This window comes from Cygnus atratus, chromosome 10 (assembly GCF_013377495.2).
Source record: "Cygnus atratus isolate AKBS03 ecotype Queensland, Australia chromosome 10, CAtr_DNAZoo_HiC_assembly, whole genome shotgun sequence".
Classification (NCBI taxonomy): Eukaryota; Metazoa; Chordata; class Aves; order Anseriformes; family Anatidae; genus Cygnus; species Cygnus atratus.
The window spans coordinates 10,920,049-11,064,227 of NC_066371.1; the positions used below are offsets into that span (position 1 = coordinate 10,920,049).

The window sequence follows — 144,179 nt, forward strand, 5'->3', positions numbered from 1 at the left end:
GGACCAGAGCCCAACGCTCAGCACTATTTGGATTTCTTCTGCAGTTAGCGCTGGGGCTTAGACACGACTCAGCATCAACAGGTGTGCAGCCAACGCTGTCCTCCGTCTGCGAGCCGTGGCTGCTCAGGCAGCTGCCACAAAAGCAGCGGGGAGATCTGAGGGGGTGTCAGCAGATGCTGGTGTTTTTTAAGCTGCTGCAAAAAATAACATAAAATTCCTGATACGAGGTTGGGTTTGAAACTTCCTGTGCAGGAAGACTTCTACTGCACATCATATATGCTGGGCAGGAGAATAATTATGCTCTGTTTGTGTGTTTTACCTTTTTTTCCCCTAACAGGAGAAGGCCCAGCCTTTAACAACCAACTGCCTGGAGGTGACTCCCGAAAAGGCTTCAGCCAGTTGCCTCCTGTTTGGGCAGCGCTGGCCGTATCCAGGGCCACTGGTTCCAGCAGTGAATGTCATTCAGGGACCTGGCTGCTGGAGATGCTTTATAAACACCTGAGCATCACTGTCGATGCTCAAGATCCCAGGAGGTTTAGTTAGCATTGCCACCAGGAAGACAACTTTATAGCTGCATACAGAAGCTCCTTGTTTTCTATAAAGCCTCATGAAAGTGCTTTCCTCTCTTGACTCCTGCTCTCTTGTGCAGATTACTTTGCTTTTATGTTTCTGAAGGTAATTTGCTTTCATTTCTCGCTGAAGGTACCACTTGGATCGTCACAGCATCACCAGCTGCACCCAGGCACTGGGGCTGGCACAGCTGGCGCTTGGCTGCGTGGCTCTCTCCTCTTTGGAGACAGCGATGTCTCAAGCTCTGTTTTTCGAGGAAGGCTTTCTTATTCCAACTTAGTCAACTTGAGTCAAGGATCAGCCAAGGAAATGCTAATCAAGCGATGGAAAAGGGCGACAGCTATAGGATTAGCTCACAATAAATCACGCCGAGAAGGAAAGAAGGAATCCAGCTGCTTCAAGCAACCTGCCAAATGCCACACTGTTGTCAGCAGGGCTCAGAGCAGGACCAGAGCCAGCAGCAGCTTGTCTGGATGCTCTGTCCCGTTCAGCAGTTCCTCCTGAACCACGTGTCCCCTCGGTGGCAGCAGGAGGCTCGGGTCACCTGGTTCCAGGCTGAGGCAGATGTCAGCTAGGTTCAGGAGGAGGATCACGGGCACTGGAGGCAGGGGGATGTATTTCACTGGGGCGATGTGCCTAGCTCTCCACTGTCACAAGGAATGCAATTGACATCCTGATAGGAAACACAAAATGAACAGCATCCAGGAGGAATACGGCCTACGTGCACAAATAAAATATCTGTACATAAGCACCACACAAGCCTCTGTTTTCAAACGGTTAATTCCTCCTACAAGCCAAGCTAGAAGCTTTCCAAGAGCAATTTCTCTTCCCCATTATGCCTGTTGCTCTCCTGGCCCCGGCTGGCTGCTTGCACGTATGATGCAAGCCCAAACTGCCAGCTTTTCCATTCCTCGTCAATAAAGCCTCTTTCCAGGCCGCTGCTCGGCAAGAATTGCAGCAGAAGAGCTTGTGCTGGCAGTGCCAAGGCAGAAATCCCTGCTGGGACATGCAGGGGCTGGCTGGCAGCTGGCGGGGGTCTGGGTGCAGGGTGCCCCGGGCAAGGCTGGACGTGCTTAAAACCTGCCCGCAGGTAGGTCTGGTTTGGGCAAACATGGTTTGTGCCCTCTGCACACAGGCTTCCTACAAGTAAACAAGAAAAAGGAAGCCCCTCTAACGTTGCATGGCTCAGCAACTTGCCTGCTGCATGCGTTTCAAGATGTCTTGTCAGCTCTGTGCATCTGGAATTGATGAAGAGCTCAACAAGCACTTGGAAAAAAATGCGCACTCAGCAAATGCTTCCCATTGCACCACCTTGTGCACGGCCACTCCCGTCCCGGCTCTGCTCTGCGTGCTTGGCAGAAGCAGCTGAGGATCTGTGCCCTGTGAGCACTGTCCTTACAGTGGGACGCTGACCTGTGAAAATCACTGCCACAAGGTATGGAGCAAGATGCACAGGCTTCACAACATGTATAAGAGGTGCATGAGCTTGCAGAGCAGGACAGGAGCTAATTATGGGCTGCTGCAGGATAGGGAGAAGTGTCTCTAGTGTGTAACTTCTCATCCTGTGATGAAAAGCTTCTTGTGCCCATTTCTGCTGCATTTAGTAGTGGGCATTGTCTGAGGCCACCGGAGAACCAGCCTATTTAATAGGGGATGCAAACATTTCCAGTGTCACTGCAGCACTGAGACACAACAGACCCATCATCACTGGCAGCAACTTGTCCAGGGGGCCAGTGGATCTATTTCCCTGTTGCCAGCCAGGCCCTGAGAGTGGCTGTTAGCAGCAGGTGCTCTGGAGACATCTCTTTCCTTTATGCAGGGTGTGAGCAAGGTCTAATGGAGACCTCAGGAGGAAGGGAACTGGTAGTCTTGCACCTCCACCCATCCACCAGCGGCCGTTCATGGGCAATCGAAGCGCAACTCCTCTGGAGTCAGGCCAGCCTTGTTTCAGCCTCACGGTGCCTGCGTCTGCCGGCCCTATTAAGCTAAAGGGAAATCAATCTCTTCAGTGCTGCCAGGAGCAAACTTGGAAATGACCCAGCTGTGAATACGCCACCACTGCACCCTTGCCAGAAGGAACGGGCCGGCTCTGCAGACGTTTGCAGGACTGAACTTGCCACCTTCCCATGCCACGGAGAAACGTGACCATGTGGATTCACCCCCATGGCCAGGGGAGGGGGCAGAGCTGCATGCCTGCATCACAACAGAAAATAGGAATTCCTGAGGAGCTTCTGACCTCCAATTAGTTTGTGCTAATTTCCCAGCTCTCTGCCTTGAAGGAAGCCCTCCGGAGCCCCAGAGACACCCACGCCCAGCGGATCCAAACAAACAGCACCTTTGAACCTCGTGTCAACACTGCCCTCCTTGCTGCAAGGTCACTAGCCCATGGCAGCAAAGCAACATCTGGCTGGATCAGGTTTCATGTCGGTGACAAATTCCCACAAAAAGCCCCGTGCTCCCACAGACACCGTTCCACGGATGGCTCCAGCCCACCGCTGCTGCTCCCCCCCACAGAAGGGCTAGAATTGCCAGGAGATGGAGGCCTGTTAGACAGTGGCACTTCCCAGGAGAAGAATAAGCTGTTGTGACACGAGGACTTGTGGCCGAGGTGTCCCTTTGTGCACAAAGATGGGACGGGGCCTGTGGGGCATGCCATGCCCTGTGTGCTGCCGTGCAGGGCCCAGACTTCGGCCAGAACATGGCTGCCATGCGCTCGCACCACAGGGAGAGCTGCCAAGTGGTTTATCTGCCACTTCAGCCACTGCAGAGACAGTGCCACCTTCAAAAGAGACTTTCCAGGGAGAAAGCAGCTTCCAATCCAGCTGAATAATGCTCCAAGGGACTCTTTGAAAATTAAGTCCCGTTCTGAAGAAGCTGGCTCTCATCGGCATCGGGCGCTTCTTCAGCACGGCTGCGCTCAGCTGCGGTTTGTGTACGTGGTCACGTACGTAACACAGCCGTCCCAGTATGACACCCGCCAGGGCGGTGTGATTTGCAGCATCTCCCAGCTGCATAAACAGCTTCATGACGGGACACCTGTCCCCAGGGCTCGGTGCCGGCCAAGAGGTGCTGCAAGGAACCTGAAGGCATTTCTCCTTCGTTGCCCCAGGCCATTTGGGATGGTAACTGATAAGGTAGAGGGAAGGTAGAGGAAAGAGGGAGGCGAATAGGGTCTGAAGGAGCCAGGTTGGGCTCTCCACAGTGCTGGGAATGGTTGTAGAGCTGTAGCTGTAGTAAGCTCTTGCCACTGCATGGAAAAGGACCGGAGCCTGCAACTGGGACAGCACAAGGAGGCAGACACTGAGCCCACAAGCTTTGCACCCTCTAAACCGAGTTCTCAGCCATTTTAAATGCTGAATGGTGATTTTCACTTCAGCGCAGAACTGCTGAAGGATGTGGGTTGTGTGGCCATGCTTTCCTGTACGGGGAGACGGTGCTGAGCCACCTCCGCTGCGGATGTAGCTGCTGAACGAGGGTATCAGACCTGCAGCAGCAGCAACTGGCTGGGAGAGAAACTGCTTTGTTCTCCCAGGAAATACTGACTCCCATCAGTCCCCGCCCAAAAATGTACAACAGTTTTATCTAATCAGAGCTCATCCAAGTATGAGGAGCTCCGGGGCTCAATGGGAAAAGCAGAAGCAGCCAGGCCAGCCAGCCCCTTCCTCTGCCCCGCTGCTGCAGCTCCTCTCTGGCTGGCTCCAGGCTGGGCACCTCCCTGCCCTGCAGCCCAAGGAAGGCTGGCCCCAGGACAGCTCGGAGAAATCTGCTCAGGGCCATCCCAGCAAGCTCGAGGGACATGGGTTTGTGCGATTCAAGCAGAGTTTGAATTCCTTCCCCGAGGCAAGGATGATCTTGTCTAGCTAGAAACAAAATTCAGGCTTGCGCAGATTTTCGTCTGTGAGTCTTCATAAGTTCAGAGCTGGAAAGTGCTACGAGGCAGGGAGCTTCAGGAAGCATGTTCACCCAGCTGCCCCTATAAGAGCTGCTGCAGAAGGCCAGGTGAAAACAAAACCTGCCTGGGAGAGCTGCGTCCCTTGTACTAACCTGTCCCCAGCAAACCAGCAGAAAGACATCCCCAAATCCACGTCCTGCCAAGCTTCACGGGTCAGCTTCAAGCCAGATCTCTGATAGGGTGGCCGGGATCCAAACCCCGGGCCTGCGCTCGCCCAGCCTTTCCCCAGCTTTTCATAGAAAAAGGCCAGTTTTTAGGCAGCCACCCAGGGCGAGTCACAGCAATGCCTGGGGCTGGCGCTGAGACGTATTTGCCGACTGCAGGGGAGCGTGTGCACGAGGCAGGGCAGTGTGTTTGCCTTTTGCAATCGCTGTCCTGTCTGCAGGGCTCGGGCCATCAGTCGGACAAAAAAGCACACTTCAGGGCAACACTGGGCTCTGCCAGTCAGCCCAGTGAGAGAAGCAGGGATTCTGGGGCTGTTACATGGCGGGGTGACCAGGTTCATCTGGCTACGAGGTCTCCTTGGCTTGGGGACCAGGTGCTGGTGGCTGCTGAAACCAACTGTGCTGTCTCCATAGATGTCCCAGCGCCACTGCAGCCCCCGTTTGCCTGCTGGCTGGCTCTCCAAGCCTCCAGACAGCACAGGGCTCACTGTGCACTTGGCACCAGGGAAGGTCAGGTATTGCTTCTGCGTGGATCCAAAACGCACAAATCCACTTCTCACAGCATGTCCTTTGGCTCCCCTCTCCTTCCCTGTTCTCATACAGGCTGCGTGCTCTCTCAGAGCATCACGCTCTCCTTCCAACACAATAAACATAGCATTAGCTTTGCTCCCTGGCTCATTAAAACTATGAGAGAAACAAAACCAAACCATATGCCCCAGTGCTACCTCCTACACTGGGAGATCTCCGTGAAGAACATGCAGGATGAGCAGTTTATCCAAGCAGTGGCCACCCAGCTCCTGGGGATGCAGAGCCACTCTTTATTCCACCTTTGCCCATGCTGGGCTTTGGTTGAGACTGAGATTTTGGCTTCGCAGGGTGGGGCAAAGGCAATTGGGAAAAGGAGAACGGGGCTGCAGAAGGGATGTTTGGGAGTTGATCCCTGTTTATCAGAGCTCTACAAGTGCATAGTTGACTGGAATTGCAAGGAGTGCAAACCTGCAGCAGAGAGAAAACTGGGCTGGTCAGAGCAAACCTTGACAGCCAGCAATGAAGCAAGGATCCCAGCATCTGGAGATGAGTGTCTGGAAAAGGGGACGTGCACTGGGCAGCGCCATGCGTGGGGTGCATGCGAAGTCAGGACCTAGACATGGCAATGTTCACCCCGGGCATTTTAGGCCACCAAAGCTACCGTATGAGATACCTCCTCCCTCCCAGACCTCTAATAGCCTCTAACTGCCTTTTAACAGGGGAAGTCTGGGGCATTCACCCAGCTGTGTCTCAAAGCCTGGATGTGTAATGTCCCCCGCTTGGCCCCACAGAGGTATTTGGGGAGTTAAGCTCTTCTTTGGGTACTCAGCTCCGAGGGGGAGTAATGGGAGTTAAGCACCTAATGCCTTTGTAGTTTCTTGGCTTCTAGCAAGCCCTGGGAAAGCCAGCTGTGTTTGCACTGGGATTAAGATGGAGGGCTTGTCATGCTCTCCATTCAGACACTGGCGGGGAAGCGGCTAAAGAAAGAAAACCCAGCGAGCAGCAAGCCCCAGCACCCAGGGAGAGCTGCTCCCTGCAGGACTGGGGCTGCCCAGCCACCGGTGTCAGCAGCAATCTCTTCCCCGCATCGGTTCTGGGCACCACACGAGTGCTCATCTCCCACCTCAGACCTGACTGAGGATCACCAGAAGGTCCCACCTGCACCAACATGGAACGAGGTCCTCCTGCTCCCAGAAGCTGCTTCTGCACAGACCTATTTGCAGGATCAATGGGAGTGGGAACGAAGCACAAGGTGCAGGTGCAGGGTGCTCCTGGAGAGTGGCAGTGGGGCCGGGATGGCAAAGGGATGCGGGGCCAGCGAGGACTGCAGAGCCATCAAGGCATGAACCTCTCCTGCAGGCACAGAGTTAACTCCCGGTACACCGAGCGCCCTCCTTCCCCGTCCCAAACCTCTTGCACATATCAGAGATTCTCAGGAAACTGTACAGAGCCAAGACGGAGAAGAAAAAACATTCCTCATGGAAGGGCTGGTGCTCGGGAGCAGATGGGCTTCATTACTGCTCTGCTTCCAGCACTGGACCGGGCTGATTTTTCCACCATCAGGGGTCATGGCTACAGCACTCCCCATCTTCAATCGTGGCAGACCCAGGGACCTTCCAGCCCGTGTTGCCCAACGCCGCTACTGACAAACGCCCTGCACTTTGAGCGCTGTGTCCATGCACCGGCTGCCTGTTGGAACTCACAGGAACCTGAGCCCGGCAAAACTGCCCCACGACGAAAGCAAATGAAACAGAAACACAGCAGAAAAACCAACACGATCTCAGAGGGCTTCTTAGATTTCACACCCCTGCCCACGCTTGCAGTGGTGGCCGGCGCGCAGGCAGCGCAGCCCTGCTTATCGGGAGGGCGCCCGCCCCTGACTTTGGCCGTGCCTGAATTTCAGCCTCAAAATACCTTTAAACAATGGGGAGGAACTGAGGTCTAAAATAGGCTCTTTCCTGTTCTAAAAAAAAAAAAAATCCCTGGTTTGAAAAGCTCTGCTGACTTCTAAGTGTTTAAGTGGCTCCGTTCGGGCTAGGTGCATTTGTAGGCTCCGGCACCAGCACTCTGCTGGACCCCAAGCAAATCGCCTCTAATCTGTGCCCTGAAGGGACAAATCTGTAGGCGGAAGGACAGGGCTGACTGACAGCTCACACGAGCAACCACTCATCTTGGATGCATGGCTCGGAAAACGTGAAAGGCCAGATCTGCAAGGATCAGAAGGCCCAGATCTCGGAGGCAGAACTCAGTGCGTGTTAAAACCAGACACCTTCTGGCCCAGAAAAGCCATTCGGTGGTCACTTCAGGAAAGCCAGGCTTGGCTGACATGACCAAAGCCCCACAAAGCCAGCTCTCAGTGCAGGCGATGCCTGGGCTGGTAGCTGTCTGCCAGGCAGAGCTGAAAGGCCTCAAGTCTCCCCAGTTCCCAGTGCTCCCAGCTTCGGCATTATTTCACGTCCCACTGTTAACGCCGCCGTTTGGTGCAGAGCCATCCCACATGCACGTGCCCCCGGGGGTTCCTCTTGCCACGTGCTTCATTGTTTGGTTTGGCAGGAGCAACCTGCGATGCTCGGTTGGGTGCCTCAGTGGATGCAGGAGTGGATCAGATGGAGAGAGGGGCCTTGGTGCTTCCCTGCTCCCACACCTTTCTGGTTCCTCATCGAAAGGTTGGAGTGATATCACAGCATTGGTGCTACTACAATTGTGGTTCTGGTGTCTCGTTATGCATTAGTCAGCTCAGAAGCTGAGTAAGGCTAACCCGCAAAGCCCTGTGAAGTCCCACAACTCATGCTGACAGCAGGACGAGAAAGAACAAGGAGTGCAGAAGCCAGCGTTAATAAAGTGCTGCTAAAAAGAAGAAACAACAGCTGGATGCTGCAGTCGGACAGAACCAGAGAAGAAATAAAGCAACACTGAGGAGGTTTTTTCCTTCTTTCTTGCTGGAGAAGGTGATTCAGCACTGGAACGAGCTAGGAACAAAAGGAAGCGGGGAGCTCCCCATCCTGCAGGCTGCTGCTGGGTGAGGTCTGCCTGCGATGTCCCCCATCACCTCCAGCACGCACAAGCCACTGTACCTGACAGACCAAGCACCAGGTAAGAACAGAACAGCTGGTGCTCTTACGCATGGATCTCCTGAGGGCAGACTGAATGATCTCAGCCTCCCTCTTTGCCTCAGTGCAGTTCTCTCAGACCAGCAGCGACCAACGCTTTGGTGCAGGTAAGGATCAGCAACCTCCTGCAGTTACCACGGTCTAGACATTCTACAACTGGAGTTAGATGAAAGGATGGTCAGAGATCCATCCCCACTACTTGTTACCACCTCCTCTATGCAGAAAACATACGGCGTGTAGGTCAGTGTGGCCACTGCTAACGATACACCATCCCTGGAGGAGACAGCAGAGGAAAATCAACTCAGAAGAGGGACGGCAATAGTGCCAGGTGGGATCTCCTGTATGGCTGCGGGCTGACACCAGCACAACCAAGTCCCTCTGAGGGACCACACCGTGCCCTGTACCACGCTGAGACCGCACAAGGTTTGCCCATGAATGGACCAGACCTGCCCACACCACCGCTCCAGGGGGAGCCTGGAGATGCCAGAAGACTGCTGCGGTTGAACCCTGTAACTACCCATTGTGGCGGTGCTTGTGAACTCCACCTGACAGTGTGCTCAGCACCAGCTTAATATTTCCCCGCAGTGCAGATATCCTGCCCTTGGCCACGTCTGTGAGTCTGGACTGCAGCAGCCGAAGGCCAAAAGGACAGACAGGTCACCACCGACCCCAAAGCCAACGGGGGACAGACCGTGGGCTGCCTCCAGGAGGTCCAGTGGGGGACTCTGCTGCTGACTCCAGTACAAACAGCCCAGCACCAAAATAACTGGCTCAGTGGCTATTTAGGAGCAGAGTTATTTCAGCACACGCTGGTGTGTGGGTGTTCCTGGTGCAGAACAAGACAGCCTTATTCCAGCACAGCCGCTGATTCAGTGCAAACCGCTCTGTGCACACAACTGCACGGATGGAATTAGAAGTGGGAAGTGCAAATGGAGTTAATTCCTGTTCCCCGAAATCAGTCCTTAGTTTCACCTCCCGGACTTAAAGGCTTCTGTTTATACCATCTTTGCTCCCATGTTGTACGCCTTGTCCTGGTCGCAGGATGGTTTCAACTCTCCGTGCTGTTAGCAAGGATTAATTCAGCACGTTACTTGAAATGGAGCATGGGCAGCGCAGGAAAGGCAACCTGCTGAATCCTGCAAAAGGTGGAGAAAAGGTTCTGGCCGCTCCAGAGGGGAGCTCAAAGCACTGCTGCCTTTCCTAGCATTTTTCTTCATTATTATATAGAAACCAAATGACACCAGGCAACCAGGAACTCCAAATAACCTCAAGGCAACCATCACTTTAAAGATGACTTTTTTGCCTGCAAATTGTTTACTTATTATTGTAACTAGCAAATTCTAAAATTCAAGTAATTGGCTCAGTTTGCTTTCCTGTGGGCTAAAAGAAAAAGAAGCAATTTTTAGCTTATGTCTTTTCAGTATTTGGTAACGACCTTTCCTCTGCTAGTGTGAATTTTTCACGGAACTGAAGAGGGAAAATACTGTAATCTGAAAAATAACAAGGGAAAGAAATGGCATAAAAGTGTAGGCTGGACTCCGGGAAACAGTTACGTGGCAAGAAAATAACCAGATTTTACAGAACATGAATATCGCTTTAATTCACCTCTTTTGTGAACCTTATGGGACCAGTGTGCAAAGGGTATTCACCATCACAAACAGCCTCCAACGAGTCAAGCACCACTAGTTTGCACCAGTTTGGGATGCCTGCGCCAGTCCCATCACCACCAGCAGGACCCTTAAAAAATGCCCCTTGTCCTATAGCAAGGAAATCGCTTTGCAGCCTAGTGAAGGCATTTCCCAAAGCCTCAGCTGACCAGCCTGCGGCCAGCGCCTCTAAAGGGAGCGCTCCAGAGAGGAAATCCCCCAAACCTGTCAGGAGATGCCATCGCCCTTACTGTCACCTGGTTTGCTCTGACCTGGTGGGAACCCCGTACGAAACTGCGTGGGGACCACGCAAGGCATACAAGTTGAGGAAGCACAGCAAGTTCTGCTGACTCAGACCCGCAGAAGTCTCCTTTTGAAAGCCAGGCTCCCAGAAGAGCCACGTTACCCAGTCAAACACTGTCAAATAGAAAGTGACTCCAGCGTCCAACACAGTCCCCTCTGTTAGGAGCAGTGGAGATTGGAGCCAGTTCGGTGCTGCACTGCTCACTGAGTATTCCTGGCATTAAAATAAGACGGCACAGATTGTTTCTTTAAAAAAAAGTTACTGAGGAATAAAATACTGAGCGTGGTCCTCTGGGATTAGTGACTTCATTTGATAAACTTCACAAGCTATCCTAGGAACAACAAATGCTTGCCGAAACCTAACTCCTCTTCAATCTTACTCAGCAAACAAGTTAAGCTTTTTTTTTTTATGTTTAGGATAAAAACACATTAAAGTGATGGAGCAGCCCCTTTAAAAGGAAAATCGCATTTCATGTAGTCCACGCTGATAACATTCCACTAACATTTCAGTCAAATCAGTCTTCCCAATTTCCAGAACTAACTTTAAAGGCCCCATTGATGGATTGCTGCCGTAATCAAGAAAACATTAGTGCATTGTTAAAACGACAGGAATTACCCAATAACGTCTCTTAGGAAAGAGGAGCTAATTTCCCCAGAAGAGCAGGCAAATAACGAACCCTCCCAGCACAAAGCAGTTCATATTTTAGTTCTGCCCTTACCGCATCGTTGCCCGGCACGGGAGACAGTTCAACGGGAGGAGCCCGGATCCCCAGCTGCGGGGTGCGTATGGGGGGGGGATACTGGGGTATATATGGTGGGGGTCCCCCCCCCTAGAAAGCCACCGACCCCCGCAGCGAACCCACCTGGCTTGAGGCTGCTCTGCAAGTAGAAGACGCCCAGCACCAGCGAGCCGAGGCAGGCGGCCAGCGCCAGCCGCCGGGGCGCCCGGCTCCTCCGCATCCCTCCGCGGCGGCTCGGCGGAGCTGCTCAGCCCCCGGGCCCCCGGTGAGCCCCCGGCGAGCCCCGCACCGCCGCCTGCTCGCCCCGTCCCGTCCCGTCCCGTCCCGCTGCTCCGCCCCGCTCCGCGGCCGCGGCCGGGGCCGCCTCGCCCCGCCGCCAGCGGCAGGAAGTGCGAGCGGGGCCGCCCCGCCGGGGGAAGGGGGAGCTGCGCCCCCCGGGAGGGAGCCCCGGGGCTTCCGAGGTCCTCTCGGGGGTGGGGAAGGAGTCACCGATGTGCCGGCAAGGGGGTAGAGAAGGGGGGCCGGTGGCTTCTCGCGGCGTGTTCAGTAAGCATCGAAAAGTTTTGGGGACTTGAAATATGCCTCTTTTTTTGTGCACTTAAAATATCTCTTTTTTTGTGCACTTGAAACATATCTTTTTTGTTGTTTTGTGCGTGTGTGCGTGGACTTAAATATGTCTTTTTTTGTGGACTTAAAATATACCTTTTTTGTGTGGACTTAAAATATACCTTTTTTGTGGACTCAAAATATATATTTTTTTTGTGCATTTAAAAAATATCTCTCTTTTATGCATTTAAAAAAACTTTTTGTGAACGTAAAATCTCTCTTTTTTTTTTTGGACTTAAAATATACCTCTTTTATTTATTTATTTATTTTTATTGGGTAATCCCTCCTCCCGCAGACTTTAACTGAAAGCAATGAGGCTTGTAAGTAATGTTAATGCAAGCAATAAAGCTATATAGAAGGGAATGTCCTTTCTCCTGATCTCTGTGTTTTTTTAAGGCAGGAGTGCAAAGCTCCTGGTTTGCCTAGGAGGACATGGAATTGAACTCAAGCTCTGAGATCCTGAATTATAAGTTGTGGCCAGTTCTGCCTGCACTGGAGATGCCCCGTTTCTCCCTCCCTGGGCCCCAGCAGTGACAGGAGAACAGCTGAGGCGTGCAGCAGTTTTCAGCACTGAGCCTGGCTCTCTCTGCTTTGCCAGGTTAATTGGAAGAACCAAGAAATGGGTATTTGCTGGAGACTGGCAGCGGCTCCTTCCCTGCCAGCCTATGGACACCCCACCGAAGGGTCAGCCTGCTCCCCATTCACGCTGTGCCTCACACCCTGGGCTCAGACCGTGGCTAGAGCTATTTACCACTGTAACAGCAATACTGATGGTCCATAATAATGGCCAAAAGCTACTAATCACACCATATGGACGAAAATTATTTGTTAATGCTGAGGAAATGCATCTGACTAGCGGGCGAAAAGGCAGTGCTTTTTGCTTGCAGAAGGATGCTGTGCCTTTGGTGCAGTGCATGCTCGATTCCCCCCTCCTCATTAGCAGCGCTCGTTACTGTCTTCTCAGCAGGTTTTCTCCAAATGCCTTGCTGTTTCCCAGACTCTTGGTGCCACTGAGTGAGATTAACCCCAAGCTCTGGTCTGATAACCATGCTGAATAGAAAGTTAACAGCAGCTAGTGTGAGCTGGAAACCCAGGAATTTGTTGAACTCCTCCCCAAGTCCTGGTTTTCAGACTACTGTGAAAAGGAGCCCTTCTTGGGCATATTTTGCTTTTGCACTCAAATTCTGGAGCCTGAATGCCACTGAAATAGTTTACTCTGGCCTCACTCTGGTGAGACCTCCATCTGCTGGTGGCCAGGCTCTGGTGCATGCTGCCTTTGCTGCCAGGGCCCCCACATCCGACCAGGCCTGAAAGGGTTTGGGCAGATTCCCAAGGAATTACACTGTTACGGTCTTCCTACCTTATCTGCACCATCCTTGTCATAACTGGGACCCACTACATTTTGCCCCAAAAGATGAGCAGGGGTCCCCGGTTCTGTTACATTTGTGTGTTAACCAGGAAAGGCCAGTTCTGCTCGTATCACCATGCTGGAACACCTGCTTTCTCAAGCAGTTCACTGATTTTCCACCGTCTCCTATAGTCCTTTTCATCAGCAGAATGTGGGTTTTCAAATACTATTTCATCAAAACACCATAAAGTCCATAAAGTCCATAGTTTCATAAAACACCGTAAGTCCACTTGGCACCAGTTTACAACAGCTGTAGTTTGAAGCGGCAGAGAATCACACTGAGGTGGACCTTTCACCATTAAGAGTAACTGTAGTAACTTTGCAGGCTCAATACATAAGAGAAATAGGCTGGATGAAAGGTAGAATTTACATTAAATACCTCTGCAAAAGTAACAGGAGAGTTAAATGTAGATATAATAAAATGAGAGGCTTGGTGAATCTTTAAAATCTACGGTCAGATTTGGCCAGTTCACACAAAGTAATTCTGATGCCTTGAGGAATCTTCTTGGCCTTAGGGGGACAGGGCAGGGAGTAAGCAATCAATCCCAAAGACACTGCACACCCTGGGGAATCCCCCCGATGTGGTGGGTGTGACAGCGTACAGTCCCTAAAGCTAAGCAGGTTCATACAGCTTGTCAGAAGAAAAAATGAAAAAAGAAGAAAAAAAAAGTAAGGATTAGGATAGCGCAAATAGCATCTGGTCCTGAGTAATTACTATTGTAACCTTGCTAATTCCATAGCTTGCTGACCTTTCTGTTCCTGAACAAAACGCTAATCACTTCCCAGAGATCCTTTGGCAACTGTCTCATGGGAAGTCTCCCTGGAGACAAGGAAACTGAAAGCTGCTCCCGCTTCTCATCGTGAAACGCTGGCCTCTGTCAAAAGAGACGTCAAGAAATCAGTCATTTAACTTTCTAGCTGCCACAATTTAAAAAACAAAAATAAAAGAAGCAGCTGTTTTCTTTTAAAAGCACCAGTGGTGATGGAAGCAGGCCAAATTACAGGCTCTGAGGACTACTCTGCCTGCAGTGCTTGCATCTACTGGAAGTGCTGTTGGTATGACGGAAAATCCCATCAACCATTTTATTCAGCAGTGGCAACTAGAGACCACGCTTGCCTTTCGTACCAGGCATTTATATTTCAGTAGTTTATATACTGTGACCAGCTGGGAACTTGTTCTCTGCTGATGTCTGATTTAGAGGCTTGCACGCAGGAGGAATGGGATTTACAGGTACACGGTGGAAAACCAATTGCCCTTGATCTTAGCACAGCGCTGGGAACTGCAGCTACTTCCGACAGCAAGAGCAACAAACCTGTCAGGCCTCCCACCAGCAGCACGAGGCTCCTGCTGTTGGCCTCTGCCCTGTGCTCTGCTGTTTCTTGCACTTCTCCAGCAGAAAGCCTCAGCCTCTCGCCTGGCTGCCCACAGCACTCCTGCAACTGGGCAGCTCTGTCTGCTGTCCCTGTAGCAGCTCACGTGGGGTGACATGAAGAGACAGGGATGCTGAGATCTTGCTCCTGGCTGAGGTGGGGGCCAGCTGAGGGCTTTTCTGCTCAGGGGAAGGCTGTGAAGCCCTGCAGCAAGCTGCCACTGTGGTCCTGCCCACTGAGTGTCAGTGCACAGTGCTCGAGTCAATGCACAGCTTCTCTTGCATTGGATGGAAACATGCTTCATGGGGAGGAGATGGAGGGAAACAGGTTTTTTGTTGTGCCACGTGGGTCACAGTGCGGCATGGTGATATTTAAGTCACTGTAGGATTAAAAGCACAGTCCTACCACTGAGTTTGGGATTAAAAACAAATTATGGTTGATATTCTCAAAAAAACAACAAAACAACACAAAAAACACAGGTCCTTCTCACAAAGCCCAGGTCAGCTGCAGCCACACTGCTGTAACTTATGCCAGGACTGGGACATTCCTCTCAGTGTGACAACCATGCAGGTTGGGGCACCCATGGGCTCAAACACAGCAGGCGGTCGTGCCCTGAGCCTGCCCCTCCTGCACATTTACATCATGGTCCTCATAGTTGCCCAAGGCCCCTTGGCTGGATCAGCCTTCCCATTTTGGACACCCACTAGGGTTTCTCTGGTGGTGTGTTCATATTGAGTGAAGGGGAAAGTGTCAATTTCTAACCACACATCACAGTGCTTGAGAAAACAGCAGATAGCAGTGAACAAACTGATGGATAACCACGGGGAGTGAGCTCTGTTCCCAGCCCCGTGCTTTCTGTGCTTGCCGTGCAGCACCAGGTGCCCCATGTCCATTCTGAGGTTTGGAAGCTGGAAGATGCAGTTCATACCACTGTTCAAATCCACCTGGCACTGCAGAGCAGGAGCAAACCATCAAATTTCATCAAGTGGCCCCAAAAGCTGGTTTAGAGACACGTGGAAGAGGGACTGGCACGTGTGAGCAGGATCGCCTCATCAGCTGCCAGAAAACAAGTTCTTCTCTCAGCACGGTGCCTCCCCAGTGGAAATGTCTGGGCTCAGACTGGTAAATAAAGATGCCACGTGCACACCAGCGTATTTTGACTTGATAGTCTGGTGACATTAGCGCTGGAGAGCATCCATGTACACAACAGCCAGGCAGCCTGCCGCTGGGAGCTGCTGTTAGCTTCTAGGAAAGCAGAGCATGCACACAAATCTCTTTGTTTCGAGTATCACAGCATCACAAACAAGATACCCCTGGTACTGAAGCCAAGGAACAGCTTTTGTTACACTGACAAACATCTAAACCCAGTAAAAGCCGCATGAACACACCACTGAGCTCTCTGAGCTCCCTCTCACTGCACTCACCAGTGTAGCATCCCAGTGCCTTCCAGTTGTGCACCGAGGGAAGTGACTGAGAGCTGGCCAAACTTTGTTTCAAAGCTCTGCATGTGTAGCTGGGGACATGCAAGGTGGGAAGTCTGCACGAGTGGGTGACACCGAACCTCACAGAAATTTGTTGTGACCTTGTTAGGGTGTTCAGGAGCCCAGTTCTTGGCAGCCCTCCATCTGTTAAGTCTTTGGCTGCCGCAAGCATTTTCCCAGAAACTCTTCATCTTTATCCCAACTGAGGGGCCAAGTCCAGGAGGTCTATATAACATAAATTTGATAAAAGGAAATTTGTTAACAGCATGTTTTATACCTTCACAATGGTTATAAAGCATTATGCTAAGCTGGGCTTTATTCACTTGGAAGTATGTGACTCAATAGCAGAGACAAGCCCAGAATCTCAGGAAGATAGTGGAGACCAAAGACTGCTGAGAAATTTCTATGAAAAGTCACATTTTTTTGACTTTGATGACTTTATCTATTTAAATCGACTTGTTCATGAGCATAACTCCAGGCCCAAATGATCTGGTCTTATGATCTGCAATTGCCATCCAGCCAGCAGCCAAGATATAATGAGAAAGAGAGAGAGAAGGCTGCTGGTTTAAGAATCTTGTCCAGAAAGCTGCCTTTCTTAGCACAGCAGCAATGAGCACATGATCATGATCTGGGGTGTTCCATTCCCCAGCTCCCTAGAGCTGAGTAAAGGCACTTCTGTCCCTGGGGGCACAGCGAGTGGATGTGCCCTGAGAGAGGTGCTCTTGGCCACATGCAGCAGCTCCGCAGCCTGGCAGGGCACAGTGTGCTGGAGAGTGTGCTCTTCCCTGCACCACTCACGTTGCTGCTGTGCACACACCCATCTGAAGTGGCTCCAAAAAAAAAGGGAAAAAAAAAAACAAAAAGCAACACATGCAGTCCAAAGCCAGTCTGACCCTGTAAATAACAACATAAATTGCCATCAGTGGTCAGGGCAGTGCTATAAAAGTCTCCTCAACCACAGAATGAGCATGCTGAAAAAGTTCCCTTTCTCCTTAAAACCTTGTGTTACAGGCAGGGATGAAAGCCCTGCATGTCCTTGTCCTTCTCACATCAGGGAAGCTTGGGTAGGTCTTTCCATGGGGCTGCAGACAGCACCTGCAGCTCTCTGGGATGGAAGAGGAGGACTTATTTTGTGCCTAAGAACTCCTGCGTGCCAAGCCATCCTTCCAGTTGTCAGTGTTGTACGTTAGTGTGCAGTATAACAGTGTTCAGTTACAGTGTGCTGCCTGCCTCCTTCCAGGGCTTACCTTCTCCCCTTCTCACCCCGTAGCCCTGTCAGCACAACCAGGCCATCTGGAAATACTGACTTTGCTGAGACTCCCTGCAACAGAGCAGACTGGTCTCAGAGGAAAAGGAGAAGGAAAGAAGGCAACAGAAGGGAGCAATGTTTCCAGTGACACCCGTGTGAATTAGGTACTGCCCTCACTGACCACAATTAGATGAGTCTTTAGGCTCCTAAATCTCGTAAGTACCACCGAAACATTCCCTCATGACTAAAAACAGAGTTTCTTGTTTACTAAAGGAGGAAAGATTAAAATAATCATCATAGTCCAAATAGTATTCGACAGGCCGTACCCTGCATATATGGCCACAAACTCAAGCCCATAATTGTTCCTGCAATTTTAAGCACAGAGGACTAATTGCATACACCTAGGCATGACAGGGCTGGTCAAATCCAATCTAAACAGCTTCAATTTCTTGGAAACCTGGCTGAAAAATCATATAAATATTCTTTGTCCAGCAATCCTTCATGACTCTGTTTTCGCTATTCTAAGAAGCCTGCAATACTATTTTTATTTAGACTAAAAATAATAAAGGCTACTTTCCAATCCTCTGGATGCCCTAATTGAATTATTTCTGCATTAATAAACTCTAGCACTGCTAAAATCAGACAGCCACCTACCCATAATGCCCAGGAGGCACAGTGTCTGCCTCCTCCAGAAACTCTATCCAGAGGTGTTTTTGCAAGAAGTTTAGCCCTGGAAAGTTCCCAAATCAGGTTAGTTGTAATTACGGAGAGGAGAAAGCGCATTCCAAGTCTCTGAGCCATCTCAGAGAAAGCGCAGCTGCCTGGTTCCTCTCTTTTATAAAGAAATCTTTCAGACAAGGACTTTGGTCCAGTGTTTGCACAGTCTGTTGTAGATAGGAGGGGACAGGGCACTGGATTTGAGCTGGAGCTCTTATTGCTACCACAACTAATGCAGAAGAAACAGCCCAACTACCCTCCCAGACCACAGCCCAGACAACTCATATCAAAGGATTGCAAGCAAAGCCTTAGCCACTTCTTGCAAATATTGACTGTGGAGTGAGGACTCATGAGTTTCTGCATTGTGTTCCTAGAAACATCATCCAGTGAGTCCCAGGCTTAGTTCCCAAATGCTTTTAGGTGCAGCCTGGTGAGCATACACTGTCCAACCTACTCTGGGCAACCCCTGCGGCCGTACCGGTACCACCTACAAGATCACCTCTCATTTAAGCACAGGTGCTCTGGCTGCCTGAGTTACTGATGCTCTGCCTTGTTCAGGCCGTGGCCTGACATCCTCTTGGAGCACTTTGCTCGTAATGTTAGCACTGCTGCAAATGTTATATAGTCTGGCTGCTACCGAGTCTACGTATTATGGCAGCTAATTCTGTACTTGTTAAGCAGTCGCTGTATTTCCAGCTGGTTGCAGTGGGCTCTGCACTTTTCAGTGCAGCTAAAATAATCCACAGAAACACCCATAAGCCTGACCTTCTCTGAGGTTTGCTGTCACGAAGAGAGGGAGAGAGAGAGAAAAAGCTAATTCTTTTCTACAGATGTTCTCAGCACTACTGTGATTTCAGTAAAACCAGAGAGCGTTCAAGTGCCTCGCTTAGCTAAGGAAGTGAGCACAGTCAAACGCACTCCCCAGACCTTCCTTCCAACTAACAGTGCAACCAGTGTCATTGAAGAAAAAATTAGAGAGAGAGAAAAAAAAAAAGCAAATACTGAGGATTTTTTTTCCTGTGATTTCTGTGGTTAAAGCTACAGCTAAAAGCAGCTGTAGCAGGTTACAGCAGAAACTGAATATGCTACTGTGTAGAGGCTTGATTCAGTGAACTGGGCAGTCTGAAAGGGAAATTGATTTGCAAACTTCAGAAATGGATTTAAACAAAACAAGATTCTCTCTTTCAATGGAGACATGCTCTTTTCTCAGAAAACACCAGGACACAGTACAGGACACCTCAGGCATATGTTGCAATGTTTAAAACCCGAAGCAATGAGAGCTGCACTGAAGCTCGCTCTGTTTTACTTCCATTTGGCATCCTGGAGCTAATGGAGTGGAGGAGCTCCAGCAAAGTGCTTCAGCCAGCCTCTCTGTGGCTTATGCCCTGAAATGCCCCTGCCCAACAAATCAGTACTGCAGTCCTCTGTTCCTTCAGTGGCTTCTCCCAAATATGAGATGGGAGAGTAAATCCTCCCCCATCCTTCCAGTTTTGCAAGACTAGGAATACCTAATAGCTAATAAGGAAATGAAAGGCTGCTGCTCAAATTGCAGGGGTGGCAGAGAAGGACATGCTCTGAATGAAGTATAAATCCACACGGTACTGCAACACAGCTCTCATCCAAGCTTGTGAGGGGCATGGGGGCTGAGACCCCCGGTTCAAAGCTCCCCTTTGCACCATGAAGCTGGTTAGGTCCAGGGGCTGCTGCTGTGCCACAGAGCTGAATGGGAATCAAATCCCTCTGGGCTGGAAGGACCAGGCTGGTGTTGCTTTTTAAGGATGCCCACCACCCATGTGGAAGAGCGTCATGCTGCCCTGCAAAGTGGCTGTAACTGAACAGCAAAATAATCAAAGAGAGGGAACCATGATTATACATTTTCTAGAAATACGGCTGGCCCAGGATATAAACTCTTGCTCCATGCAAAGAAAAGATCAGGAATTGCGGAAAAAAATGTAATAAAGCTGTGTTATTCTGCCAGTTAATCCTCATCCACGCTGCAGTGCAGTATATATGGTTTTACTGTCCTCTCCTATTCTGCTTTCTTAGCTTTATTTCCCCTGGTAGTTGGTCTGTGGCCAACAAAACTATTCTTGTGGAGCCTGAGGGAGGCTCATGGTGCTAAAGCAGCCGGCCATGCAGTCAAGGCTAATGCTGGCTTTCCAGGACCTCCTCTCAAGATTTCCAAAGCTTGACAAAGTGGGCACAACTCCACGGATCTCGTGAGCCACTGTTTGACTACCCAGGAATTTATAGTTATGCAGTTGCTAGAGCTTTAGCTAAAGGAGATATACTTTGCTAGTTAACATTTTCCAATGAAAGCTTAATTGGAGCATGCAGTAGCCAAGAAAAGAAAATCATTCTCAGCTGAAGTCTCTGAAATGTATTCTGCAGTCCGTCAGGACAAGTGCACATTTGAGACAAGCCTAACCCTAAATCCCACCCTTTGTGACCAAGGCTAGGAAGGGCAATGAATGACACAAAGCAAAATCTCCTCGTTTTGAGCATAGTATCCCCAGTACCTGTCGTGGGTTCAAAGAAGTCAACTCCGTGTTGACATCTGAGAAAACAGTCAAGGAAAAGGAATCAATCAATAGCTACATGAAACCACTTCACGTGCTTTGTTAATGTGTTAAATAATAGCCGAATAAAGTAAGAATATGTAACAGCTGAGTGAAATATTAGACCATAGAGAAACACAGGGCAGTGCTAAAAGCATCAGTTTTTCCTGTGAAGAGAAGTGGTGGTATTTCTATACAGACTTGGCCAGCAAATCTTTCCATCCACTCCAGCTTTTCAAACAATTAATCTCATGGAAACCAGAGAGGGAAATCCTGCTGGGCAACCAAATGCTTTAAAAACAGTACTTTGGTGAAAGGTCCAATGGCAGTGAAAGCAAATGCACCTGACTTTCTGGGCTGCACTCAGAGAAACCTCCCTCTAGTTTCAGTAACAAATGGGAATATCTCTGCTCTCCAGTATCTAGCCTTTCTTGCCAGCTTTAAATCACATTAAGTGCAAAATGAGGGGGGGAGGATCTTTCCTTTACTTAGTCTCAGAGATCTGTTTTTCTTCTTGTCAAAAAAACCCTTCCACCTGCCTGCTCTCAGGAATATTGGCTGCAAAATCCATCAGCAGCCTTTTACCTGAAGAAACCCACTTAGCACAAGCATTTCCAGCAGAACAGGGTCTGAACCTCCGGAATCAGAAGATGCAATTTCTAACAGTGCAGGACCTGGTGCCAAATCAGCATCTGCATGATCTTACAACACGAGATGCTCTCTTACAGTGTCACCCAGTTCAGGGACAAGGACAGATTTGCAAGGGGTCAGCCCTGCCACACGGAGGGAAAAGGAAAGGAGACCTCACATGGGTTTGGTAAAGAAGGGCAGGGAAGAGACAGCAGTGAGCTGCCTGAATTGGATGATGGGACAGGAGTAGGGAAAGCAAGTTATCCAAGAGACAGACTGTAACAGAAGGCAAGGAAATGGACTGTGCTTTCGCCAGTTGTTTCATACAGGTGCTCGTATGCACAGCCCTGCCTGACGCCAGAAGGCACATCCCAGACACGACAAGTTTCGATCCAACACATGTTGGTGGCAGAATTTCTATTATAAAAAGGAGAAGAACCTCCACCACAGGCCAGTAAGTAGTCAGAACAACGTTCGATAACACATTTCCTTCATCTTGGTCATCGAACAGCTGAAACACTGGCTGAAATTTAAAGCAAATTAATCAGCATGAAGCAGAAGGCCCTGGTTGGGAAGTTTCAAACCAAATAGCAGCAATTTGGCAAAACTGTAAGCAGCTGAAATGAGTTATTGCTGCTGGAAGTGCTGATCTATTTTAACAATAGGTGGTGTACCTGCATCACTTACTGTTTGCACAAAATCTGGTATTGCAACGACAAAGGTAGAAAACAAGGCTGGTAATCACTAGCCCCTAAAGCAGCATAAGGAAGTCAGGGAAAGCAGCTTTTCTTTGGAGTCAAGAGGTGGTAATATCACCCTCTCTTGCAGTGGAAACACTGGTTGCTGAATTTAAATTTTCACAGATCAAAAGAAAAAAAGCCCTCCAGGTCATTTCTAATCCATGCAGTTAACTGAGCCCATGAATTCCGAGATCCTCTCAAACAGACAGCATCTCATTTCCTAATGTTTTTCAAAAAGCCTAATAAATGAATTGAATAAAGATGAAACAAGCAACATTTTCATTACCCATTCCAACACAGAAGCCAGGACTGGAAACATCGGGGCGACACCACTGGTTGAGTAGGCAGGTGCTGTGGCATCTCTGCATTACAAACCTAAGGATGAAGTTATGGGTACATTATAGAAAATGTAAGCAGAGCTGTATAGGGGCCTGAAGTGGGAGAATGAGCTGATGGAAAGGAGCAGCACGCAGAAGGAGCGCACAGTGGGTGCACCAGCCTACAAGCTGGATTGACAGTTGTATAAAAAAAGATTAGTATAATGACAGCATCCCAGGTTTTGAGTTTAAATTCTTCAGCCAGGTTCTGGAGGACTATTATAGCTATTACCTAACCATGACAGGTGAATTGTCAAAGCAATTTCAAACACAAAGAACCCTCAGGACCCACTGAGATGAATGCTCTTGCAGGGCCATGCCCTTTGGGATGAGACTTGTATTCACTGACATCAAGAAAAAGTGCAACAGTATGTGTCCTCCCCAAATTCCTCAGCAAAACAGCAGCAGAACCCAAAGGCCACATTCACTGACAAGCTCTGTTCCCAGTTACCATGTTGCACAAGTCCTTTGTAAAACCAATAGGGAAGCAGATGTGAATTCAGAGCTCTGCTCACACGTTCAGCAGGGCTTCCCACAGGCAGGAGGAAAGTCCAGTGGCCCACAGAAGTCAGCAGCTTTCTCCCCACACTTCTGCTCTGGACAGGGGGTACTTGATTCTTCCTGGCAAGCTCCAAAAGGGTTTTAGTGATTTGACTGTAAAATGCCTTGATTCAGAGGGACTGTGCTGCCAGACAAGTTAATGCCATGGGGAGCACAACACATTCACAGCTCTTTATGGCAAAAAGAACACAGCCAAGTGTACAATGAATCTTGAAAGCCTTGTAGGAGCCCCATAAATGTTTCCAAATGCTGATGAGGTGAGAACATGGAGCTCTGTGCCCTACCAGTAGCGGCAGGTTCCTTCCCACTTAACTACCTCTTTAACCAATTACACATTTGCTCCCATTTTAAGTCCTCTGTTGCTCATTTGTCTGTTGCAACATGGCCTTCTAATCCACACTATCCTCTTCCAAACACAGAAGCCCTGACCCCACAACAACTGAGCAGGGACAAAGCAGAAAGTAAACAGAACCATTACTAGAGAGGCATGAGAGGCTGTTCTCCTGGAGGCATGATCCTTGCATCGAGGTGAAGTGACTTGCACATGATTGCAAAATGCGTCAGTGGCAGAGCAAAATAGAGGATCGAGGTAACCTGTTTCCTAGCAGCTTACTCCAAAAACATACATCTGTGCTCCTACTAATTCCCATCTAGGTAATTTCTTTGTAGGACATCAAGGCTTACTTACCAAACCAACCTCCTCCTATCTCCTGAGAAGGTTAGAGGTGCTTCAGTGCTGAAGGTCAGTCTCTGATGACAAACTTTTGGGAGCTGTGGTGTTGGCTTCTGTGGACACCTGCACAGCCTGCACCTTGTGAGGGCACCGGTGGTCGCATGTTGCAGGAAGACAAATGGGTTTAGAAGGCTTCTCCCCAAAGCACCCAGTGCAGTGACAGAGGATCCCTCCAAGGTGAAACCCATGGGGAAATTTCTGTGCTGTGGGCTCACACACTGCCATCAGAATCAGGAACAGCCTGGTCTTAACTTGTACTGAACACCCGTCCCATGTGAGTATCGTGGACCCGGAGGGTTTTTCTGACTGTTTGACTGACCTGCAACAGAGCCTGGAGAGGGGTAAGCAGTCCTCCCACAACACAAGGCATGGAAGGGAAGATGTGTGACTGCCTGGAAGCAGCCAGCAGGCAGCAGTTGCAGTCTCCAGGAGGTTTTCAGAAGACAGCAGATTTTGCTCTAAAGGAAAAGGAGAGAAAAAGCTGCAGGACTCTGTGACATCCAGAGAAGTCAGGCATCTGGCTGAACCTATACAGGTACACGGGCACGTGATGGAAACATGGATCTGCATGGCTCTGAGGGACTGGAAAACATTCAGCCTTCTACTAAACTCTTTTTATGCACAGATTTATTTTATATGTTGAGGGTCTCTTACTGTTCAGGAGTATACAGAAGAGTTAATTTAATCTACTATGAAGTGCCACAGTGTGGTGTGAAGTGTTTCATACACAGACAGGATTAAAAGGTTTCACTGAATTGAAAAGCTGAGTTAATTTTGTTTGCATTCAAAAGGGTCAGAAAACAGAAGAATGGGAGGAAAATCTTCCATAGGGTGAAAGGAGATGGAAGCCAATGACAGTTAACTTACAGTCCCTTATGCTTTCTGGGTGTTAATGTTAAATCAGCTAGACTCCTGCCAAGTTACCTCCTCTAAGATACCTTTAAGAACTAATTTAATTTTTCCATTCACTTCAAGTTCCTGGACTTACACATCTCAGTGTAAGTTCACTTGAGATTAACTTCCAGAGTAAAGGGGAAAGCTGTTATTTTGCTTCAACTTGCCCAATAAATATTATATTTTCCATACAGCAAAACATGAGTATACGTATGGAGCCCAGGTTTTTATCATTTTAGCAGTTTCTCCCTGGCACACACACAGTTTGAGCCAAATCACCTCCCCCAGAGGTTTCATTCTCCATTGTAGCACACAGGCATTCTAGAGTAGAAATTAAATGTTGCAGACGAATTGGCTGAATTTCTAGAAAATCTGATGTTCTTTCTGGGGAGCATACCAAGCTTTCTCCCCATGCTGGGAATGCTTTAACCCCAAACCCGTACTTTTCCCAAGGATGCCCACTGCAGCAGGAGGCTGCTCCGGCTCAAGCTGTTCCATCAGGGCGCTCACGCCCAAACGTGTTCACGATGCTGCTGACTGACACAGAACAATGCCGTTTCTAGTACAAAACAGCCTCTATCTGCAGAGAGCTGTTGCTGCTCTTTAAAGAGCAGCCAAGAGCAGAGCGTGCTCTCACATCCCTCCGAGCGCCTGCATGCATCTGGAGGCACTGACGGCATGCCGAGCTGCCCAGTCTGCTCAGAGCCACCAAGGGGCATGTGCTCCCAAAACTATCCCCTGCATGTGTCCTTCTGTTTGTCCAATTCCACCCTTGGCCCTTGTGGGCATCGTAGCCCCACCCCAGCAAAAGGCAGTGCAGACAAACCCTCTCCTCATGTCGTTTAGGGGAAGGCACATACATCAAAGCCCTAATAAAGAGGAGCACACTTCCCTCTTTGTGCGCGGGGAGCATCAACTGGAAAGGAGCCAAGCAATTACCGAGCCCTAGAACTACAAAAAGCATCGAACTCATTACCCAGAAGACTTACAAACTGAGCCTGAAAGAGATTATAAAACCCCATCCAAACAGGCACAAACAGCAAAGCACCCACCCCGCGGGAGGGAGAGCGTTCACACCCCCGCAGTGCTGGGCAGCGCTCTTGTAAGCGCCGGTGCTCTAACGAATTCCTCTAACACCCCTCAAAACACGTGCTAGGCGGTCAGTCCCACCCCACCAGGAGATGCCTGGCTGAAATCACAGCAGTAAATCAGCACAGGACGGCTCCCTGGAGGTCATGGCTCTACTGATGAAAAACCCGCTGACGGCCCGCCACGTCGTCGTGCGGATGGGCTTTGCTCACGTGCGGCGCCTGCAGTTGGCTTGTGACCTGGCTGAACATTTGCATAGCCTAAATATTCCAGGCATTTATTTCACAATGCTCTTTTAAATCTTAGGAAGTGTGTGCTTTGGCTGTTTCATTGTCTCCTCCCGGCTGCGGTTACAGGGAAATGGATGACTGATAATTCTGTGATTCGGTGTGCAGATCCTCTGCTCCGGCTCGAGCAACACTTACCAATGGGTCACAGCTTTCCCAAGTATAACTGCTATTCAAGCTGACCCTACACATCACACTGGCATTTTCCTTTTTGGCTCTTTTCCCCCTTCTCTGGACTTGTGACAAGGAGGTCACTGACAGAGTGGGCTACGACAAGCCTAGAGCTGTGATTGACCATGTAAGATCACAAGATCTGTTTGTTACAACCCCTATAAGTAGGGGAAAGACATGGCTTTGAAGTAGAGAAGTTTTTTTTTCTTTTTTTTTTTTTTCTTGAGAACATCAAATCTCCCGGATCAGACAGGCCTTGCCCAAGGCATCGTTCCTAGAAAAAAAAGGATTGTTTTAGCTTTAACCTCAAACTGCACCCTGAGCCATGTCGGGCCATGGGTGCAGATGGATGTCAACTCCTCTGGCTGAATTTTCAGCTGGCCAGATGCAAGCCAGCTACAGGCCAGATGCTGCAGGGCTGCACGGGTCCGAGTAAAATCCCCTCCCCAACCTGCAGGGAAGGGTGCCCACATGTGGACAGGGCACATCTGCCTGGTACAAACCACCTGCTAACACTCCTGCCTGGCCAGCTTGGAAAGCTTTACACATCTTTATTTTTTTATTATTATTATTTTTAATAATATATTTAAATACAGTTCTCTTGTAATTTGTACTTGCAACCACTTGGCTACCAAGTGAGTTGTGACTTCTAGTAAATTACTTGCAACATCATCCATCTATAGGAAACACCAAAAATTAAAAGCAGCAAAATTTGCAGGGGCGCTTGGCGCATCTGGCTGCCTGATGCCAACTGCAGAGGCGGCGGCTCACTCTTTGCCCTCTTGCCCTGATGCTAGGAATCTAACAAGGCAGCTGAGAAGCTCTGAATGCTATATGAAGCATGGTTTAATTAAAATAAAATATCCCAAGCACATTGCATGTATTGATTTATAACTCTCACCAGCGGTTGTTTTCATAAAGTAATTGCAGATGCTTGCTCTTGTGCTTGCAAAAAGAGTGGTCAAACCTTAGTCTGTCTCACTGAACAGTCTCTGCATCAAAGATCTCATGAGAGGTTTGGGCACTTTAAAAGGATCAGCAATTATCTGTGGCTCTGGCTTTGCATTTACTTTCCTTGCATATTCGTGCCAGCAATGTTTTAGCATTCTTATAACGGGAGGAAGCAGAATCTGACAGTGGGGGATACAGCTGAAGTGAAGCAGATGTCTTTTAAATTCGGAGCACATAGAGCATAGAAGCACTGACTGATCGAACACAAACCAGAAGTGAAACCAGAAAAGCCAAGAACTACAGAAAAAACAAAGCGCAAAACAAACTTATTTTAAAACTCTTCCCTTCTTTGAATACCTCATTGCATTGCCAAGTAGCACAGGTAAGGAATTTTCACTAAATTCAGTCTTACGTTGACCCTGTCCCTTGCATTATTACTTTTTGGCACATGGGACACCTCCGGGCCAAAACACAAGTGATGTTGAAAGTACAACTGCTCCTTCCCTTTGGGAATGCAAGTTTTCTGATAGTTATATAAACACATTTGGATTATTTTTTTTTTTTTGTATATTCATCACATTAGCAATTATACTATTAATGGTGAGTCAGAGAACATTTTGCTGACATTTTAAAACACGCAACTTAAGGTCAGAACCTCCTAAACTTCGCAAAGCAAGCAGACCTGATGTGAAACAGCTTCATTTGCTCTGGTGGGACTGCTCTAATGAGCAAGGATTTGCAGCATGTGATCTTAGGTTGGTAACTGTATAGAGCTGCTTCCTTTTAATTGCAAGGCACTGGGCACATCCAGGCAAGAGCAAAATATACGGATAAAAGAACAGCTCTGGAGAAACAGCAGATAATTATAAAATGAAAAAGGGTGGAGTTTTTTTTTTTTTTTTTTTTTCTTTTTCCTGGTTAACCTAGGAAACCTATTCAACCGAGGCAGCAACCAGTGATCGTTAGAAAAGTGCTGTGACACGCAAGCAGCCAAAAAAGCTCCGGTCCAGGCTTTTACAATAATCACAGACCCAAAGACAAACTTTCAACTTCTCTTGGAACAGCTCTCCCCTAAAAGCAGACCTGGAACATAACCCCCACACCAGAGGCTATCTTTGGTGCAGAAGCCCTTCTGGATAAACCAATGCAGGGAGTTTCTTGGCAGAGGAGAGGAGTTATAAGTAACTCTGCTTTGGCTGTCGCACAGCACAGACAGAGGCAAGCAGGGAGGCTGGTCGAACTCGGCTGCTTCGCTGTGCTGCAGCTCGCAGCACATTTTGCTGAAATTTTGATCTGTGTAGAGCAGACAACTGCCCCTTCTCCCACGCTTAACTCACATCTGGATTTGAGATAGCTGAAAAAAAAAAGGAATACAATTCAACTTAAAACACAGCCTTTGTTTAGCATATGTGCCCAGTTGTTCAAATCATACAAAACAGTCGCTTTTACCTGATTTTGACAGAATGCCAAAATATCAGCCCCTGTGTTCTCAGGAAGCCTGTGGGCTCTTGTGCGCCTTGGCCTGGCTGGTGGCTGCGTGGCAGAACCACACAGGTTTTGCACAGCTTTGCTTTTTGCCTGGGTACATTTCTATGAAAGCCGTTTCCCTGCCATAACCACAAAGGATGAGGTAGAGGAAAAAACTCAAAGGCCGTCAGTGAAACCGTTCTCGAATAAGGCAACATAAGCCTCACATAGAGGAGATTAAGCTTAATCTCTGAAAAGGGCCAGCAGAAAAGGCTGGTGGACTTCAAAATGAGCTGCAACAGCTGTGTTTTGGTTGGCCAACAACTGCTCTTCCTTTGGCTGCTGCTGGCTCTGCTCTTGTGAATAAGACAGATTATTAAAATACAGCATTTGGGCTCCTTTGTAGCACACTGCTGGGGCTGAAGGTGGTAACAAAGCTAAGCAGGGAGGTAACGAGATGCTCCTGCCACAGCAGAGCCAGCACCCGTCGGGCAGTGCTGCCTGCAGGTCGAAGCGAGAGACACCATTTATTGGCTTCAAGACTGTCTTTATTTTTGTTTCAGAAACACCTTTTGATAGCAAAATGCATGCCCTTCTGTCTGTCTGGTTTAACCGCTGGGTTTAATTGGCCTTTTTTTTAGAGCATAATAGATAAATCAGCAAGACGTGGTGGAAGTCAGAATAAATTGAGCTCAAAAGCTTTTCATAACTTACTAGTCGCCACAGAAGGAGAGGAACTGCCCATTTTCCATGGTAATAAGCTTTGCCACCAACCTGAAGAGAAGCTTAAAATAATTAACAGTACCAAAAAAAGAAAGGGTGTGTATAGGAGTATCTGTGGAGCCACTCCACCCAGTATGATAGGAAAAAAATGAACTGGGTGGACCTGCATTCCAGTGGCAGCTCCAAATGACTGTGCTTTGTATTTCTGTGCCCGGAGATATACATTTCTTGCATGCGATCACAAGCAATGAGGAAAAATAAGAGGCAGCTTGAAAAGCAAAGCAAGACAAAACAAAGCACTCAAGGAAAAAAAAAAGAAAATAATTTGTTCGACAAGACAAAGAACAACTCACTGTGTGTGCTCAGGAGCGCTGGTTTTCATCTTTGCAGTAATTGTATCGTTTATTAGGCGATGTTTCCTGTGATGGTATTTAGAGTTATTGTGCAAGGATGTCATAACATCCCTGTTTATTAGATAACTTTGGGGATGTTGCTGTGGGAGACTATAAGAGAAAATAACAAGAGAGAAATTGTCTGAGAAAGATCAGGTGCTCTGCTTGAATACGAAGAGCACAATGCACAAAACAAGACGGGAAATAACCAAGTAGCAACCTTTTTTTTCTGCAGGTGTAAGATGCCTGGTATTCAGCTCTAACCTTATGACTAGGACATCTCTCAGACCGATGAGAATCAGGGAAAACTGGGTGCAAAACCCTTGGGTCCTGCTGCAAAGGAGGGAGCTGAAAGGAGAGATGTGGGTACAGAACAGCTGGGAAATCTGGAAAATTAGGAACCTTGAGGGGACAGAAAGATTTGTGCCACACACACACACAAAAGTATACTATGCTGTTAAGCTTTTCCTCTTCAGAGGAATTGCTCTAAACGATTTTCCTTCCCAGTGAAGGGTTTTGGAGTAAGGCTCCTCAGGACTGCTGCTGATGGCAGCCTGGGAACCACCAAGCGCTGTGTGCGCTGTTCCAGTGCGGGACTGGAGGTTAAGGTGAGACAAAACCCAAAATACAGAGGGTTAAGGTCAGACAAAACCCAAAATACAGAGGTATCATCGTCCATGCCCTGATTAGTCTGTCCTGGTGGGCTGGCCTCTGGCATAGCTTCAGGCAATGTGTTCTACCTTATTAGAGCTTTGTTAGTCCAGGTCTGGTCACTGTCACCTCTTCACTGGTTTGTTTCCTCAGAAAAGTCCTAGAAGGAAAGTCAGTGCCACTCACTCGGCCTTCATGATAAGAAATCAAAGAAACTTAAAAGAAAAGAAAATGGAAGGTTCATTTTTGCTCAGAAAAATAATAATAATAAGTTGATATCAGTAGTACAGAAAGAAATATTCTAAGTATTCAATTTTGATTTCTGGAGTTAAATCAACTTGATTTCCTTTCCCTCAATAGGATGTTCCTTTGGTATTTAATATTTTCCTCTGTTTTGGAATGTCAGTCTTGTTGTCGTCACTGAAAGAGATGTTAAGAGTTCTCAGAGACTGCACTCATGAATAAATGTTAAATTCATTCATTTCCTAAAAATCCATCATCTTGGCTGCACAATGCTACCCAAGGCAACGATGCTGCGAGTAGGCTGTGGGGCCCGTTCCCGGACTCTGCATGGCCCTGGAGCATCGCTGCTGCTGTCGGCTTTGCCAGCAGATCTCAGGGCAGCGGGATCAGCCACAAACCTCTCAGCAACACTGTGACGTGCCTGGTGTGCCTTGAGGAGGAAGGGCCAAATCAAAGCCATGCTCAACAACGCATAAAGAATGTGGGTAACAACTGAACTGCAGGCTCACCTCATACCAAGCCTTTTTTTTTTTAATGGTTCAGATGTTTGCATCTCTTGCTCTCTGCTGTGCTGTGTGTTTGTTGTCACCGTTGTATGCACAAGGCTGTCACTGCCTGAGTCAAGCAGAGCAAGGCTGGTCAGAAGAGAACAGACTCGATGGAGGATGCATCTGCAGGTCAGGCAGTGCACTCGGGATGCTCAGAAGGATAAAGGCTGCACACAGCTATGGCTTTACTGTGCAATTATTCTTGATAGCTGTGCCTGGTTTATGGATCTGGGAAGCTTTTTTCTTATTTAAAAAGTAAGCTTTATGGATCAGCAATAAAATGGTAAGGCGTGTCTTCACTCTGAGGTTTTTATTTACAGTGGTGATGAAGGAGAGAAAGAAAAACTTGGGTTTTAGCTCTTCAGAGTTTGGAGAGACTGCAGTTAGAAAAATCACCTTTTGACTTGTAAAAGGAGCACATTTGATCTGGGAATTGCTCAGACAGGAAAAATCAATATGGACTGGTATAATTTGTTATTTACACAAAGTCATTTTACTCTTGACTGCTAAAGGCCTTACACCTTTTATTAATAGACATTTTTCAAATAGATTGCACTGAAGACTCTAAAACCACACACAGCTCTTCTCTCCCTCTTGGCTGATGGTTGAAGTTTGGGGTTTAAGGAAGAGGTAAAGCAGCCAAGTGAATGAGGGGGACACCTGCAAGGCTGAGATCTGACCTGGGCACTGGTGACATTAACTCTGTAAACCAGTTTCTACACAGAGGCTTCAGCTGGGAACCTGCTTTCCAACAGAGCCTGTCTGGATCCCCGGCTGGGTGAAATCCCCCTCACCAGTGCAGCTCCAAGTGCAGGATCAAACCAGTGGGTGAATCATGGATGTCTGTCCCTACAAGCTTCATGTCAGATGAGGAAAGAGTAGGGGATATCTCATCTCTGTGAGCTGCAAGGCAAAGCTAGTTGGGAAAACTTTGTGCTCAACAGGAGAGGTCTGAGACCAGCTGTCCAGCTCCTCCGTCCAGGTGGGTTTTTCCACAGCAGCATCACACCCCGTCCCACATAGCCCCACTCAGCAGAGCAAAAGAGAACACCATCCGGCTGCCTTCTGCAGCAGCATTTTAAAGCTGAAGGCGACAAGCATAACCATCCAGCTTTGTTCATGTGGAGAGAAGAAATTACTCTTTGCTTTTTGCATGCTCGGTTTGTTCTGCACTGCAAATGAAAGCAGTTGTCCAAACTGACTCTGTCTTAATGCAGAACCAGATTATTTCCTTTTCTTCCATCTCCTGCCTGCTTAGAGCTACCCAGGTTTACCATATTCAATGCCTGTGATCAATGCTTTCTGCAGGAGTATTTTTTTCTATCCTATTGCCACAGTGTCTTCAATATTCAACCAAAGGGACAAGGGCGGCATCCCAGTTTTGCAGCCATATGCTCCAGAGCCCTTTCACTGCAGTACAGAATTGCACCTCTCTGAAAGTGCAGGTGTCATTTGGGTTGAGGTGCTGTGCTTTCAGGATGGAGAACTGCACATGTGGATCTGAAGCCTCTTGGAGCAACACTGTCATAATAAAAATGAGCCTGGTTGCGACAGTTTCCATTATGGTAAAGCAGATGAGTTCTTATCTCCTTTTGTCAAAATTAAACACTTTTGCTTGGCCCAAAAAAGATAATTCCTCCATTTGAAATGCAGATCTGATATTTTGCTATTCAATTAAATTTCTCTGCCTTCTCAGATAGACTGCAATTGTTACTCAATTTCCTAACTGTGGCACTCTGAGGAGGGAGGGATATGCTCACCGTTCTCCTCCCCGAGGCTGTATTTTGCATCTGCAAGAATCAACCTAGAAAAATATCTTACAGTGCCGCTCTCTTGTATTTGCTGTGCCACCTTCCCTGTGAATACAGTCCCTTCATTAAAATGAGCATATTACCCTCCATCCATTCCCTGTCACTTCCATGACCTCGGGAGGTCAGAAAGCCCACCTGGACAACATCATTCCTGTTTGAGAATAACTCCAGCGAGCAGAACATGGGAACATACACATACATGCTCATCCCTTAAAAAACAACCAAACCAAACAAACAAAAACCACAGCAAAACAGGATGTTTCATTTTACGTCAATCAGCCCTGAGAGCATCCTTTTAAGAGACCTTACCTTGGTGGATTGGTGAGAGTCTCTGACAGTAAAGGTCTTTCTGATTCACTTCCTTCACTTCAGATGTTCTTTGTTCCATCTTTTTGCACTTCATCACACCCACACATGCTCCTATCACACATCCCCTCCTGGCCATCCTTCTAAGTCTATCATCTGGTTGCACTTCAGCAGCATTCAGGCTCCTTGCTCCAGCCACCCCTAGGAAGAAGGGAACTCCATCCCTCTCTGGGGAGCAGGAAACGAGCTGCTTCCCCTCAGCACGTCTGTGCCAGGGCACATTTCCTTGGGGAAACTTCCCACAGTTGGGAGCTGATTCTCTGTGTAGCAGCCCAAGTAGCACCACCTGACCTTATTGTGCAGTTTTTAAGCAGTGTTGAGCAACTAAGTGCATCAGGAATGCCAAAGTGTGAAGTAGTGCAGAGTTACAGGGGAGACATCTCAAACTGAGATACAGAAGGGACAAGGGATTAGTTACAAAATCAAGATGGAAAGGAGTGATTTGGAAGCTTTACCCCTTCCCATAACTACAGATTCAGTGAAGCATTTTTTCTGCACTGCAGTCATAGCCAGCAGCATATACAGAATAAGGATTGAAATATTTTGAAGTGCTGTCACAGTGTGAATGATTTTCTTTAGAGCATAAAATCAGACTGCAAAGTTATTTTCTGTCTGTGGCGACACAAGAAGAATGTGAATGTGATCAGATCTGGCCCTGGGCATAGAGGAGAGCAGAACTGGCCTTAGCCAGATTCTCTTCTTTTTTTTTTTTTTTTTTTTTCCAGAGTCCTACTAAGAAATACAAAATCCAAAAGAAATTCTGAATCTGGCTGGATGTCTCATAAGAGGAACAGGATTTCAGCATAGCTGAAACAGCATGACTTTGATTATTTGAAAACGCATGATTTAATCATTTCATTATGCATACCTTTTCACAGCAGGCGCCACAGCCTAAAACAGACAGAGACAAGCATTAGATGAAACAACATACTTTCTAGCTAGAGAGATTGGAATCAAAGAATTTAATCTCGCAAGGCACTGATATCCTTGCTGCCTTTAGACTTGGCTGCAAACAGCAGGTGAGCAGCACAGCACAAATGGAGCCTTAGCGGAGCACTCTACTCAAAAGTGACATCCTGCAGCATGACTTTGGTTTCTGCCTTCCACAGGGCACACCTGCCCATGTCTCATCTCCCTACACACACACATCATGCTCGGAGTGCTGTCAGTGTCCTGACACCCACCCTTAGCCCAGGTTGCCCTGACCACTCCTAAGTCCCTGCCACGCATCCATCCTGCATCTGTCCAGGCTGAGGTCACCACGGGAGGCACCTGTGTCTCAGATCTGTCTGTGCAGCACCCAAGCAGCGCTCTACGCCATACAGTGCCCTCAGAACAGCGTCCTTGTCATGACTCAGAGGGCTGCTCAGTAACAATGCACAACACCGTGGGCTGGTTAGCAGCAGGTGGTCCCATGGTTAGCATGCGGGTACATGATTTTTCCCCACACAGAACCCTTGGTCTGCCCCTTTCTACAATGCCAGATGCTTTTCCTCTACTAGGAAATGGAAACAACCAGGGCCACAAACAAAGCTGACCAGCGGTTCGGCAGCACCCTGACATGGACATGCTCATGATGCTGCATTGTTTAGCGGGGACAGTGTCCAGAAGAACGTGCTCTGATTGCAGAACAGAGCCTGTGTTCACATCCCAGCCCTGACATCCTCCACTTGTTTTGCCAGAGCTAAACCAAATGGCCTCCAATTTCTAACAGAAATAAAAGAATGTATATGAAAATCCCATGTGAAGAAGTGCCCAGACATGAGCTTATGAAATATTTTCGCAGTGCTGGAAATGAACAGTTTGACCCGTGACTTGCAAGATGAAGAAGGCCAGCCAGATTGTCCCTCTGGAGAGGGCACCTGGAGTATCCCCACGAAACAGCCCATGCTAATGGGCTTCAGCCAAGCTTGTGGAAACCCCCTCTGAGAAAGATCAACAGCTGCAAATTCAGTGTCTATACACCAACCCTCTGCAGGTATGAGAACCAGAGCAATGGGAAGAGCGATGCCACCCTCCCCCCACTAGAAAGGCGGCTGAGAACACCGACCAGTTTCCTACAGACCTAAGCTGGATTCACCCAGTGACCCAAGGAGGCAAAGCTCAGTCCCAGGCCCTAATACATGGGCTCATGGCCAATTAAAAGGTGTTCGAAGGGCAGCAGAGTGCCAGAGAGTGCTTTGATCTCACAGATCCCAGCCAGATGTGTAATAGCCGCTCAGGTGTTTGTGCAGGTATCAGTAACAGTCCATGCACATCAGACAGACAGCTTTCTTCCTGGGTTTGCTAACAGAAACAGCGGTTGCTCGCAAATCACAGAGAACAGAAATAATCCCTGCCTTTTTAAACATCAAAAATTGTAAAGCTTCACAGCTGCACGGTTCTGAAATTGAATTGAATGACTTGACTTGCCAAAACCTGAGATCAGAGTTCCAGGTCTTTCATGCCACAGCTGAAAGTATCAATAGTGCTCAAAGAGGAGCACAGAGCTGCCTTTCAAACACCGACTGTGGCTTTAGAGGCACTATTGGGTCTTATCCTTCTAGCACAGTAGCCTCGATTCAAAGTGGGTGTGGGAGTAAAGCAAACTGTTTTTCAGCATGAACATTTTGTTATTTAAAGGACTGTTTTTTCTTTCTGAAGCTATATCTAAAACCAGTTAAGGAATCTGTATTTCAATTAGTGTTTGAATTTAAAATATAAAGCATTTGAGTTTTTTAAGTAGGAGAGCGGTGGTGTATTTTCTCTGCAAGCAATGCAGCAATGATTCAAAAGCAATATTCTTGCAAGCACAGACTGGCTCATACAGAAAGGCTTTGGGGATGAAGCATTAAATTCCCAGAAATTGCTTTCCCCATTGATCGAAAGGGTCCCAGGCCTGCTGACTTCTGATGCTCTAGGACCACGTTGCTCAACCAGAACATCTCTCTGCTTAGACACAAATCTCTTGCCTTCACACGTTGCCCAAATACGTGAAATGTCTCAGCAGCTCAATGTCAATTATTTATTTATCCCCCTAATGCCCTTTTGAGTTCTGGCACTGTTACTTGCCTAACTTTTGCAGAAGAGAAAACCAAAGCATAGTAAATCTAAATAACCTGTTAGCTTCTATTTTACTTGTTGGTCATTGTTTTATTCATTACTGGTAAACAAAATTTCATTAACAGTGGAATAACTGATTCCAGCATTAAGATCAGAGGTGATTGTTTTTGCAAGCAAGAGGAAGAGGATGTTAGCTTTTTACTCACCACGCTCTCTCTTCAGTCAAGCTGAGCAGGAGAGTTCAGTTATGCTTAGAGAGGCATTTCCAGTCTCTCACAGACCAAGGAGACAACCTGTGGGACTCTAACGTGAAAGGAAAGACTAGATTTGTACATATGTATGCACATATATATTATATATAAACATATACACATATATACATATATCATATATTTATGTAGATAGATGGCTATATTTATGTCAATAGATGTAAATATGTAGAAACCATAACTGCTGTAAAATGAACTGTTTTCAAAGCACATCATTCTGGTCCTGAAAACCCTGGAATCTTTTTTCCAATGACAAATACATCCTCTTCCTGCCTATCCTGGACCTCAGTTGCAAAATGCAGAACCACTTTGTGTCATGGCAGAGAAAAGAAAAAGGAAAACAAAGCCAAGACAATGAAAAAAATTAAATCCCCTCTGCTAATGTTGCCAGCACTTTCTGAATGAACTCTGTTGTGTCTGTGTCTGATATTCACCTAAAAAGCAGCGCAGATAGTCCAAAAACTCAAGGCCCATTCAAAATGGTCTGATTATGTTGGCACCAAACCAGAAACAACCCAAACCCCTGAGCTGTGTGCCCTTCTGTCCAAACCTTCATTTCAATTTTCCTGATATCTGGTCATTGTATTCAGAATGCCCCAGGCAAGAAGCTGCACCCTAGTTTCCTGCACTTTTGCAGTGTTTGGAAAGCAGGATCCAAATTTAGCATCTTGAGCCCACTTAGACAGTGAATGACTTAAAGAAGAGGAAAAAAAAAAAAGGAAGAAAAAAAAAAGAGCAAACCTGCTGCTTATTTTATATTCTCGAGCTTCTTTGAATCTGTACAAATGCTAGGAACCAGCCAGACAACAGATGCATCAGGAAATTAGCTTGTCTCTTCCAAGAGCACACATTAAAATGAAGAAAGAGATGAAGATCAGGAGACCTGATGCCCTTCGGGGACTGTTGCTGGAAGCTTTGCCTTCAGGTGATAAAGGGGGAGGTGGTTAATCCAGGGCAGACACGGGCAGATAGCATTGCTGTACTTGTACCATTCTGTACAACATTAGTCCAGACAGGAGTCTATTAACAGTGTCTGATGGAAGCAATTGTATTATTTATTAAACTGACAAGATCAATTGGCTGCTTTGTACCAGTATAAAGAGAACTATTGTACTTTCATGTCCTTTTAAACACAGAGAATAAAGCGCTCCCCAGGGTGCTTTCATGGGCTGCCTTCGATTAAGAGTTCTTAGAACATTTGATATTGTCAGAGATCAGCTTGCCAGATCCCCAACTGGATTTGCAGCCCTTACAAAAGAAGGGAAGATGGTAGCAATTATAATTAAAAGTGAGCTGAGAAGGAAGGACCTTACCTGACTTAGAGGAGTGCTTTTACTCACTCTTCCCACAGACTAGGCTCTCAGACCTGAGGGAGACTGACCTGCTTTTATAGCACCAGCAGCAATGTCAGGAGTAGCGTCACGGCACTGGTAGCTGAAAATTGGATGTTAATTCTCTTCTTCACCTGGAAAACGTGGGGGGAGAGGAAGATGGCGGTTTCTAGGGCATGAGTAATTTTTAATAGGGCCTAATTCTGACAGGCCCTATTATTGCGTAAATTACCAGCAGGTTTTAAGATGAGCTGTGCAATGTGTCTCTGTATTCTCAGGTGTGGGAGATGAGGGCAGGGGGAAGGCTTTCTCATGATGCCTCTGACTGATAAAGCACTTGGCTATTGTAGCACTCTCATTATTACCTTTCATCCCAGGAGCTGAGAGCAGCTCAGATGCAGCACAGAACATATGCCAGACACAAATATTTAGGAACCGGTGCCACTGTGTAGTTAAAGGCCTTTGACTCTACAGTTTCTTTCTCAATGGAAAAGCCCGAGTCCATTGCTATTTAGGACATGATGCTAACGAGGTGTGTTAACACAAAACTTTACCTGCAGGGTGTTTTGGGAAGTACATCCAGAGGATGCAATTTTATAAACTACACAAACAGTTTCAGTTAATTTGGAGTGGATAAATATGCTAACGTTGTGGCATACTTAATAAATCAGTAGCAATGCTCTCTCAGAGCAGATATTTATGGGCAGTTGTGGAATTTTCCAAAAATCTGAATGTCCCTTTTACTATGTGCTCCTAAACAGAGGTGTGCACTGACTGCACTGAAGCCAGGCGCCAGCTTGGAGGGGTGGAACAAATTTTTCATGGGTACCAAAGCAGGATTGTTGTTATTGTGTCATGATAAGCCACATTTGTCTGTTTGTCACCCTAGAACTGAAACCTCAAATATTCATATTCAAATGCAGTTGTTTCCTTTTCAGTTGGATTTTGCCTGGTCCTTGCTATAATACAGAAAATACATACATTTCATGCTGAAATCTGTGCAACCTAGTGTTCCCAGTTAATTGCTGCCCAAAACAGTTTCAGGACCAGAGGCAGATGACAGCCACATGACATTGGCTTCTGTTCAGTTCCCTGCTCTTCTTTATTCCCCAATTTCTTGCCTATGCTTCAGTTTTGAGAGAGATCTTAAAGAATATTCAAATTTTCTCGTATTTTACTTCTGAAACGTTAATCTGCAATCTGCTGCTGCTTTATCTCTGTTGAACCTAATAAATCACAAAATTAGAGCTCAGCATCAGACCATCCAACTCTTAGCATACCGACACAAACCAGCAAAGTCTGTGCCCCACCTTCCGGCTGCCGAACAGCACTGCACGAAAATCATCCGTCAAAGGCTCGGTCGTCAGGAAAATTAGTACGTTTAGGTATGCAGTGCCAATTGTTACGACTTGTCAAAATACTGCTCTTTCTTGGCTGGTGAAATACAAGGTGGCTAAAAACATATTAAGAACAGCATCCTATGCACCCACAGTGGAGATCTGCAATGCAGAACGATGTGTATTGTTACCAAATTTAATGAATCTGTGGGCCTGTTTAATTTTACATTTTTTACAAGCTGATTTCCAAGGTGCCACATCATCACACCATGAACTCAGTGCTCACAAGCACAAGAGGAGACAAAGCTCAAATTTTCCTGCTGCAAAACCAGAATTCCCCTCCTAGGTTTGGGTACTTGATCCCATCAGGAAGCTACATTGCTTAAGTGCTCTATAACTGCATTACTATTGCTAGATCATTCATTGTGACAAGGAGACAACAGGGAAGATATTGAACAGTGGAAAGAGATGGCAAGGAATTACCTGTAGAAATGAAAGGAAGGAAGAGCAAGGTAAATATTTGTGGCAAGGAAAGAGGACAAAGAACACAGGCAAGCACTCAGACTTGGCCATCACCAGTCAGTGCCCATGTTCCCAGGCCTACAATTCCCCTAGATTTGAGGACAGTCAGTGCAGACAGGCACTGAAGTGCATTCGACTACATAAGTTTTCTTGTTCACCTTTAAAGTATCTATCAAGAGATGATTTATTAGTTTTCTTACAAATTGCATTCAGAAAAAGAATCTGTAAGCCTATCATTTTATGTGTAAAATTGACAGAAATAGCTGACCTTGCTTGCAGGAGTAGCCAAATGTGCTCACAAGATGTTCCTGATGTCTTTAGCCATCCTGTGATCCTAGCCTGCACAGAAAAATAAGCATATTTCAGAGAAACAACTGTGTGAGGGTACAGCTTAGTTTACCTTGCTGTGGGTCATTAGAGTTTCAACACAGTGACAAATGTGTCACTCCCTGTAAGTTATAGTTACATCTTATAGGTAGATAACTGGAAAATACCCATCCAAGAATACAGCGGTCCATGGGATCACAGGAACCTTCTGCTTATCACAAGCTTTTCTCAGGAGTCCCTCCTTTTCTGTTGTACTGTTCTGTTGCTGTTCTGTCGGTACAGACAATTTCAGGAAATCTGTAGGACTTGCTTTTGAGATATCAAAAAAAATATCACATACAAACACTATTCTTTTTAAGAGGCAAAACATCAAAGCTTTCAATGTCCTTTCCGATGTGGCTATATTCCAAAAGACACATCCTAGTAAAGCAGCTTAAGGTGAGTTTTTTTTTTTATTATTCTATCATCACTCATGAGTTTTCTTTCACAACATCATTCTTTCATTGCCCAGCTGTAGCCTAAGAGCAGCAGGGTTTTTTTCCACCTCTTACACAAGAGCAATGGTGGCAAACTGAGAATACTTTCATGGAAAAACACCTTCATTTACAAAAGAAAGTGCCTGCGTCACTAAGGGAACTCTTGTTTGGGCATTTGTGTCTTTCTGGGACCAGTATTTCCTGGTATAGGAAACTTCCTGGATATAATCTTCTAAGCTGTAATTAACAGAAGACAAGTTAAAGCAGATATTGTATAATGATCTGACAGTGAGTGTAGCAACGCTCTGCTTAACAGCTCGGGACATAGCTCTAAAGTATATGTTTTATAGGATCATATTTAAATTACTAATTATTATAAATGAGAGCAAACAGAATCTCAGGGGTATACTTACCCCTCAGGGGTCCTCAAAAATCCAAATCTGTGTTGGGTTTTTATGTCTGCTTGTTGCAAACTCAAACACAAATGCATAGGAAAATATACCAAAGTCAAGTATTTTTTTTGCAATCTTGATTTGCCTTCCATGACTCAGTGATTCTTGTTTGATCCCATTTTTCCCCACAGGATTTTTTCTTGCTTGTGGCACTAAATATGCTTTACAATATTCGGATGTTTGTCTCAATTTTTCAACAGGCCATCATTGTGCTTGACTATTTCCAATTTACCTCTGAATACAGAGAGCTTAACTTTCTTACTGTCCCTTCTGCCATGCTTACTCTACAATTTTTAGGACTCTTGTAGGAACTTATTAAAAGTACAAACCCCTGGGAATGCCCTGCCAACTCAGAACCTTACAGTGAGGGAGAATACCTGTTTTTCTGCACTGAACGCCTACCATAGAATACTTTTTTGTTCTTTTTCCAATGCTGCCAGGACAGGATCAATGAGAACTTATCACATGGCCAGTCTCTTGTGCTTAATTGTGTGCATATCGATGTGCACAGTCAGAAGAACTGAGCAAGCCTGACTTCAGCTCTTGGGTATTGGATTTAGAAAACATTTTGAATACGGCTCTGATTTTCCTACTCTGTCAGCAAGGATCTCCAGTGTGTTCATGTTTCACAGGAGCAAGCCACAGAGAATGTGGACAATGTTTATGCTTAGTCTTCAGTCAAGTACTTTAATCTATCAGCAGGAAAATGCTTTCCCTTCCAGCAGGCCTCAGAAATCTCTCAAATATCAACTGAGCCATACAGTACCTTGTGCAAGTTTACACGGAAAAGCTGGGAGATGGGCAGGCAGAGGACAGCTCTGGGTGAAGTCAAAACAGCTGCAGGCACATGAAGGGAATTCAAGCCCCCAAAGAATTAACCATTAAAGTTAAATTGGATTTTGCCTCTGAATTCACAGACCAATGTAAATATATCATCACTAATAATGCGGACAGTAGACTCAAATTGGAATATCATCATTAAATAGCTGGGTTTTGTATGTTTGTTTGTTTTTGTTTTGAAATCTGTGCCTTACCCAAATAGAACTTTCTGCCTGCCAAAAGGGCTAGAAAAAAACAGGTTTTGCTCTTTCTCCACTTTTTTTTTTTCCTTTTTCTTGGGGTCTTATGAGGTCTCTCTTTCAGGGGATTTATTTTCAGTGTCAGGACCCAAAAAGTAAAAGCACATAAAGAGGGGCCATGAGCAGAAAGAAAAGCATGCCTTACCCTTGTTTCCTAAACCAACAGCCCGTGCCATGCCAAAGCCAGAAAGCATTGACTATAAACAAAAAGCACCTTCTCAGATTCCTGTAGTGAGTCTGGCTTTCAGTATCCTCTGACAGTGTGATGCTTCCTGCCAAAAGAGCCCTTGTGTAAGGAAAGCAGAAGCAGCAAGCTAAACTAAGCCGCAGAAAATGCTTTCTAGGCAATGATAGCATTACCCGATTTATTCATAGCTCTGCTGAAGTGCTGCCTATAAAACCCACTGCAGTGATTTATTCTGCTCTCATTTCAGCATTGTCAAGAACCCTGCCTTCCTGCTACAAATCTACCTCCCTTTGCTCACAGAATAACCCAAACAAATACAAAAACCTTTACACTAATAAATTCTACATTGCATTTAGGTATATAGATTAAACCTGGTGTATATCTAAGCTACCTTCTGCAGCAGCAAATGCCCAAGCTGAGATAGTTCTGCCAGTAGATGTCACCAGGAGCAGAGAAAAGCACTGTGGCAGGTCCCAGCTGTCCCACCTGTGTGCCAAAAGGCACTGCGATGATCCGATGATCCGAAGGGAGGTTTGGGAAGGAACCTGAGTAGGAGGTTGCCAGCGCAAACATGATTCATCAGCATTTCTGCTTTCTGACCTCGTGGGTGCAGTGTTGGAGGAAGACACGCATGACGCACCGCTGCACTTTGTACAGCAATGCAAATTGGTTTCATGCAAACCTGTTCCTCAGGCCGAGCCTCCATACGTACATTTACTAAGGAAGAGCACAGGGAGATTCCAAGTTAGGAGTTCCCAAATCCCTGTCACCTGCAACCTTTGACCCCAGGGATTATTCAAATTGTCTGTCACAATCATTCCTTTGGATAAGGAAGAGGTAATCCCTGAACTGATTCTCCTCGCCCCTGCTGTGAGCAGAATCTAGGAACATGAAGAGGGCTTCTGATGGAGTGTTAATCAGGCTGTGTAGTGTAAGGATGGGATGTCAGGATGTTTAAAAATGAACATTCCTGTAAGAAGGATGTTTATTAAAAAAAAAAGAATCTGAATACCCTTGAAAAGCAACCCTCCCCCATTTCCTTCTTTCATTCCATCTCTGCACAAAAATATCTCCCTCTTATCCAGCTTAGTTCTCCTAAGGGCAGGAGGGGAAGGGGGTGTAATTTTGCTGGGTTCTTTTGGTTTTCCTTAAAGGAGGTGATCCTTCATCAATATTCTCTTCCAGATGACCACATTCATTCTGGGACTTTTCCCAGATTTGGGTGTTTTGGCAGGAGAGAACACTAAGGCCTCTGCCACACACATTTCTAGAGCTGGTCTTGGCCAGAAAGTGTCAATGGGATTGCTTGGCATGGCCACGGCACTCAGAACTGTCAAGAAGTCTCAAAACACATCCAAACAAATTACTGTAAGTACCACAGTCTTCTCGGACTGATTAGTGACTTGGGCACTGAGGTCTAATAAATGAAGTGAGACTAAAATAGTTTCCATGTTACTGAAAGTGGAATTCTAGATCTAAAGACAGATGAAAGTTCTCTCGTGCAATGGGGAGAGAACACAATTATTTTTCCTTAGGCTGATTTCTAAGAAGGCAGAGGGTGCACAGCCAGTACTGACTTCAGTTAGAGCTCTGGTTTCAGAGCATGTCTCCATGTGAAAAAAGAACTTGGTTGTAGCAAACATACATAAATGGCACAAGCTACTTGGGTACCAGCAAAGACAGTAGGGCTTCCCCAGGGTACGCCAGCTAAACCTCGCTCTCAGTATTCAGAGCATGAGAATAGTCTGTGATTTCCTGTACTTTAGCATGTGGGCCTAACACCCACCTAAAGCAAAGCACAGTAAAACAACAAACAAACCAACCAAGTAACAACTAACTTTTTTTTTTCCTGCTTCTTCTCATTCCTGTATCCATCTACAATAAATCAGGTAACCCACCCTCTTCAGCAAAACCTCTGAGATGCTGAGAGAACAACAGATGTCCATCTTTTTGGGTATCTTCCTTAAGCTTTTGATTTCTGTAGGAGCTATGAAGTTCTCATTTTCTCCATGGTTGCAAAAAGGGACATTTCCTAGGGACAACCTAAGTGGTTCAAAATATCTTCATGTGCAATACTATTTTCATATGGCAAAGAAACCACCATTCAACATAACCTAACTTTGTCTTCTTCCATTTGGAAAGCTGCTAATCCTCCCATAAAATCCTTGGTGAAACTAAAGCCTTTACAGAGTTCTTTAAAAAGAGTAATGGCAAAATATCAGAGAACAGCAATATGGGATTTGGGAGAAAGCGTTTCCCCTGTAGATTCACACACCACTTAGCAAGAACTACTTTTAGGCTGCACTTATGAGACTCCAGACCACATATCATCACCTGTATGATTCACATACCAAAAAAATAAAAATTAAAAAAAATATTTTTTCATCAGTGAGTGAAATTCAAATATGATGTGTTTAGATGAGATGCAAATGTTACACAAGAGAGAACAGCAGCTGTACTAAACAGTCTAAGGAATATAAGGTTGTGTTATGCTTTTTTTATATCAGAATAGGCAAAAAAAAAATCATACTGAAAATGCAAAGGTAAAACTCAAAGTTTACAAGCCAACTACTCTCTGGGAAACATGCATATTTCATCTTGTGTGTTGCTTTCATCCAAAGCATCCTTCTGAAAAAGTATGCTGAATCTTTTATTTTGCTAGATCTTACTTATTAGTATCTGGTACTATAAAAATGTGTATAAGAATTTTCTCCCATAATCCTTAGGGTAAAAAAAAAGAAAAAAAGATGAGAAGCTGAATAAAAGATCTGTGACAAGTGAAACCTCATAAGTGTAGTTGATCAAAAGACATTTTTTCCATGAAAGTTTCTCTTCATCAGAATTTAAGTTTCAATGGAAAAATTCAAATATGGATTTAGAAATAAAAACAAAAACAAACTACAAAAAAAAACAAGGCCTATGGCAAATACAAAAATAAGCAAAGAATTTTCACAAAGAAAGCACCATTTACTTTTCCCATTTAGTTTTCTGAGTTAAATATGTGGAATGTACATGGAGCAGAGTAACAGCAAGCTAGCCAGAAGGAAAAAAGAGAATAAATAAACCAGTGCTAGTGTGTCTAATATTTATAAGGAAATTCTCTTCAGAAACACAGCCTGCATCACTAATAAAATTCCTATTCAAAAGCTAGCTAGCTTGCACAGCCTAATTGATATATGCCATTTTTTTTGTGTGTAATATGAAAGGTTCATTTTTCTTCAATGGGCAGCAATCTCTGCTTTGGAAGCAACACTATTTAGTAAAACAGGATGTGAAACCTGCTAGTTTTTGACCAGAATAATAGCTGTTCTTGCAAAACTTGCATCCTGGCTCTAGATTTCACACAAGATTCCTTTCTTCTTTCTTTCCACTGCAGACATCAGCAGCAAAGTATTGCTCTTCAGTACATTTAGCACATGGTGGCAGGCTTAGCTGTGGGGATCAATTCTTCTTTGCTCTGAACTGATTCTCCTGTTTCTGAATGCAGCAGCTCATTCAGAATTCAATTCCTTGTATTTCACAGCAGCACAAGTTCACCCACACTTTTTACAGCTTCAAAAAGCAATTAGGCAAACTGAGGACAGAAAAATCCATCTGAGGTCCCAGTTCAAGCTCAAGCAGCAGCAATACTACAGTGCACAGGTTGCTAGGAAGTTGTACTAATGGACTGCCTGGTTTGCTTTCCCTGTTCTTTTAATTTCCTCTGATCTGGACACTGTAAGAGGCTATATGGACCTCTGGTCTGCCTCATCATGGCTTTCAGACATTACATTGCTATCCAGAGTAACCTTCCATATGGGAATCGATGTAAGACACCCCAGCAATAAGAGCTTTTTTTCCATTTAAGATGGGTTTTCACAGAAGAATGAATGCAGTAAAGATATCAAAAGAGTAATATTCTATGAACATATTAAAAGGTACATTATTAAGGCCAAAACCTCCCTCACCTTCGTGTGAATATGCTTGCAGAATTCCAAATCCACATCACAGACTAAGATCTCCTTCCCCATTCCTGCTTTAGTTTTCCTCCAAATTCTGGTTATATTTTCCCTTTTCAGCAGCTCATTCACTGCAAAAGCAAGCAGAGGTTGGTTGGTTCTAGGTTCCCCACACTGAAGATCCCAGTGCTGTTATATATGAACAGCATCAGGGGATATAAACTGCTTCGGGGGTAGTGTGAAGGAAAAACAAAGATATTTTTGAAATAAAAGACAAACCCAAAACATTTAAGTAAATATTAGAATTAGAGGGATTTTTTTTTTTCAAACTCATATTTGGATCTAAATGTCCAGACTTTATTCTGTGCAAAAGGCAAAGAAGCATCTCCAAGTATGTATTTATTTATTATTAATGCATATTTAGGTTGGACAGTTATTCCACTTCACAGGTCCTCTATATTATTGTGAAAAGCGGTTCTAATAGGCCAGTATTGAGAGATCTAAAAAGCAAGCTCATTGAGATTCAGGTTGTCCCATTTTTCTACAATGAATACATCTTGTTTGAATGCTGCTCACAGACGGCGTGGAGCAGTATATTTTGCAGATGATGGAAACAGACAAAAATCAGCTGAGGAAAAGGGAAGATCCAACAGCTTCCAGTGGGAAGGTTTCTACACACTCATCCTCCAGCTGTTGCCAACATTCAAGGAATATCTGTACACGCTAGTGTGAAACTTAGGGCCTTACTGCACAGATAAGATATAGAGATCATTTTTAAAAGCTTCTAAGATACCTTCAAGAGCAGTCGGGATACAAGCACAGGGGTGTTATCAAGAAGGCTCTCAGCCAGCAAATTCTCCTAAATAGCCCAGAGCTTTATTGAACAGCTTGCACTGGAAGATCAAGGAATCAGGACGATCTATGAAGCAATCTTAATGCTGATTTAGTAATTGCCTGCGAGTACAACTCATCCTCGACTAGATGAGACCCGGGGGACTGAAGTCCCGTCAGCTCCCCAAAATAGGTCGTGAATGCAGTTTTAAGTGATGCCGACACTGCGTGTGGATTCCTCTCCAGGGAATAATTTTTTGCCACATTGCCACAGGAAGAATCCATCACCTGGTAATTTTATTCCATTTGCAAAGCAGTGAGCAACTTCAGCAAACAGCAGCTAAATTAACCTTAGAAAAGCAACGCCAGTCTCAGTTCAGTATGAGGCAGCATTTTACCATGGGGACTTAAACACCGTGGCTCCACGTACACAGAGAGCTGAGCTTTCTGACAAACTCAGATATGTGGCATCCTGAGCCAATATAGAGTCAACAGTTTGCCTAAAACTCAGGTTTCACGGGCTGAGCTCTGGCCCTTTGGGAATACTAAACTTAGGCTGAAATCTTACCATTTCCAACATAACGCGTGGATGCTAAAAGACTCGTTCCTGTTCAAGAATGTCTCCCAGACCTGCTGTAGTCACATGAAAGCATGCCCCAAATCCACAAGTACATGGATGGACTATTCTAGCAGGCACTGAACTTGTCCTATAAATGCCCCAGTCTCCCCATTCACTTCCAGGGGTTTTTCTGAACTCCGACACTTCTTTTGGTCTGCTCCCCTCTGGCTTTCTATCTATGGCCAAGCACTCTCTCTTCATCTACATATTCAAAGCGCAAAGCTAAAATTGCACAAACTAATCACTTCTAAAACTCCTCGTTGTGGATGTGTGAAGCACGCCTCCACTGAGAAACAGTAGACTGTGGTTCATTTCAGCAGCATGGGCAGACAAATCCGCTTAGTGTGTCCAGAGAAACTGGGGGCTGCCCTCCACAAAGAGCCCAGAGCACTTGCTGGAGGCACAACGTGTCCCCTGGTGCCTATGCTGTGCTGGTGGTATATCTGCAGCCTCAATGCAATATGCAGGCAAGGGAGGAGAAGACAGAACGTGCTCCATGTAAATTTAGCCAGCACGTCCTCATCTCTAATTACTTTAAGTGGTTGACAGGATATAATTGATGTGGAGACTTACTGTGTCTCCTGATACTGACATTTTTAGAGCTGTGCTTGCTGACTAGGAGAGAAAAAATGTTAGGAGTCCAAAATGACCTGCTATTTGCACGGGCTGGACGGATACTCCATGTAGCAACAGGCTTGAAGACCAGAGGACAACCTGACACCTCCATGGCATGCCCGTAGGGGCACAGCCAGGCATAAATTGCCTAACACTGTATGCAAAAGTATCAAATATGCAGCAATTTAAAGTGGAAAATAGAACTTTCCTCAGTTCTGTGAGTGGACTTCAGATGTATTTTTGTAAAGTATAAAATGAGTGTTTAAAAAGTAGATCTTAAGCCTTTTAAATCAATATCCACACCTTCTTATCCACCCAACTACATAGCTGTGAGGCTGCCAGTACACTGCAGCCAGGTCAGGGGGCAAGGAGCATGCATCGACCGTATAGAACAGGCATGCCCATGCCCTAACCGTATTCCCAAATGCTCCAAAACCTTTGGCCTGGCATTATTTCTCTAAAATTTCTCAATATACTCCAGATTGGATCAAGATTAAACATATCAGCATGTTGGAATGAATTCTGGAGGTAGAGAGGAAGGGAAGCAAGGAATGTTTAAGGAGTTGCCTTCCATCCCTCTTCCCAGATAAAGCTGGAACACTGAGCGGCCCAACCCACTTAATTGTATCTAACCCATGATACACACTCCCTTCACACATTTCTCAGGGAAACAAAAACAAACAGAAAACCGAGCATTCCAAATCAGTAAGAGAAACTCAGAATTTTGCTAAACAGGAAGCACCAGATCATTATTATGATTTCAACTCAACCATTCATAAGAATCCAGTGAGCCAATTTTAGAAGCAGAAGAACCAACCAAAGGACCTCAGAAGAGATCAAAAATCTGATGATGAACCTTGAACATCACATAACTTCGAGCATGAAAAATTAACCAATATAACCGATTATATTCAAAGTACATGTGGGTGGAATTTAAGTGGGTTATTAGCAACTTCAGTGCAGAAATCAGATTAAGCATGGGAGAAGCTCCAATGCGTGATTATCATGTGATAATTACTCAACATTTTGACAGAGCCCAAGGCTCCACTCAGCCCAGCCCTTGACAATGAGAAGGCGTGAAACTACCACTTCTGTTCATCCTCGAGCAGTTCCTTTAGGGGAAGTCCATGAGCTTCTGCTGAAACCCCAGGGGACCAGAAGCAAGGTCCAGACCCCTGGAGAAGGCAACAGTAAATCAGCTGCAGTGCAAATCTGTTTTGATAACCTTTTGGAACCAGGTCACCACCAATCGTTCACATATAGGGAGTTCTTAGAGAAACCTGTCTGGTCCTGGCATCCATTTGATCTGCTCTTCATGCTGTTACCACAGCAACTGGTGCTTGAATGAAAATCTGTTAGCAAGCTGGATCTACAGACTGCCCCATCACATCACAAGGTAGCAAAAGTGGAAGCTTGAGGCAGGCCTGGGAGGCATTTATCTGCTTGTTTACTACATGGGTTTTCAGCTTTGTTTTCCATTTGTTCTTCTTCTTTTGACAGAATAAGCATCAGCACACCAATTTTTCTCTATCAAAAAGTACTCTGTAGGTCAATCACAGAAATGAAGTCTTTTTGTTTGGCCTGCTGTGCAGTCTAAATAGCTCAAAATTTTTGGTATTTGCATTAGGTTTCCATATCTCATGGAAATTGAACATTTATATTCTGTAAACACTACTGCTGAGAGATGTAACAGTAGCCACATACCTTTGCAGAAATAAAAATGCTTTACAAAATTATAAAAAATCTAATTACATGTTCCCCAAGGGATTCAGATTTGTCTTGTTGAATTTGACCCAAATTTATTTAATATTTTAGGGAATGCAGACATGGTATTCCAGTTCCTTGCAGGATATTTTCAGATCTGGAAATGCAGATTCTGAGACGCACTTCATTTTGAGGGAGGGAGGGAAAGTGTGTTTACGTTAGAGAATATTACATGAACTGACGTAACCTGTGCTATTCTCCCAGTTGACTTACTGAACTGCTCTGGAATATGCTTTATTTCTGACTCTGTGGCTGGGCAGAAACATTAGAACTAAATTTGAACTCTCAGTCTTTGTCCTGAGGAGCAGAACAAATGAAGAATAGCTTTGGCCCAGTACTCAAGCCACACCGAGATGCAACACCTAAGCATCATGCTTAACCCAAAGAGGGAAAGGTGCATTAGTGACTGTGGACAGGTGAGAGGGCGAGGGGATGCTGGGGTCAGCACTAGTCCACACTACTCACACCTTTAGCTTTTGAAATCAATACTGAATTTTTCCAGTAGGAAAGGGGAAAGGTAACACAGCTATGCCTTTGATATTTTCCCCTATTACTCAAAATCCAGAAGTGGGACTACCATTGTTTAAAATCTTCTGTGTCACAGGTATTATTTCTTTCAAAGACAGAAGTTGGGGGAGAGAGTGAGAGTCCAGCAGAGAAAGAAAAAAAAACAGAAAGATTAAAGCATACCATTGTGAGAGGTGAGAATACATAAAATAACTAAGCCTGAAATCACAGAATGGTTGGGGTTGGAAGGGACCTCTGGACATAACCTGGTCCAACTCTCTGCTCCAGAAGAGCCACCTATAACTGCTTGCCCAGGACCATGTCTAGGTGGCTTTTGGAGACTTCCAAGGAGGCAGATCCTACAGCCTCTCTGGGCAGCCTGTGCCAGTGCTCACACTTAAAAAAAAAAAAGTTTCCCAATAGGAGGTTTAGGCAGAACCTCCCGTGTTTCAGCTTATGCCCATTGTCTCTTGACCTGTCAAAAACACTGCTAATTCATTGTGCAATTAAGCAATTTCCTTCTCATGCTCTTAATTCCTCTGGGTGACAATTTTCATTTCTCTGATTGCTTCATCATGACAAATACAGAACAGCTACTTCTAGCTTCTATTGTAATAGAGCCATATTTGGTAGAAAAAAGCTTATATCTGATTTGAAATACATAGGAAATGGGACCTGTATTTAAAGATAAAGATGAAGGACTGGAGAAGCATGTTTCAGTAAAACTACACTACTGCACAGTTTGCCCACTAATTTCTTGCAATCAAAAGAACTAGAAAAAAAATTTCATTCACACACAAAAATCTTCCCAAATCTTATTTTTACCACATGAATACATAAAACAAACAAACAAAAAAAACCACAACCTATTAATTTGTTATGAATCAACTTAAATTTCTTCCCATTGGCTATTTGAAATTAGACACAAAAGCTGCATTAAGTAGATTTATGTCTTGGCAAAAGTCTTCAGAGGGACTTGTTTTGTTTTAAGGTTTCTGGTTCTTGATGTTAGGCTGGTGACCTCTCTCTCACCCAGTTTTTTCTGCTCCATCGCTGGCTGATCAGAGGTGAAAAGAGGAAGCTATTTAGAGCAATTGCCATAATTTACTCAATCAATAGCAGAACAGCTACCCATAAACATCTCTTGCACAAAGTTCCCTGTGAACACATTGGCATGCTTAGTAGCTAAACTTTGTCTTCCGCAAGCACTCTTATGAAAAAACAACTAATCATTAGCACCAAATATAGTAGAAAACACATTTTTAAAGGCCAAGAAAGCTAAACTGACCTGGAAATTTTTATTACAGGAAGTGTTTGAGAATTGTTTTGTCCTTCTGAGAACACCGAGGTCAGAGGCCCAAGATATAAATTCTGCCCAAAGACAAGTCTGAGCCTTGCCTTCAGAATTTGATCTGAGTTTTGAAAATACTAATTAGCAAAGCCTAATGTGGATCATCTCTGTGAAATGGATATATTGCAACTAGAAGAAACAACCCAGTAGGAAGATATGAGGCATGCACTATGCAAAGAAGCCCAAATTCTGGGAGAAAATTTGAGACTTTTCATGACCCTTGTTGAAACAATCCCATAAAAGCAACTAAGCTTTTCACTGATCTCAGTCAGGTAAAAGCTATTGAAGTAACTAAGGAAGGAATTAAGTAATTAAGGAAGAAAACTCCAAACCTTAATTTGATACTTTACTTCTAGGGATTCATTTAATAATGTATGTATATATATTGAATATCTAATTTGGTAAAGCAACGTGCCTGTCATACCATGACTGTCGCTCTTCCTCAGCAGTAAATCACTACCTTGGTGAGGGCAGAGGACAATTATTCCCTTGTCTGCTAACAAGTACCATGTTTGTTCTCACCTTTCTCCAGTGACTTCACTTCATTTTTCCTTAGCTAGGTTAACAACAACATTCACAGCTCCTGTCTCCAGGCCAAGCAATTGTTTTAAGGGCTCCAAAGTCATTTGATTGCTGATGCTGACAGGAAGGCGAACATTTCTGAGCTGATCAGGGTTTTATTTTAAGACGTCTTGGTCCCTCTTACTTCCTCCCATCATACTGCCTAGAAAGACTGCCAATGGCTATGCTTACAAGACTCCCCGTTTCAAGCTCATACTAGCATTTCACAGGAAGGCTCCCAGGAAGTTTTGAGTTTGTCCCAGATTAGAAAGACCCAATCTTTCACATTGTAACCAATTCTAACAGAGGCAGGATCACAGTCTCAACTTCTTCCTGCACACTCCTGCTAAGATCATAGTGCCTTCCGTTCTCTCAAAGTCAGCTGCTGAGATAAACCATATGAATAAAAAACCCAGTCCTGCCTGCAGTGTACTGCGTGCTCGTATTCCAGATGAGTTCCTGTTACAATCCTGGTGGATGCCATTGTCTTACTCCAGATATTGATCTGGTGCAGCAAGAATAAGGCACGTAAACTTCTGGTCTGTATTAATGTGTACTGTAACTCTTGGCACCATATCAGCTGACATTGCTCTACACCATGTTTTAAATCAATTACCTGAAGTAATAATTGTTTGTTATCAGTATGGGGAATTTCGTAAATGAGACATACTTGATAAATCAATGCACAGATAAATCCAGACATCATAAAGTAATTTACATTAATTTACTAAAATGAGACTACTGGAATTATAATCTTTCAAATACACCAAACTAACATTACCATTTTTTGCAGCTTGGTACGTTAAATACATCTCTGTCCATTTTGATCTTTAGACCTTTGCTTCTGGTGAAATGATTAGGTATTATAATGAAACTAAGCTGTAAAACCGAGATTTATCTTTCTTCCAGTTTTATCTTAATAGAGCCAGTGAAATCAAAATATGAATTATGCTGCTATATCAGCCGAACAGTTTACATGATGTACCTCTGCTCCTGCATATTTGAAATTTATTTATTTTTCAACAATAGGCTTCACTCCCCCACTCACTTGTAAACAAGAGCTACTGGAGCAGCACTGAGCCCAGTTCTGCTTTCTCACCAGCTACATCTGTTTTCTTTTCTGTGAATTCATTGCTGGTTTACATCATTGTAAACTGGGTCAGAAACAACCCTAGCAAATGCTCATTCGAGCTAGTGAAACATATGAAGAGTGGCTGCAATGACAGAGCCATAATAATGCTTCTCACATTTAGTCAATTAAATTTAGGCCACGCAGAACTGTAAGTGGAAAATTTTGGCAGAGTGACTGGCAAATCATGGCAGATCTAACAAAGCTAAAGTCATTTAAATTCATCTTCCCTGTGAACTTTAGTCCAAGGCTGTAAAAAACCCAACTGAATACCACAAAAACTCAAGCAAGGATCGCTGATACAGACACTTCCCGTTACCTCACGATGACTTGCAGAAAATCTGTCTTATCAATGTAAGACATTCATCCTCTGTGTTGCAATCACAGCTCACCTCACGGGAAAACAACCAACGTAGTAATGTGCATTTGCTAAACTTGTGTACCAAAGACAGATATTAGAGGAGCCCAAACATGTTTTCTTAAGCTACAGAAGAGGACAACTATTTCCACCGGAGGGGATAGGAGAATTTGGAATGTGCTTTTGGATACAGGAGTGCCCTTTGAGAACTACGGAATATATCTTCAAATGAAAACCATAAATTAAGCATAATTACTATTTCTGGCAGCTTGCATAAGAAAAATAGAGCATTTATCCTGTCACCTTGGCTCACAATCTCAGTGTAGTCTCAAGATTTCTGACTCGTGCTTTTGGCATGGCTGCACTGCTGCTATTATACACTTCCTTTTGATTTTCTCCACCATTTCTAAAAAGTACCTAATTTTCCTTCAAGATTTTTGTGGCTAAAATGTTTGCCTGTCCTTTGGCTGTTACTGTTTTTGACTACTTCCCCAGCAACCCCAGAGCAGCCACCCTGCAAAAAGCAGTCACCTCCCCTCCCTGCCTGAACACCAGCTCAACCACAATCACAGCCACATTTTTCTCGCCTCCTCCCATCTTCAGCAGCAAATCCAGATTTTATGTCTCTGCCCTATGAAAGACACAAGGTATCTTTCCTTACATTTATCCATATGCTCTGCCTCACAATTCCTGCCGTTTTGTCTATTCCCATCTCTCTGCAACCCCACCCCGCCTTGCCTTTTATTCAGCCAGGCCTACAAGCCAGATCCTTTCTGTAAAGGCCAGAAATGACTGCTTTGCAAAATCCGTCTCGCTGATTACATATCCAACGTAGATTTATCTGTTAATACAGAACGTTCCAGACGGCAGGGGCTTTGCTTTTGTGCATTGCTCGGGATTTTGTCATTTAAAATGCTGCCGCTATCAGCAACGTTACAATGACAATGGCAACACTACTTTGCTGTGATTAGGAGGGACACAGGACAGCAGGGAACTGGGTTTAAACTCTTATTGAGTAAGAAAACAACAATGAAATAATTAGTCAAGTCTCTACTTACAGAGACCAACCAGGCTTCTAGAAACCCAAGTTCCAGTACAGATATCTGTACAAAGGACATGGCATATAAAGGATGGTTGAGCTTGGCAAATGACCTGAGAGACGTAAATGTGCCTGCATTGAAGCATGATGGTATTTTTTATTTTGGTTTCTTGAAAATATTTTTGAATATTACAGCTGAAAGGCAGCGACATATATTACTGAACATATATATGTAATATATATTACATATATTATTTTCTGCTTAGAAAAGTAAGTACAAAAATAAATACTAAGCAAGATATTAAAAGCTGACAAAAAAACCTTTTCCAAAACAGTTTGCTGCAGTATTTCTACTATGAAATCAGTCTGGCAGAGAGCACAAAAACAAATATAGAATGTATTTAATTAGTGAATACATTTCTGGGAGCAGGTTTTCACAAATTGGCGTCTAAGGGAGAACAGACTCACCCTGACCCAGCCAAGTCTATGAACCAGCTCATCCCAGCAGACACTCAGTGGTGAACAGCACGGAGGAGAAAGGACATTGGAGCTGTTCAAAGCAAAAGGAACTCCTGTGGTGGCCTTGCTCAGTGGGAGAGTTTTCTCAGTTTTAACATATGAAATAAAAAATAAAAATCAAAACCTGTATGCAGAAGACACCTGAAACTTTTTTTTTTCAGAGCAATAACTTTTTTTTTCTTCCTCAGAAGGCAGGCAAGCTACTCTGCAAATAGAGATAGGCTCAGTTTACTCAGATTGGAGAAAAAGATTAATTTGACATTTCTGGTTTTAACACTACATTAGATGAAACAGCAAAACAACCCAATGAACCACCACCAACAACAAAACCCACAAAATGACTTACACTGACTTTTTTTTTCATAGTGTCTGACAGAACTTCAGATGCATTAATTGGCATTTACCTCTTGGGGTTCCTACAAGCAGGTTCCATTCAGTATTTCTGGGGGAGTAGGATGTACAAGATGCTCTGTAAACTTTCACCAGGCACAGGCCCCTCAGCAGGCATCAGCAAATGACCCTTAAATCCATCATTTAGAAGTTACCTGTTTTTCAGATCGCCAGCAGATTCTGTTGATCAAGCAATTTCCTCTGTGTATTGCTCTAGATTTTGACAGCATACTATAACACATTACAGAAGTTTTGGTTGTCATCTCTGCTTTCTATAAGCCTGCTATATTTGTTTTGCTGTTTGTTTCCAAGTATATCCTGTAAGGAGAAGAACAGTTAGAGAGGAAAACCCAGCAGGAATAATGATGCATAAGAAAGTGTGAGGGTGTTTTCTACCTCTTTAACAATGTATTGAGAGAAGAGACCAAAATCTAGTTCTTTAAAATAGGATAATTTTACCAGAACTTAGACTGCAAAATTTAAACATTTTAAACATTAAGTTTGTGTTTGTTATAAAGTTACATAGCTCATCAGTTTATCTCCCAAAGTCAAGATGTCTGTTGTTATAGTATCACTGAAGTGTTAAGTCAATAAATTTTAATATGGGCACATTTCTGACGAGCAAACATGGAATGCATTCAGTTTCTTTTACCTGCAGAAGCTCCACTTGAGTAGTGTAACTTTCAGATAATTTGTTAATTACCTCTTCAATACAAGCTGAAGCCATCTTTCCTTACGTAAAGATTGGTTATGTACTTAATTAAAAAAATAAGCTCCTACTAACATTTTTATCTGCCATTCTGGTGTTTTACAGCAGGTCTCAATCTCAGTGATCACCTTCAGTTCATATTTTATGAGCAAGCACATAAGGAGTGTTATTATTTCCACGAGGACTGCAACTCACCAACACTGCAAAACATTTTGTAAAATAAGTACTGAAGATAATACTAAATATTATTCAAATCAGACATTGTCCATCATTGGAGCCTAATTCAGCAAAGAAGATGAGATATACGAACAATTCTTAGAATTGAAAAGCATGTTCCAAGGAGACTTATTTGTAGTTTATTTCATGTAAGTTGTATCTAGACGGATAGAAAAAAATGCATTAATGTACAAGGAATTACCACTGCCAATATTAGTGAAGAAGAAATAATGAAAAGATGATTGGCATAAATCATTCAGAAAGCTTAATACACAATCCTCAAGCATATATTAAATTGACTGGCATTCCAGAGCTGAGACATACTAAGGTCAGACTTACGTTGGAACACTATTTCTTTCCATATTGTATTGTAAATAAAAAGTGGAATTCTCATCCCATGGGAAATTCCAACATTTTGACATTTTTCAGCGCAAATAAAAAACATACCGAGTTGGAATAATTGAAACTCTTATATGCAATGGTATAGGAATATAAAAATAATGTAAATATCATAAAAGTTAAAATGAAAAGAATAAAATGCCAATATGAAAGATTTCAATATAGCCAGAAAGAAAGAGGGTAAAATTATTCATTTTGATATTTTCCCATCAAATTTAATCTAAATCAATGTATTCACTTAAGATGATTCATTTTTGATAAAACTGCATCATCTGATTATAAAATCATATATTTTTTTTTCAGCTGGCTCTCATTATTGAAGATTGATCAGATTGTAAAAGTGCTGGGAAAAAAAATCCTTAAGAATTCAACTTTTATAAATTGATTATATTGAAAGCAATTTTGATTAAAGTTTTAAAACCAACAAGAACAAAAAGCAAATAATCACAGTAATTGTCAATCACGTTCAAAGAATGGGGCTGTAGAGCAGTTGTACAAAAGACAGCCAAGTGAATTGCTAACACGACTGCCTCTATTTCAACCAAAGTCCTGTCTCCCTCCTCTGCAGGGCCCGTGGTTCTACACCCTCAGAACTTTGGTTGCTTCCCTGCTGTAGTCCTGCGCTGAGGATTTAGAGCCTCTCTTCCACCCATTTGTCAGCACCCAATTTATTGTCTTGTCAAGGAAAATGTATGTTGGGGTGTCCAGCTTTTTTCTCACTGACTTTCTGCCTCCCTCTCTTTCAAATTTAGCTCCTACACCTTCTTTTATGGCCTTATATATCAGCTTGCTTCTCCCTTTCCATTCTCATTGTGATCCCTCTGTTCACTTTGCTTTTTAATCCTCCCTCACCTTCTTCTCTAGCTTTTCTGCTTTCTTACGAATATGCTACAGAATTTGTGTTGTCATAGACCAGAAAAATTTTCTTCTCTCCCCAGGAAAAATCTCCTAACTCACTGACCATTCTCTCATCCTACATTAAGTTTAAACACTTCAAGGCTCTTCAGGGAGAAAAAACAAACAAACATACATTTTATGTAAACAGTAAGACTTCAGTAGTATTTAGAAAATAAAGAATAATGAGCAGAAAACTTTTCCTGCAGGGAAGACAATTTAATTTTATACCGAGCTAATTAAGGGAACTCATGAAGATAAGGGATGCATTCTGTTCAGATGCTGCTATATTTCTTCTACAGCACATACTACTGATGTACATATACTGTACATCCATTCACCAGGTGCAGAGGGAGATAAAACCTTCAATTTTTCAATGTCCTTAGCTGATTTATTATAATGGTACTATCACAAATTTTTCCAATCTAGGAAAAATTACAGTAAAATCAGTATGCTATAACAGGTTATCCAGGATTTGTTAATAAAGCAATAAGAAGGACAAATGAAAGAAATCAGTGTAATGTACTTGCTTGTTAACAAACCTTTGATGCTATTGAGCATGAAGAAAGTCTGGCTTGGAAAACCAGTTAGCCTATTCACACATATTGACCTGTTCCCCATCTTATGCATCACTAAACTTCTTGCAGATGCTCAAGTGACTTACACCAAGCACTGCAGAGAGCAAAAATATGAACAATGTCCTGCATTTCCAATTTTGCAAGCAAAGAGAAGCACTTTACAACCTGGCCCTTGGATGCCATGGCTCTAAGAATGGTTCCGTATACTTTCTTTTCTAGAGTTAGTAAATTTAACCTACCACAGGCTTATCCAAGAGTTATTTCTTCCTATATAGATAGTATTTCTCTAATCAAATATGCCTGATTCAGAAGTTCTCTCTCACGGAAGTTTTCTCCTCTCCTTAAGTCTATCTAATTACTCCTAGGTGGCCCTGCCTTGTTCCACCCTAAATAATTCCTGTTGGTATTTATATACTATAATTGTGGACATTTATCACTGGCAGTTCTCTAGGCAGTTTTGTGACTTGCATAGCAGAATGTAACTGGTGTTTAGCATTTGCTTTACTTTGTACATTTCCAAAGCACTAAACAACCATTCATTACCTGCATTTGGCAGCTGCCCAAAAAAATTTTAGCTTTTCAAGTTCTTGTGAGGATGGGGATGCTGTTAAAGTAGCATTCTCAGAGGGCTGGATGTACATTAACTTGTGCTGCAATTAAAGTGTTTTTGAATATTTTCAGGCAGCTGAGAGCCCCTGAAAGATGGTGGTGGAATTCCTCCCCCCGATGGGGGGAACCTTGCAGTGCTACGTGTCTCTGTGCCCTTTGAGGACAAGCTGGAAGGAACCAGACAGTTATGGTCAGCGTGACACTGAATCCAAATGAAGAAGGTGGGCTTGGAGGGTAGAGGTATCAGCTTTGGTTCTGTCACAGAACTACCTGGCTCCAATTAGAGCGAGCTCCAATCTACCTAGAAAACATTCAGCAAGAAAATTGATTGCTTACCACTACCTCAGGCAAACACCCCAGTTGCTTTTTCCTGCAGCCAGTTTTACTTTCATCCAAAACAATTATGAACCTAGAAACACTTGCAGCATGGCCACTGGTCATCTAGTAAGTGGGAAACATACAGAAAAACCTTCAGAAGAATACTTCAGGTAATCAGTTTTAGAGGATGAGGTTGTCTGACAGCTTAAGATTTCCCATTTTGCAGAATTCGTGTAAATGCATTTTTTTTTGTTTGTTTTTGACTGAAACATCTCAGGGAAAAGTGGTTCTTCCCCTCTTATGTTAGTCATTAGAGAAGGCCACGGTTTCTAAACAGCTCTGGAGAAGCAAGATAAAGCATAGATGGAGGGAGTTCAGTGACCTATCATTATTTTAGGTATTTTTTCCCATCAGTGCACCACCTAGTCCACCCTAGCTGGACGTAACCCAAGAGATTCAAGAGAGAACTAGCAGCAGGAAAATCCCCAGCCGAGAAGGCCAGGCAGTTATTTGTGTATCAGGGGTAGGCACGGACTTGGGAGACAAAATGCAAGCCCTGGCACGCTCAGTGCTTAAAAACCAAACCAAACCAGTAAAGAAAACCAATGCAACACACAAGAAGGCACAGAAGGAAAACAGAGGGCCAGGTAAATGCCTTAAACACTATTTGGCTTGATGTGTTTTTCTGGTTTCACGCTGCTCTCTTCTCATGTCTTGAATGAGGTGTTGTTACATATTATTACCAATAATGAGAATACACAACAACATTGCCACAGCACACCAGAGAGAGGAAAAAAATATAGAAGAAAATCTTCTCACTAGAACAAATGAGCTTAATAATCTGGCCATGATTAAGTTTATCCTTAATTACAGACGATTTTTAGCCATCAAAGCATAAGTATTTTTCTCCTAGGACAAGCAGCAGGGGCAATGAAGCTTTCATTTACAGGAGTGGAAGTTGTTAACAAAAAGGATCTGTGAAACAGGGAGGATTTTCACCCATTCATGCTCTTTTATATTTGTTTGTTCCTTGAAAAAGGAAAGCTGATGAGGTCAATGCCTGGAAACAATAAAAGGCCAAGATGCCCAACTTGAGGAAAACTCAGATTCAAGCACCCAGTCTGAATGAAAAAGGACAGAAATGTGAACCTGTGCTTCACACAGCCTAGATGAAATCTTGACCAAAGGGCCAGTGTGTTTCTGAGCACAAAATAATAACAATAAAAACAGAGAAAATCATCCTGGACTCCAGAATCTTTTCTGATACAAATTCCAACATAGCCAGTATGCTCCTAGAAAACATTTAAATTTTGAGAAGTTTGCATCTCTCACTGACTGCTAATTTAGTTGAAAAATATTCACTTCACTCTAGTTAAAATCTTCTTAGTTCCACCTCAGTGTTTTAATTTTATGCTCTGCCACAAACTTCAGTACAATTTTTGGGCAGTCACTTCATTTCCTGCATATCCATTTTCTTGCTATGATGCTGCAATTTTCTCTCTCCATAAACTTTTCAGGGAAATGGAGTGTCTGTAATTGCGACTATAACTCATATCTTCATCCGCACGTCTCAGATTGCTACTACAATAAAGATCAGGAGCGCTCAGCACAAGAAAGAACACATTTGCTAATGCTTGGAGAAATCAGCACTGTTCAGTCTGAGTTCTTGGTTTGAACACTATGAAAACAGTTTCTGATACGCAGTGATCCCACAGGTTGCACAATGCGACTCCCAGTAGCTTCAGGATCCCAGCAGAGTCACACCCATCCATCCAGAGCCGAGGATAAGTCAGCAAAGTAATAACCTTCCCAGCACCTCTCTCATCATGAAGATAACTTACACGAACTTCAGCCGTGCATGCAGCCAAGCACGTGAGAACACCACGCACAGCATGAATATCTGTTCATCCCCTGAATCATAAACTGCTGGTCTTCAATAGCTACACAGTGCTGCAAAACTACTGCATTATTCATTCAAAGCTATGGTGTAACTTGCTTTATTGATTCTGGATTTAATGCTGGCTCCAGCAGAGGGATGGGTCAGATAACAATTACTTAGGGCCCCACGGAGACCCCACAAAGCTAAGTTAAATAACGCAATGAGTCATTCAATGCACCTGCCCCTTAATCTCTGCCTGGGGCCACCACTAGTCTCACACTGGCTCTGGCAACAAAGTAGAGATTATTACACCTCTGGGTGTATGAGTGTGTGCTATATGAGAGCATGTGTACAAGAAAGAAGAATGATCCTGTTTTTTTCCTATTGCTACACAGGTAGTTCCTTCATCATTCTCTGTGAGAAAATACTTAAATCAATGGTGTCTCTGAAGATGAAATTCATCGGCAGAGGCTTGTGCAGTACATTTTAAAATAAACAACTACTAAAAAGAAATGTCAGAAGAATGAAAAAGATCTGCCCTGTACTTGCACTCCACTTCTACATAGTCTTTTTAGTGAAAACAGATGATTTAATAACCTTTCCTTATAAACAGCAGTACAGCTCTTGCTGAACTCAGTTTGTATTTTGTAATTTCTCACATCCCATCACTACAGTCCTTAAGCAGCTTTCAGAGGCAGAGCCAACTCTGTTGCCCTCTAATACACCTTTACATACCTTCAAAGACTGATGGTGTTGCAGCATTGTTACTGAGGACAGAGTGTAAACTGGAGAGAGAACTGCCTCGATAAAAGTACAGCATAGAATTTGTCCAGCAGAATTTTCAATAGGGCCCGATGCACTACCAGCTGTACTGGCCAGACTTAACAAGCCATGCTGAACTACTGGGCTGACTCTGTAATGAATAAAACTAGCAGTTAAAATAGTTACTAACAACTAAAAACAGATCTCACTAACTGTGCATCAAAACAGAGCCACACTTTAACAACACCTTGTACTTAATTTACTTAGGAAGGCAGAACAAAACTTCTAAAATGCTACTCCAAGCCAGCTTTCACTTTATGCCACTTTACTCCTAAGGCAAAGTTACCAGTATTCACCCTAGATTTTTTCTGTTTGAGAAACTGCTTTATTTCTTTCCTCCTCAACATTCCCTAGGTTCACATTAGATTGTCATTTCTCAGCCACAGAAGGGTAGCAGCTTACTAAGATTCACTGAGGACACTTAGGCCATGAGAACTGTGACTCGCCTCATCCTGCCCATCTTACATTAAAATGTTAGTCAAGAACTCCATACTCAGCAAGGATCTGGGACAGCCACCTAAGCAGGCTTCATTACTATAGCTGAATTGAGGAAAAAAAACCCACTTTTTTCCAGGTTCTCAAACACAAATGAAAAGACTAACATTACAGAGCTAGCCAGGACAAGAAGAATGGAGACAGACTTCTCAATTCCTAATGTCTAGCATAAAACCCAGCCTATTCCTTATTCTGGTCAGATAATTTTGTAAATAATCTACAAACTGAAGTAATTCTACCTGGGAAGATTTAGTGAAATCCACAGGGTACACTGCTGACAAATGCAGCATTTGAGAAAGCAGGCCTTCCTGCCCTGGTTTGCTTTGGCAACAGCCTTAGAAAAGAGATGGAGTTTTGTTTAATTCTGATGGTTAATTAAAAGAAGTTCATACATTTGTTGAGTGCCTTGGGTTCCTTAGGAATGAAAACCGCAGTAGGAAGCATCAGATCCTCCATAACACAGACTCTTCTCCACCCGCTCCATTGTGCTCCTGAGTGTGTCTCACCAAAGGATCAGAGCAACAGCTTCTTGAAGTGAAAACGGGACTTTGAGAGGCAGTGCTCTAGCTCCTGGTTTTCAGGTTTGATACCTTAAGCAGAAGGTAGGCATCATGTATGGATTCAGGCACAAGTGACAGAGAAGGCCACCTTGCCATCCTCAGTCTTCCTGCGTGCTTCCAAATGTTTGCACGCCAAGGCACCCAGTCACCAGAGGCAAGCATCAACGAGAGCTAATTCAGACTGATCCTTGGCACTACAGATGAATGACACCTGTTAACTGGTGTACTGACACAGCTATCAGGAATGGGAACATAAAGCTACAACAGCACAGCTTCCTTTATAGGCAAGCCTCTGCTTCCACAGATAAGCTTCTTCTATAGCACAAGGCTCATGACAAAGGGATGCTAAAGCACTCAGCTGATGCGAGACTCAGTGCTTCCTTCACACCAAACAGGTTTGGGTAAGAAGTACAAGAACTTTCAGAGAAAGAGACTGGTAGCTGAAATTTTGCACCTCTTAGAGCACACGTGTACAAGTAAGGCTTTTCTGGACAGAACTAGATCAGCAATGCAGTATTTCTTTTTGTTGTTGTTGAAGAGAAATGAAAATTTAATATGACAAAAAGAGACAGCAGAAACAGCAGTCCATACTGGGTGATTGCTGTAACAATTTGGTCTACCTTTTATATCTTAAATGTAGTCCTTTTATGTTTTTCCTCTCAGAGGTACAAATGAGGTAGTGGAAATTGTCTGCATCACTTGGCGATTCCCTAGAGACACATTAGAAGAGCCTTTGGCAATTGACTCCACTGCAAAGCAAATGGAAGTATCATAGAGTCTCCGTATTATACAGGAACCACAATTTAGCAAGATTGGAATTATTTTGTTAAACAGAAAATCTGTCTGGCAATTCTACCTGTTTTAAAATTCAGTCATTATATGAAACAGCATTTTCTTTATTAATTAGAAGAGACAACATTTTAAGGGGTCTGAGGAGAAATAAGTATTGCTTTTTCATTTTTTCAGTTAAACTCATAGCTGTCCTATTTTCTCTCTCATCACTTGATTGTGAGAGATATAGTAAGCCTGAACTAAAATGAATATAAAACTAAGTGTTTGCTCAAGTATTTGCACCAGATAAGACTACAGGTTGCCTGTGACTACAGCTTATGCAAATACATCTCTGATTAGCATGATTCCCACACATTTTTACTTTTCTTTGCCATTTGATGTATCTTGACATAACCGTAAACAAACTTTACACTACAGAGGGGCTGATCTACTAGTGAGGCTTCTAAACCCCACAGCAATCTATGTAAATAAACAATTACACAATCAATTCTCATTGCACGCACAAATCAACTACCAGCTCCTTAGCAGATGGAAAACTTAGGAAACAAAACATATGCTTCTGCTGAAAATGCAACGCTACTTATATGAGCTTTTTAAGTGCTGGATTTAAACTTGACGCATATTCAGAATGCAGCTAAAATCCCATTAAAATGGAAATGAGTCATCTGACTCTTATTCTTGTATCAAAACTTTCTTTCCAGTTTCTCTCATCTTCAGAGTGGTTACAATTCAGTATTTGCAGCTTCTTATTTAGTCCAGCAGAATAAGCAGTATTAGCGAAAGCTTATACCAACACATAACAGCCTGGGTATTTTTTTTTTTATTAGTGTTGGGAAGGGGAACATAAGGCTATGACAGCACAGCTTCCTTTATAGCCATGTCACTGCTTTTACAGACTAGCTTCTTCCCTAACATGAGGTTCATAACAAAGGGATGTTAAAGCACTTGATCGAGGTAAGACTCTCAGCACTTCATTCGTCATAAGCAGGTTTGGGTAACAAGTACAAGGGCTTACAGAAAAGCAAGCAGCAGCAGCACAGAGCCAGCAACTCTGACTTTCCTGTTCAGGCACTAATTCACCCCCTTCAGCTTTATATTTATACATACCTGTTCCATGTAGGATAAAGTGGCTCTTGCATGTCTGGTCCGTGCCTTGCAGTAATTGCCAAAGAGCTGGGAAATTCCAAACCTTTCTCCTGTTCTGCCATACACTTCCTATGTTTTCAAAATTCTCACTTCTTTCTCCTGAGAAGCTTTTTCTAACCACTTTTTCATATTAAATACATAAATAAAATCAGTGGCAGAAGTAGAGTTTTTCAAGCACTGGAACAGGAAGGTTATGAATTCTCTCATCAACAGATGTCAAGACTAGACTGGCCAGATATCAAACATGATCATTTTCAGGATAGTTGTGTCTACCTTCAATGAAGTTGCACTAAATGAACTCCAGAAGACACTTTGTTTTGTTTTCTGTGGCTTTTCTAGTGCATTTTTTAAAATTATTTTTAAATTTTTCCCCTGTAGAAGCAAGAGGACCGATCCTGACTTTATAACCAGAAACCATTCTCTGAATTCTCTAAGGCACCAATAATAGATACAGCTGATTACCTACCTACACCCCCCTATACACACACATCATAACATCTGATTTCAGCTAGAATTTTTTTTTTCTATCAAGAAATTCAGAAAAACAGACAGCTGAACAGGACATATCAGGAACTAAAGGCAGAAGCTAGAACAAGCAGTGCTTTGAACAAGGTGTAGTCTGAAAGGGCAAAAGTAACACCTGTACCTTGCTGGGTAGGCTCTGATGTCCCACAGAAATGGAAAGGAATTGTTCCACTGAGGTAATTGTAGAGAAGGTTGATGGTGGGCTGGAGCAAGGACACAGAGATCTATCACATCTTGCCTGGCTGTAGAGGAAATGCTTTAACCTTACCTATGAATACAGGAAAAAAAAATAGCAAGGGAAAATTATGATGTAAAGTTGAATTATGATATAAAGTTGAAGTTTCATTACAGGAAAAGGGCTATTTCAGTCTGTCATAGCAAGCTTCCATTCAACTAGTCCTCTTCTGAAGAATGGGCCCCCATTATTTTCAACGGAAGTCACCCAGCTTCACTGCATGTTACAAGCATGCTCCAACTGCCACACTTACATGGGTAGCAGCATATACATCGCACAGGAAGTATTGGAAAGTATTCAGAACTTTCACACATTGATAGAAATGTTGTGGATGACAGAAGACCAAATCCAAGGGGCTGATGGCATGCTTCCTACAAGTAACAAGAGCCAGCTTTGTTGGTTGAGACCTTTCCCAGGCATTGCATTTCTTTGACAAGTCTACTGCTCACCCCAAACTTCAGAGCTTTACCAAACCGCACCTATGTTAGCCTCTTTTCTGGAACAGGATGTTTCAGTATTTTGCAATTCTCATTAAATCCACAAGCCCATTGTCAGCTCCTAGCACTACTACTCTGCTGGATTTTCTGCCTGCATTATGCAGACTGGATCGCTGACAAACCCAGAATGGATAAAAACTGTTCAAACACATGGAAGCTGCAGCTAGAACAGCAGCACAGCAAATTCTCCTTTAGCAAGTGCATCCAAAGTATTCTTTCATTGCAAAGGGACAGAGCACAGACCCAGCAAAGAAAATAATGAGTAAGAATCAAAGGTAGCTAACATCAGTTACAATAGACAGCAGATTCAATTGCAAATGATGTTTTTTTCCAAAGGAAACCACTTTTTCCTATAAAGAGGTTCTTGTGCCATTTTTAAATTCTAATGATTTGCTAAGAACTCAAGATCAAGGAAAAAAAAGATCAATTATTTGCTACAGATTGCCACTGGAATCAGATGCAGCTGTGGTATGGACAGGGTGCTTACAATGACATGGCATTTTCCCCATCTCGTTAGTTAGAGATTATATTGCATTAGATGATATTAAGAGGGTGGAGAGAACTAGAGCCCTCCTAAGACAGTGATGTATTGTAGAGCTGGATGAGCTAATTTTAGACCATCCAAGCTGAGAAACTGGCAGCAATTTCTTTCAGAGAGCTCAGTTAAGACTAATTTATCTTGAATCATGTACCGAACTCATCCTGCAGATCACAAAAATGTAAAACTATCATGCACTTAGAGGATAAAAAAAATACTGTACTTGTTTCTGCAGGTTACATAAAAATGCTTTTAGAAACTGTAATGCCAAGAGGACATGACTTGCATTTTCAGACTTATGAATGTTCTTCCAAAGTAATTAAAAATGACATGTCCTATTAAATCACTTATAACAGACTATAAGAAAGCATATGATGCAGAGGTTTCTTGAAAAAGCCAATTATGCAGTACAGCTCTGTACAAGGTCAAAGCTTCAAAGCAATTTTCAGATTTCATGAGTTACATATGCTTCAGAAAGGGAGTTTTTTTTTCCCTTTAAAAAAAACTGCAAAGGAGATGCACTGCAAATAAGATACAAGCTTCTGTGCTTCATTTTATCATTCTGTTCTCAGTTAAAAGCCCATTGTGTATCTTAGCTCTGGAATAAACATTCACAAATGATTGAGAAGATCTTTTAATGGGGTAGATTCCTCTTTATACTCAACTTCTGCATAAGTAAAGCAGAGGTAATGATTGAATGATGGATAGCATGCAATTTTGGTATTGCATGTCTATTCTTACCAATGAACTCTACTGCCAGAATTCAGATACAAGACAAACCTCAAGTCTCTGCCATGTAGCTGCTTTAGTACTCTTACAAGACCACAGATTCCAACATTATGTATCATATAAAACAAGGTTTGTTATCTCTGTTTAGCACAATATTGTTTTGCTCTGCATGCACTTAGTGAAAATGAACCCTAGAATTAGTCCTTCTTACGCAAACACACAAAATTATTTCCCACATTTGAAACCGTACCAGTTTGAGAAAAGTATTAAACTTGGAAAGTTTAACAAGCCCCAAAGTTAACCTTCACACAATAAGCATAGATGATGGAGCATGGTAAGATTCTTCTCGAAAGGGACCTCCACCCTTTCACCTTGGTGATAGTCTGATATCAAACACTTAGTGGGGTCAGAGCAAGAAAAGCAGAAATAGCACCAAGATGTTCACCACCTTGTGAACAGAGAATTATCAAGTAGGGGTATCTCCCAACTTCAGCACCAAATCTGACTGTGAGAGTTGAAAAGAGCGCTTTTATATTGCTACTGAGCAGGGAATACCCAGCACCTCAACCATTTCTCCGTTAAAGCTGAAATTCACAAGTACATTACATAAAACATTGTCCTTAAGGAATTATCTCCAGTTCCTTCAACTAAATATTTCATCTCCTCACCAACACCTGTAAAACATCTGCATTGTGTCCATTGATGGAATCTCACTACCCCCTTCAAAGATGAACAAAAATGAAGTATTTGGGTGGAAAAGGAATTGCGTGACAGCCTTGATATGTCCATGACACATGCAACAAAGAGCTCATAAAGAGCTCATTTTATTCCAGGGTTTTATTATTTTGAATGAAAATAACATCAAATCATACATTACGATTAATTTACAAGGAAGATAAAGAATACTTCCATCTCCCATTATTTTGCCAAGAACACCAATAGAGAACAGACACATCAACAGGAGAAAGAAAGAACTCATTGCTGTAATGACAAAAAAAATAGAAGGTGAAGTTGGCTTTTAGCCAGAGGGCTTTTTAAAACTGTAAAGAAGTTTTAAATAAATGCTATGGTCTTGGGCATTTTATTTTTTAACAATGAAAAATCTTGCTTTCTCCTGGTAACAATCGCAACACAATCAGAGATTCTTGACATTTTTTCAGCGCTTAATGTTGGTTTTAACAGTAACAACCAAATGTTCCTGCTTATTAGAAGAAAGCCTGGACTGCCCAAAGTGCAAGTTTACCAGGAAGAGGCCCCTCAGACATCTGAGAGGCATAAGTTTTTGGGAGAGATTTTTGTGAGATAACAGGCAATTAAAAACATTGACACCTTATTACAAGTAGGTGAGATAATTGAAAGATACAAACACATCTGAGTTAGGGCATGCCAAGTTCAACCGTGGAACAGCCAAGTATCTTCATTGCCTAAGCTTAGTAACTTGCTGTTGTCCCAGAAAATGAATCCTGGTGGTCCTTTCATCAAAACACTTCTGCAAGGTCAAATGTTAATATGTAAGGGTGAAGAATCTGACTTGCTTAGTAGCCAGAATTGGAGGAGATATTCTAGCATCATCTATATTCATAAGTAGTTAATAACATACATCCTTTTGGTTTGAAGTATTTATAGACTCACAGGAGCTTTGCTTCTGAAAAAATCAAAGGAAAGACAAAATGAGTGAGGAGCACCAACTCCAACACCTTCCCCTCTGCCCAGACCATCTTCAAATGCTGGAAGTTAATATCAAAGCTACAAGGTTAAAAAGGAGTAGTTAACAACTCAGTAAAAACTTTTGGATTATGATGATTTTAAAAATAATCTTATTTATATTTTCTAAGATGCTTGACAAAGTTTTGATAGAGACGTCAGTTGACTGTTGTATTCCTACTGTGTTACAATTAGCATGTACGCTACAGTGGAATATGTAAAAGAGCATTTTAAAAGTCTTCTTGATCCCCTTTCATAATGGCAACAGAGCTTGCTTCTATCTCTGTCAGTGATTTATACCATCTTCCCAAATTCCAACAAATGACTCAGAGTACACTGCTACATGCTGAAATGACAACATGAAGAATAGCTGTGGTGCATAAAAGTGTCTGAGAATTATTACTTGGCCTTTGAAACCAAATACCCTAATCATCAAGAGTCCAATCCATGAGTCTCAGAAAGCCATAAAACTATTTTAAACACTCATTCTATGCTTCAAAGTGTAACATCTCAGGAATTTCCAAGGCAAGTCCATGAATTCCCTGAATATTTGTTAACATTCACTTCCCAAAGACATAAAACTTGGTCATATTTTAATGTATTTTAAACCTGGACATTTTTATGTATAAAAAAAGATAGCTTTGGATTGAGTACTGTCTGTTTAATACGTTGTTTGAGACTCTCAGTGTAACATTGGATAGATAAGGACTATTCTGGCACATTTAGCTGATTTGAAATCAGAATTTGTTTATGGCTTTTAGGACAGCCAGACAAAATTTCATCATGCTTTTCATTCACTTTTGCTGCCTTCTTTGTCCCCAGACTGTGGATGAGAAAAGCAGACCCTTCCTTCATCTCGTGTTACCCTCATTTCTTCAACATGATGAACTAAATATGTTCCACTGAAGTTTGAAAAACTATGTTGTGAGAAACCTTAGATGAGTCACCTGACAAAGCACTTACACCGCTCTTTACCAGAGAAGTAATCCAAGTTTTACCCTTTTGTTCAGTTTGTTGGCCTCTGCTTTTGCAGAGATGCACATAGGTAAAGCCTTTATCATAAGATCAGAAACAGAACAGACAAAAACATTTATCCACTTGCAATGGAAAAATATACAAAGTTATATTCTTCATAAGGAGTCTAATTCTGCACTCCATCAGGATTTTTAAGGATATTTCATTATTTTCAGAAGTGTTTTCACATGGTCCTCCTTTCTGTATCAGTTTGGGACTGTGACATATGTTAATTCCGACTTATTACTATTGTAATAGCCACTGAAAAATACCCTTGTAAATTTGCTTACGCATTTTGGCTTTGTACATGAGATTCATTTCAGTGCACGCAAACATATGGTTTGACAATGCATAGTTTGGAAACTGGGAAGATAGTAAACACCTGCTTTCCTTTGAGTGAGACTAAAAATAGCACCTGGTGTTATGATCTTGCAATCAAGTTAGACTAATTTATGAAATCCAGTCCCTCCACCCCTCCATGCCCTATGGCTCGAATGAGACCTACCAGACAAGAGCAGGGCACTCCTTTAGAACGTGTTCTGCAGTACACTCTCTGCATGGATTGCTGAATCTGAGAAGAAACAGCTTGGGAAGAAAGATGATTTTTAAGGGTATTTGATCTCACCAAAAACAAAACAACAACTGAGGATGAAGTAAAGCTCTGTGCAATAATCTGTGCTTAGCCCACTGGCATCCTGATTTTAGTGTAACACGAATTAGTGATAAAGAGCATTAGACTATCATTTAGTTTTGTTCCCCCAGCAGGTAAGAACTCCTCAAATTAAAGGTTATAATCTTTCATGTTGTAATATTTAATGAATACATTTAAAGTATCATTATTCTAATAAAGGATGACTTGAGAAACCACAAGAATGAAAAAACAATTTACTCTAAGAATTACCTTGACATTTTAATATTTCACTTTGAAAATCATTAAGTTTTTAACTATATGTTACTATTTTTAGGGCTAGCCAGAAAAAAAAAATGTTTTAGGTCTTCAGAGTATTAACCATCTACTTACAGCACAGAAGCAATTAAAAAGCAGCAAGATGAACACTCCATAGCTTAGCTCACCAAGTCACCTCCATCAGAGGGAGCAGTGATGTGCAAATCCATGATGCTGCCTTCAGTAATACCGTGAAAAGGGCAACAGTGCTGATCACAGTCAGAGGTGAAGATGGCCTCTCTCTACTGCAGGTATATTGCTCATTTCTTGACACAAAGGGCTTTAGAGGATAACCAGATTTCAATCAATTCTTCGCCTTTTTTCCCCTCCCTACTTCTATTTCCTTGAGCCATTAAATATCAGAAACAAAACAAACAAAGAACCAAAAACACACCCTAAAAATGATCCCAAGTAAAGCAATGTAACACATTTATAAGGCAATGCACAAGTGTGAGCAACTAATCCAGTTTACTTATGTTGGGTTTAGAGATGACAATGCTTTTTATCACATTTTGTTACAAACAAAAATCATTAAAAACACATTATTGGTAAAAAAAAATATGCAGAAACCCATTGTTTTTGGAGAGCAGGAAAAAAAACACGAATACATAGGGAAAGTATGCTCAAGCTATACTCAGGAACTCACTTTCTTTTTAGAACTTTTAAATGTTGAGATGTATTAATTTCTCAATGTCTGACAAATAAAGCTGTCATTCCTACTTTACTGGAAGAAAGTAATGCAAAGCTCAAAAATCTTGCACAATTTTTATGAGCAATTTATGCTTGCTATCACATGCCACTAGAATTAATTGCAAAGATGGTTCAATCGCTGATTACAAGTACCAGCTCTTGAAATACTGAAGCAATGTGCAGAAGCTGTGATATTAAATGCAACTGTTCTGCCCTACTAATACTATTTAGCGGACAGTAGCAGGACAACAGGCAAAGTGCCAAGACAAAATCTAAAGTCAAAAGCATTAACTGCTTATTTGCACTTTGTATTAAAAACAGCAATTTAAGACAGAAGTGCTAACTCAAGTGTATTCTGAGTATGCTCCCTCTACTTTACTGCAATACCAATAAAGTAGAACTATCTGGATTAAGTTTTTACATAATTTCTTGTCTTATTTCTTTAGTTCCTCCCTCAGCTCTCCCTTTACTTAGGCCTTCAGAATTGCTCCTCAGGGTCATAGTGTTTTCTGTATTGAAAGTGCACAAGAATTCAGGCCAATCTAAACAGTGTTTAAGTGAAAGATGGTCTTCAACAGAGGCTTAACCAAAATGTCTTAAAATAGTCCTCATCACAGGTTCCCTTTCCATTTTGCATAAGTGCCTTACTGAATTTTTCTTTTAAACTGGCTATGCTCAATGGTCTGTTTTCAGGAACTACAGCAAAAGCAGCAAAAGACTTGAACAGCAACTGCACAGCTAAATCCCAAATGACAACTGTTTATAAAGAGTATGAGTCCTTCTATATTTGCATAACTAATCCTCTCTACCTTCTGTTCTATATATTCTAAAGACTTCACTGTATTCCCTCCCAAATTGGATTTTTTTTTAAATTGATTTATGTATTGCTATTTACCTCCTTGTTATTACCTCCTGTTGTCTGTCAGCTTTGCCTAATAAACTTCCTAACCACAATCCAAAGGCTAATCGGTGAACAAAACTTGCTGTAGTTCAGCTTTGAAAAGATTGTTTATTTCATGGTTAAGATTTGCATAAAATCATAGAATACAAGAAGACAAATGCCAGTCAATACGAGAGCAAGTTTTATGACCAGGATTATTATACTAGAAAAAGTGAAAAAGATAATACCAGTCTTTATTAGTCTCCAAGCACTTGTTTATGTAGTCAATTGTCTTCTTAAATCTATCCCATTTTCATTTCGGGTAGAGGTATGTGCTAGCTGCATGAAAGAGTATCAGTATCCCCCTCTTGTTAATCTCTCCTCTTTCATACTGAGATCAGTAGAAAGAATTAGATGACTTTGGAGCCCGTCATTTATTACCTCTAATCAGATCATCTTTGAGCCTTTGAAACTCTGAACTGGGCTTTCCGCTCTTAAAAGTAGTCAAAAACTATTTAGCATCCAAAACTTCACCACAACATGAATGCTATCCATAGCTTCTTGAAAATTCTACTTCCTCTCTTGAACAAAGTCAACACACTGCGTAAACACATACCCTTATTTAAGTACGGTCTCCCCGAGAAGTTCACTGTTGCTTCTATAAAACAGAATTAAGCAGTCAAACCCCAACATTTAACATTAGCCTGATGCACTAGCAAAATTCCAAACACACATCAGAAGATTTTTAGTTCTTAAGCTTATCTGCAAATATTTATCTATGACATTATTCTTTCAGTTCCTCTGTTGATAACAGATCCCACAAACAGCCCAGAGTCCTTAGGTCTTTCAAGTCACCTGTCAGAAGTACTAAAATAGGGTTGAGTAGAAATGATAATTATTAGGCTTGGGTCCCAGAACAACCAGAGAGATCAGAGAAATAACATTTTCCCTTTTCTGATGGAAATGAATCACAGCAGCCGTAACATTGTCACAGAGAACAAGGTCAGAACACATAACCAAACTTCAGCTTGCATGTAGAGAACAAATTATTCCATTACAGGTTTAGCCAGTAAAGTGATTATTAAATTTAAGTGCTACATTTAAGAGATAATCATAATGAAATAGGTTCATGCACCATTATGTAACATTTGTTTCCTATAGGCCTCAAACACACTGGATGAGTATCATGCTACATGCTAAGTTTATAACAGCCCAGAAAGTGGGAATATATATTATGGCCTTAAGTTACAAACCTTTTTTTCATAAGTTTGCTCTCTCCTTGCTAGTTCTTTTAGTAACATCACTAGCAACTGATCTGAGTTTTGTCTTCAAAAGCAATTAACCAGTAAATGTGAAACTGATGAGAACGGACCTTTTTCTCTAGCTGGTATCTCTTTTTCCCTTTTTGCTTACTTACTAGTTTGCCACAGGTTTATCTCGTTCATGAAAAAGTTTTGGAGATAATACATCAGTCTAAGACACCTTCAAAAGCTGTGTGCCCTATACTTCAGTAATAAGCAAGAGACACCTGAAATATAGACTGAAGTTGCCCAAATCTGAGACAACTGAAAATTTGTCTTCCTCAAGGCAGGCAACGTCAGACTTGCTTACTGTTGCAGAAAACCTATCAAAAGTTGAATGTAGAAAGGCATCCTGCACCCATTCCCTGTCTTGAGTGATACCCTCTCCCAGTCCCATATTTTGGATCTAGTTATACATCTTCCTCTATACAAATCCCAACATGTGAATATCCACATAAATTCACCAGAAACTCAATCTGGGTATTAGGGTACACAACTCCTTCGAAGGACTGTCTTGAACAATAGGTATATGTATGCTTATGCATGTGTTTTAAATTCTCCTAGCTTATACGAATTTGAATAATACAAAAAGAGAAGTCTTTGAATTCTGTTTCTTGCAGAGCCCCCTAACAAGACCTAATGCAACTGCTGGTGATCAGCCAGACCTGCAAACAGATCCTGTCAATGACGCTGCTCTTAACACATCCCATTTTATAACTTTAAAATGCTGTGCAAACACCAATCAATCCTCTCGGTACTCTTGCAATATATGCTTATCCTCAGAGAGGTTAAGTAACCAACAGTCACACCAGAGATGCAAGACAAGGAAGTTCTAACCTTTACTGTCACTGCCCCAATAAGCAAACACAGAAGACGCGAACACTAAAGATGCGCGTTTCCTGTTGATTGAGGTCAGGATCAGTAAGGTTAACTTAATTTCTGGAGGAGACTGAACTAAATTACATGTAACACCTCAACAGCAGAATCTTAGGCTTCCTAATTCAGCGACTCAACTCCTTTACTAAATAAGCTTGAAGGGAAGGGCCTGGTTCAGTGATGCTTCATCCAATGTGGGAGGCAGTTGGCTTCCTTCCCAAGAAGGCTTCTCCACCTCCCTAGCCTAGCTGAGGCCTTGAATGTTATGGAGACACCAATCTGGCAATCAAGGAGCACCTTTAATCCCCTTCAAGAGGGACCATCTTTTTAAAACTCAACCCTCACCTGAGAGGAGGGAAGGGATTGTCAAACATCAAAAAAATTAACATTTAAGAGCAATAGAAATACAATCAGGAGATGACAGCTGTAACCAAAAACATATAAAGTGAGAGAGGAATGGGAAGAGAATCAAGGCTGTATTGGAGGTGCTTGCTCCAAGGAAGGTATGGACACTTGTTTTGGGAATAGAGACAAAAAAGATCTCATATCTCACAGGGTAGATAATCTGTCAGGACAGAGATGGAAAAAAACAGTTACTCAGATTGACAGAAGTTCTGCCTGAAGAAGAATAGAACAGTGCACAGCAAAATCTTTGTTTCCCAGTCCACTTACTTGCCCGTCTCACTACCTACACCCAGAAGAGATGGGATGGACAGAGCAGATGCACTTCTTGGCAACAAAGCTGACATATCCCCAGCACAGGGTTTTACTACGTGTGGTACAGGCTCTACCATGACTTTTCTTCCTGCTTAAGGTGAGGGAGAAGAAGGGAGATAGAGAAACCAGTGAAAAAATCCCTGACAAAAATCAATCTTTTTTCCCCCCCCCCAACCCTAATTTCTTCCTCTTCTGCCCAACTTTTGCAAGTATGGTCTCCCTCCTTTCCAATGCACAATGCTGGACCATGACTTCCACTCAATTCAACCATTCCATCCACAATGGTTCAGACCCCATCAGCACTCTAAATCGCTCTCCACCCACAAACTATGCAAGCCCAAGCCAGAGCATGTCAGAAGGAAGATTACACAAGGAAGTCTGTGCCAGGTTTCCAGGAGTCATTTTTACAAGGCAAGAAGGTGGCAAACCATGCCAGCATCTACCCACAACTCTCAGCCTCAGTTAAAAGCAAAACAGCAACAACACTAAGTACTAAAAGGGAGTTTCTTGCCCAGAAACTCTTGGGCTCACAAAAGCTGAGTTCTTAGTCAATTTAGGTATAATTTGCACTGACCTAGGGTTAGCAGGTGCACAACTCAGATCAGCAGAAACAAACAGGTCAAATTAAACCCAGTTGGGAACTGTTAGACCAATACAATAGGGAAAGGAGATAATTTTGTTGAAGACTGAATTCCTTGCAATTCAAGGTGCACTGATTGCAAATCCTTATTGGACATTGCGAGCAGGAACCCCCTGTACATTTTCCTATTCAGAAAAAAAGTCATTCTTTTCTTCCCTATCTAGACACATCTGCTACAGGCACAAGCACAGCTTGTTCTGGTAATCTGATCTTTTCTCCCCTTGCAGAGCATCACCATGCATGCACAAACACGATTTTGTCATATTAATTGGTCCAAAAGAAAGCACAAATAGGCAACAGACCAGTCACATCGGCTCTGCAAAACAAACAGTATTTTCCATCTTGCCTCCCAGTTAATAAGCAATCAGCGGTGCCTCCCAAACATCTTGTCATTATAACACTTCCAAGCACAGGATTGGTCCTGTTTTTGCTATGCGAAGAAATTATCTTAAAGGATGGTTGCTATTTTTAGAGGCAGCACTGGAAATTGAGCAAGTCATCTCCGAATTGTGAGCTCATATACCTTAATGGAGGTGAACATGTCTAATCCCACACTTGTGTACTGTCAATTAAAAAAAAAAAAGTCATTTAAGGAGTTCCTAAACTGCCTCTCCATTTACTTGGATTACAATCTTGAGAATAGATTATGTAGTACTGCAAACCTACAAAAAAAAAAGAGAGGATAGCTTGCCTCATTAGATCCACTGGTTATTTTTAATTAAACACTTGACCTTTCCTTCCTCTGCCATTCCCAACTCCTAAGGCACATCCAGGAATTTATCCCTTGCCAATATTCAATGGAGACTTACAAGATTTAAACGCGAGAACTTCAGTTTGTGGCTAAAAATATTTTTTGTGTTTTCATTTTTTTGAATATTTGAGATGTGTTGAATAAAGGCAAAGCCCTCAAATCTTTGTCAAAAGCCACTCCAAGGGGAATACTGAAACTCTGAAGCCTTACTTAAATAGTAGAGTTAGATGGAAAAAATCTTTAATGTCTTATTCTGGCATTTTAAGGATTATTACACACTTTTGTATCTGTCAACTTTCCCCCACAATTCTTGTGCAGACCAGCTAGCTGCTCCTGTGTTACTTAAGACCAATTACAATGCTTAAAATACAATTAAAATTCATGTTACATAGAAATCCATCTACTAATTTGATGATTAAGTGTTTTCCATGTTTTCAATAACTATAATCATAACCACTTCTGGACCTGGAAAGGATACATGTAACCAATAAGTTAAAGCACACAATTTTGCTGTTTATTCACTGTTTCAAGAGCTACAGTCCAGACACAAAACACTGTAATCATCAGTGACCCAGACAAACCATTACTTCAGCTAAGAGCAGATTCAGTAAGCAACTGAATATTTTCAACTGCAACCTATAAGAGGCTATCGGTATTTTAAGTATACAGAACAGCCCTTTAGAATTTGGTGAACATTTATGGCAACAGAAATGTAAATAGACCATTTGTCCTTCGATGTCACTGTCTGAATGTCTGTACTACTCAAACATACAAGTGATTTGGAGCAAATGAGTTTCAGAACAAGGTATCTGTTAGCTTGAGGGAAGATTGCTTTAAGATTGCTTTAAAGCATTCTAAGCCCAGTTAGAACTGCACTAAAGTTTCGTTAAGTTTCCACACTAGTTAAGTTTCCATCAAAGGAAGTTTGACAACAGAATACAAACATAGGTAGACATTCATTTAAATGCTACTTATGTAGCTTAAAAAAAAATCAAAGGCTCTCCATGTAGTTTTCAGCATCTGTTTTCACTAAAGCAAACAAATGCACACACAAAGTGCTAGTGCTTACTACCTGCAGCTACTCAGGACCATTTAATCAGCTTGTGTAGTGATGTCTGATTCTCGTAATTCTTTTGGGATAACAACCCAACCTCATTGCACTAGAATGTACATCATTCCCCTGAAGTTTCTTGTCAGAGGGCAGACCAGTGGGAACTATAGAAATTGCAACATACTGAAAGAGGCTAGAGCTGTCTCAAAGCCTTTTCAGACCCACATCAGGAAATCCTCCCCATATTTGGCCACTATACAGGGCCTACAATTCTTTTATGTTTTTAAATAATGCATTCCCAAGGTACAACAAGCCTGAATGGTGTTGGGCAAAATGAACTTTGAGAGTGAAACACAATATAGCCCCAATTCTTGGGAAAACTGACAACTTGAGCATTTAGGGTCACCTAACAGCTAGATTCCAGGAGCAGAATACTTGAGAAAAGATACTTTAGAAATGACTGAAGCAAGAAGCCATTCTACTTAACTTAGTCGCAGACAAAAAATCCTAGGAAAACAACCTCTACGTACAGGGGTATTTAGTTCAGTTAGGTTCTTACTTCTGAGATTGTTTTTCCTCCTCTAATATCTGCTGTCAAGCTTAATGCTTTGGCTTTTAACTATATCTTGTTGTCATGGCACCTTCTACTTTACATGCCAGCCTAGTGAAACACAAACACATTCACTTAAAATACTGCTTTTGCTATTAACTAGTTTTTGTATATTTTAACTGCAGAGTTTTAAACTTAAAGACTAACTGTACAGAGCACTCAATGCATGTAAAGTATCATTTAGAAAGAGCTGACAGCCTAGACAAGTTTGACAAGGAACATCCACAATTAGCACATTGTTACTGATACGCAAGCAGTAATTATTGATTAATTAACTTGAACCTGTAAAACAAATCTGAGTACAAAATAAAACTCAATTAGTGCTTGCTTCCCAAATTTACTATTAAGTTGCTGTTCATTGGCTTAACATTTGTCTCCTTCTGCACTTCCTCTATAAAATCGCTACACAAGTTAAACTTGGCCATTACCTGACAGTTGCTCATGATATAAAGCCATCTGACTGCCTTTTGGCTTACTAAGTTCCAATTCTGCTATTTATACAGTGCCAAGTCCACACCATGTTACTTGTTCCAAGCAGTCCATCCTAATCTCTACTCACTTTTTAAAACAGCTCAGATGAACCTCTGGATCACCCACTTCAGCTTACAGACTTCTACACTATTGTATCTTCTTTACTTCAAACTACAATATCAGACCTATTAAGAAAGGCAAACTTTCAGGCATGAAAGACTTTGGCAATGCTGCTCTTAAAGCTACTTCTGCAGAAGGTAACAAGCAGGTGGCTCTAGATAGTATTTCTGTGAGACTGGAACAACCAATTCCCCAAAGCTCTGAGGCACAGCCACAGCAGAAGTACAGTAAGCATTCCTACTGCCAAATGAAAGTACTTTGGATTACTGCTAGGCACCCACAGCAAAATCCTAAAGCAAAATACCAGCAAGACTTGGTGCTAAAAGCCTAGCTAGAGTCTAGTGAGCACCCTTCAGCTATGTCACAGTCAAACACTAACGTATATAAGTAAGACTTTGTGGATTACAAAGAAATGGTATTAAATTGCCTTCTCAGTCTCAGAGAAAACTGCATGCTGAAGTAGAAGTGCATTAGATTTCTGGAGCATGCCCCAAATTCAGTAAGACAACTTGCTTCTCCATTTGAGAGATTACAGCATGCAAAGGTCTATGGAGGCTTTAGTACTGCATGTGAAACAGTAAGATTTCCTAAGTATGTAATAATGTAAATCATGGTCAGACAGTGCTGTATGTGTTGTTTATTGAACTTCAAATTCCATGGTACATCATAGATTAAATAGTTAAAAACTGTTTATTTACTATCATACAGTGTTCAAAAAGTCTTTCAAAACATATTTTTGGACAAAACTAAGAGCCAAATTCAAACAATTCCCCCAGAGCAGCATGCCATTGGTGGAAGAAAGCTTCAGAGTACTGACTGTACACAACACATGACAACAAAAGCATGACAACACACCAAGTCATTGTTCTCTGCTGCAACACAGTCCAAAGAGACATTCTCTGCAATTACCGCCATTGGTAGGCACCTACATTAGTGGGACAGATTGCTCTGAAATTCTTCCTTCCAGGCTTCTGTACTCCATATAAGAGTACAAACTTACAGTTTCTGGATTCTGTGATGTTTTACATTAGAGCTGAAATCAAATATGAGACTAAGCTCTAAATATAGTCATAAACCGCAAGACCGAATTGTGGAGGTCTTGCATTTATGCTCTTCAACCCTGACACACTGACACAAAATTCCTACCATTCAATTTTTCATCTTAAAGACACTGTCACCTGAGGTCAAACAACTATGAATGTGAACAGCAGCAATGTCCTAGATTACTTTGAAGTTTTAGACTTGAAGTGAGATACAAGTACTTTAATCGCACTGTTCATCACTTGCATACAATTTGTGCCATCTTGCCGTAACTGGATATACAATTAAGTAAAGCAAAATGCATCAAGAGATAAATCAGTCAACTGTAAACTGTTGGCAAGAATCATTCAGTTACATATTTGTCTTCTACCTCAGGCATTTATACAAGATACTGGAGCCTTGAAGTGTCAGCTTTAATCTGTGCAACTTAAGAATTTCCTTCAGGAGGAGTTCAGTCATCTGACTGGACGAAGAGATCTCCCAACCTTGCGTGGCAGCCATCAGTCATAGCTCACCTTACAATAAGGTTCCGAGCCATAACATCATAAAAGCACATTAGTGCCGATTCCAAGCAAAGTCAGGATTCACTGTTAAGATTTCCCTGCTGTATTACTGTTTCCACTTGCAACGCTATTCACTGAGGAAGTCTCACAAAAGCACCACTCCCCACTGCACTACACACAGTGGTACTGATGCAAATGTTTATTTTGCCCCAAAGCAGCTGGATGTATTAGGGCTTTCACAAAACCAAGCGTGCACAACATGAAAACACGTAAGACAGCAGGTTTAACCTCAGCAGCCCCGTTGAGTGATGTCTTGTCCTGAAGATTTTGTAATATCCATCGTAGTGAACACCTGTAAGACACCAAAACAACAGCTTGCTTACTGTTGCTCTGTATCATCCATGTGGCTATTGTTCTCCTCTCGCGAAGTAACAATACTAGATTTCCATGAACTATTATGGTGGAAAACAAGTTGCAGTGCACAGTTAACGTACATTTCCTATCACGTGCCAATATCTGGTAGCCAGAAGTTAAGCAAGTATTAAATAAATCTCAGTATAGAATGCACTTCAGTACTATTTTCTTACATTTTTTTTAAAGCAGGTTTTAAAATCAAGCTCTTCCTTCCCCCTCACCCTCTTACCTCCGCACAAGTTGGATGAATACCAATTGTTTCATCTAGTAATTCTTTGGTGAGACCACATTTTATTGCAGCAGCAAAACCCTGGGTAACTTCACCAGCATTAGGTCCAAGAACATGAAATCCTATCACACGGTTCTTTAAGGGTGCAGAAAACAAGAATGAGTAAAGTAGGTAAGTTTAACAAAAGCTCTAGTACATAACTCCCACTACATTTAAAGTTATATGCCATGCAAGCAGGTCAATAGCACAATCTTGAACAAAAACCAAGCCACTCCAAAGAAAGTAGTTCTATGGCTTATTTTAGTCCATTATATCAGAACAGAACAAGTGAATGAGTTTAAAAGTCATCATACATGAGTTTAAAAATCATCATACAGCACTAACACTCAAAGATGCTGTCTAAAACTTGTCAAAGACAAGCAGCTGACTAAATTACTACCTATTATTCTGTAGATAAGCAATATGTTCAGATTGAATTTGTTTTTCTACATTGAAATTAGGTGAGATGGAGGAGCTGTGTATGTTGTCTGTCAAAAAATCTGATGCTGAACAGCTTTACTAGTTGTTCCCTTCCTCCCCCAGACAGTTTACAGAAAGAGAGTTAAAACACGCTAGGTTTGAATTTTGAGCAAGCTGTCTGTGTAGACAAACCTACAGTGATGGCAGTAGCCTGTAAGAATGAGATAAAAATGGGTGTGGTCTGTTTTAATTTGCCTGATGAATTGATTTATCAAGAGGGATACAAACAATGGTTTAAAACATTTTCCCTAGACATCCCAATGCCTTCAGAGAAGCCCTAGCCCAGGTCTGAACATAATTTGCAAGACAGGATACAAATTCCTTGTAACACAGAACCGAAGATACTATTTACTTGACATTTCCCCCATCACTTAAGCATGATAGAAAAAGCTTTGCATAGAAATCTAAAGAAAATCTTCCCCTCCACTGTGATCTTTTCACTTGGCGTTCTTGCAGTCAGTCTCCACCAACAGCAGAACTTTGTGCCTTTCTGCAGTCTTTGAGAAAGACATTGGTAGGCTAATGAGGAAGAGTAAGTTTATTTCCTCTTAGTTCAACAGCCAAGCTATTTCATCATATCATCACTTGTCTCCAAAGTAATTTTACTCTAAATTCTTACTTTGTACATCTGTTCTCCCAGTTTTTGGGACAGATAACAGACAGCATTGGCACTTGTTTTTGCAACAAAACTCACTGATCTCTAGAAATGAAAGTTTCTCATCACTGAGGTTCCAGGATCAACAACATTTTCCAAGTTCCTGTTAAACATACAAACCTCTGCACATTGCAAAAAGCCTAAAGCAAAAAAATACAATGGCCCAGAAGCCTAAGGCAAGACTGTAGATATGTAATAGTTCAACAGCCCTTGGAAAAAACCCTGGAGAACCTTGAATAGAGACTCAGGATTAGATTCATAAACCTATAAAGCTATCACTTGCTCAAACAACTGTTATATAAAATCAATCAGCTCTTTCCAATTGATTGAACCTCTTAAACTAATACTTATGTTAACAGTACAGATACATCTGGCCTAAGGCAGGCCAGATATTAGTCTTCTGGCTCATCTAAATAAAAATATTCATGAATACACTCGACACATACATTCTGGCTTGCTACTTACATTGTTGTCTTTAGCACAGATAATCTTTGCATAACAAGTATTGTTATCTCGGCCTGGTACTGTCCATTCAAGTGGCCAGAATAAACTGTGATAAACCTGGGAGGATAACAAGAAAGAAGCATAACAGTTTGATGAATTAATTCAGTCAGACAATTCTAGTTTTTTTAATCTGTATTTACAAATAGGTGGTTTGACATTTAACTCATTGGACTGTTGTAGTATATTAACCAGTGCTTTCCTCTCAGCATCTGCCATCCCCATACCAGCAGTCCATATTCCAAAAGTTAGTAGAGGAACACTTAAAACATGTGTCCCAATTAAAGCTGTAGCTGTTTTAATTGTTTAAAGACAGCATCTTATGACTATTTTCAGTGAGAGAAGGTCTTTAGTAGTACAAATTTAATTTCTAGTTACTATATATTTAATCCTATTCTGCAAAGCAATTAAAGCAGAAGCTAAATAATGCCAAGTATATTTGAAAAACAAAGGAGTTAAATGCAAAGCATGCAAACAACTCTTGAAATTGTCTTCTGAGAAGTGCAGAAGCTGGAAATTACCACAAAACAAACAAGTTATGGCTGATACTTCTACAGTCCTAAGTAAAGGTCAGGAAGAAATTAATTCCCAATTCAGGTACAGTGAACAAGTGGAAAACAGACAATCCCAAGAGTTTGGTATACTTCAGCCATAAGAATGTTTACTTTGCTACAACAAAAGAGCTACCCACAGTTTTGAAACCTAATTTTGGCCTCCTGAATTCAAATGATTCTCAGAAGCACAGAAGTAGTTATGTAGAATTCTAACTTTATCAAGTCAAGTCCTGTATTTCTGGCAATCCATTAAATTGTTAGTTAAGTTGAGTGCTCTCACCTCCAAGTTTTGCTTTCCATATTCTTCTATGGCTTTCTCTTCAGCTAGCCCACAGCTGCCATACTCTAAAGGAGTAAACACTGTTGTTGGTACATTGATATAGTCACACTGAAAAAAAACAAAGTTGATATTTAGACTGTGCAAGTTCTACATGGTACATCATAGGAAGAATCGTATTAACCCAGTCTTATGTTTGCAAAACACTTGCAGTGCCCACAGTCATATGAACAACTTGTGTTACTGCAATTCTGAGGAAAAAAAACATAGAAGTAAATTAAAATTGTGTTCTTACAGCTTTACCTTTGTGGAACTACCACCATAGAGCCTGCGGGCTAGGAGTTTCCCTGCTTGAATTGCAACTGGAGTAAGTTCAAGCTTTCCCTCCAAGATATCCCCAATAGCATAAACATAAGGCACATTGGTTTGTTCTTCATCATTGACAGGTATTTTCCCATTCCTTTAAAGCAAAAGGAAAACAAAACAGATCAGTATCATGACCTTCCTCAGTGCTCAGCAAAAGACAAACAGGATATATTCTGCTACAAAGATGTTATTTTAGCCACTCAGCATATTTTATTAAGTATGCTTATGCCATTTTACTTCAGTTGCAAGCTCTTCAAAGCATCAGTTATATTTGCTTCTGACACAAGGCTGAAGTTAGCATTTAATGGGCCATTTTTGTCTCCAGCAACAACACAAGTCTGATGACAATGAAGTTAGTCAGGCATTTTTGGACTTTTGATTTTTTATTTGAATATTATACAGCTTACAATTTACATTTTCCCCTACGGGGAAAAAAGCTGCATCATCACTCACATGTACAAATAAGTTGGTTTAATAAGTTGCTAGCTGCTGCAAGCTGATTCTAATTCTATTGCCTGATCTGCATAATCCTGCCTTTTTCTTTGCACCAGCTTTGCACTGACACTGGGGAGAAAAAAAAATCCGTAGCGAGTAGTTTGCTCCTTTTTTAGATGCCCAGATTGACTTGCATGATTTCCAGGACTACAGCAGACTTACAAGCCTATTAGGCAAAAAAAAAAGTTACAGGTGTACTGAGATTCCTGTCGAACCACAGTTCAAGCTCACCTATGTGGAACAGTCTTCAAGAAATGATGAAATGTACACTAAAACCAGAGGAACGCGTTAAAAGTTAAAGATTTTATACATATTAAGTAAATAAACGTTGGCCACTGCTCAAGGAGTACAAGTAGGTATTAGAATAATTCTTTTATTGAGTAAATATTTAAGGAATTAAGTCCCTGAGCAATTGTACTCAAATCCAGGAGAGATATTAAAGGTTCACCTAATTGCCTTGTTTAAAAGTGTGGGTTAAAAAAAAGCAGCAGTAGCATTAGACATTGTTAAAAAAGTTTTAAAAAAACAAAATCAGTGGCTTAAGGGAGTTGAGAAATACTCACTTCTCATTGATTTTGACACCAATCGTCTCTAAACCAATATTTCTGGTACACGCATCACGACCGATAGCTATCAAAACCTAAAAAATAAAATTACATCCAGTAATTTTACACGAGGAATTGTAATGCTGATTATGTTTTACTTTTCTCTTTCTGAAAAAGCTTTAAAGCATGATTGAAGTGACTTATCAAAAAAAAAAACCACTTTGGAAAGAGGAGCTACCCACTGCTCAGTCTCCAAGCACAACTTATTTCAGAGATGCAACAAACAGCAAAATGTTAGTAGCAGAACAAAACAGAAGTAATACTGTTCACCAGAACCAAATTCCAAGCATGAGAAGTTTCACCTGTTCTGCTGACAGGGCACAACTGAAGATGAATATTTAATTTTCACTTTTTTTTCCCCTGCTAGCAAGTTACATAAACAATTTGCCAAGCAAGACTTTAATTTTCTCCTGAACAGCTTTTAAGGTATTTTAATACATATCCATAGTACTGCAATATTCAGTTATTTTAAATACAGAAATGCTTACAGTGTTATATTCTCCCACAAAAGTTTCTGGTCCCTCAGTAAACTGTGCTGTCACTTTTAGTCTTCCAGGCATGCCATCCTCCAACTTTTCGACCTGTATAAACATTTGTAAGCTTAGAATGACCTCAAACAGCAGAACTCTTGCATTAGCACTTCAAAAAACTTTGACCTACTGTTATTCAGCAGTAAAAAAAAAAGGTTAGTCTCATAAAACATTTATTCCTGTACAAACCCAAAACCTTCCCAGAAAGCACATGCATCCTAGCTGTGCTGTTTACAGTAATTTAATGTGGAGAGAAGAAAGCTTAGGAAGCACTTACCTGAGTAGGTATACACTTTCTGATAAACGTTACGCCATGCGTTTCCATGTGGGCACCTATTTTTTCTGCCATTTCTTGGTCAAAGCCCCGAAGAAGTATGGAACGCACCATTACTGTGACATCTAGACCTAGACCAGCAAGAAATCCTGCACACTCCAGTGCCACATAGGAAGCACCCACAATTAGCGTTTTGCCAGGGCAATAAGGCAGGGAGAAGAGGTCATCGCTAGAAAACAAAAGTATAGGTTACAAGGCTCTTTGAAAGCAGGCTTGTCTTTGCAAACACCAGAGCTGACAAAATTCAGTCTATTATGCCTTTTCATCTCACCTTGTAATACAGTATTCTTTATCTCCAGGGATACCCAGGTATCTAGGCCTTTCTCCTGTTGCCAGGACAAAAGTCTCTGCTGTGTGATAGGTTACTTGTCCTTTTCTATTAGTTGCCTGTTACATAGACAGAGTTAAAAGTCTTTATCACAGGAACAGGAATTACAGGAATTACAACAAATTAAAAACTACATAATCCTCACCTAATTTTTAAGCATATCCACAATGTTTAACTGCTAGCTTCAAATAAAGCCTAATATATTTAGAGAACCCATGTAGATCACTGAAGAATAACAGGTTTAAATTAGACTGTTAGGCTATTCTTTATCCTTTTAGGTTAGAGTACCTAAAATAATTTACTATTTGAATCCTGCTATATGGACAGAATTCAATCTAAACGAGTAGTTACTAACTTGAAAGTAAAATCACAAAAAAACACAGCAAATTAAGGGTGCTCCTACCCCTTGCTTCCACGGAAAGGCCAACACTATGCTAATTACAGAATACCTTCAATTACTTCTTAAACTAATGTAGAAATTAAAAAAATAAATCAGATTTACATGCTTTAAGAGGGCCTAATACCCTATTTTAAATGAATTAAAACTAAGTTTAGCTATTTTCTTGATCTCTAGAGGCCCTGAGAATTTCATCTTGCCAATGCATCTATTCCAAAATCCAACCTTCATTCATGCACTTTAGTTATTTGCCAAAACAGATAAAGTTAAACTCCCTCCCACCCCACCCATCAAATCATCATGTGATTCAGGCTGGAAGGGATCTCAGGTCATTTAGTACAATCTAGATCTTAAAGTCTCCGTTCTAATTCATTTATAATACTAAGCACACTATTAAGCAGATGACCTGTATATGTGGATAGAAATAGTTGGTAGACGAGGTAAGTAAAGCATATCATCTCCTCACCATTAGTCTCTTGGTTTGAAAGACATTTAATTCAGCTTTCATAAGCTCATACCAAAACAGAAAATTGCAGCCACTGAACCAAGCAGAAGAATTGCATTTTGAAGACAACTAAGTTAACCTTGCTACATTGCTATCACTCACAGCAGGATTACCAGCACATGCTTTGTCTTGCAAAACTGACAGTTTAATTCTTATGCTGATACAGCATAAGGTTCTATCAGCAGTGTTATGCAAGTGCTTAATCTAAATTTTATTTCTACGGTTTGTGCGCTTTAGTATGAAGAGTTTCCAAGTGGCATATTGTTACAGTTGAAGATTGTGTTGTATGTTAATTATGTTTGTGGCTCAGTTTGCTGACCTTTGTCATGACATTAGCAACTAAGACCATCTCATGCAAGACTTAAGTTTACCGAAATCCACGTTACTCTTACGTAACAGTTACTAGGTTTGCAAATACTGTGACACGTAATAAAGCACAATATTAATTTTAACCAACTTATTTCAGAAATGACTTCTTTTAAGTTAGGCTGACTTAAGTTGGCAGTGTTAGCATGAAGCCTTTTCCTTGATGGATTTTAAAAGGCAGCTTTAGAATACAAGTTCTCTCCCAGGTGAATAAAATGTTTTAACACAGCACATACCTTAATTTTGTGTGGTTCAACGAATTCTCCGTAAGAATTTAGGTATGTCACAGATTTCTCCCTTAAGGACAATCGATAACCCCAGTTTAAAGAACCAATGTAGTTTTGAATTGCTTCTACCATGATCTCCCAGTTGTGTTTAACTGAAACAAGCCATTAATTTCATATTTTAGAAAACAAAGCACAACGAACCCTTGAAGAAAAACTTGTCTTATTTATCGTACATCATGCTAAGCAGCCATCATTGTCATCAGTAATTAGGATACTTATTAAAGCCATGTGTTACTACGGTACACTTACCTGACTTGTTATTACCTGAAATAAGCCCATTCTAAAAGTTAATCCATTTATTTCAGATTCCATGTATGACTCAAGGAGGAGAAACGCTTCTGATTCACTTACGAAAACTACTGAACTCTGCCTCTATTTACTAAGTCTGAAGTACAAGAACCATCTCAACCATCTGTACGCTACCTTGTCTGTCCTCTGTTCTTACTAACCTTGTTCTTCATATTGCCAGCCATATTTCCTTGAATCTTGGAGTGCCTGCCCCAGAAGTGCTGCTTGATGCATTAGCTTCTTTGGAATACAACCTACATTTACACAGGTGCCACCAAGACCTAAGATGGAAAGAAACATGTTATTGTATTGCCCACATGAACAGAACATGCTTCTGCTATTATGTGCTTTACATAGCCACCCATAGATCAGTTGTTGATGCTTGCTGTAACATGAAATTTCTGCTGTTAGACATTTTAAAATACAATGAACTTTGACTCATCAGGCCAAGTACCATGTGATGTCAAACAGAGGATAATTACTTACAGAGTGCTTCATTATTTTAGTTGGATCAGCAAGTTAGCATGGCAAAAAGCCCAGAGTTCCTAAAATTTAGGATTGTCTATGCTGTGGAATCTGAAATATGTATTTGATTGAAGTTTTAGCTATAAGAGCACATTCATAGCTTGACTCAAAGTTTGACCAGTGAAATACCTTACTCATTCTCAATTGCCAATAACATTAATTAGGTCAGACAGTAGCTGCCTAATTATGAAACGGTGAGGCATGGACAGCTATAGTCACATTTTTTTAGTGGTAGCCTACATCAGTTGTCCTTGAAGTTGAACTAGATGAACTAAAGTGCATAATAAAACACAAGAAAATGAACACATGCACACATAGTATTCAGCTACAGTATTAAAGTGAACAGAATTAGAATGAATTCTCACTTTTTTCAAATGTAACAATATGCAAAACAGAAATAACTGTCCAGAAAAGCATCATCTTTGTTGTGTGGTCCAGAATTACAGTAATTCTGCCCTAATTTCTAAGATGTTATGGATTTCTATCCTAACAGAACAATAAGCATGACTGGCACTCAAACACCATCAAATACAAGTTAACAGAAACTTACCCCAGGAGGTTCCAAGAGGTGTTGGAACAACATAATCCAATACCATTACTTTCTTTCCCAAGGTAGCAGCTTCCTGTAAAAGAAAAGTCAGCATCGATGAACTTCTCAGCAAAGAAAAGCTTGCCTGCTCTTTTACAGTCATGATATACTCAGCAATAATAGCAGGCTCATTTGCTAGTCTCATTATTACATGCCTCTTCTACCTCCTCCACTAAACAGAAATACATAACCTTGTCTGACCATACAGTTGACCCTTCTTGGAGCAGGAGCTTTGTCTGGACATCCATCTAATGTCCATTCCAATCTGAATAATCTTATACACAAGGAATGACCAGACACTTGACTGAATCTACTCACTGTTTCATATTTTAAGGGCTTGGATCAAATCTTTAGGTGCCTCAATCTGTTCAAGAACTCCTGCACAGTTGCTGAGATCCTGGATCAAACAAGGTTTAGAATTACCCAGTTATTTTGTATTCGATGAATACTCAAACTCTCCCACTCTAAACAGGTTTGCGATTATCACTAAGGTTACAATTCACATCTCAGAAGGAACTTTGAGGAAAGATCTGCAGCATTCTGAAAATAACTAATGAAGGAGACTGTTCAAATGGAGCAGTTGTGGGGTAGAGTAGAGGGTGGTTCATATTTAACAGCTTATTTGTGTTATCTCAGAAAACAGAACAAAGCCTTTCAAAAGCCCTCTTTAGTCTGAGGACATTGAAGTCTATACCTCATCAATCACCCGTGACTGCCAGTTGTGATATATAGGCAGTTCTGGTGAAAGAAAAGAACTCACCTTCTCCCACAAACTACATTAAAGTATGAAGCTGTATCACCACCTCTGCCATTTTTATATTGATCTAGTTATAGTTGCATGCTTAACTGTATTGTAGAACAATCAGCAATGTTGCCAAGAGTAACCTCACCACGGCCAAACCATAAACTGATGGTTAGGATACCTAGCTGAGAGGTAGGAATTGTGGGTTCAAATCCCTCATGTAGAGGAGAAAACTGAATCCGCATCTCAGGTCCTGAGGCATTCTGAACAACAGCTAATTGTGTAAGATGTACACAATCTCTATTATCATTTCTGCAAAAGCAGCTAGAAGGGAAAATAAAGAGTGAGCCGGTTTCTTGAGATAACAGTACGTTTCTAGATTACTGTTTGGATGTGTTCAAGTGCCTGTACACTACACATGAAGAGGAGATACTTAAAAAGGTTTTGGTTCCACCCTCAGCCAGGAACTTAAAACCTATTATTAGATGACCTGACCAGGCATTGGCTTGAAACTACTCCATACAGACTGTGATCTTTTGAGTAAGCACACTACTAGACCACTACTGATTCATTAGCAAGTTGAACACTAATAATCATGAAAATATAGATTCTTTTAATTCTACTGTGATTAATATGAAGACTAATTTTTCAAGAAGGTTCATATAAAACCTGTTCTTTGTGTCATACCTTGGAACAAGCAAGTCCACCTGAGCCACCACCAACAATAATGAGGTCATAATCATAGGTTTCTGCATCTTTGACATCCCCAAGAAGTTTCTGCAGTGTTCCATTCTGATAAGCCTGTAGAAACATGTTTGAATTGATTTTAAGTAAAGACTGAATTACATTGCCTTTTCTGATGTAGATCATCCAGTCTGACATTTCCCTTCAATATCTTAACAGAAGATATAGCTGTTCCTGAATTTCAGGATCTGTATGGCCAAAGACTCCAAGCAACCTGATCTAGTTGAGGTTGCATTGAAAGTGGGGAGTTCCTAAAGTAATTCTGTGATTCTGAAGATCATGGTCCTGGAAAAAATTCAAACGTGTTTCACATTTTATTTGCATAACAGCCTTTATGTCATAGAAATGGCACTAAGAATCAAAGAGCAAATTAAAAAAATTACTGATTGTCTATTTCCTCAGTCATACAGCTTAGATTGAGTGCTACACAAACTTTCTAAGAACAGTCTAGAAGTTCCAGAGCCTGTCTTACTGACAAATTCAAGAAAAAATGCTTGCATACTTGTAACAAATATAGCAGCTAATTCACTAACAAACTAGACAGTAAAAACACAAGAAAAACGGCTTGACCTAACACCCCCCCACACACTCATTACTCTTGTTTACTTCTAGTTGATTTTAAAAGAAAAGTTACCTTGTAAGTTGCGTCACAGCCACCTACATGCTTTCCATTCACAAATACGTTAGGCACTGTCCTCTGATTAGTTAGCTCTGCTAATACTTGCTGAATACTGGGTCCATCAGCTAAAAATAAATGCAACAGGTACATTGCACAACTATTTTAAAGTCTTTTTACTCCAAGACCATATCTATTTAGCATCAGTGATCATAGCAATTGCAAGGAAAAGGTATTCTTGATGAGAAGTAATTCCAGGAAAAAAAATACTGAGAGCTGTATTATGTGCATCTTAGACTATAACTAGTTCATAGTATCTCAGCTTTAAAAGTAAAAGTATGAAGAGATACTTTGGATTACTAATTATGTATATTTCCCCCCCAAACACAGTTTGAACACAAACACTTTAAAAAAAGCATTAGAAACTAAGTTTTGTCTCTGTATATAGAGAAAAAAAATCAGCGGGTGATGACACACAATCAACAGTTTACCAGTGGTGTGGTGAAGAGCTTAATGAGAATTAGAATAGCTAGAAACTATTTGTTCTTAAAACTACACTCATTACGTATACATAATGTAAGGAACACAGTACTACATTTGTAGTGAAACTAAAGCAACTTGAGCTTTAGAAAAAAAAATCAAACTGGCAACAGTCAAGATACTGTAATTCACCATTCTTTCGCATGACTCAGCAATGTTCCCTATAAAGGTCACTCTTATAACATGTCAAACATTAACAGTTCATCTAAAGCCACAAAAGAAACCAAGAAGGTAGAAAACTACTACAGTTTTTTTCCTGAAGTACAAAACTCCTGATGGAGAAATCAGATCTCACATCCTCTGTGTAATCAGTTGACAACTTGCAGAGAGAGTCAAAGCCTTCAGTTATATTAAACACACATCCTCCATTAAAATCCACATTGAAGGCTAACCCGTCTTTTATCTCTGTACACATTAAAACTGATTTTATTTGCTTTATATTACTTCCAGTTAGTACAAGAGAGCTTAGAGTCATGCACAGTCACTGATTTTTAGCTCCATGAAGCAACATCTGGTAGGTTTCCTTTCTGCTACTTACCAGTCACATCCAGTTCTAAAGCATAGTACTCTACACCTATGGTGCTGAAGAGTTCTTTCACCTGCAACAGAAAGGGACACAGTGTTTTGGTACACAGGCAGACTGCCAAGGCAAAGCTTTCACAAGATCTGATGCACAGTTCAGGGTAAAACCTAATCGTTAGATCTAAGAACTTAAGTCTCAATTATATGAGCATGTAAGGACTTTTAAGTCTCATTTATAATTCTTTGAGAGCCTGTAGATATCTTTGATCATTTGGCACTACTGCTACATTTTGCACGGTCCTTATTTAAAGCCAGGCTATTAAACAGCATTCAGATTAAGTATCCCACATCTGAGCAATCTTCTATTACAAGTTTTACTGACCTTAAGAGACAGTTTCTTTATACAACTGGCTTAGCTGCAGATCTCCATCCCCTGACAGATAACAAAAGCCATGACAGTAACTGCTATACAGAGTATCATCAAAGAAGAGAGAATGCAGCAGCCAGATTCCTTGATAGTACTAAGAAAAGGCAGAAGAGCAGGGAACAGGATAACTTGCAAAACAAAACACTGATGAGCACATGCAAAACAAAACAATAAAAACATTGCATTATAAAAAAGCCACAACAAGAATGACTCCCCAGGTGTACTCAGCACTGGGACAGCTCATGTCTACCTGCCCTGCCCACATTCAGTTTTGTTCACTGCACCTCAGAAAAGATTTAGAACAAGTGGAGAACAATTATTCGGACTAAGAAGTCAATGAGCTGAGTCCAACTTAAAGAAAAGATGTGGAAAAAGAGCTGTTTCAGTAAATAATTGACTGACATAAGGAGGAAGAAAAGTGGTGGTGGATGCAATAACTAATGGGCTTGAACTGCATCAAGAGATTGAGATAAGACCTCAGGAAATGGTTTTCCTAATAGCAAGATGCTGAAACATATAGCCTACGTAGAAGACAATCTTCATCAGTGAGTGGCTTCAAAGTACATGTCAAAAGTATTTGACCTACTGCTTCTCCTACACTGAGTCTGGGGACAAGACTTGTTTTTTTTTCCAGCTCTGATTTTTGGTTTGCTGTTTAACAACACCTGCCTCAGCCTTCTGGAATAAAGCAGGAGTAGTTCTAACTTGTTGGCCTTTGTTTTACTAAGTCATTCACATCTTACTTGTGAAATACTGACAGCACTAGTATCGGAATGTAAGAGTTACATTTTTAACCTTTTACATTGCTATTCTTCCCCACTAGACAGGAGAAGGGTCTAACAATGCTTGGTCATTAAAAGTCTGCTTGTCTCCTACATTGCCATGAAAAATCTCAGACAGGCCATCACTAGAACATGTTCCAGAAACATGTTTCATGTACCCAAGAGCCAGTATGGAAACAAACAAGCTAAAACCTCTATGTACAAGCCTAGCCTTAAAAAGAAAAGTCATCCTAAATGACAACTCAGTTGAGATTTTTTTTCCTCCCCAACAACTTCTGGGTGTTCTTGTAATACTAGTTGAGAATGGACAGGGTGCTATTATTACCAGATTCAAATCAGGTGGCCTTTTTGAAATAATATTTTTACAGTAACATCCATTTGCAAATCAGCAGCATTGAAATTATGAACTGTTCTTCCAGGGGGGACATACCTCATGGCACAGGCAATATTACAGCTGGCAGTATTTATTCCTTCAAAATATACTTTGACAGACTTACCTCTGCAAACAGATATCATAAGGCATTGGGTAAAATACCTGCTTCTAATCGTAACCATCATGATGTAGGAACAGCGCTAAGAAGAAGCACTAAATTTGTGTGCCCCTTGCCAGCATCACGTCTGAACAATAAAACACACTAAGCTGCTGATAATTCAGAAAAAAATCTTTTACAACCAGCTTTCTGATGAACCCGATTTAATGATGACAATTCATATAAATTGAGTCATATCTAACAAGCTTACAAATGTTAAACACATGATAAAGAAGTGTTTTTAATGCTGCTGCGATCCATACTAGTATGCTACTATGATCCGTACTAGCTACAGATCTAGTAGCACTAGATCCATGCTACTATGACAAAGGCCAGGTATTTCACTGCTTCCTGTCTTGTACTGGAGTTCCAGCTTTCTTCAAACAAAGCTTTTGCATTATGTATTAACAACATGACATGTTTCTTACCACATCATACAGCAATTGTAGCATACTACAATACGCCCTGCATGTATGACTGATGACATTAGTTTTACAGCTGCAAATTAAATGAAGTTGGAATGGCCCCTTGCAAGTCATTTGATTCAACTGCCTGCACAAACAGGGCCAAATGTGAAGTTCAATCATGTTGGCCAAAGCACTGTCCAACCCAGTTCTGAGTATCTACAGGGACGGAGATACCACAACCTCTCTGGGCTGTTCCAATGTTTGATCATCTTCATAGTGAAGAATTTCCATTTTATCTCATTGGAATATCCCTCATTTCAAAACGTACACACTGTCCCTTACTTGGCTTTTCGCTCTACAGCTCTGAGAAGAGTGTGGCTGTCTTCCCTATAATCTCCTGCTCAGTGGTAGCTGAAGACAGCAACAAAATCCCTCCTCAGCCTTCTCTTCTCAAGGCAGAACAAGCCAACCTCTTCTTCACACATCTTTTGCTCCAGCCCTCTAACCATCTACATGGCCCCAAAAGCTTTTGTGCTAAACTCATCATCACCCTAAGGCTTGCTTACTGGAGTGACTGTAGCTGTGGACTGAACCAAAGGGAAACAGCAGTGAACTGCTCCAGCTCTGCAACTGCTTTATAAAGCCCAAGCTGAATGCCATAGAAGATCTAAAAAGCAAAGCTTAAAAGGATTGCTGCTATGAAGTGGTACGCTAAGAATGTGAAGTCACCAAATTAGCTACTTGGCTGCTATTTTAGTTTGCAGCAAGACAGCAGGGTGTAACATGCAAAATTTCATTAGCAGCTTTTTAAAAAAAAATGAAAAAATGCTCTACGGCTTGAACATTGACATATCAGCCAGAAGGGTGGAGGACAAGACAGAACACTTTTGGAACAAGAAAGGTTATAATCAACAAAAAGACAGACATAAAACAATGCCTTTAGGTGACATTTATTCTCCACGGAAGATATGGCGTAAAGAAAAAAATTAGACAAATACCAGCACCCTAATTAGAAGTAGCTATTACACTTTAAACTTGTATGAACAGAACATGCATGTGTTAGCGGTGATGAAGCAGAGAGAAAAACGACAACTATATGAAGGGTTGAGATCTTCAATGCAGGCAAGATAGACTAGCAGATTTCAGATTGGAAATGAAAATGATTAGGAAAAATAGAAAGACAACACACTAATCGTGAGTAACCTAGAGAAAGTAAACAGAAAATGATTTCTGAGAACTACTAAGAATTCAACAAATGGCAAAAACTGAAGTTACTAAAAAAAGTTATGAAACAAAAAGTAAGCCTCTATGCAATACATAAACTAGAGAGCTTACTCGCCCCTGACATTTTTATAGCCACAATTAGAAGGAGACGAAAAGAGCTATTAGACCAACTAATGAAAGAACTGTCCACTGAAAACGTTTAACTCAATAAAATTAATACAAACTCAGGTCAACAAATTCCTGAGCCACGCTGCTGGAAACTTCAGCGGCACACTGGGAAGTTTTCTTCTTTATTCCTCAGTCCTAAAAAGGTCATTTCTCCAACAAGTGTCAGAGCCAGGATATCACATTGCATGGTCCCTCACCTCAATCCATCATTTACTTCCCTTCTGACCAATGCACTCGCCTTCTTTCCCTACTGAGCCTTTCCAGTTTTCACAAAGAGAGAAACTAGGAAGATTTCTAGATATTACTAAACATTAGACAGATTTTCCAAAACTTAGCGTTAGGCAAATTTCTTCAGAAAACTCTTCTTCCTGAAGATGCTTTCTGTCATTAGTATACCTAAGTAAATGTGAAGCTTCATACAGCAAAGTTAAGTAACATGGTATGTCGCATGTCTGCTGTTTCACCTATCAGCTAGCACACTTTAATACCTACAGATGAATTTACCTGACATTCCTGCAGATACAGACAATTATCAGTAATAGTATAACATGTAACAAGAATAACTGGCAGCTTCTAAATTTTAGGAGCAACAGCCCCAGCAGTAATTTCAACACATCACAGCATTCAGACTCTGCAGTTTTTCATGCTAAAAGTGTTTTCTTCAGACATTTCTAGCTTAAGTTAATCTTTTCAGGGTGGCAAAAAAGTAAAGAACAGTCAAATTTAGTTGTGACAAGGAAGTCAGTCTAACACCACCCCTTTCCCACTACTGCTGGCTAAAGCAATTGAACAATAAATTGCAGTTGCAGAAGGAACTGCACAATTGCCTAGTCATGCTGCTAAACAGAACAAACAGAATCAACTACTTAATTTATTTAGAGAAATTACTTGCAGTACTCCTAAGATTGTGCTTTCCTTCAGATTTTTTTTCCAGCACAGCTACAGCCATTTGAAACAAAGAATTCTTCCCACACACCCAATGATGCCCTTTTAGAACACAAATACACGGAGCACCAGTGCTTGAGTACATCCGTTTTTCAATTAATCCTACCAAAAGCACATTGCTTACAGCCATCTACGGTGAAAGAAGACACGCTGCACAGCATTGATATCCCTCTGTCTTTAAGAACTCAAAACTATGTGATTATAGGCTAAGTACCCAAGCTGTAACTTCTCTTTCAAATTATATCCACTTCATTAATTCTGCAGACTAAATCAGCCAGTAAGAACTGCATTATCCATTGTTCTCTCATTCCTTTCATTATTTTCTAAGTCTTCATAGGGAGGGGGTGTTAAAACCCATACTGTTGGAGATATTTATTTGTTTTACCACTTAATGTCTTTCCTGAGGCCTCTCTCTCAAGCTTTCTTCTAATCGTCTCTCTGTAATATTTCTACTGGCTTTCTTCATTTTATTACCTTTCCCTCCTGTTCCCAAAAGGAAAGTAAACCAAGGAAGCCTGCCTACAAGAGAATTCAGTTCTTCTCTCCCTCACCTCCTACTCCCTCCCAATTTATCATCTGTTCCTCAAAGATTCATAGTAGGTCTTTTAACTCTCCCTCCTAGAAAGGGCTATGAGAGAGGGCCCCCATACTCCATACTTGTTCTTCTCTGTTCCATGACAATAAAGATGACATTCCTCAGGTCTGAATGTTTCCTTGAAGCAAGTAATCCTGCCTAGTGAAGAAACTCTGAACAAAGAAGAGAACGTTAACCTGGAATTTATTTACTGGACTACAATCAAGTCTGTTTTTACCTTAAGCTCCTTGTGTTAGTCAAGTCCCACCACAATGCCAAAGAGAGATGAATGAACAGGTTGCAAGCTTTAAAAAGTGACTATGCCATGTTATGACCTCAAAAAACACTGGACTGAGTGCCATGCTTGTCAACACTTGGCCAATCACTATCACTACAAGCACACAGAACGATACAGACAGGAATAACTTTAACTGTTCCTCAAAGGACAGCACTGAAGCCATCAACAAACGATTCTCCTCAAGAGAAGACAGCATTGATTGGTTTGTCCTATCCTCTTATACACAGAAGTTTCCTTTCTTAAAGCATCAATTAAGTTGCAAGCAAGACAGAATATATTCACTCAGGTTTCCTACAGCAGGGCCCCAACACCTCCTCCCTCACAAGAGGGGCTCTAACTAAGCCTGGCTACGCACAGGAGTGCAGCTTCTGAGAACCTTCCTGAGTTGTCAGCTCCATTGAAGCGTATCAGAACTCAATCCCATAGCACCACTTGTGTTTTTTCCACCATGGCCACATAAAACATGGTGTTATTAGGTTTAAATAACATTCCATAGCACGCTGTTTGTAAACATCCAGGAACCACACTGCCTAGGAACACCCAGATCAGTGAGGGCTATGACTACAGCCTGCTGGTATCACTGAATTCTAATGAAGATCCTGCATTTCTTTAATGACTCTTCCTCACCAGTTACAGCTAACCCGTGTGATTCACGCGTAACAGGGCTAGGGAAGATCTCTGTTCCCTAGAATCACCACAACTCCTCAGTAGTAACTTCTTTTGGCTAAAATTTGCTTCATGGCTAGAATTTTGAACTTCTGATTGAAGTTGCCTATACTCAACCTTCTCCATTAGATTTCAAAACCAGAAAGTTTAACTTTCTGTTATCTGAGGGTGCAGGTTCAGCCAAGTTGAACACAAACGAGGCGCTCGCACTTTTGGCAGGAAAGCAGCCCTGCCAGCGCCCTGACCTTGAAGCAGCTGGCCCCGCAGCGGAGGAAGGCGCACGCTGTGTCGCACATCCCACGCACCCCACTGCCCTTCGCTCACGTGGCAAAGGAAAAAAAAAAAAAAAACACATCCAGAACCCCAGCTCGGACCTCACCTCGCCTCAATCCCCACAAAACGTGCTCCCACCGGGCGTTAAGGTGGGCACAGCACTCCAACACCACGGCGCAAGCCCGGAGGGAGCCCTGACACGAAGCAGCATCCCCACAGCGACCGCGCTCAGCCCTCAGAAGCCCGGGCCTGGGCCGCCGGGCCTGAAGAAGAGGCTGAGGGGCTCGGGGACCGCCGCCTCACCTGGTTGCAGTAGGGGCAGTAGCTCTTGCTGAATATCATCACGCGGTGGGAGGCGATGAGGGTCCGCACGCGCAGCTTTAAGCCGTCCCAGTCCGGGAGCTGGGTCTGGCCCGGCGGTGGCGGCATGGCCGGGCTGTGCTGAACCGTACCGTACCGTACTGAGCCGTGCCGGGCTGTACCGGGCTGTGCTGAGGCGCTGAAGCGAGGCGCGGGCAAGGCAAGGCAAGGCAAGGCAGGGCAGGGCAGGGCAGGGCAGGGCAGCGGCGCTGAAATGAAGCCGCCCGCGCGCGCCCCTCCCAGCCAGCGGCCGCCCCGCGCGCGTGCCCAACGCCCGCTCCGGCCCCCTCCCCTCACAGCCCTGCCCCTTCCGGAGCAGGGAAGGCGACGGGCCGGGCCGACCCACCCGCCTCCACGGGGGGGTAAAAAGATAATGAGGGCGTCCAGCAACGCAAGCCGTCCTGATATAATCTAGAATTTTTTTGTATCTAGAGAAAGAAGCGCTAGTGTTTATGTAGAGGTGGTGTAGAGAGAGATAAATGTGCATTTTGAAGCCTTGCCCCCCTGCCGAGAGCTGTGGAATGACCCAAGAGGAGGGTGACGAGAAGGCGCATGCGCAGAGGGGCTGTGCCCGGTGAGGGGCGGGGCTGTGTCCGCTGAGACCCTCCCCCGGCGGGGAGGGGGGGCCGCCGGCATTTTGGGCCGCCTCAGGGCTGTTTCAGGGCGCCTTGGGCATCAGAGGGTCGTTCCGGCCTGAGGTGGAGGGGATCGCCTTGTGTCTCCGCGTGGAATACATAATTTTGTTTATTAATAAATAAAATGGATTCTGGCTTGAGGACAGGTCGGCTGAGGCAGCCAGAAGAAAACCCCTCGAGTAATGCTGTGTTAAAGGAAAGGGATGCTGAAGCATTATCATGTGTCCTGCTTATCATTACATGCATCACTGATTAGGTTGATTATTCTCTTCCCAAGAATCAGTAATTCTCAGGACTGCAGGGTGGAGGGGACGTGGTGCTGACCTGAGTGGCACAAAGAGCCTGACTCAGGGCATAGAGCAGGAGGCACTCTGTCAGGTTATTCCCCTGCTCTGGTGGATTTTTGGCTGGGGAACGCTAGGCAGCGTGTCAAGGTCTCAAGAACCTGCTTATCTTCCTGCAGAGCATGTCCGTGTTCAGCAATTGCAGCAATAGCTTTCCGTGAACAGTCATAAGAGGTTACCCTGGTTTAACATCTGAGAACTTCCCTGATGTTACTAGAACAAACCCTGCAAGCTTCTGAGTGACAGGAATCGTTTTCAACTGGTGGGGAGATGAAAGCACAGAGACAAAAGTGATTTATTCAGTTCAGTGGGGAGTTTCTAACAAAGCCGGCAATAAAGTCCAGTGCTCCCTCCCACGCCTGCCACAGAGCAGCCTTACTGCTGTTTAGTAATGCTAAAAATAATCACATATAAAAGTTGTACTGCCACCAGTGATGAAAATGGGCCTGGTGGAAGGCAACTGAGTCAACTTAATTCCTTTTTGATCACATATATCAGTGGTGTTCGCTGCCCAGTGAGCTTGAAAAATTGTATATTACATGTATTTTAATGTTGACAATGAAAGAGTTCTAGACTAAGTGTTTCCACGCTCCCCACAGAGAAAAATAAATCCAAGTTTTGCAGCCTCTTATTTCAATACCAGCATGTAGGAAAGTAGATACAGTACTGCAGCTGCTGAATTTTGACATAACATGCAGGGTCCAGAACTATCCACTGTACTTGGTTCATAGTCCAACCAAAGCTTCTTTTGTTCCTAGTTTTGGCTAATTGTTCTCCCTCCTCAGACTCTTTCTGGTAGATGAGAAAGATCGCTACCCTTTGTATTCTTCCAGTAATTATTATCACAAGCTCAAGATTTTGTGTCACCATCTGAAGGCTAGTGTGTTTTTGTCCTGAACTTGGGATCCACCAGCTTTAGAAAGGTCACAGAACAGAAAAAAAAAAAACAAAAAACAAACAAAAAAAACACATTCAAAATACTTTTTTTTTTTTGACTCTCAACAGTGATGGATATGTGTCAGTTTCTGTGAGGAATGAATGTCCAAAGCAAATAATGTCACTTGAGTTTTTCCTTTCTGTGCTCTTTCTGCTGTTGGTTATTGTTATCAGTGTTAACTTAGATCAGGAATGGGTAAGAGGGACAATGTCACCTTGGAACACAACTGGGTGGTGTGCCATGGTAAGACATTGAGGTAAAACACACACAGGAGAGAGTCTAGAATAGAGTAGAGTAGAGTAGAGTAGAGTAGAGTAGAGTAGAATAGAATAGAATAGAATAGAATAGAAAAGAAATATAATTTCCACAGCTCTTCCACAGCACTAGAGGGCTTTTGGCATCTTGGTGTCTGATCCCATATTTAAAAGTGTAAACCTACACACCATCCTTGAAAACATGGAGTAAGACAATCTCTGCCATAAAAAAGTCTCCAAACGACAAATTGATGAAGACAGCAGGCTTTGGAAGCATTTCTAAACAAAACTGTTTGAAAAAAGAGATTTGGAGGAAGGAAAAAATGGCTGGTAGAAAAGAACCAGGGAACTATTTTAAACATAACAACATGAAAGGCTTTAGCCATCTTTTTGTCTAAAACCAAAATCATGTGTCACCTGGGCTTGCTCCCATTCCTTGGGGACATTCACATAGCTGTGAGCCTTTATGCTGCTAAAGGGAGTCAATTTAACAGTGAAGAACAGACAGAGAGCTCCCTCAAAGCCACATCCCTTTGTTCTCTGATTCAGTCCTCATGTCACAGCACAGGAAAGGAAAGAGCGTGGCCTATCTCCAGCCTTATATTCCATTGGGGATCTCTCTGTGAGGAGTTATTCCCCAAGGTTCCTTCCTTTTTAATGCATCCAGAATGCTGTAACAGAGCTAAGGAAGAATAGAAAATGTGTCTTAAAAATGAAGAAGGTGACAAAAGCCCTGAACTGTGGCCCATTTTTTTCTCACGTTATGCCAGTGCCTTCCCTGATCTGCTGGAAACTTACCCTTTGCACCAGGAGAAGAATAAGGGGGCCACATTTTAGGACCACGTTTCCTCTTTTGCAGAAGGAGTTCCTATCTGCCCAGAGCTTCGAGCATTACCATAGAAATCATTCGTAAGCCAAGAGACAGATGAAGTCTTTAGCCATGAGCATGGTTCCACCCTTTGTCAACATTAACAATAGAGAGACTGAGCCATGCTGGAGGCTGCTGAAAACCTGATTTGATAGCCAGTCATTTGGGTGACATGCAGATTGCCTGCAGCTCTGAATTTATGAATTAGTGTTTGTGGCAAATGATGTCAGAAGCCTGCTGGCACATTCACAGATTTTGGCACAATTAAGTACATTACCGTCGGCATTGTTGGAGTTCTGGTGGCACACAAAATACAGACCGTGTAATAACCCTGTGCTTCAGGCCTGAGACTGGGAAGGCCTTTCAGATCATAAGAGACTTCAGCCAGGGAGGGAGGGGAAATGGCTGTTCTTCCTTCACCTAAGAAAGAGGAAATAAGCTCTTTAGCTGAGAAGAAACACTCTCCAGGAAGGGCTGGGCATAGCAGTAACTTCTGTTAGCAGCGGTAGTGCTAAAATACAGTGAACACGCACACAGCAGAGGGCAATCACATCTTCATTGTTGTAAAGATCCAACATCCCACCCCGAAATGCTTGTCTGGGCAGTGGTGGAGCATTGAAATGAGGCCTGAAAGTTAACTGCTATTGAGAAGTCAATGGGGGAAGCTCAAGACCCACCAGGAATTATTTTTTTCTTCAAGATCTTGAATAAATAGTGAGAAACCTTTCTGCTCCTTTTTAGGGGGCATCAGAAACAAGGCAGTTAAAATGAAATAATTGAAGTGGAATAGTTGGGACCTGCATCTGCTAATGATGTGCACATGTGTTTTTTTCCATGCAAAACTCATGCTTGTGAAGTCATAATAGACAGAGTGGGTTCCTTAAGTTCACTCTCCTGGTTTTGCAAACCATCTGCCAGTTAGTACTTGCAAATGAGAGTTGGCCGTGGATTTGCCTTTCTGCAGATGTGATGTTGGTGGTCCTGCGTTTCAAAATTCGGCTCTGCTGAATCTAATCTTACCCATCACGCTCTCAGTCTAAAGTGTCTGATGAGTGTCTCTTGAACAATGATTAATTGTTCATTAATAATAGTAATAATTAACATCATTATTATAAAGTACTAAGGTGAGCATGAGGCTGTCTGAATGCATCATAATAAGGTTGCCAGCACTTTGGCTCAGGGAATATCTCCTCCCAGAGGTGTTGGGCACAAGGCTGGTTTATGATCTTATACATATTTTACAATAAACAGTAGTGTAGAGAGCGCCAGGTCTTCTTCCTCAGGTGGCTGCAGCAAGAGGGAAAGCAATGAGGCTGTCAGGCTCCAAGGATTCATGCAGACCAGGGTCTCCCTTTGCCCTGATGAAGCTTTAATGATGTCAGAGGGACATGGTCCGGATATAAACCTGCAGAATAATGGCCTCCAGCATTCAATTGTGCTAAATGCTACAAGCCAGAAGCTTTTCTAGAGCTGACAGAAAGCGTTGGTGCTCAGCTATTTCACAGAATGAGCCCGCTATTTGCCTGCTTTAATGAACAGCATGGTGTCCATCTCCTGTGCACCAGAGTCACCTTTCCGTGCTACGTTTCTTACAAGGGCTTCTTAAAAGAGAAAGGAAAAGAAAAGGAGTGTAGAGAGAAAGGATAGAAAAGTCTTTAATCTTTTAGAAATATGGAAAGTTGGCTGTATTTCTAAGCAAAACCAGTTCCCTTAAGTAGTCATATGTTACACATTTCCCAGGAGAGTATTTTAATGAAGGTTTTTTTTTTTTCTTTTTTTTTTTTTTTCCTAGTCAGCTAATTCTAGTCAGCTTTAGCAAGGCAGCTCTTTTGCACTTGCAATGCAGGGATCCTGGCCTGGGGTCTACACCCCTCTGCATTCCTCACTTCCAGTGAAATTTCTAGTGTCTTGATCTGCCCACTGTGACTGTGCCATTCTGCACTTGAGAGAGATGGTCAGAAGCACCAGAGGTTAATATTTCAGAATAGGGAATATTCAAATGTTTCCTACCGTTTTTCAGCAAGGCCAATTTATTTTATCCTGCAGCTGTATAGGAATGCTCAGCAGGGAGGTCAGATAATACATTCAAAAGCAAAGATTTCTTCACTGCCTTTTGTCGTAGATTTATTATCAAGCGTGTCTCATAAAGTCTATTTACATGGGTTTTCCTTCAGGTAATTAAATACCGTGCTGTAGAGAGCAGGGATTCTCCCAGTTTTTCACCCTCGGGGTAGCTGCATCAGAGAGAGATCTTTCTGTGTTTCCAGATTCCCACCCAGTTTGTAGTCACCCTCTTGTTTTTTTTTCTTTCAGGCTGTGGACAAGAGGGCTGGACATCTTTGAATAGTTGGTGTGAAGAGCTCTGCCCTTTGTGCCCTTTGGCTCACACATCTGGTGCTCTCTGCTGATCAGAATGGTGTTGTTGGTTGCATATGTCAAAAACAAATCAAAACAAAAACAACAACAACAAAAAAAACACAACCAAGTCATCCTTTTAGGACTTGCAGGGCTTCACTGGAATGAGATAATTCTTAATAGTGGCTAATGCTGATGAGGATACTGTTGGCTGAATTTCGATCCATTCAAGGTTTCACATTTGCTAAGGGTGGTTCCATCAGCAAAAACAGACCCGCCCAAGAGGCTCTTAATATTTCCTGCTCCTGGGTGGTGATCTCAAGCAGCAATCTTTCTTGTGGTTATTTGATGCTTCCAGGCCTGGCTGGGGCCCAGGAGGGTGCAGGAAGCACAAGAGAAGGTATTGTGGAAGGGGAAAGGCATAACAGAACCTACATTTGCTAAAAGTTTAGAGACTGGATAAGCTCAAATTTCAGGGAAGGATCAAATAAACCCGTGTTTGTGCTGGGATAGTTTTCATGGCCCTGCTAGATAACAGCATAATCAAGACACAAACCCAGACTATTGTCAAATCCCAGCATTTTAAGACACCTCTCTCAATTTTTGTTTTTGCTTAAAACAGTGGCGAGGAGAGAAACTCAACCTTCCTTTTTAGCTTTTGTTGCAAACAACAGCTTGGAAATATGGATTTGGCAATCTCAAAGATCAGGCTGACCATGCAAAGAATTCTTAATGGCATTCTAGTGGCTTAGCACAGAAACCAGAACAAAACATTCCCAAACACTGATGTTTGGCCAGGTCTAAACATAGCTTTTTGGTGTATCTGAAATGTTTTTGTGCTTCAGCCACAGCACCAGCAGGGTGCTACTTTAAAATCCTAATTCCTGTGCACTCATTGGACTGCCTGCACTCAGAGGCATTGCTTAGGCATTTTGTAAGGCATTTGCCTTACATTGCTGAGACAATATTCAGAGTTTATCTAGCTAATTTTAAATTATTGACTTTATGATTGGTGGATCTGTGGAGGAAAGCCTTAGTGCTGTTCAGTCTAAAATCCAAATCAAAGCAAATGCGTTTATTGATTTTAATTAACTGAATCCGAAGTGATAGTAGCTCAACATAAGAATTGCCGAAGTGCTGCTGTTGGCCTTGGAGTTTCCCAAGGCTGCTGGTGTTTGTCTTTCTCCTCTGCAGTAATCCACAAATCCCTGTCCCCTTGAATGTCAACACCTAGCACGGCAGTCAGATTGAAGAGTAGGAGAACAGAAATTACTTCTTCCAAGATCCTCATTGTATGCTGTGGTGGAGCTGCTTGCAGCCAGCTCCAGGTGATGTTAGATGGCATTGGGGCTGTGTAGATGACGTGGTCTTTGCTCTTGCCAGTCTTGCATATCCTTGGCTCTGTTTATGTAGTTCTCGTAAGCATTTTGTCACAGGAGGCTGTGGTGGATGGGCTGAGGGCAGTGGGAGGGACAACACGAGGAGGTACAATAGTAACTAGTTATTTAACTTCAATAATTGCTTTTGAAGCTCTGCTTGGAGTGGAGGGACAGCCGGGCAAGGGCGTGGAACTGCTCGCACTTGATTTTTCAATTGCTTTTGCTCTCCCTCATATGGAATCCATTTTGTTATTTTGACTTCTCTCCGGCTAGAGTGTTTTATGTAGTACCTTGGACGTTACTGAGTCATTGATAAGAGCTAACAAACCATCTGCTTATTTCAGTTTGAGCCAGAGGATAGGCTGCAAAGCACGGCAGGTTTTTTTTCCCCCCTTTAATAAGTCAGAGAAAAATGCAGCAGAGGGCAGTGTGTTGTTAGGTTTCAGGGGAACATTTACTGAATTACACCGGGTGTCTGGGAGTAGCCTCTGTCCGAATGCCTGTACAACTAAATAACACATATTAAAAGCTCTTCCTCTGAACATGAGGGTTTTAGGCTTTAGCAAGTGTCTTTTTTGTATTATAAGGACTTGACTGTTTTAATTTTTAGAGCATGGGGGAAGTGCTAGCGTCGGGATCTTTTTCTATTATGCACAGGATCTGAAAGAGCCTCATTAAAGGAGCAGCGTAGAACACAGATGACATCGAGTAGGCAGGCTACCTATAATAATGTCATGTTTTGTCATTTATAATAGATAGTTCTTCCAAACCTTTGGGATTCCCACAGCACCCAGCAAATTAAATATTTGAGCGTTGCTAAAGGGAAGCTTGTTCAAGGAGTCTGGGCAGCTGTGAACTGGGACATAGATGCCATCGCAGAAGGAGGTGGAGTGCTGAAATTTCGTTTGAGGAAAGTCCCCAGTCACACAAAGCATGCCTTGGGACATTTCTTAAGCCTCTCTCCAGTAAATATGGCTTTGTTTAAGGCATGATTAGAGGGGGCTGGGTACAGTAAATACCATGCAGTGTTTTCACAGCACTGAGCTCTGCAGCATGGCTCATCACACAGCAAGCTGCGTGCAAACCCTTTTACCTTCAGCTGATGCAAGGAAGGTGGGTCTGATGCATCTGGAAACAGAGTCCATGGCTTTAGGAAGCCCTGTTTGTTCAGACTGGAGGCTGACAGTGCCAAGCCATCTCTCCATGCCCAACTTTGCTTTTAAGATAATGTTGAGATGTTAAGATAAGTAATTCTAGATGCTTCAGGCCAGCGGTGAAGGTTTCCCTGGTGGATAGAAACTCTGCAGGGTTAAATGCTGTGCTTCTCTGAGTTTCTGGAGCTAGGTTTGGGTGTCACAGACTATACCCAGAAACAGGGAAGCATAAACACACAAGGAAGCTCAGGAGGTTGATTAGATTGTTCTTGTCCTTGAAGTTAATCATGTGCTTAGATACATCATGGAATAAGCTTTATTATATTTAATTTGTAAATCTGGGTTATTAGAGGAGAAAAAGATATCCAGGGAGGAAGAGAGACTGCTTTGGGATGTCCTGCCAACATGGCAGAACGTGCCACACATGAGGAGCAGGTAAAGCCCTGGAGAATGTGGCTTAATCTCATGCAAGCATGGGATTCAGTCGATCCTGTTTTGGGTCAAAGGCAGGATGTCCCGATTCAGTGTAAGTTCATGACCTTTCCCATGGGTTATCAAGAGAAATGAGATGTGGAGAAGCAGCCATAAAAATGAACATCATTCAAATCCCCCCAAATTAGAGGAGGAATAAAAGGAACAAGTGGGAAGAAAGTCTTCCCCTCTCCCCCTCACATAAATGATGTTCTTATCCGCATAATGGTGACAGGAGGTGGTCGGATGGCATTATTTAGCTGAATGGCCTGCGTCTGCGTGTGTGCTCAGATAAAGTTCAAAATGACCTTTAAAAAAATCCATTTTTAAAGATTCTTTTTGCTTCAGAAAGGTCCGACTTTAGTAGCTTAAATTTAATTTTGTTCTTGAGGGAACTGGCTGCGGGGGAGTGAAGGCAATGCTGGAGATGCTCACAGTAAACTAATAGCAGGTAAAATGTCATTTAAAAAAAGTGAGTGGAAAGCATGTGTCATTGCAAAGAGGAAATTAATGAATTCTCTTCCCCTAATTCCTTTTCTCAGGTTTAATTTCTGATGTCTTTTCTTCTGACTGCCACGCCATTGCTTCTGCTTATGTTAACACCAACTTATTAGCTGCCTCATTGGCTAGGCTGAACCCAAGGTCACCAGAACAGGGATGTCATAGCGGTCAGCTGCACACACTTACAAGCACAGCCATGGGAACGTGAGCTTCTTGGCTCCGGCTCTGGAAACACGCAGCTCAAAGGACATTTCCACTGCTCCTCGGTAAGCACAGACTCTGCTGTTTTCCTGCAAATCTCCAGCAAGAGAAACATAAATTGACTGCAAGTACTCAAAGTTGTACCCCACAAGGAACAAGAATGACATCTAAACATTGGCAGGCACGTTGTACGAGGCCAGGGACTTCATCGCTTCGTTACAAGCGGTAGTTGCTCTCCCCGGTTCCCACCCTAAGGAAATTGGCCTTCGGGTTAGTGGTGACACAAGGCCAAGGAGAGGTTGCAGGCAACCCATGTTGGGGCTGCCTGGGTGAAGTGTTCTGGCGCTGGCCCATTGCACAGGGTTGGAGACGCCTGCCTGACCCCAAAGTAGTCCTTGCTTTCATGGAAATTTGATTTTGAGCTTATTTTAGTGTTGCTGTTGTGTAGAACACAGATAACAGTCATACCAGTTTGACTGGTAAGAAGTACAAAATGCACCATTGTGGCAGCTGGTAAGCAACCAAAGGAGTGAGCAAATGTCTGTTGCAACCAGCAGAAGAAAAGGGCCACCTAAGCCACTGGTGTGAGTAGCTGCTCTGATTGGCAAATAAACCCTGTGGTTATCATTACTGTCCATAGCAAAATATCTTCCCTTCATCTCACGCTTCTTCTTGCTGTCTGGATGCTCTTGACTTGATTCTGGAGACAGCTCAACACCTTCCTTCTCTTAATTTGGGATCTGTCATAAGATGGAGCTATAGGATGGTGTCACTCCATCCTTCTTTCCCCACAACACATGGACCTCCTGCTCTGAGCATTTCTAATGTCAATCAAAGGCTGGTTGCTGAACCCCATGGGACACTTGCATTTTCTTGCACTCAAAGTACCCAGCTGCCTGGTGAAATGAAGCTGAAATTAGCTGTGCTGGCAGCTTTGGTTTGGCTTCTCCTCTGGTTAAGCTGCTGACAAGCTAATTCACACCGCTTCATTTTCCCGGGGGATCCCAGCCCTCTCCTGGGCTTGTTGAGAAAAATAAAAGAGGTAGGAGTGGGGATGGATAGCCAAGACTACCCATGTGTGAGGACAAAAACAGACAGGCCAATACATCAGGATCATGCAGGATTGACTGGGTCTGCCACTGCCTGGGGATGAGGGCATCAACAGCTTACTGGGGACTGTTGACCAGGTGGATGAGGTTTTGTACATAGCCCCCTCTCTGCAAGGATCTCACTGCAGGATGATGCCTGCTGGCGAGGCTGTACTTGCCAGTTAGCTGCCTGGCCCTCTTCTCTCAGCCCTGGTGTGTCTGAGAGATAATGTCTAACAGGAGATCCAATTGGAAGCTCGTCTGACTAATGAGAAACAGCAACTGAAGGCTGAAGTTGGTGTGTCTGCTATGGGTAAAATAGAAAAATCTATCAGTAAATCCATCTAAAGACTGCTATTGGAAATTAGTGTATCTGGCTCCCTTATTGCTAAGGAATAACCCGTATTCTGCTATGCCTCTGATGGATGGTGTCAGCACCCTCTGCCCTTTTGGCAATGCAATGACTCATTCACAGGAGTCCTGAAACTCAGCTTTCTTTCTCTGCCTGCCACCAAACACAGTAGATCTTCCTCTAATAGCATTTTTTGTTGGGCCTAATTCTCTGCTGAGATGTTATTATGGCAAACAAGGAATCAGATATAATCCCATCAGCCTCTCTTTGCAGGAAGAACTTGGACCTCCACACTGCTGCCTTCCTGGGAACATCTGCAAGCTCGACTTTTTTGTGTGCTATGTAGCTGAGAGTCTGGGCTGCCTGAATGACCCCAGGCAGATAGTAAAAGACGGCTTTTAAGGCTGGATAACGTATTTCACAACTGTATAATCCTGCAGTAGCCTAGGGGTTTAGAGTTGGTTTGTACTGTTTTTGATGTAGGGCTTATTTTAGGTTTTATAAAGAGATGGTGCTTTCTTAACTAAGACTGAAGTAGCTTACGAGCTGTTCTGCAGAGGGCCTGTTTGCTTTAGGCTCTCTGCATACAAACCCATACTGTTCTGGGGGCTGTGTTAAGGCCTGCACACGGGTGGAGATGTGCTGGCCTACAAACAGAGAAGCACCGCTGCACATACAAGCAGCTATGATACTGTCACTGTCATATGAAGATAGATCCATACCTTCTAATGTCAAATCTATGTATATGTATAAACACATGCTCATATGTACAGAGGGAACTCAGATACATACAAAGAGGCATGCACCTATTCGGATATGTGCAGACACAAAGGCACGAATACACTCGAATTAAGAGGCATCTTTTCACTGTATTTGTTCATTTAATGCCTGTACACATATCACTGCCTGCATCCTGGCTCATTTGGGCCCCTCTCAGGTGATAGATTCAAATTAGCCTCAGAATACCTGAGCTAGCAAGGAAATTTAAGAAGGAAAAAAAAAAAACATAAGGTGCTAACATAAGAGACTGTGGTAGGAGTCCATTTTGAGCCATTTTCCTCTCCCTTCTCTCCCAAGCCCTTTTAGTTGAGTGATAAAAGGTGCTTCTCCTGTTTTTCTCCTCCAACACCTTTCCTTATAAACTTTAATAAGTAATCAGGTGTGATCAATACCAGCTACTACTTTCCTGTTCCTCTGTTTCCTGTTCTTGTGCAGAGCGATTCTGTAAAAATGACCTCCTGGGGATCCTGCATTGATTCCTTCTGAGCTGATGTGAAACTTCAGCCATTTTCCTTCTTGCATTGTCCCTGGTACAGCCTGGAAGCAGAACAGGCTACTGCTGGTGCATGGGCTGGGTCTGAAGTGGGGACATAGACGGAGCAGGGCAGACCTGACTCAGGGTCAGGAAGGCAACAGAGAAGGAGAGTCAAAAGGACACTTAAATGTTCTCTCTCTCTCTCTCTCTCTTTTTTTTTTTTTTTGCATTTATTTGCAAGCCATGAGTAAAAAGTCACCATATGTTTTCCTGCCATCAGAGCTCACAAGGGAAATGGTGTGACATAAGCCCAGGAATGTCACCAGGGCAAAATGAGAGACAGAGCACAGGGATGGATGTACAAGGTCATAACAGATATCCCCCTCACCTGGGGGAAGGTCAGATGGACAGAGTAGCCCTTTTCTGCTATGTTTCCCCAACAGACGATGAGCTGCAGTTCAAGGCCCAGCCCTGGTATGTGTGCCAATGGGGAAATTTGCAGACAAGCTGGGTTTGCTGCCGCAGTGTGAAGCTGGAACAAAGCAAGGAGATCTATGGGCAGAGGCACAAGGCAATACTATGGAGACCAGAGCAGGAGCTGAGCCTCTGTTCCTCCCTGTGCTGCAAATACGGCACAAAAAGAGTATGCAGCAGAATATGCTGATCATTCCAACAGGAAGCTCTGGAGGAATCAGCCCAGCTGCACCATCCCTGATTTTTTCTCCATTTAGAGAAATGAGACTTGGGGACTGTAGAGCCACAGTCGTGGTGCTGGTGTTGACCCTCTCTTCTTTCTAGCTGAGATAGATGGAAGAAAGGAGGGTTTGGATATGGTGAAAAAACACCAAGCTGACAACAGTGACAACCCTGTCAGGTCAAAAGGGCTTTGAGTTAAAGCCCTGGTATCAGAGCCCTGCAGAATACACAGCATCACAAGATATGTAAGGGTAACAGAAGGTTAAAGCTCCAAGGATCAGAATGCCAGTGTTTTCAACACATCTGTATTTTGGGTATTTTGGGTTTGGATTGACTTCTATGGCACCCTGTGATACAGGAGTCACCCTGCAGCCTGTCTGTAGCTGTAACCACCAGAGGCTGCTCGTGGTTGCTCCCTCTCTCCTCTGGCGCACAGCCTGCCCATCACTGCAGCACAACGGGGACAGGAATACCCTCCAACCCCAGTGTTCAGCCTCCCTGCACCTGGGAGGATAAAATCTGCTTCCCCCCTCAAGCAATTACAAGCGATAGCTATTTTGCTATTCAAGGATTGTGATTCCAACACTCGAGGGGTTAATGCACCAGGGAGGCAGCTGATGCTTTAGTGCCACTGTGCTGTATCAAACAGCTCAGTTTCCAGGAAGATGAATATCCGTAACCAAGTAGCACAGCAGAGCCCAAAGCCTGTTCAAAAGAATTCTTTTTGATGATCTGGTTTTATTACTTTCAATGAACTGGAGTCTCCAAGGTACCAGTGAATAAGGGATGCTGTAAAGCGGCATCTTGTATACACGTTTCAAGCTGCGTCTGCTGGTGCTAAAAAGGATGAAAGAGAAACTGCTTAGCAATGACCCTAGGGCCTAAACCCAGCTCAAGCGTTCCACGGGGCATTTGCTGAGACAAAAAGAAGATCTTAACCATTTGCACTGGGACATGACAACCAGGACACAGCCTACATCATTTGCTTCCCACTGGGAAAACTAATCCATTTCCAGGACAGAGCATGTGGCTTATGTTATATGTTTCATAAAAGCTCTTTGCCAATTGGTGGGAAAAAAAGAAGTCAAATCAGGAACAGGTAGGTATGAATTATAGGGCTCAGTGCTATCTGGAGAATCTAGGTGATTTAATAATATGCTATGTGAGACACTACACTGGCCAGAAACCCTCCACAGAAATGCAGCACGTAAATTTACCTTTCTTGTTTTGTCTCTACATAATACATGAATTTGAGAGTAACACACAGTTTGGACCATGAGCACATGGACCCACCTTGGACTGGTTCAACATTACCCCAGCGGACATGCGAAGGGAAGAAAAAAAGAAAGAAACCTGTCCAAAATCCGCAGAAGGAGCAGCTCTTCAGGCACCAGACCACCTTGCCACTTCTGTAACAGCACTAAGGAGAGATTTTACAGCTGCAGACTGGAGCTCAACTTCTAAACGGACAGGGACAGAAAGCCGGACAGCTTGGAAGTCCTCTTATCGTTAAAGGACATCAGCTAGTGGCCTTTCCTCCTAAGCTCTGCGTACACCATTACAACAGTATTAGCCTGTGCGTTGCCTCTCAGTGCTTTCGCTTTGGAATTCAAATCATGTGTGTGTTTTATAAAAGGCTCTCTAGTGTGAGCCTCAGAAATACATATGCACTCTCCAACTGTGTGGGTTTTCTCTTTCCTGCCTGGTGCACAAATTACTCATTGTAACATGATAAATGAATGGGGCTATGTAACCCTCTTTATAGTTTACAGTTTTTATAGTGCTTTGCCACCATATGTTATAAATTCATGAAGCAGTTGTAGCGTGTAACAGGTTTTTCTGTTTGTTTATTTAGTTATTTGCTAATTCTTACAGCTGTATATACATATATGGATATGTGTGTAAATACATATAGATATTTGCCTGGTGGACTGAAGCCTGGAGGAAAAGATCAGCTGAATCTGGAGAGCACTTGGGCAGAAAACAAGAAGGGTAAAAATATTCCCTTGATGTCTGGTGAGAAGTGAGGAAATTGAACAGAAAGTTACTTCACAGGGTGAATTCACATTTCATGGTCTGCAACATTTTGGGGCAATTTCTGCTAAAATCAACCATATTGTACAGTCAAGGAAATACAGAATATAAAATTGCATTGTGAAAAGCCTGGGGAATCTTCATGTGATCCCATAACTTGCAGACTTGGGCAACAGAAGCTGTGAGCCTAGGAATGAGGAAAAATGTGGCTTTAGTAAGCTTCTGGGATTTCTGATAAGTGTGGTCACAGATTGTCGCTGCACCTCCTGAGGAATGGAAGTTGTAGGGAAGCAGCTAAAAGCAGTGGTTGATGGGGAGAAGGCTTGGATTCACAAGTGAAGATGTGAAGACATCTGCTTCATCCTACGGTGCAGCAAGCTGCCCTTCGGTGCTCATTTAGTTCACCTAACTTCTCTGGGGCAACTGCAGGAGGAGCTGGCCCTTTTGAGGGGGCGGGGGTGTTGGGAAGGGGTTATTTGTGAAGTGGGGTTTCTTCTTGCCTTTATTCTGTTCCTTCTTCTTCTCTCTTGTGACTTCTCCACAAGTACTGTTTGGTTAAGCCTATCTGCTTGGTTCATCAATTGTGAATAGGGAATTATATTCGCCGAGTACCCAGACAGGTTGATTTAATTTCCCCATGTTTCCTAGTGGGAAATCAATCTGGTGTTTTAGTGGAAGTCCCTAGACATCAAGCCTACTTGCAATCAAGGCCTGACAAAAGGAATACATATAACTCCCTATATATCTATATTTGTGTAAGCATGCTGCTTTTTTCATATATACAAATACAGCTATATGCATAGGTGGTATCTATGTGTGACCACGTGTATTTATGCCTGTGCATGGCCACTTTCATTATCTTAGCAATTTCACTGGCATTCCCATGTGTTACACTGTTTAACAGAATTGGACAGGACGTGTTTACGCTTTATTTAAGAAACACTGTAAAAACAAGAGGATCTTAATCATCACTAACCATGGTAGCTGCAAATTAAATATCTGAGCTCTTGGAAGCTTGTTCATCATAAATATTCTACGTGTCTCTCTAAGAGGGAGACCTAAGGAATCCTTGCTAGTTCTACCTGAGGGGAATCATAGGGAGGACATATGTAGTATAAGTCAGCTATAATAACCTATATAATGATGGCATTGGTCCTTTTAATAAGCATAGTTCCTCGGTTTTCTGTCTTATTTTACCTATAGCATATATCTCTCCCATTTTGAGAACAGCTCTAAGACAGGACGCACTTTTTGAAGCCATAAGGGAAACTGAGGAAAAAGGGAGGGAATGAGGGAGCACATACAGGAAGGGGTCAAACAGGATGGAGGGCAGAGGCTGTCATGAAATCACAGCAATAATTTGCAATATCCATTCTCCAGCCTCACTAGATCAACCACAGGACCCTTTTGTCTGGTAGCAATTACAATATAGCTGATGATTCAGAGAAAGACTAGCTTAATTAGTAGTTTCATTAGGCCAATTCTCTAATAGCTCAGACTGAAGGAAAATTCTTTCCTTGCTCTCCTAGAAGGGTAAATTATGATAAGTGTTTTCCCATCAGACTGTTTTTTTATTTACCTACTGATGTTATGTCTGCGTGTAGATTCTGGAGGAAAGCTAAATCTAAACCCTGGATCCAATACTGCTGAATTTTGGCACATGGAAGATTTACACCCTGACTTGGAGTGCAAATTTGGCTTCACCATTGCCCTGACAGGCTGAAGAGATCTCTCCATAGGTCTTACGAGAATCATACTTTATCTGAAGAGTATGATTTCCAGCTCTTGATTCACATCAGACACACCAGGTACTCAGCCCTCCTGGAAGTCAGACCACTTCATTAGGCTCCTAAGCAGGGCTTTAGAGGGCTTTCTTCAGCCTTCTGCTTCTGAAATGAAGAAATGCAGATTTTCTGATTTGCATGCACATGGATTTCATTGAAAAAAAAAAAAAGTTCACAGTAGCAAACATGCAAGCTGTGTATATTAGATTCACCAAGACAATGCAGGCTATTAGCACCTTGCTCACTGCAGATACTCCTACCAGTGTGCATACTGGTTTGCAGTTATACTCAACTTACAGCTCAGCTTCATCTCTAGAGAAGTTGAGGTTTAAATGCTGTGCTGCAGCACGAATGTAGAAAATGGGCAGCAGCAGCTGGGATTTTTTAAAAAGACACATGCAAGGCTGCTTTAGCCATCTGGAGAAGCAACCTTTCTTCGTATCACGCAAATACTTTTCAAGGTTTGGAGGCTGGTTTTTTTTGTCTTTTTTTTTGTCTTTTTTGTTTGTTTGTTTGTTTGTGTGTTTGTTTGTTTGTTAAGTAGTTGGGGAGTGTGTAGAAGAACACTGCAGATCATAAAGTTAACACAGCAGCTCATCGGCTTGTGCTTCACACAGAATAAAAGGAAAGGAATCATTTGCTCTGTAAAGGGTCACCATCTCCCAGATACGTTTTTACATTGGTGCTATCCAACAGCAGCGACACAGCACCCAGTCTGTGCTAGGGGAAGCTGGCATTGAGGTCCTGGGTGAATGTGTGCATGTGTGTGTGCATGCGAGTGATGGAAGAGAGGAGAGAGGAAGGGACTTGCTTTTAGAGTAGCTTAGAGAAAAAGGAGAGAAAAAAATAAATCAACTGTCTCATTCTTTTTTCTGTATATTGATTGAGAAAGATTAAACAATTTATTGAATCATTGCCAATCCAACGAAGCATTTACCAGTACAGCCCGAAGTGATCCTTGGAATAACAACAGAAATTCCTCAGCTCTGATAGGAACTAAAGGAGCCAGGGCTATCTGAAAAGTGCTCTCGAAGGCAAGATCTGAGTCATGCCATCATGCGGGGAATGGTGCTGGGCCCACCTTCCCCTTCCTCACTAGGAAATGAGAGCTTGCAGTGCTGCAGGGTTTCACAACTGCCTTCTTTTTGGGACATAATCTGGTGGCGGGACCCAGGGGGGACTCAGTTGTTCTGTGTTTGGTGAGATAAGCATTTGGTTATAATGATGTTGGTGTGTTCTGTGGTGTTGCAGAGGCTGGTCTGGAACCAGACACACTGGTGGGTGTGTTGGGTCTCTGAGCAGCGCTAAGGAATTTCGCTGGGCAGAGTCTTTACACAGGTATCTCTAGTCTTGTTGACACCCAGGTTTCATGGGACTATCCCATCACCCTGCTTGGTACTGTCTCCATGTATTGACTGAACGAAGGCAGGACTTAGTCCTTACTCACCTACTTCAAAAACATTCACATCCCCTGACTTTAGGCAGCCCTCCTAAAAAGAAATCACCTGACAAGGTTCTTCCTCCTTACTTTTTTCCTTGTTTTACTTCAGCTAGATCAGGATTTTAAGGTGAAGTCGTGGAGCAAGAACAAAATAGAAATTGACATGACTTGTGGTATTTACAGATGTTAGATCTAGATGTGCCAATTGTAATTAATCTAGCCTACAGTCCTGTTTGAGCCAGGGAATTTCACTCAGTAACTCCTGAAGAATTCCTTTGATTGCTTTGATGTTATTTGACTTCCCCTTTGGCGAGTCATGGTCTCCTGCAAGACTCAATCTCACAATTACCTGAACTCCTGCTGTTAAGTGTGGAATAGTCCTAGCTCCCATGGAGCCTGCTGAAATCAGCTCAGGGCAAGATCGAGCCACGAGTCCGTTCTCCCTGCTCCCCTCCTCCTCTCCTGCACATCCAGTTTTGTTGCTTGCTGCACTGTGAAGTATTACCCTTACCAGTCACTGGGTATTGAATTCATACTGTTGTCTGCCCCCTCTGAAGCCACCCAGGTGAGCCTGTGTTCAAATGGCACATCCTGTGTTGTAAAATGTCCTCCGGCAAGGACTCTGAAAGCCATCATTGGATGAAGTGAAGCTGACGTTGGCAGTACATGCAAATTCAGCCAGAGACCCACATCCCGAACTGCCATGTAAATCCACACCCTGACATCTGCAGGCACATGCCCTTGTTTCAGGATCTTAAGTACATCACAGAAGGTGGCTGCCAGGCATTGACTTCGGGATCTGATTTACAAGGAAAATTTGTACCGCAGTGGCATAACCTTTTCATTGCCTTTGCTCTGAGCAAAAAAGTAGATTGTTTTAGACAACTTAAGACATGTTCCCAGGACTGCAAGTGATAAACTGAGACACAACTGGCTATCAGCAGAACCACAGTGCTCTTAAACCCTCCCCAGTGGCAAAAGAAAATGGTGTTGTGTCAGCTTTCAGGTCTGCGTAGTCAGCAGAAAGAACCAGGCTGGGCTAGAAGAGTGATATGGGACTTAGGAAATCTGGGTTTCCCATCAAGGCTGCTTAAGTGATTCAGTGTATGGCTATGTGCACTTGCAGCTCAATGATCAAACTGCTACAAAGCACGCATGTTTTGGGTCTGGTGGGGCATGGCTGAGCCCAGACATTGTGCTCTTCCCATCTGGTGACAGGAACATGGTCAGGGGCTGGCCACATCCATCCCTGTGTCCAGGTATCCATATGAAGGATTCTTAAGGTTCCTGCCTCCCTGTTCATGTCAGGGCGGAGTAGTTCCTATCATAACAAAGATTACGAAGGCAAACACAAGCTCATGCTGTACCAGGCAGCATCAGTGGCAGCGGACTCAGACCTTCTTCCTACCCCTGGGGAGATCTGTGCTATTTACTTCATCCTGAATCTCTGTCTGTAATATCTGCAGCTTCTTGTTTCAAATGATTAGTGATCTGATGACTGGCATTAACAGTGATTAACAGGAACTCTGCAGAGGAAGAAGCTCTGACTGTGCATATACACTATCTGAACTGGGCCTGTCAGTAAGCAGACTCAGGAGAGATTTATTTTGTATCACTCCCAGCCCTAGAAGAATGATGCTAAACTCTATCCCTGCTTTATGAGGCCTCTTATGGCACCCCACTGCTAGATTCAACAAACCATTTTGCATATATTTACTGTCTTCCTAGCCCATAAAAGCTGGCTTTCCTTTATTAACTACAGTTTACTGCCACTCTCAGCAGAAGCAAATAATAAGGGAAATGAAACTGTACTCATTTTGAAGACCACAGTATACTTCCAGATGTTGGTCACGTCAGCAGTGCCATATCAAACTGTAATTGCAAGTACTGTGATTACAAAATGGTTAACAAATAAGTGTTGTCTGGGTACTATCACTTCTACCACCCTGTATTACCATTGCAGTGCATGAATCCTTTGGAGGCTCCTATTGTTTCTGTACGCCTGACTCCCGTAAAGCCTCAGTGACAAGAGACGCTGAGCACCCACCACTGGTCCTTCCCTCCCTGGAGGAACTGGGAATACCTGGAGGAGGCAATGGGAGAGGCTCCTAGGAGTCTGGCTATAGTAGCAGAGGAGTGAGCATCAGAGCAGCCTTGTCATGCCACGACCATCTCTGTGGCTACTGACCTTACTGTGTTCAGCTTGGACTGAAGCAGGCTGGGCTGTAACGCACTTTCCTCGAGTTAAAGTGCTCATAATAAAGAATTTTTGTTCTTTTCCTCTCCATAGATCCCAGAAATAGTTCAAGTCATGAGAATATGCCCAGCATCACAGGTAACTGACTGTACAAAGAAAGCCAAGAAGACGGTTTGCTAAATGTTCTGGTGGCCACCAGGTCTGAATTGCACCCAGGGGTCCCCCACCCCACCATGCTCCTGAAGGCGGTCCTGGGGTGGTGTTGCAGTACTTGTCTTGGTGCCAGTAGCTCTAATGCATGTTTGAAAGAAGTTTGGCACCTCCGAGGACAAAGTCAAAGCAGATCTTTGCACTGCATCTGCCGTACCATGTGTGTGGTCACTCTGGTGATGAGTTCTGACAGCATAAGCTTATTAGTTCATTTCTGACAAATAATATAGGTATGGTGTGGGGGAAAAATCACGTTTGGTTAGCAGTGACAAGGTAACCTTTATCAGGGCACAGTCCTATTAATTGCTGCAAAATTCCTACTGTAGAGAGGTTCATTGAGCTCACAGTTGTGACTCTGCCTCCACTTGCTTTTGTTGCAGTATAACTCTGACATTGTAATTAATTTGCTTTCCTTTCCCTCCTTTGAGGCCATTTTCTCTGTCAGTCCACAAAACATCTAGCAGCAATGTTTCAAGAGCAGCCTTTAGGCTACACAAACCCATCTAGCTCTAGACTCCAAAATTTGGGCCTGTTTCCTCTCCTTCTGTGTTCTTGGCCTCAGGAAGCAAAATGGTTTTTATGATTTAGTGTCTGATTTCTGTGCTGAGGATAGAATGAAGCAATCACTACCATTTGTTTTTGTGGTAGCCTCATTTGTACAAATGCGTCCTGGGTGATTCATAGGCAATTGCACTTGGTAGGTACCAGGATGTATGCACTGAACGGTTTTTGAGTAATGTATTCACTAGAAATTAAGCTGAAACTTAGCAGCTCATTTTCCAGATGCCATCAATGCAACTGTCAGGCAGGAACAACTTCCAGTGCCTACTTGCCTGAGCCAGAATTGAACTGGAGCTTTGCAAGTAAAAAAGCTTTGGCTTAGGTTTTCTCCCACTGCTACTGATTTTTTGGCCTTCAGCTTTACCGAAAGTGCTGAGAATCTCCTCTCTCTAAATTGTGTCACTTTAACTTGTCTCAGGTTGGGCACCCATAAGTAGAGACACTGAAAAACGCCAGCAGCAGGTTGAGAAAAAAATAGTTTTGCTTCCAGCTACCAAATCCTGAAGCTTCTGTGCTTCCTGCTCTTATCTGTATGGTGAAACTTCTTGTCCCTAAGGGAAAGCCTGTCATCCTAAGACCCATACAGGCATGCAGTGAGAAAAACAGTCAATGCCTTGAATAGCACACACCCCAGAGAAACCTGTACAGTCTCAGAGTTAGAGGTGAGGGCACGGAGAGATGAAAGGTAAGGTCTTCTGAACCAGCCATCTGCATTTAGGAGCCCATTTCCAGTGTCCAAATTGCAGAGTAAGTCCCACTAAAAGTCAATGGCATTCAAGAGGTCTTAAAGTTTGGTGAATTTGCTCCTTGAGGACACATGGAGCAGAGATGGGAGCTGTGTGCAGCACTCGCAAGTCCTTGGCCATTGCCAAGACCAAAACCACACGGTCATCCTGCTCCGCAGCTCTCCCCATCTGCACAAACTCATAATGAAGAGGACTTGGTGAATGTGCTCCAGCAACGTAGCTTTTTTTTTTTTTTTCTTCACTCCTGCTGTGTAGAGGCTAATATTAATTACTTTGTATTCTGGAAAGCAATAAATAAATAAATAGATGGAGATCCGGAGGAAAAAAAAAAAGATCTGTAAATTAGAAACTGATGATTTACGAGACGCCACCAGAGGAAAATTCTCCCTCTCTTTTATGCTTGGCTATTTCAGCCCTGGCTTCTCAGGCTGACAGAATGAATCCTAATATGCAGATGAGGCTATGATAATGATTTTGTGCTGCCTGAATTACAGAAGCGTATTTTCGATGCAGGCGTATTTAAAACATCTTAGCAGGGCTCTGAGTTCCCTGCATAATTTGATGAGCAATAAGTAAGACACAGGTATGCCATGCAAGCAGCAAAATGTTAAAAGGTTATGGAACTGTATTACATCCAGTCATGTGAGAGAACAAATTAACAGTGCTGTTCTTCCAAAGAGACACGGGCTCCAGAGGGAAGATCAAGTTGATCTCACTGGGAGAGTTTAAAAAAAAAAAAAGACTTGCTTCTTTTATAGACTTGTCAGCTCTTGCCAGTGGGCTGCAGGGACTCAGCTGTTCTTTTAGCTGAATTTGAGTTTACTTTTGAATTTTTTATTTATTTATTTAAATACATGGTAAAATATATCTATGCGTGCCGTGGCATTTCCTGTGCTTGTTTGAGACATCAGTAAAAAAGTCTTAGCACCAAAATCAGTCACTTTGGAATATTTTCCCATTAGTTTGCCCTGTCAGTAAAGTGGGAAACATGACTCCCCAGCATACAATTCCTTCTGATATTCAATCAAAACATCTGACCTAACATTCATTACTGACACTCAAATTACAGGGCATCTTCTGAATAGCTCACCAGTCCTTTTTTCTTTTTCTTCCCTTCTCTCCTCTACCTCTTTTCCTTTCTCCTCCCCGTCCCCTTTTCTTCCTTTAATGCAATGTGTGATTGTTCCTTGTCAGGCTGGAGCACGTTCCCGTCCCACTAAGTGTCAGCATGCCGCTATCAGCTTGCAGCAAATTGTGCTTTCTCTGAGCGGTGGCTGATGGAATGAATGGCAGCCCGGAGATAGTCCTGTCCTTCACAATGCAGAAAGGGCGAGAGTTCCCACAACTGCTTTTCCCTGTGAGCGCATTATGGTAGCAGGTCAAGGGAGCAGGGGAGTTGGAGGGGAGAGAGAAGAGAATTAAAAATAATAGTCTGGAATTCTTGGTAGTGTCCTGATTATAATCAGAAAGAAGCAAACAGTAAGGCCATATAAAAGCCTTCACTCAGAAAAAAATTTCTCTCTCTTTTTGGAGTATTTGTGGCAGCTGAACCTAGCGTGGTTTTTGCAAGGCTGAGGTTCAAGACTTTAAGTGGTGGATGAAGCTACAGCTGCATCACCTCCTACAATCATGGGCAGCAAGTTGATGTTCAGTGGCAGCTCTTGCACCCTTATGAGCTTGTCATTGAATTTCTCCCCACTCATATCCTACAGGTGTTCTGTGCAGAGAGCTTCTCCTCAAAGATTTGTCTTAGCTCCTGACGGTTTAGGAATTCAAAGGCACCAGCACTGCACCAGCTCCTTCTCCACGAGGAATCTGGGGATAAATATGGTTAAACATCTTGGTTTTGTTGCTGTTGTGGTTTGAATGTCACATTTCCCAGGTAATGTGTCCTAAACTGTCCTTCGTCCTCACCTGCTGCTGAGATCCATGCCACGGCAGCTGTGGCCACCTGCATTTTCACAATGTTGTTCAGGCCTATGGCTTTGCCCTGCTCGTTCCCATCCAAATGCATCAGCTCCCATATTTCTCTCACGTCAGTCAATAGTGCTGTGGGCTGATACATAACCAGGCAGCCCTCATTCTCTGTAGCAGGATGCTGTTGTGTCTGTCCCCCCTCAATACGCCATTGGCAACTGAAGGTAAAAAGGAATCCAAAAACTAAGTAAAAATTGGACTTAGACCAGGATGTCTTGCAAACTACATCCCTCAAATTAACGCCTATTAAATGTGGGCAGTAGATTGCATTACACGCTGTGTTACGTGGAGCTGCTGATGAAATCTGCACGTGGGCCCTGTTTTTCCTTCCAGATGTTCCTCTTGGCTGCTACGCTGAGAGAGGGAGGAAGGAATTGTTCTGGATGAGGCTCCTATCACCTGCCCCACCGAATGGGAAAAGCCCATGAGACTTCTTTTTAGGAAGTGCTGGAGCAATGCCTGCATCAGCCTTACTGTTCCCAGGTCGGGACGTGGTAGAGCTGCATGTTGTTGTGCCGTTATGTACAATTAATATGTCTTTTTTTTTTTTTCTGTGTCCAGTGGCCATCGCTGGTGCCGCAGCCTGGCGCTGGGCTCTGCCCTCTGGCCTCGGCGTGGTGCAGAGGTGGCGGGGGCACAGCTACAGCACTGCAGAGCATCACCCGACAGCATCTCCGGGACGTCGCTCCGGGGAGCGCCTGGCCATTATTAAACCCTGCCAAAGACTCTGTAAGGCTTTCCTGAAGTGCTGTAAGGCAATAAGCACTTTTTTGCCCTCCTGCCACCTTGAGCAGTAACAGCAGCTGTTACCAAGCCAACAGTAAAGCAAACGAAGCCCTCGCACTGGGGCTGGGAGATGCTGCTAATGATATTCGCTTGCCACGGCTCGGAAGCGCTGGCAGAGCTATCATGGAGCAGTTAGGCGTCCTGGCCACAGAAACGCTGGATGTTTGTGCGGGGGTGAGTGTCCCCTGGCTATTTGAAAATTCTCTGCCTTTTTGAACTGGAGGCTTTATGAGGAGAACCTGGAGATGATAATAATATAAGAAACTGGAGACACTTTCCAGGGGCCCCATCTAGCTCCGTCTCTGTTGCCATGCGTGGGAGTTGCATGGGGCTCTGAGCAAACAGACGGTTCCTCCTTACTGACTGGGTTGGCGGCATATGGCTTTCTAAACGTGTTTAGTTTAGGGGTTTGCATTTGCATCCAGCTCCCAACTTCCAGCAGGTCCCCGTAGCTGCACTTCACCTCCTTGCCAGCATGATGGTCCAAACGCAGTTCTTGTCTCCTTTGACTGTGTGTTCCTGTAGTACAAGCCACAGCACTAAGCTGGGCCCAGGGAAATGTGGTGGAATCTCAATGCTGTGCTGGCAGGGAAATGTGGTGGAATCTCGGCCCTGCTGGGTCCAGGCTTGCTGCAGGGAATCAACCCTTGTTCTGCTGCTCCCACTGAGAGCCAAGTGCTGCCGAGGCACAGGGCGTAACTGGCCAGAAAAGGAGGTTGTTGTAGGCCACCAAACCTCTCAATGCAAATAAATGGCAATAAAACAGAGCCAAGAATATGCATGTTCAGTGTTGGTCATGTCCATGGCCTTACTCTTCCCTCACTTGACTGTTTTTATCTTTCTAGGCTATCAAATATTTGGAGCACAGAAGAAATCTCTGTACCAGAGCTACTGCATTGGGATCTCTATAGAATAATGTTAATTCTTTCAATTTCATTCTTATCCCAAGCAGTGATCTTCTACCCCCAAGCATGAAAGTAGCCTTTGTAATGCTACCTTAGTGAATGCAGCTGCAGAAAATTTCTCTGCCTACTAACGGGCTCTTTCGTCTAGGGTAGAAAGGCATAGCAGGATCCAATGGCTAGGAGCTGAAGCCAGATAAATTCAAATGAGGAATAAAGAGAAAAGATTCACATTTTAAACATTGAAGTTGATTAAGCACTAGTTCAAAGAAAGTGGTGGATTCTTCATGTCCACCTGGCCCTAGAACAAGCCGAAGCACTTTCCAGAAGATCTGCTTTAGCAGACACAGGTTGTTACGCTCAGCACGGGGTTATTGGGCGAGATGTAATGGCCTGAGATAAACAGGAGGTCAGCCGAGCTGTGCTGATGGCCTTTTCTGGCCCTCAGCTCTACGAACAGCATGCATATGAAAATATGCGCTCTAAAGCAAGCTACTTAAAATGCATGCCTAACTCTAAGCGTGGAAGTATTCTGGCTCTTTTCACTGGGATTTGCCTGCTAAATCTAGACTCCTGTCCTGCAGGTTTGATCCGATCCAGCTTGAAGTCAGTGAGGATCTTCTCCCTGGCCACTTCAGATTGAGCTCTCAGACAGGAATAGTTTAGTTCAGCTCCCCAAAATGCATTTCATGCTAAAACCACTCTGCTCTTGTATGAGCACTGTGTGCTGAAGGATCTTAAAGCATTTTGCAAACATTAATTCGCTACTTAATTAAACTTAAAACACGATGATCTTGAGCAGATGAGCTTTGTGTCTTTCTTCAAGCACCATTTATAAAAGGAATAGGTTGCACTTGTCATGCTGATAACAGTGCCTAACTTTCCCACTTACATTGTGTTTCTAAACCCAGTTTAAGTTGTTTTCCTTCAATACGAACAGTTTTTGGAACAGTTTTTGAAAGAAAAATGCAATCCAAGCACACTTATTTATTTTGTTGGTGGTGCTGGAAATTAGAGTACAAACGCTTTATCTGCATTACAAACACTATTACAAAGTGCTAGAGTGCTTTAATCTATCTTCTAGACTTTTTTTTGTTATTATTATTCATGCTTGAAGTGCTTCATCTTAATGCTCACAGTAGTTACCATAGGCACACACAGCAGCACCAACCCCACTAGAGGCTTTTCTGTGTTTTGTTTTCTTTTTCCTGATGCTCTTATTACTTGGATGACATTAAAGTATAAACAAGCCAACAGATGTGCCCACAACCTGGTAGCTCTCTTGGTGAAAGGAAATAATTGCAGGAAGAGGGGTTTTGTATGTTATTATTGGGACAGTGTCCTAAGTGCTACTAGATGGTGATATTATCAGAAAGTAGATTGGAAAGTGTTGCCTAAAAATCACATGGGAGACAGCATATAGCTGCAGGGAAAGGCCTGATGGTGCTGGATTTATGTTTGGGTTGGCTTGATGAATCTTCCAGCCCCTATTCTGAAGCACAGATATGCCTGCCTCCCTCTGGCTGTTAACAGCTAAAGGACGATGGATCTGAAGCTGCAGCACAGAGGAATTACTGGGACTTCAGCTCTCTCCAAATGAACCATCTGCTTAGCAGCCAAGGCAAGTTTAATACAGCAGACCTCTGACTTCCACTATTCAGTCCTTCCCACACATAGAGGGGAAGCTGATAGATGTGGGATAACTGCATTTATGGACAGTGGTTCTCTGTGAAGACAAAGGTCCTGAGAGGGATGTCCTACCTCCTTTGCTCATTATTCCCTAAAACTCAGCAAGGGACCAGCCTGAGACCTGGAGCACAGGGACAGAGCTGCTGGAGGAGTGACCACCCCGGCCAGATGGCACACACGATGGAGCAGAGCTCTTCCTATATTGCATTTCAGGGCCAAAATGTCACCTGCTGTAAAGCAGCAGTTGCTGCAAATAAGTCACTTTAGAACAGGTGAAGGTCTGGCCCCCAGCAACCAGTTTTATTCCTTGATTACTCAGAAGGGACTCAATCATTTTCTGGATCATTTGGAAGCTGGGTGAATGGAGACTCACAAGTGCTCCTTATCAAAACTCCCCAAGCCATCTTCTTTTATCTGATTTCCCTCTCCTCCCCCTTTTATAAAAAAAAATCTCATCAATCGAACTATTACACTGAAATGTTAGCATTTTAAGTGCATTTGCTATGTATGGACAGAGTCAGCACACACATCCAGCACATAAAAATTTGATAATTTCACATTTCAAAAAGAGATATCAAAAGGCATAATTTAATGTGTTCTCATTGAAAAAATCATGAACTGTACATTCCCTAGTACTGTATATTCAACAATCTTAATTACTGAAGCTATTTACATTCAGAAGATAATTTTCACAACTTGAAGGGTTAGAAAGAGGTGGTGGGTTGTTCTATTTTCTGCTGTGTTTTGATTTTCAGTGAAGGCCAAGTCTTCTGATTCCCTGGAAAATGAGAACCTGATCCACCATCCTCCAGGACCACCACTGAACTTCAGATTGGACCCTGAAAGTGGTGTTTGTCTTGATCATCTCTCAAACTGGAGAACGACTGAATTAAGATATTGCACTGGAAAATGTCTGGCAGAACCAAATTTCTTGGGCAGTGGGGTTTGTGTGTGGTTGCTGGATCTCACAAGCTGGTGGTTCGCCTGTTCATGTTTTCACACTTGTGTGATGAGGAATGAAGTTGTGGCAGTTTGGGGAATTCCTGATACAGCTCAGATGGGTCTGCAGACATCAATCCAGTAGAAGCGGAAGGATGAGTGCTTGTTTGGGACAGCAGGCCTTTGCATTTGTATATATGTTAGTACAGGTCAGAGCAGAGGGATATGACATTATTTCATAACCTGTATTTTGAGCTGACCTGCTCCATTACTGAGATGATGTGCTGTGGAAATGGACAGGAACATGGTAATGTGTTCGTATTATAGTTTGGTGGACAATCACTTCCTAACAGGAGGGCACATAGGTCTAAGGGAATGTGCTGAGATATATGCAAATGAATGTAGATATATGCAAATATGCAATCTACATTTTCCCCACCTTCTTTTGCAGAGGATATTAGTAGGTATGCAAAGATCTAAAATGATCCAATCGAGAGCAATGCTGAGAGAGTGATAGGAGGTGCAGGTACCCCAAAGTTTGAGTGAACGTACACTAAAATCTCTCCTCCCATCCATCTCTTTATTAGAGATTAATCACTTTCTCCCTCCTACTGCAGGAAAACCTAAAATCATAAACACTTAATTGGGCAGGGGACAGTGAAACCACCAGTGGCTTGCTGCTGAAATGGAAGGAGTTGGCAAACCTAATGGCAGAGCTCCTTTCACTTGCTTTTTTCCCTTGTAATTTGGAAATTCAGTGACAGAAGGATGATTTTCAAGATAACTCATCTCTGGATTGCTGAAACAGACACACAGAATTTGACATTTTGAACAAAACAATACTTCATCCAGACAAGTAATACAGCGACTATGTGATCACAGTGTGGGGTTTCTCTTCCTCCTATGAGATATTTTTCCTCCCTGCTCTGAACAGCAAAACAAAATGTTCTGCACCCTCAGAATTAAGCAGTGGTGGACTGGGCAATGCCTTCTGTGTAGGGAATAAAATATCATCACCTCTTGACATCATAGAAAAGCAAAACAAAAACAAACAACAACATACAAAGCCAAGTATGTAGTTATCCATGGTGAGAAACATTTGTAGATTTGGTGTTTGGGTCTAAGATGAGGTAGACCTCCATCCAAACCTAGAATGCAGGCAGGTCTGGCTGTTGGTGAGCCTCAAAACACTTTGGATTAATGAACTTGGATCTGTATCACACTGGTTTCACTGCATGTAACAGGCTAAAATAAGACAGAATGCCTGAACAGCTCCTATGTCTGGATCTGGATTAAAAGATAACTGGTTCTCCACTGCCCTTTGCATCGGTTCAGAGAAGTTGAAGGTGTGTCTCCAGTCGTTGCCCGAACCGTCCAACCCTCCACAGCTGTCTGAACACAGCTGGCAATCCCACAAGCGAAGATATCCTTGAATATATTTTCTTTCCTGCATTAGTTAGGCTGGAGCTACTGAAAGCTCTTGAAATCAGACCCACTTAGTGACCAGCTGTGCAGTGCCATGTGAAAAAAAAAAAAAAGATGGGGCAAGAGCAGGGCAAAAGGAATTAGCGACAAGGGTCAGAGAGACTTGGGGTACACCTCTAAATCCTCAGGGCTGGCTGAAGCTCAGGGAATGCTCAGAGAGCCCTTTGACCCTAAGCGCGGCTCCTCTTCCTCCCCCAGCAGGAGCAGCATCACTTCGCAGCGCAGGAGAGGAGAGGATCCCTCTGGAGGGGCTGCCTGCAGCCCTCTCACCAGCCTTAGCTCTTTAGGTCCGGGAGGATCCCGGGGAGAGGTGGCCACAGGGTGTCACTCGCACCCCATCACTGAGCCTCGGCGCTGCTCCCCGAGCCCCTCCAGCACAGCCCGGGGGCAGGGTGAGGGCAGGGGTGGGCACCGTGCTCATATTTACACTCCCAACCAAGAAAATACAAGCCTCGGTGCCACTAGGCAGGAATCGCCACCCTTTTTGGCAGCACTTTAATAGGATGCTAACAAATTTTTCGACCTGTTTGTTCCTTCTCTATCCACTGCGGTCAAAGAAAGTCTGCCGGGAAATGAATTACCATGGTGTGTACACCAGCAGGTCTGCGGGGGGGGGGGCGGGGGGGGTGCATGTGGGAGCAGAAGGGAGAGGAAAATCAAGTAAAGAGAGATTTGCAATAACCTGCACTATTAACATTTGCACATTTCAAACCACCTTTCAGGCTTTGTTTCCAAACAATGGGAAGGGGTTAGTACCAACAAGACTTGTTTTTTGTTTGGTTTAGTTTTTGTTTTCTTCTCTCAGACCCACATGATTTTTCATTTGGACTAATCTCTCTGAACATTTGGTTTTAAGAACAATTCTTATTAAGGTCTATCTAGCAGTCTAGCTGTCACAGGCATTTTCTGTATATACAAGCACATTGTCAAGTGTCTGAGATTTTCTAGCTTGAAAGCCTTACATTTGGAGCTGGCACCTTCTGGCACATGAGCCAGGTGGCCTCAGGCAAGCTGATTCAGCACATGGCTTCTGCCCCTGCCTGCAGGACTTGGCCAGCTGCAGGATTTGTGCTTTGCTGAGACAACCACGATTTCAAATAGGTGTTGCTTCTTGACCTGGGAAAGAGGGAATGGGCAAGAAGTGGAGGCACTAAGCTTTTCCTTTCTCACTGCTTTTTCTGCGTGAGTTACATCTTGCCTGCCTCAGGCATAATCCCTCCTGCTGGGTCCATAATTTGCCCATTTGTGTCAATTTACAGGTTAAAAAGAAGGGTCCAAGTCCTGCTGCTGCTGGGTCTCCAGACAGCTTGGGTGGAACTTTCCACTTGGATGTTCACAGCATTTGGGGATACAGGTAAAGGTGCTTCCTTCTTGGCTTGCTGTCCTCCAAGGTTCCTTGTAAGAGCACTTGGTCTTATCTCATTCTCCCTTTGCTCCTGGGAGATCTTTAAGTGTGAAGAGATGATAGCTTGCCTTCTTTTCATCTAGAAGGCATCAGCATGGTCCACTGAGAAGAAAAAATGAGGAGAGGAGCCTTATCCCTCCCTTCTAATACCTTAACTGGCTCATCAGCAGATCTGTAGTGTTTCTTATTTTCCTCCCTTAGTGTTATGCAAACCTCTGTTAAAAAAGAAAAAGACCTGCTATTTAATAGTAATAACTTTCCAGCAAAATGCATTGATGCAATCTTTGAACTAATCTTCTAGGTTTCTCTTCACATTTCATGAAAATTTACCAGAAACGTAGTCCCTGCAAAACACTGAGGAAATGGCACAAATGTCCTTACTACACTGCCCTCCCTCCCCGCTGATGTAACACTGATTTATTGGTTACATCAGCATCTAGAGAACCAAATGAGGAAAGCCATCAAATGCATATTCCTCTTGCAGAAATCTGTTTCCTACCACGTTTCCTTAAGCTACTCTATAATTTGTGTGCTTTTGCTGGGGGCAGAGGTGCCATTTAGCTTTGTACATGTGTATCTGACAAAAGCAGCAGCACAGGAAACTTTTCTTTCTCAAGAGCAAAGGGCCCTGTCCTGGTCAGCCCCTTTCCTTTGCTTCTCTAGGTCCTCCTGACCCATTGGAGTGGGAGATCAGATCTGTTAAGAGCATATGGAGTCATTCCACATCACTAAGTTAGCCTAGAAATGCGAGCTGGCAATGACTATTATGTATTACCACTCGACAGAGGGTTGGCTGCCTGTCAAATTTGTCTGTAGAGTCTCCCTGCACAGGCATGTGTGTCCCCATCGCAAAATTCAGCTTCCCAAATGACATCAACTGTGCCTTCTCCGCAGGAGCTGAATTAGCCCTAGAGACTCCCTCATCCGTCAAAAGCCATAGACAAGTCATGCTAGGAAACCAGCCGCACAAGGGAATTGTGCTTTCTGAGTCCTGCTTGTTTCATGGTTAGGTCAAGACCTCCAATCACCAGGGTCATCAATCTAATTAGAGAGCATACTTAATGAAACCCTGTGAATGTTCATTATTGGACAGAGCACTGCAAGGTGTGCAACAGGAGTACAACAACATAGAAAGGCTGGCAGATGAGGCCAACGTGTTCAAATATCCTTACTGTGGGCACAGTTTCTGTGGTTGCCGCTGCAGTTTTCCAGCCACCATCAGTATTTCAGAGGTAACCAGTATTTGGGAGTCTAATTGTGCCTGCAATTAGCACAGAAGATAGATGTGGGCTGCTAGAAGGAGACTCTTTTCAGTCAGTTTGTGAGATTAACAGAGGGGAAGGCACTGAAACTCCAGATCATTTCTAAAATATTTGGCACTCTCATTTCTCAGCTGACTTCAGCTCCAGTCCTTTCTAAGGAGCCATCTTCTTCTTTAGCACAGATGTCTTTCAGGACATCCTGCTCTTCCCTTTCATTGAAAGCTGAGTGACTCCAGCTTCCAGTTGTAGAGACCATCAATCCTGCAGTTCTGGTCTTCTGGCCCAACCATCCTGGCTTGCCTTGAAGCGTCCTACGCTGCTCCAGTTTCCCAAGAGGGCACCTGCTTTCCAAAGCCTGCATCTCCCCTTGGTATTTCTAAGCATGGTGCTGTCCCTTACTAAGCAAACAGCAAGAAAGCAAAATAGAAACAAGGGAAAATATGACACCCTCTGCTAATAAATGCAAAATGATGGAAAACAATTTTGCCAACTAGGCAACTCAAATTAGACTTCTATCTCAGAGGAATATGGTCGATTTGTAGCTCTTATTACAGTGTAATGCTATTTCCCTAAAAGTTTGTGTGCGCATTTTAATGAATTCATAAAACCCGGACTGTAAAAGCCCCATGGGGGAAACCTGGCAGCTCTTTAATTCAGCATTAAAGCTCAACTGATGTCAATTGAATTGATTTCTGTGCATAGAAATTGCATTCATTGAATGAAAACTTTAGCCCTTGCCATTCCCCCTTTTAAAGCTCACTGTAATACAATTGGCTCCTTGAGTCAGGTTCAATTACATGTTGAAAGTTTATAATCTGGTGTGCTGAATGGAGGCTGTGAAATCAAGAGAGAAAACCTAGCTAACCTGATTAAACCTTATACCACAGCCATCCTGGGGCCAGTGAATCCTTATTGTAGCACAGGGGAACAGCTCCTCTCCAAGTATGCAACGCATCCTGATTGCAGCCCAAGATTTTACTCTGGTAACAACCACAGTGACCTCAGTGTCTCTAATGGGAGTTCAGAGCTCTGACCTAATTTTAAAGTTTCCCCTTTTTAGCCTGGGGAGAGCTTTGAATCAAAATAGGAACAGTTAGGAAGGGAAGGGAAAGATCCAGGGGGTTTGCCTGGTTTGGATTCTCTTTTTGTGCTAGGCACACGTGTGTTAGGGTGTGATCCCACAAAGGGCAACTTCCAGTCATGTTTCATGTGGGCTTGCAATCCTTGACTTTTGCTATTAGCCTGGGGAAACTCCAGTAATTTCCCAGTTTTTGACCCAAATGGAGTCAAAGCCAGGAAATTTTTACTTGTTGGGAAGTTATAGTTGTTTCCACAAACTCCACCTAAGCCTGCAGGAGATGCTGCTGACTTCTGCAGATATTTCACCAGATGCAATCTGCAACAGGTCCCATATTTTGGTTTTTATTTTCAGAATTACTCCCAACTCTCCCATGAACATAGTGGAAATCTGATGAAAGTGGCCTTCGTTCACATTGTTCTGTCAAGGGTCAGATTAACATGAGCCATTCTCTCTTTTTCCAGTGTTTCTAATACTTCCAATGCTCTTTCACTACTCCCAGAACCAAAAGCGTATGACAAAATATTGCATGATCTTCCCCCTATAAAAAAAGTCAAGCAGGCTTTTTCTGTTTCAACTTTCAGTAGAGGATTGTTTTATGCAAACCTGAGACAATGTCACTGTCACTCAGCACAGAGCTGCCCTCCAAAACCTCCTTCGGTTTGTTTTGGTCATATGCAAAGAATTATTCATCATAATAGCAGTGAGCATCAGGCTGGTGCATTACAGCCAGCAGCCGCAAGGTTTATTACAGCCACAGATCCTCACACACCCATCTGAGACAAGTGTTATAATCCTGCTTCATAGATGGAGAGAGTGAGCAATAGAGATTTTCAGCAACATAGGAGGAGTTGACCAATTTTCTGACCACCAGCCCTGTGCTGTGGCCCCAGCTCTGTTCCTCCCTAAGGCAGGTGAGACATGCCTGAGTCCCCGAGTCCAAAGTTTTGGATGAAACAGCTTTCCTTAATTTGATGCCTCAACCTGTAGTTTAAACCTGTGTCCCCACTGGAAGTCCCTTAGCCAGTGTGGAGCTGCCTGTGGTCACTGTAATAACACCAGCCCAGAGAAACCTTAATCCTTTAGTGAAGGATAACTGCAGGTCTCTGCTTTTATTTCATCTGCTGATCTAAGGGAAAAAGCTCATCCCCTTCACAGCTGTTGAAGGTAGGTCAAGGACAAGGCATTTCACTGTGTCTGGGTTAAAAAGAGCTTCTGGAGAGGTGTTTGCTCTCTGTGGTGCACAAGCAAGGCCCTTGGGGTCTGTGCCAAATGATCAGGCAGTCAGAGTGCAGGCTCCCAACACCCACCACTGGGACCCTCCATCAGTACTGGGCTGGGATCTTTCCCCACCATCCATGAGATCACCTTCTATTCCCAGTCCAGTAAATCTTTTTCAAATCCCACCTTGGAAAAAATACCCCCAAGCCTGTGTTCAGTGATGCCATAAGAACTGAGGTAATTGCGGAGTCACATCCACTTTTCTTTGAGCATTTCAGTGTATGCTATGCCTTTCACAGTGGGACAAAGGCTGCCAAACACATGGAAGGTATTTAAGAAACGGTCACAGGTGATAATTAGTATAAATGATACAGAAGCAAAAAAAAAGGCAGCCAAAAAAACAGACTCCAGGGGCTTTGAAAAGCAACCAATAGTTTTGGGTACAGCATCACAGAAGGACTAGCATCCCGGAGGGCCAAGCAACCTCTCTGGAAACACAACAGACCAATACAACAGCAAACTTTTCTTGAAGTTCAGTTTCTATTTTCCTTCACATATTTTCAGCTTCTTCAGTCTAGTGCCACGTCCCACAGACTCGCCAAGCAGCTCTTAGCAAGATTCACTTTCCCAGTATCAGCTTTAGCACACATGCTCTCTTACTACCATGATTTACAGAGCCTGGTGGACCTTTGCAGGCCTGAATAAGTAAGGGGAGTAGAAGATGACCACTATCAAGCATGCAGAGGGTTAACTGCTTCACAGCCACATAATCAGTGTCCCTAAGTACCTCCAACAATCTTCTCCCAAAAGACACAGCTGCTCTGATAAGCTTTGGGTAGAGAGAAGCAGCAAAAGAAAAAAGAAAGGCTAATGTTCCACTTCAAACTGAATCCCCATTTCCCTACCCAAATAGCAGGGAGAAAATGTCCTCAGTGTAGCTCATGTGCTTATCACTTTACAGCCACAACATACTCCACTTTGTTGGGCTTGCCAAGCAACATGGCTGAGCTGTAAATTGTTAAGAAGAAAGGAACAGCAGAAGGACTCCTCCCCCCTCCTCTTCTTTTTTTTTTTGCTGTATCATCAACTTTAGGCACCCAGCAAAAATAACCGTGAAATATGGAAATGTCTTGTTCATAGCACAGTGATTTTTAAAGGCTTCTGCTGTACAAATGCAGCTGAGATAGGCTTCTATAGTCTCGTCATCTTCCACTGTAACAGCGCTTCCTTGCTATTTCACTGAATAAGCAGATACAACGGGAAACTATTCACTAAACTAAAACAACATCAAAAGCCCATTAAAGTTCTGATTTAAACTCTCCAAGAAGGATGGAAATTCACAGCAAAATAACAGGCAGCCAGGATCTATCTGCAGCTAGCCATCACCCTTAACACTATCTAACTCTGCTGGCATATTAGATGCTTGGTGCTCAGCTGCAAGTTTCTAGATGTTAGTGGGTTTCAACCAAACTCTTAATGGCCTTTTCAGTGCTGCTCCTTCTTAAACAACTTGAAGCTTTCCTCCTCTCTCTCTTTTCACATCTGTTTTGCAGCGCACAGGCAGAGCGGGAGGCTAAGAGCATCCAATCACAAGAATAAAAGTATGGTTTGCAGGATCAGAAGGGGCTCTCTGCAGGCAGCATCAGCAATGCCCTCTGTCTTGCTTTTCCCTGCACAGGCCAGAGGTGAGACCCTATTCTGCAACCCATTTACTGCCTGCTCTGCTACATTACCCTGGCTCTGGTTGGTGCTATTGCCAAGCACTTGTAATCTCCCCACCTTGTCCTGACCTTACCTTGCTGAGACTCTCCTGTAGAAGTCTAAAGTATCTTCTGAAGCCTTCAGAGTGAATGAGAGACTAAAGGCACCATACTTATCTGCAGGCAAATTAATACCAGGGAAGTAAGGTGTGGCTATAAATTAATTAAACCTCATTAAGTCCTGAGTTGATGTGACCATTTGTAACTCAAGTGGAAGTCACCTGTGATGGTAAATAGGATGAAGACCCTCTCAATGTTTAACAAGAAGATCTGTGTAAATGGGTTATGCAGGTTCATCAGATTACTTCGTGTTCACATCATGATTATCTTCAAGGAACTTCCTTGCTGGTGCAATCCTGCAGCTGTTTCTCCATATCCTTACAGCTTTGCTGCTGCTCCGCCCATGGAACAAGCACCCCTGATGCACTGAGCCAGTGTGTTGAGCTAAACCAGCATAAAAATTATCTTTATTTATTTATTTTTTCTTTTCTGATGATTTGCTTTCCTCAATCAGTTCACTAGGCGTCTGCCCAAGGACAAGCAGGAGCAGGTGGGAAGGGCAGGCCTAGGGCAGGGTCAGCTGCCTTGGAGCAGCACCCTGTTGTGCCCAGGTGGTCCATTAGGCTGGCAACAGGTTAGGGTTTTCAGTTAGCTTCTTGAAAAGCTGTTCCTGAGCTCCTAACTGTTTCTTGTGGGCCCCTAGATGCTTTATAGATTCTATCAGTGCATTTAACCAACTCAAACTAAAAAATCAAGAAACTATATTACCAAAGCTGACCTGTTATTGATCACTGTAAACTACCAAATGCAGCTGTCAAGTCAAAATCAAATCAGTAAGGAAATTTCAGTATGAGACTGGAGCTGCATTGCTATATTAAGCGAATCATCAACTACAAAGCAGAAATAACCTGTCCTTAGAAAATCCCAAAAGAATCTGAGAAACTGGTTGTATATACAGTATAGAAATGGGGAGTTTGACTTCATGCCTATCTGTGTCTGCTGCTATTCCCTTGCTCTGCTAGAACTGAAAAAAAGGCAGGCTTTGAATCCAAGCAACTTTGAATCTGAAACAAGGGCAGGTAACGAAGACCAAATAAGCTTTATTTCCACCTGGTATCCAAAAGCAGAAAGAACCTGTAGTTTTGATTCCAGTAGGGGCACGGAAAAACTTGCATGACTTCAAGATCTCCCAGTTGGAATAAGAAACCAAAAGTCTCTGATGTAGTTAGCTATGTCTCCGTTCCTCTTGTGCATCTTCTGTACTACAGTTTGACATCTCTAAATATCCTTGCTGTCTGCAGAGACAGCAGGCTATTTTGTGCTTCATTCACTGTATGCTGTCAAAAAAAGAGAAATCCCTGCCCTGTGGGCTCTGTCCTAGAGGATTTTATTTTGCTGCTCTCAGTCTAAAGCAAAGCCCGTATCCGTCTCCACTCTGCAGATTTCCTGCAGGGTCCAGCGCCTTCTCTTTTGCCTGTCACTGCTCGCCCTGCTGGCAGGGGATCCTGGCTGCCTGCATCCCCATCCCTCTGAGTACAGCCACAAAAAGAGAAGAGCCTCGTACACACTACATCCATCATCATTCCTCCCAGCAGAAAATTTTCAGAAGAGACATTAGTGTCACCACAGTCTCTGTCCTGTTGACCTGCCTCTGTAAAGCATAGTAAGGCTGGAATGGGAAGGAGAAGGGGAAAGCTGTGCTCTGAGGACAGCTCGCCCCTTTTTCAATGGGTTTCCTGTGTGAAATCCAGTGCTGCATGCATGCGTTAGTATTGTAAATCCTTATAAATGTCTGATAAAAGAATCAGCCTGTCAAATAAATGAAAGTCTCCATATGCTAGATACAGAAATGCAATCTGAAATCCTTTTAAAGAGAACCTGATAAATAGTGGGAATGCAGGGCATCAGCAGAGAGAGAGCTCAGATCCCCCTGCTGCCTTTAATGTGATCTCCAGGAGAATCCTAATAAGAAAGGTCATTGGGCTCAAAGGCCACCAAGGTGTCCCTTCTCCAAGTGAGAGGGCAGCGGTAACACAGGCTTGCTGGCTGGCCCCGTGGTGGCATTAGAAGACCCCACAGTACAACTGCAGAATGGATTCTGCTAGCTATAATCAGTTTACCAGTGACCTTTATGCTCCAGAGACACATTTGTAATGTGTCTCTGGCCTCAACACTTGTGTGCTATGTTTGATATGGCCTTAGTAAGGTGTGTAAACAAATGGAGAGAGCCTGGGACAGGTCTGGAGCTGCACCTTTTCCAACTCGTGCCACATCTCCCATGCAATGTTTTGCATACCCTACAATAGAGGATAAAATGGGCTGCATGCTATTAAGTTGTTTGGCAGCTGGCATCACAAAAGATGAGGCGTAATTCACAGCTTGGTCCATGTCCAACTCTTCTGAACTCTGCCGGATTGGCCACTTGCTGTGACGAACATCCCCACGTCCTTCCCAGGAGATCTCTGGTCTGAGGGATGCAGTCACAGCCCTGGTTTGATCCTGCCTGGCGAACAGTTGAGGCAGTTGTGCTGCTGGAACAGGACAGAAATCAGATGAAAGCAGAAGGAGGGCCCAAATTAAAACTACACTTGGGCCGTGAATGGACATGAAGCAAGAATTGGGGTGTTGTGGCTTGGATGAGATGCAAAGGACGTGAGAAGAAACTTTCATGATGAGAAACTTTCATTGTCATCTTGTAGCAGTTGATTTCTTAAAATCTCTCTGCAGCACTTGAATAAAGACTCTGCAGCACTTGAAGGTAGCCTGCTCCAATGCTCAAATATCTGCAGCTTTATCTAAATCAGTGTCTAGTGGACACAACTGCATCCAACTGGGCATCTTCAGATCGTGCCTTTCACCTCCTTCCCAATGCCTTGTGTCTCTGCGATGTGATATTTCCAATTTAGCAGAAGAGTTCCTCAGGACAGGCGGCTCAATGTGACATTTGGGGCCATGTTGCAGAACCTTCAGGTCCTCACAGGCTCTGAGGAGGACAAAAATGCCATTTTCTGGTGGATTTTGAAGCTGGGCCAGGTACTCAGTCAGAGCAAATCCCAGAGATGTCAGAGTTCTCTGCAGGGGAAATTAAAAAAAATGTAATGTCCTTTCAGGTAATTCAAAACAGTTCACTTTTAACAAACAGAGATGTCATGCCTCAATTTGACTTGATTTTGTGTTGTATTTATAGCACATAATATAATGAAAAAAATAAATTGAAAGTCATTTCAAAATGAAAACCAAAAATGTTTCACTTCCGAAATGTTGAAAGAGGGCATTTCAACCATTTCAAAATGATGCTTTCAATCTCTCCTTTTTTTTCCTTCCTGAGCCAAGAAAAGCATTCAAAACGTTGAAGAACTTTTTCAGTTTCTACAAATTGACATTTTCCAATGAAATTCACATATCTGTAAAGGTTTTTTTTTTTTTTTCCTTTTTTTTTTTCTTTAAATCCAAGGATCTTAAACATTAATTTGTTGTTAGGCCTCAGAGCATTTCTGAGTGGTAGTTAAGTGTTATGATCCTCATTTTGCAGAAAGGGAATCTGACTCATAAAGAAACATAAAATGCAATTGAGTTCCCACTTACTTCAGTGGAAGAATTGATGTGCCCAAGGTCAGAGAGAAAGTCAATAGCAGAACTGGGGAAAAGAAAGAGGTGTTTTGAAACCTGCACCTTTCCTGCAACCACCAGACTGCCTTCCCTTTGCAGAACGATCCAAACCCAAAGACAGCAATGACCACTCTAAACCCCATTCTCAAGCTGGAAGACAAAATGGAAATGGCTCCAAACCTGGGAATAAACTTAGATCTTCCTTCAAAAAGACATTTGGAGCCATGACTCAGACTCATTCCGTCCCTCACAGCCATCCAGCTGCTTGGGTCAGATCCCATTTGTTTTCTGTGTAGTAGGAAACTCCTATCAACTTCCACAGGAGGTGGACCAAGCCCTTTGAACTCTTGTGGTTTAACTTGTGGTTATTAGTTTCTGCAGCACACCAGCCTTTCTTCTCTGCTCATGCCTCAGGAATGAAGAATAGAACAAAGCTGTCAGAAGGTAGTCACATTTTATTGCAATGCTGAATAACTCGTTTCTGGATTAACTTTGAAATTTATAGAGCTAAAATATAGAATGTACCTGGCATTGGAAAACAATATATTAGCGTGTGCAGCTGCTGCACACAGGGTTTTAAGATATCGTCTTGTCAGTCCCTACATGCTACTGTACCTTGCGGGCATAGCAGTAAATATCTTCCAATGCTGGATTTGTGCACGTTGTGCATGGTGACACAAATCCACGCAACCTGCCTGTGCCCTCACCTCTCCCTCCATGCTGGAACCCATCCCACAAACCACCTAGCACTTGTTTCTCTGCCAGATGTCAACTGTGCTAGCTGCTTTCCCTATCCAAAGGAGGGCTTGTGGATAGTAATACCATGTCCTGCAGAGGCAACGCAGGGAGGTGAGCATCAAGAGAGAAAGAGAGAGGATAATAGTTTTTCCGGCCCCCTCCTCTATGTGAGCCTGTGCATTTCTGTGACTTTCACAGCCCTGCACCATTTCCTTTCCACCCAGTGCTGTGCAGATGGCGCTCAGGTGGCAGCTCAGCCCTCCTGCATTTACCTTTGCTCCAGCGCTTAGATTGGTCACGGGTTGCTGCAGCAAAGACACGTTTTATGTTCTCCCTCCCCCCACCCCCATCATTTGGATTCATATAATCAAGTGACTTGCAGCTGAAATTGCTCATAGAAAAATAATTTTAAATTGGTTCATTAATGCTCATTTACGCAGAATTCTTAAATATGATAAGAACATGAGAGCAAAAGAGAATGGATCTGAATGAGAGTAGGAGGATGTTGAAAGCAACTTTCCTGTAATTGTGAAGTCTTGTGTCTAAATATGTTTAGACAATGTGAAAAGTCAATTTAAGAAGCTAGGATACATACAACCACAGCAAGGGAGGAGATTTCTTAGAGAATGCAGACGTCCTGCAGCTTAAGCTTTTTTGTTTCCTGGGGCGGTACAGGGTTCTGATTTGGTACAAAACCCAAGTAACACCGTGACAGGCACGAGCAGCAGTCTGCAAATGGAGAAATGGGCTCAGAACAGAGCACTTCATAAATAGGTTCATGATACATACTCCTGTCACTTTCTGGCAACAAGAGAGGACAAAATAACATGGGGTCAGCTCTCCAGGCAATGGAGCTGTGCTGAACTCCACCAGCTGAGGATCTGTGTATCACAGCAAGTCGGGGGGTTGGTGCTAATGTACATCACCAAGGGATTTGGCCCTGGACTTACATCAGGTGTTGGCCATTGCAGCAGCTGAGAGATGAGCTGCCATAGCAAGAGCCCATCCAGCCAAGCTGCTCTCTCCTTCCATGTTAGAATTAACCAGTGATCAAACAAGTGCTGAATACTTTCCCTGGTAGCAGCCGTGTAGTCCCTGAGAGGATTTAAACTCCTGAAATGCATCCAATTGTACAGCATCTTAACAAAGAGGTCTTCTGGCAATTACTTCCTGAGTTAGCCACTGATCAACTTACACCGTGAAGCATGAGGATTGATGGCTCTTGTAATTTTATTTAATAAAGATCAATTTAAATAGTCTGCCTTAAAAACAAAAGGAAGGTTAATGAAGGTAGAGTCTTAAATTATATAGATCACAGCTCTGATTTTCATGCTAACAGAAAACAGATCAATGGCAACTGTGCAGTATAATTGGAAATGTAAGAAAACTGAAAACAGCCATACTGTGGAAAAGTAATAAATACTGCTGGCAGACCGGAATGGGGGCTATCAGAGGAGGATAATACTGAATAGAGAAAGATGAACAACAGTCTTGCCAGAGAAGAGGCAGGAGAGGTCAGGCTGCAATTCAATCAATAGGAAGCACGGGCTCTTCTGTATTACTTTGCCAAGTCATATCAGGAGTTGTGGTGCACCAGAGCCCACATCGGACCCGATTCACCATCCAGAGTGGTGAGCCTCTGAAAATAAGCACACACATATCTTCTCCAAGTACCACTCCAAGTTGGGCTGGGCATAATTGTGCTCCCAGGACTGAAAGCCAGCCAGCAGCAGCAAGGGCTGGGAGGAGAGGCAGAGCAGTGTACACCGGGGAGCTACACCAGCATTAAGGGGGCAAATGTACAACTGGTAGAAGTCGGAGGGGTTCAGAGCTCACCAAGCTGCCGCTGTGCTTTGGCATGCGGTTACCACCACGCCGCCTGATCCCAGGTAAATATTCCTGTATGCAGCTAATGAGGGGACTCATTAGCAGTCTGCGCAGCCATTGATCAGACTCACACACTTAGGTTGGGAACTGTGTGTGCGTTTGGGTCCGTGCAAGGCTTCTTCTTCTTGAAGGATGTGGCCATAATAGTTTAAGCCACCCTACCCTCAAAAATAGAGGAATGTTGCTGGTTAATTACTAGTAAAAGGAGCCTTCTTTCTGTTTCAGAAACTGGGCATTGCTGATTTTTCTGGCTTGTAGAGAGCTGTTTCCAAATTGAACTGTAACATTTGTTACAGTTGGTCTTCGGAGAGCTTGGAGAAATCCTTTAAAGTCTTGTCAAAGCCATCTATGATACAGAGATGGTTGTTCCATCTTTGTGTTAACAGACACCTAAATAAATGCATTCATGAAATGAAAAATGATTACCTTTATCAAGGGGATCACTGGAGTGCCACATACTATGGTGTTTCTTACTTTTTGGGACCAAGCGATAAATCAGCATGGGCAAACTTCAAAAGGTTGATTGCTTAGAAGAGCTTAGCATGTGGTATGGCTATCTCCCAGACCTCAAGGCAAGAAACAGCATGGGATCAAACCCTCTTATTAGTATTTCAGCATACACAGCCAAAACCTGACGGCGTGAAAATAAAGCAGACTCTAACGCTCAATCACGGATTTTCTGATCACAGTAATCATTCATAGTTTAAGTTTAGACATAATATTTGAGTTAGTTCTCATTTTAGCTAGAGTAAATGTTCAACAACAACTCTTTTTCACACATACAACAACAGTCTTGCTCCTTAACCCTTATTAGGGAATTCCAGAGTTAGGGTCCCACTGCAAATGGATACCTATGCAAGGGACTTGTTTTTTCTCAGCCTCTTTCTTGACTGTTTCTGAATTGTACAGCATGAAAAACACGTGGCTCTCATCATTCTGCAGTCCCCAAATATCTGTTGCATGTTAACCATCTGTAACATCCCCTATTACCCTGCATGAGAGGTAGCCAAAACTTGAAATACAATTAAATGTGTGCTAGTTACATCAGTCTACCACAGCTGCAGAAATACTGCTTCATCTTTTTACTGGTTATGGAAGTTGATAAAGAATGCAGATGTTTCCGAAGTACTGAGACAAGCTCAAAATGCAGCTGCCTTTGGATCCTGACTCTGCCATTTCTCGCTGTTCAAGGGCTGTCCAGACTTTAGTTTTGGGATGTAAACTTCATCAGAAGATCCTGCTTTTTTGAAAAACAAAAAACAAAACAAACAAACAAAAAATAGATCCACACCTCAGATGATGGAGATTTGAGCTTTCTCCTCCTTACTTGCTCTAATCAAATCCTTTAAAGTGTTTTTCTTCCCCTGGTTTTAGTTTTAAAAGCCACAGTCCCCTAAACTGTATACAAGCAACCTAGAAATGTCTCCTGAGCCTTTATAGTCAGGAGAGAGAAGTGAGCATGTGTCTGCTATAGTCAACAACTAGAATTGCACTGAGTGCTGGTGAAAACTATAGAAAATGAGGGAAATGCCTTCTGCTTGCTTCAGCCACTAACAAAGGGTTCTGCATTGTATCACGTTCCCTTGCCAGAACAGTCCTGTTATTATCTGCTGGCTATTTTCGCAACTGCTAGGCAGTTGGGTGAGTTTTTCAGGAAACAAAATTTAAGTGTGTAGCCACAAGAGGACTTTGCCTTGCTGAAATTGATTCATCTGAAAGTTAGCTGTCTGCACCAAATCTTGACACCAATGCACTCTTTTAGTCAGTAGCGAACACCTCAGAGTGCTGTTCCTCTCTAAAAGGGTACACAAGAAGGATGATATTCGTATCCTTAAATGAAAAAAAATTAAATGCACATCGACAGGCACACATAGATATTCCTATAGATATGAGGTATTCTACCACTTTTCTTGGCAGAATGGTATGGTCTAAAAGATTTATTTGAGCTCTGCTGGCTAGACTTCTCCCATACCTGAATAAATCAATGGGAATAAGTGCATAAAAGTGAAAGGAGTTATTCCAGTGCTAATCAGTGCAAAAGTGGTACAAGCCAGCTCTCTCTAATACATCTCTGTCTTCTATCCAAAAGTTTTATATTCTTATACAGGTAAATCCTAATGCTTTTAATCCTTTCTGACTTCCAGAGCTGCACACTTCAGCAGTCCTGCCTGGGGAAGCGGTGACCAGGGGATTCAGGATTTGAGCTGCCAGGCAGAAGTCCCACTCCTCAGCCTCTATGTGCCTCTTTATTTTTGTGTGCTGCTGCCACTTGTGCCCTCTCACAGCATCCAAAAAATTTCCTATTATTTCTCCTCAGCATTTATTCTTTTCCAATATTGGCAGATGGTCATACGCCACTTTCTACCCCTCTGTTTTCTCCTCCTATACATCTCTGCTTGTTGGCACAACTTCTCCATCATGTCTTGGAAACTTTCAGTGTTTAACTTTTGCAGCATGTCA

At 42.9% G+C, this 144,179-nt stretch overlaps 2 protein-coding genes and 2 long non-coding RNA genes across 4 annotated transcripts in view; all 4 read right to left on the reverse strand.

Annotated features, from left to right (window-relative positions):
- The window catches only part of CHST13 (carbohydrate sulfotransferase 13), a 24,600-nt gene extending 13,272 nt beyond the window's left edge, over positions 1-11,328 (reverse strand). The window contains exon 1 of the mRNA XM_035547042.2: positions 11,137-11,328. Coding sequence (XP_035402935.1) covers positions 11,137-11,233 — 97 coding nt within the window. The 5' untranslated portion in view covers positions 11,234-11,328. The remainder of the gene's footprint in view (positions 1-11,136) is intronic.
- Positions 11,329-29,940: 18,612 nt separating this feature from the next.
- On the reverse strand, positions 29,941-39,856 carry LOC118248274 (uncharacterized). Its single transcript, XR_004778704.1, has 6 exons — positions 39,807-39,856; positions 37,730-37,813; positions 37,090-37,267; positions 36,286-36,382; positions 33,906-33,928; positions 29,941-30,229 (listed from the first exon to the last, which is right to left on the reverse strand). It is a non-coding gene; the product is annotated as an uncharacterized LOC118248274 (long non-coding RNA).
- Positions 39,857-55,541: 15,685 nt separating this feature from the next.
- Positions 55,542-65,887, reverse strand: LOC126913431 (uncharacterized). Its single transcript, XR_007708711.1, has 3 exons — positions 65,744-65,887; positions 56,465-56,589; positions 55,542-55,998 (listed from the first exon to the last, which is right to left on the reverse strand). It is a non-coding gene; the product is annotated as an uncharacterized LOC126913431 (long non-coding RNA).
- Positions 65,888-80,009: 14,122 nt separating this feature from the next.
- Positions 80,010-99,816, reverse strand: TXNRD3 (thioredoxin reductase 3). Its single transcript, XM_035547041.2, has 16 exons — positions 99,462-99,816; positions 92,881-92,941; positions 91,821-91,930; positions 91,130-91,243; positions 89,662-89,734; positions 88,748-88,867; positions 88,248-88,390; positions 86,687-86,802; positions 86,359-86,584; positions 86,040-86,132; positions 85,510-85,586; positions 84,389-84,545; positions 84,089-84,196; positions 83,219-83,314; positions 81,580-81,714; positions 80,010-81,288 (listed from the first exon to the last, which is right to left on the reverse strand). Exons 1-16 carry the CDS (start codon positions 99,585-99,587, stop codon positions 81,226-81,228), a joined length of 1,818 nt encoding a protein of 605 aa, XP_035402934.1. The 5' UTR covers positions 99,588-99,816; the 3' UTR covers positions 80,010-81,225.
- Positions 99,817-144,179: the final 44,363 nt, after the last annotated feature.

Coding starts and splice junctions, on each gene's coding strand:
- TXNRD3 (XM_035547041.2), bottom strand. CDS start 99,587: ATGCCGCCACCGCCGGGCCAGACCCAGCTCCCGGACTGGGACGGCTTA. Junction 88,391..88,747: donor CTGGCAATATGAAGAACAAG/GTTAGTAAGAAC, acceptor GGCTTGTTTCAG/TTAAACACAACTGGGAGATC. Junction 84,197..84,388: donor ATGGTGGTAGTTCCACAAAG/GTAAAGCTGTAA, acceptor GTTTTTTTTCAG/TGTGACTATATCAATGTACC.